At 45.3% G+C, this 119,825-nt stretch overlaps 1 pseudogene; it reads right to left on the bottom strand.

The window, feature by feature from the left end:
• Positions 1–29,151: 29,151 nt before the first annotated feature.
• Positions 29,152–98,302, bottom strand: LOC141055870 (uncharacterized; annotated as a pseudogene).
• Between the last annotated feature and the right edge of the window lie 21,523 nt (positions 98,303–119,825).

Below are 119,825 nucleotides of genomic sequence, written 5' to 3'. Positions count from 1 at the left end.
AGGGAGCAGTCCACCAGGTCGTTATTTTCACTGACCATAAGATTATCACCTATCTCCAGTCTGCACAACGACTGAATGCATGTCAGGCCAGGTGGTACAACGGCTGAATCCACGTCAGGCCAGGTGGTCTCTGTTCTTTGCTCAATTTAATTTTGTTCTTCCTTTTCGCCCTGCCAGCAAGAGCATCAAAGCCGATGCTCTCTCCAGGTCCTTTCTGCCTCCCAACTTGGAAGAGGAACCTCCCCAAATGGTGACAGTGGCCTCTGTCAATCTGTCTCAGATTTCTCCCTGTAAGACATTGGTAGGTAGTTCGGACAGGAGGCGAGTTCATCGCTGGGGCCACTCTTCTAAGTTGTCCAGTCACGCTGGGCAGAGGAAGACTTCGCAACTCATTTCCCGTTATTATTGGTGGCCTACCATGCTTAAAGAAATCTTGGAATGTGTCTCAGCTTGCCCCTCCTGCGCCCGAATTAAAACTGCGAAGCGTCTTCCGTCCGGACATCTGCCGCTTCACGTTCCTTCAGTCCCCTGGTAGCACATTGCTATGGACTTTATTATGGATCTCCCCAAACTCTTCTGGCTGCTCTGCTAACTGGGTTGTGGTGGACCATTTTTTGAAGATGGCTCACTTTATCCCTCTGCTCGTTCTTCCTTCTGCTCCTGAACTTGCCGACTGCTTCATTCAGCATATTTTCATTCTCCATGGGATTTCTTTTCACATTGTGTCCAACAGAGGAGTCCAATTCACTTTGAGGTTTTCAAGGGTGATCTGTAAACTAATGAACGCATAGTTGGACTTCTCTTGAGCGTATCATCCGCAATGCAATGGTCAGGTGGAGTGGGTCAATCAGATCGTGTCCTGGGTTCCTGCGTTATTTCATCAATGGGCATCACAATAACTGGGTTAAGTTGCTACCGTGCGCAGAATTCTCCTACAATAATCATGTGAGTACTCTGCTAAGTCTCGCGTCCATATTGTGTTTGTACTCCATCCCGGAATCCCTCTTCTTGTCTCTGGGTCTTTGGGCATTCCAGCTGCGGACACTCTTGTTGAAGATTTCTCCAAAGTGTGGAGTGACACCAAGACCGGTCGCAGCATATGAAGAGATTTGCCAATAGGAGAGGCCTGGATGCTCCGAATTTTCAGCCTGGGGACAAAGTGTGACTCTCCTCGAGGTACATCTGTTTGAAGATGCCATCTTATAAATTGGGACCTAGTTTCATTGGTCCTATTGAGGTCTTAAAATGAATTAATCCAGTTTCTTACAAGTTGAAATTGCCTGCCTCTTTACGTGTACCTAGTTCTTTTCATGTTTCCCTCAAACCAGTAATCTTGAGCTCTTTCTTTAAGTACCTGGGTACCACTCCTGATCCCTTCAGCGAGGAGGATGTCTTTGAGGTAGAAAATATTTTGGCCACAAAAAGGGTAAGGGGAAAGACTTCTTAGTGGATTGGAAGGGCTTCCGTCCTGAGGAGAGGTCGTGGGAGCCCAAAGAAAATATCCAGGCCCCTCTCCTACTTCAAAGATTTTTTGCAGTCTTGAAAAAGAGGGGACGTAAAAGGGGGGTACTGTATCACCTCTGTCCCGGTCCGCTCCACGGCTCTCACCTGTTGTCTCGAGGCCGCCACTTCAGCACGATGCCCAGTGGGGTCACTGGTCTCTTGGGGCTACTGTCCCGTGTCACGCAGTGCCTGCTCCTGCTGCTGCTTTCTGGACACTGAATACATCCCTCAGGTCTCCAGGCATGCCACTGAAGGCACACGCACACTCCTGGTCTTTTAAAGAGACAGCGCGCCATTTTCAAAAATAGGTTTCAGCCAATGGCTGATTGTCTCATACTATTTCAGGCACCTCTGCTCTTAGGGAGGTGCCTGTGCATAAAGTGTTTCCTGTTGCTAGTTCTCAGGTTCCTGTACCTGCATATTAGAATCATAGAATCATAGAATCATAGAATTGTAGAGTTGGAAGGGACCTCCTGGGCCATCTGGTCCAACCCCCTGCTCAAAGCAGGATTCGCTAAATCATCCCAGTCAGATGTCTGTCCAGCCTCTGTTTGAAGACTTCCATTGAAGGAGAACTCACCACTTCTCGTGGCAGCCTGTTCCACTCATTGATCACTCTAACTGTCAAAAAGTTTTTTCTAATATCTAATCTGTGTCTCCTCCCATTCAGTTTCATCCCATTGCTTCTAGTCTTTCCTTGTGCAAATGAGAATAAAGTTGATCCTTCTACAATGTGACAGCCCTTAAGATATTTGTAGACAGCTATTAAGTCTCCTCTCAGTCTTCTCTTTTGCAAACTAAACATTCCCAAATCCTGCAACCTTTCCTCATAAGACAGGGTTTGCAGACCGGTCACCATTCTGGTCGCTCTTTTCTGAACTTGCTCCAGTTTGTTGATTTCTTTTTTAAAATGTGGTGCCCAAAACTGGACACAATATTCCAGATGAGGTCTGACCAAAGAGGAGTAGAGGGAAATAATGACTTCACGTGATCTAGACTGTATGCTTCTGTTAATACATCCTAGAATTGCATTTGCCTTTTTTGCTGCTGCATCACACTGTTGACTCATATTCAGTCTGTGATCTATTAGTATACCCAAGTCTTTTTCACATGTGCTGTCACTTAGCCCTATTCCTCCCATTCTATATATGCTTTTTTCATTTTTATTGCCCAGATGTAGTACTTTGCATTTCTCCCTGTTAAAAACCATTCTGTTAGTTGCTGCCCACTTCTCCAGTTTATTTAAATCTTTTTGAATCCTCTCTCTCTCTTCTCTAGTATTAGCTATCCCTCCTAGCTTTGTGTCATCAGCAAATTTAATCAGTTTACCCTCAATTCCTTCATCTAAATCATTGATAAAGATGTTGAACAATACAGGGCCCAGGACAGAGCCCTGTGGTACCCCACTTGAGACATTCTTCCAACTGGATGTGCAGCCATTTATGACCACTCTTTGGGTCCGATCACTAAGCCAGTTATGAATCCACCTAACAGTTGCCTTGTCCATTCCATACTTAGTCATTTTTTCAATAAGGATTGTATGAGAGACTTTGTCAAATGCTTTGCTGAAGTCAAGATATACTATATCTACAGCATTTCCTTGATCCACCCAATCAGTGATACCGTCATAGAAGGAAATTAAGTTAGTCTGACATGACTTATTAGTTACAAACCCATGCTGACTCTGTTTAATCACTTCATTCTTATCCAGGTATTGACATACATGTTGTTTAATAATTTGTTCAAAGATCTTTCCTGGTATAGAAGTCAGACTCACCGGCCTATAGTTTCCTGGGTCCACCTTCTTCCCCTTTTTGAAGATAGGAACAACATTTGCTCTTCTCCAGTCTTCTGGCACTTCTCCTGTTCTCCAAGAATTTTCAAAGATTATGGAGAGGGGTTCAAAAATTTCTTCTGCTATCTCCTTCAGTACTCTGGGGTGTATTAATGCTCTGCTGCCTCTCGCTAATACTGGTTTGTCTCCTCAGTGTGTCCTACGTGTCCTCCCACACCTTCTGGGACTACCCCAGCACCTCCTGCATCTCTCTGTGCCAGCAGCTGCCCGCTACCCCCTTCTGCCGCTCATCTCCTGTCTGGTTCTCCGCTACTTACAGTACCTGCCTGCCCGCCAGTCAGGACGAGTCAGCTTCCACATACCCGGGGCCTAACTGGAGGTAGCACCTTGCATCTCTTGCACTTTCCATTCTGGCCCTGTCTGAGGGGTCTTACTATGGAAGTCTGGGACTCGCTTAGTCACGCTCCCTTCGGAGTCCCCCGGGCAGTGGTCCTGTGGTTCCACAAAAATTTAAATAAACGAATGTGCACTTCACCATCTATACCTCCGTTTCCATTCGTTACACAGAGAGTATGTGGCCAGCATGAAGAGCGGGTGTGGCTGGCAAAAGAGAGGGGGTGTGGCCGGCACCAAAAGCTACATGGATACATCAAGAAGGGGGCGTGGTGGCTGACTCTCAGTGCAGTGCTTGAAACAGAGGTGTATGTAGGTTTTCTGGCACCCAGGGCAAGAATTCAGTTTGGCGCACCCCGAGGACATATGCGATTTGCACAGTTAGTCATGTACCGACGAGCTGCTCTCCCTATTGCTCTCAATGTTCAGTGAAAAACAGAGAAGAAGGAAGAGAAGTTCGTTGTCACAGGACCATAAGTATGAAAATTGCATATAAGTGAAGTGTCCATGTGATGACTGCTGGAACCTGCAGAGCTGAATCCTGACATTGCAGGCTTCTGAATTCTCACAACGAATGCACTGTACACTTTTAGGATTCTCCCTTGCCGATATACAGTCATGTCAGCACAAGTATGTGATTTGTATACTTCTGGTCACATTCCGACTAGACGTGCCCAGCCTCGCTCAGTTCATTCTCATTGAGTGAGGCCACACGTCTAGTCAGCATATGACCGCATGTATGTAAATAGTCAGCACGACAGAATCCTGACAGTGTGCAGTGCCCACTGTGAGAATTCAGAAGTCTGCAGTCACAAAGAATGACTGCAGACTCATCACAGACCAGGATAACCCCTTTAATGCTCCTAACATAAATAAAAATATGAGAATTAGTCAGTATCACAAATAACATTTACATCCAGGTACCTTATAGATGACGTCATCTCTGGAGACATTCTCCTTTTCTTCATCTCGTCCAGACCCCATGATGAGTTTTCTCATCCACAACTCGTCTCTGCAGACTTCCATGTTCTCCAGTCTTCTGCAGCATATCCCCACATGATGAAGTGTCATTATAATGCTCCTGAACAAAAATATCTTCCATACGCTGAGCCCGTGAATGAATGATTACCCCTCACTATATTGTCTGCACAAAATATGACCCACACACTGCCCCTCTTATGGTACATGCTATTTACACTCACCTCTCCCTTCCATACCAGCCCCCCTCTTCACACTGTCCTCTCATACTGTGTCCGCCTATAGGACGCAGTATTTATACTGTACTCTCTCATCACATTCCCCCTCCTTGATATACTGTCCCCTCCTGGATATGCCCTTACACTGTCCCCCCATGCTATGCCCCCACTACTCAGTTTCTATTCTGTGCCCACTCACTTTTCTCCCCCATACTGTCACCTCTCACTATTCCCCTCCTTCCTCATACTGTCTTCTCTCACATCCCCCTGTTCACCATACTGTCTCCTCATATATTTACCCCCTCACTTTCTATACTGCCTGATCACACATACCCCTGACTCCCCATACTGTATCTGCACACACCCCATCACCCTCACTCCCCTGTTTCCTCATACAAGCCCCCCATTCCCCCATGCTGTTTCCTTGTACATGCCACCCATTTCCATGTACTGTTTCCTCATACATGCCCCCATTCCCGTGTACTGTTTCCTCATACATGTCCCCCATACTGTTTCCTGTTACATGACCCCCATTTCTCCGTACTGTTTCCTCATACATGCCCTCCTTTCCCATGTACTGTTTCCTCATACATGCCCGCATTCCCCTGTACTACTTCCTCATACATGCCCCCATCTCCCCCTTTGCTCCTCATTTTGTGTCCTCAAATCTCCCCCCATACATTATATTCCCCATCCCCACTCCAAATCTCCCCACACAATAAATAACCCCATCTTCACTCCAAATCTCCCACAAATTAAATCTCCCCATCCCTACTACAAATCTCCCCACACACAATAAATAACCCCATCTCCACTCCAAATCTCCCCCCACACATTAAATCCCCCATCCCCACTCCAATTCTCCCCACACAATAAATCCCCCGACCCCACTCAAATTCCCCCCCCCACACATTAAATATCGCCCCATCTTCACTCAATTCTCCCCCAAACATTAAATCTCCCCTCCAACCCATGCACTTAATCTTTGGTGTCTTCAGCTCCACTGGAGAACTTACCACCCATCCTGCATTTCTGCGACGCCGGCAAGTGACGTCAGCAGCGGGATCACATGATCTGATCACACTGGTGGCGTCGCTCTAACCCGGCGGTAAGCGCTTTAATTGTACTCACATCTCTAAGATGCGAGTACAATTGATCCCTGGGAGCCGGAGCGCTGCAGCTTCTCTGTGCTGGCTGTCAGCTTGACAGCTGGCACAGAGAACGGCCGATTCCCAGTCCAAGGGGGGTGGCAGAATGCAGCCACCGGGGGGACACTACGGACCACCGCATTAGGGGGCCTGAATGTGCCCTCCTGCCGGCTGCTTCTGCCTCTGGAGGGAAAAGTAAGATACTGGCTGGGACAGCGGACAGAGTCTCAAGATCGGGACTGTGCCGCTGGATCCGGGACAGTTGGGAGGTATGATATGGACTGATGCAAAAGTTTGGGCACCCTTTGAGATTTGTTTGCCCAAATAACTTTGACCCAGGTTTCACACCTTCATTAGCCTTTTAAGGTTATGGCTTGTTCACTATCATCGTTAGGCCAGGTGATGCAGATTTCCCAACTTTATGAAAACCCAGCCTCCTCTAGCCTTGTGCCAAGAAACAACAGCCCTTGGTTCTTCAAAGCAGCTGCCTAGCGCTCTGAAAATGAAAATGTTGGAGGCCCACAGAGTAGGAGAAAGCTATAAGAAGATAGCAAAGCATTTTCTTCAAGTTGCCCTTTCCTCAGTTCAAAATGTAATTAAGAAATGGCAGTTAACAGGAACAGTGGAGGGCAAAATAAGGTCTGGAAGACCAAGCACAATTTTAGTCAGAGCAGCTCGTAGGATTACTAGAGAAGTGAATCAGAACCCACTCTTGAAAAGACTTTCAGAAACATTTAGCAGACTCTGGAGTTGTCGTACAGTGTTCTACTGTTCACAGACAACTGCACAAATATGGCCTTCATGGAAGAGTTATCAAAATAAAACCTCTCCTGCATCCTCACCATAAAATTCAGCATCAAAATTATGCAGTAGAGCATCTTAACAAGCCTTATGCATTTTGATAACACTTTGGCCACAGTGATCAAAGGCACGTATGGAGAAAAAAGGGCACAGAATTTCAGGAAAAGAACATCTCGCCAACCATTAAGCAATGGGGGTGGTTCAATCATGCTTTGGGCTTTGCTGCAGCCAATGGCACGGGAACCATTTCACGAGCAGGGGGAAGAATGGATTCAATGAAATTTCAACAAATTCATAGAGCAAGCATAATAACATCTGTAGAAAAGCTGAAGTTGAAAAGAGGATGTTGTCTACAAATGGAGAATGATCCTAAACACTCAACAAAATCCTCAATAGAATACCTCAAAAGGCACAAGCTGAAGTTTTTACAGTGGACCTGATCTGGGCATCATTGAAAATCTGTGGCTAAACCTCACAATAGCAGTGCATGCAAGACAGCCCAGGAATCTCACAGAACTGGAAGAATTTTCTAAGGAAGAATGGAAGCGTTTACAAGCTTTGATACTTGCAATAGGGGGTGCTACTAGGTAGTAACCATGCAGGGTGCCAAAACTTTTGAGGCAGGATTTTCCTTTTTGTAATTTTTAAAATGTAAAAGATGAAAAATATATTTTTTTGCCTAAAACATATGAAAAAATGCTTAGTTGATCAGCATCGTTATCTTCTACGTCCTTGAGCAAAATTCAGTAAACGTCGTCATCTGTAACAATTTTTAAAAGGAATAATTAATTCAAGAGCAAATAAGATACTCGTCAATTCCATAATAGAGGCCATCAATCACCTGACAAGAAGCGTAACAAGGTAATTATTTTGAGCACTCATGTATTGTTTGAAACTGATTATGACATCCTTAATAAGGGTCTTAATTTTTGTCTGCGGTTTTTGCACGATCTCTGACCTTTAAACTTTTAAAAAGCATTTCCATGACCAATAATTACAGTGAGGAAAAAAAGTATTTAGTCACCCACCAATTGTGCAAGTTCTCCCACTTAAAAGGATGCGAGAAGCCTGCAATTGACATCAAAGGTAGACCACAACTATGAGAGTCAAGATGAGAAAACAAATCCAGAAAATTACCTTGTCTGATTTGGCAAGATTTATTTTTCAAATTATGGTGGCAAAAAAAGTATTTGGTTATTAACAAAATTTAATTTCAATATGTTGTTATATATCGTTTGTTGGCAATGACAGAGGTCAAACGTTTTCTGTAAGTCTCTCACTCTAGCCCGCCCTGTACTACCGGGCACTGCCAATACTGTGCCCAGTTTTGGGCACCACATTTTAAAAAAGACATCAACAAACTGGAGCAAGTTCAGAAAAGAGCGACCAGAATGGTGACCAGTCTGCAAACCCTGTCTTAAAGGAAAGGTTGCAGGATTTGGGAATGTTTAGTTTGCAGAAGAGAAGACTGAGAGGAGACTTAATAGCTGTCTACAAATATCTCAAGGGCTGTCACATTGTAGAAGGATCAACTTTATTCTCATTTGCACAAGGAAAGACTAGAAGCAATGGGATGAAACTGAATGGGAGGAGACACAGATTAGATATTAGAAAAAACTTTTTGACAGTTAGAGTGATCAATGAGTGGAACAGGCTGCCACGAGAAGTGGTGAGTTCTCCTTCAATGGAAGTCTTCAAACAGAGGCTGGACAGACATCTGTCTGGGATGATTTAGCGAATCCTGCTTTTGAGCAGGGGGTTGGACCAGATGGCCCAGGAGGTCCCTTCCAACTCTACGATTCTATGAGTCTATGCCACCATTATACTATGATTATTTTACTCATTTACAGCCCCATATTAGCCTTAGGCTGCCAGTCTCACCTGCACACCTTCAAGCTACTATTATATGGTAAGCGCTCTCAGTACAGCCTGCTCTGTGTTATCAGGCATTGCCACCATAGCTCCAGGACTCATGTGATTATTTTCTTCATTTACAGCCCCATACGGGCTTTTTGCTACCGGTCTCAGTGCAGACATTTTCTACAGGTATATTTTCACACCGGTCTCAGTACATACATCTTCCACAGGTATATTTTGACACAATATATTATTTATGCCTTACTCACAGTGGTCAGCTGATTTCCTTTTTTGTTTCAGCAATCCAGCGGGAACCTCTCCTCACTTCCTTATGGAATATATTGTATCTAATTGAATTACCAGGTATATGATCAATACCTTCTGATGTTTCTTTTTGATTCATTTCTCGTTCTTTATGCCTCACCATTCATGATCTCATGTCCCTTGCTTCATTGTAGCACAGCATGCCTTAAGGGTAGCTGGAAGCCTGCTATATGCCTACACCATATTTGGAAGCAGGTATAATTATGGCACTATTCCTTCTAATAATAATAAAAATGCCACCATTATATGACATAATGTTCCGATACTACCCCACTTACCTTGTTATAGGAACTTACAAAAAATTATTTTGCTCGTGGACATGCGTTTGTTCATACTATATAGACAGCAGTTGGGTATGTTCCCCTTTTTTTTCACAGATCACCTCACCCATTCTCTCGTTCACTTTGGTCTTCTGGCACACGGTTGCTTTGGTCTTATAACATAATCGTGATGAAACAGTCTATACTGTATGGAGATTTATATTAACAATAATGTTATCGACTGTTTGATATATGTTTGTCACCTTATGTTTTGTATTTATCATGAGGACTTGTTATGACTTTATGCTTTTGTTTCATGTTTATTGTGGCTGACTGACGAAGGTCAAGTGTAGGCCGAAACGTCTTTTTGTAGGACTGCACATAAATAAAAACTTCACTTAAAAAGGACAATTCAGTTGAGTGCCAAGTTACTTTATTATGAAATCTGGAGACTGGCTAGGCCTCTCCACAACCTTCATATGCCTCTTATGAAGCAACTCCTTTGATGCCCTGTGTGCATGAGATCATTATCATGCTGAAAGACTCATCCACGTTTCATCTTCAATGCCCTTGCTGATGCAAGGAGGTTTGCACTCAAAATCTCACTATACATGGCCCCATTCATTCATTCTTTCATGTGCACGGATCAGTCGTCCTGGTCACTTTGCAGAGAAACAGCCCCAAAGCATGATGTTGCCACCCCCATGCTTCACAGTAGGTATGGTGTTCTTTGGATGCAACTCAGCATTCTGTCTCCTCCAAACATGACAAGTTTTGTTTCTAACAAACAGTTCTACTTTGGTTTCATCAGACCATATGACATTCTCCCAATACTCTTCTGGATACTCCAAATGCTCTCTAGCAAACTTCAGATGGGCCCGGATATGTACTGGCTTAAGCAGGGGGACACATCAGGCACTGCAGAATATGAGTCCCTGGTGGCATAGAGTGTTACTGATGGTAGCCTTTGTTATGGTAGTCCCAGCTCTATGCAAGTCATTCACTAGGTCCCCCAGTTTGGTTCTGGGATTTTTGCTCACAGTTCTTGTGATCATTTTGACCCCATGGAGTGAGATCTTGTATGGAGCTCCAGATCGAGGGAGATTATCAGTGGTCTTGTATGTCTTCCATTTTCTTATTATTGCTTCCACAGTTGATTTAATCACACCAAGCTGCTTGCCTATTGCAGATTCAGTCTTCCCAGTCTCGTGCAGAGCTACAATTTGGTTTCTGGTGTCCTTCGACAGCTCTATGGTCTTCACCATAGTTGAGTTTTGAGTGTAATTGTTTGAGGTTGTGGATATGTGGCACCCCTGAGGGTTTCGTCGCCACAGAGGTACTGCACCTCCTCCTGAGGTGTAGTATCCCACTCTCCAGGTAAGATGGTAACACCTGACCAGCTTCCAACACCTGCATCCCACACAACATATTAGTATAGCAAAGCAACTTTGGTGGCTCCCTGCTTGGAACACGAAGAGTGCTGGGAGGTGGGCGGAGCTTAGGCTGCACGAGAGAGCGGGAGAACATTAGGACTAGGTCAGTCTGTGAGAGAAGGTCCCCTGAGAGGGATGGAGTGAAAGAGGTGCTGCAGCAGACTTCAGTGACCTGGAGCTGCTGGCACGGGAAAGAGAAATAGAAAGCCTGATTCTCCAGAAGAAAGAAAGTTTAGTACGGAACGTAAGGAGAAGAAGAGAACTAAGGACTAGGGTCAGAGCTGAGCCCTTCCGCAAGTTCTAAGCGCATGGCCGGGGTCCGGTCCCCGAGTTTGTCTGGATACTGATGGTCCTGCAGCAGACACCGGAGGAATAGAAGTTGTCACCACTTTATTCCCACCTATGACTTGGGGGCACAACAGCAACGTGAGTGAGCCGGGACTTGATAGCAAGGAGTCCCCGAAGCAGGCTACAGCTGTCTGCCGTACAAGTAGAGTTCAAAGGAACATCTGAAAGGAGGAACTTGGGTTTAACACACAACTACAAGTACTTCAATATAAGCGCTAGTGAGGAGACGTTCAGAACAGGCACACGATAGGGAGAGCTGGAAAGGTTAATTCCATCTGCCTGGGAGTTGGCTGATCCCCTGATCTGGAGACCGCGGCATGGAAGCGGGCACCTGTCTGTGCCAAGAACGTGAGTAAAAGAACTGGAACTGCATTCATCTGTCTCATTGCCTTCTTCCTGCGCCAACCCACTCAGCACTGCTACATCTCTGTGCCTAACACTGCACCATCTACTTCTCTTCACTATCTCCTCATTTGCCAACCTCCTCTACTGTGCCCTGGGACTACAGCCCTACCTGTGGAGGGCTATAACATCATTGCTGCACCACACCATCTGTCAATAACCAAATTGATAGACTGTAAAATGGACTCTCAAAATGGCCGCCGGCATGGTGAAGAAGGGCGTTAAACATGGGTGGCCCTAATAAAAGAGCGCAAACTGTCCTGGGCCTCCCCTGCCTGAATTTCTATGCAACAGCGACATGGCCCACCCTCAGAGGGGTTCGTATACTGGCTTGGTATGGAGGCGGAGGAAGAAGGCGCCGCCCCAGGAAGGAGGAGCGAAGCCCTGTGGCGGGAAAGGAGCCCAGGAAGGAGAGAGAATGCCTGGACGCCATATTCGAGGAAGCACAGAGGCCTGAAGAGCACGAGGAGGCTGAGCTTGTTTTCCCCGGCGCACTAGCCGAAGGTTCCGATCCTGCTTCCACGATGGACCGCCAGCAGCTGGAGGAAGAAATTGCCCAGCTGACCCACCGTCTGCGGCTGAAACAGGAGGCTCTGTGGACCATGAACCTGCAGCGTGCCCAGGAGGGGCCTGCACCAACGGTACCTCCACCACCGGTACCCGTCAGCGCTGCACCAGCCTCACCGCCGGCAGCATCTGCTACCTCCGTGGCATCCATAAAATCACTACCAGCGTTTGCTGCCGCCTCCACCCTGGCACCACAGCTGGAAGCCGCTGCCTGCCAGGAGGAGTTACCCGAGGGCCTGGGAGCTGAAGAGGAGATGGTGACTGCGCTCCTGCCTGGACCTAGCGCGGCCGCGCAGGTCCCACCGGAGGCCTTAGCAGACCCGGAGTCAGCATCCGCTCCACCACTGTCGCCGCCTGCTGACCAGGCAGCTCCAGCAACCACTGCTGCCACCGGCTGCCGTCCAGTGCCTGCACCAGAGCCAAAACACCGCCAGGAGGCGCCAGGTATGACCGCCTCCCCTGCAGCTGGGAAAACAGCTGGGTGCCCATCTGCTTCAACGTCCGGGCAGGTCGTGCTGGACCTAGTCTGGGACCGGGATACTAGTCCCTGGGGGGAACACCTGAACCCCTGGCAGTGGTGCCCCTGTCCACGGTGGGTAGAGGCCGGCCCCAAGAGGTGGAGGAGGAAGAGTCTTACAGCCAATAGACTATCCGCAAGCTTGACGTCGGTGAAATCTCGCGAGATTTCGCCGACGTCATTTTGGATCCCGACGTTGTCCACGCCAGCGACATGTTCTTGCGGCAACGCCATCTTGAGTATCGTGGGATTTCACGATACTCAAGATGGCATCGCCGCAAGAGCATGTCGCCGGCGTGGACAACGTCTGGATTCCAGGATGGCGCTGGCGGAAGATGTCGGGGATCGTGGAGTAGCGGCGATGACGGCGTGAGTATGAGAGACGAAGTGAGAGAAAGGGTCATATGTGGAGTGAAAGAGTGAGTGGACGTGAGTGGAGATGGTGATTGGTGAGAGGAGTGTGTGTTGAGGAGGTGTGTGTTGAGGAGGAGTGGTGTGTTGAGGGTTAACATGGCAAGAGGTGTGCTGTGATGTCACCAGTTACAACTGGACGGAAGTTGTTACAACCCGGAAGCTGCTTAGCGCATTTATTATTATCGATGGTCAAAATTATTGATACCCCTCGTTTAATGGCAGAAAAACCCACAATGGTCACAGAAATAACGTGAATCTGACAAAAATAATAAAAAATAAAAAAATCTATGAAACTGAACAAATGAAAGTCAGACATTGCTTTTCAACTATGCTTCCACAGAATTTATTTAAAAATAAAACTCATGGAATAAGCTTTGTGGCATGGCGACTGCCCATGTCGTTAATGGGAGGTATGTATCACAGAGGTATGTGGCCCTGCCCTGTGATGGAAGCTTGGGCTTGATTTGTCTCAGCAGATCTACTGCTGAGGTTTACTATACATTGAGAAGACTTCCAGGTGAATTGGAGAGATGGGTGGGTCCAGTCACCTACATACCCCACCCCAGGGGGTGTGTCTGAAGACCCAAGATGGAGCCTGTGTGTTTGTGCATGGGTGGCAGTGCTGGCTAGAGTGAGCCATAGTGAGGAGGCTTGTGAACTACCTCCAGAGGGGACACCTCTGTGGATAAGAGGTATATGGGAACTGGTGCGGTGATCACGGACAGTCACCCGTAATAGGCACATCAGGGCTCAGCGAGGACTGTGGGTACTGTAGAGCCAAACGGTTGCCGGACAATGCACGAGGTGCTGCATATTACCAAGTACCTGAGAATCGGTTTATGCTGTGTCTTAATAAATCAAATGGACTTTTCAACTCTGAATGCCCCAGCATATTCCTCAATGACCAGCTAATTGAGTACTCCCCGTCCACAGATAGTAAAGAAGCAGGCTCGGTCTGGCCTGGCGGGGTACCGGGAAACCCCCAGTAGGCCCTCCCCTTGGCTGTGGGAAGGAGCCAGCCAGAGGAGGAGAAGAAAAAAAATGGGCGTGGGCCCTTTAAAAGAGCAGGGAGGCGCGCACGCAGCGTTCATTACCTGAACCGCTGAGGCGCGCGTCCCAATTGATAGTGGCATGTGTGCGCCCGGCGTATGACGTCAGTTTCATGCAACGGGCGCACACATCCAACGCTGGCCTCTGCTATGTCGGTGGCCATTTTGCAATGAGCTCGCCGGCCGCCGACCTGCAGTGGAGGAGGAGGATGCCAGTGCCACCGCTGGGAGTGCAGGCAGGTAGGAGTGAAAGATTTTTTTTCTTCTCTCTGTCTCTCTCTCTCGGGAGGGGGGGGCCCTGGAAGGATGCACATAAGGGGGGGCCTGGAAGGATGCAAATAACGAGGGGGGCTGCATGGATGCAAATAACAGGGGGGCCTGGAAGGATGCACATAGGGGGGGCCTGCATGGATGCACATAACGGGGGAGGCCCTGGAAGGATGCACATAAGGGGGGGGGCCCTGGAAGGATGCACATAACGGGGGGAGTCCTGCATGGATACAAATAACGGGGGGGCCCTGGAAGGATGCACATAACAGGGGGGGGCTGGAAGGATGCACATAACGTGGGGAAGCCTGGAAGGATGCACATAACGGGGGGGCCTGGATGGATGCACATAACGGGGGGCCTGGATGGATGCACATAATGGGGGGGCCAGGATGGATGCACATACAGGGGATGGGGGTGGATGGATGCACATACAGGGGGGGGCCTGGTTGGATGCCCACACAGGGGATGGGGGGTCTGGATGGATGCTCATACAGGGGAGGGGGGCCTGGATGCAGGCACATACAGGGAAGGGGGGAGCCCTGGATGGATGCACATACATGAGGGCCACAATGGATGAATGTACGAGGGAGGCCAGGATGGATACATGTACGGGAGGGAGCTAGGATGGTTACATATGGGGGCCAGGGGTAGGACAAGGGGCCAGGATGGATACACACACGGGGGGAGGGGCAGGACAAGGGGCCTGGATGGATACCCATTACGGGGGGGCAGGATGGATACATGTGGGGGGCCTAGATGGATGCATATGGGGGGCCAGGATAGATACAGTACAGACCAAAAGTTTGGACATACCTTCTCATTCAAAGAGTTTTCTTTATTTTCATGACTATGAAAATTGTAGATTCACTCTGAAGGCATCTACACTAAGAATTAACACATGTGGAGTTATATGATTAACAAAAAAGTGTGAACCAACTGAAAATACTGGATGTCTTATATTCTAGTTTCTTCAAAGTAGACAAATTTTGCTTTGATTACTGCTTTGCACACTCTTGGCATTCTCTTGAGGAGCTTCAAGAGGTAGTCACCGGAAATGGTCTTCCAATAGTCTTGAATAGTGTTGAGCATTCCGATACCGCAAGTATCGGGTATCGGCCGATACTTGCTGTATCGGAATTCCGATACCGACTTCCGATATTTTTTCAATATCGGAATTCGGCATCGGAATCGGAAGTTCAGTTGATTGACGGCCTGACGTCATCATGATGCGCGGTGTGTGCGCATCATGATGCGCCGTCATTTCGGGCCTTCCGGGGGTCTCTGCCGGCCTGCCGGGGGGCTGTGCCGGCCTGCCGGGGGGCTGTGTGGACTGCCCGGGGTCTGTACCGGCCTGCCGGTGGTCTGTGCACCCTGTGGGGGTCTGTACCGGCCTGCCGGGGGGCTGTGCCGGCCTGCCGGGGGGCTGTGCTGATGTCCGGGGGTCTGTGCAAGCATCGTCCGATGGGACTACAAGTCCCATCTGGCGATGCCTGCTACCATGACAGTGATTGACACATTAGCCAATGATGGGACAGTAGTAGTCCCATCATCCGGCTAATGTGTTAAATGTTAAAAAAAAAAAAAAAAAAAAAAAAATACTACATACATACTACATGCATGCTACATACATACTACATGCTACATACATACTACATATATACTACATGCTACATACATACTACATACATACTACATACATACTACATACATACTACATATATACTACATACATACTACATATATACTACATGCATGCTACATACATACTACATGCTACATACATACTACATATATACTACATGCATGCTACATACATACTACATATATACTACATACATACATACTACATACATACTGCATGCTACATACATACTACATACATACTACATACATACTACATACATACTACATACATACTACATATATACTACATGCATGCTACATACATACTACATGCTACATACTACATATATACTACATACATGCTACATACATACTACATATATACTACATGCATGCTACATACATACCACATACATGCTACATGCTACATACTACATATATACTACATACATGCTACATACATACTACATATATACTACATGCATGCTACATACATACCACATATATACTACATACATACAATACATTCATACAATACATACATAGACATACAGTACATATAACATAGAGTAACATACTTACCAATACTTGTCACATTGTTCCCCGAAGCCATTGTCGTCTACGGAATAAATATTAACATAACAAACCACAAAAATACTCACCCACGATCCGAAGCAGTCCACGAGTGTGTCCCACGACGATCTTGGGTAGAGAACGGCAGCATCAGATGATGCTGCCGTTCTCTACGGGCTGAAGGAATCCAATGACGGAAGGTAGGTATCCTTCCGCACTGTATTCCTCCGCCACTTAAAAAAAAAAAGTCCCTAGTCTCACTTTATGCCATTGCTGTGTGGGAAATTCCCACGCAGCAATGGCATAAAGTGAGACTAGGGACTTTTTTTTTTAAGTGGCGGAGGAATACAGTGCGGAAGGATACCTACCTTCCGTCATTGGATTCCTGCAGCCCGTAGAGAACGGCAGCATCATCTGATGCTGCCGTTCTCTACCCAAGATCGTCGTGGGACACACTCGTGGACTGCTTCGGATCGTGGGTGAGTATTTTTGTGGTTTGTTATGTTAATATTTATTCCGTAGACGACAATGGCTTCGGGGAACAATGTGACAAGTATTGGTAAGTATGTTACTCTATGTTATATGTACTGTATGTCTATGTATGTATTGTATGAATGTATTGTATGTATGTAGTATATATGTGGTATGTATGTAGCATGTAGTATGTATGTAGTATGTATGTAGCATGCATGTAGCATGCAGTATGTATGTAGCATGCATGTAGTATATATGTAGTATGTATGTAGCATGCATGTAGTATATATGTAGCATGTATGTAGCATGTAGTATGTATGTAGCATGCATGTAGTATATATGTAGTATGTATGTAGCATGCATGTAGTATATATGTAGCATGTATGTAGCATGTAGTATGTATGTAGCATGTAGTATGTATGTAGCATGCATGTAGTATATATGTAGTATGTATGTTGCATGTAGTATATATGTAGTATGTATGTAGCATGTATGTAGTATGTAGTATGAATGTAGCATGTATGTAGTATGCATGTTGTATGTATGTAGCATGTAATTTTTTTTTTTTTTTTTACATTTAACACATTAGCCGGATGATGGGACTACTACTGTCCCATCATTGGCTAATGTGTCAATCACTGTCATGGTAGCAGGCATCGCCCGATGGGACTTGTAGTCCCATCGGACGATGCCTGCACAGACCCCCTGAGCCTGCACAGCCCCCCGGCAGGCCGGCACAGCCCCCCGGCAGGCCGGCACAGCCCCCCGGAGCCTGCACAGCCCCCCGGCAGGCCGGCACAGCCCCCCGGCAGGCCGGCACAGCCCCCCGGCAGGCCGGCACAGCCCCCCGGAGCCTGCACAGACCACCGGCAGGCCGGCACAGACCACCGGAGCCTGCACAGACCCCCTGGCAGGCCGGCACAGCCCCCCGAAAGGCCCGTACAGACCCCAGAGAGGCTGTACAAGGGCAGGAAAGGGTTTTTCTTATTCCGATACCGGAAGTCCCATAGACTTGAATGGGACTTCCGGTATCGGAATCGGCGATACCGATACTTTTTTTAAAGATCGGCCGATACCATCCGATACGATACTTTGAAGTATCGGACGGTATCGCTCAACTCTAGTCTTGAAGGAGTTCCCAGAGATGCTTAGCACTTGATGGCCCTTTTGCCTTCACTCTGCGGTCCAGCTCACACCAAAACATCTCGATTGGGTTCAGGCCTGGTGACTGTGGAGGCCAGGTCATCTGGTGTAGCACCCCATCACTCTCCTTCTTGGTGAAATAGCCCTTACACAGCCTGGAGGTGTGTTTGGGGTCATTGTCCTGTTGAAAAATAAATGATGGTCCAACTAAACGCAAACTGGATGGAATAGCATGCCTCTGCAAGATGCTGGTTCAGTATGCCTTCAATTTTGAATAAATCCCCAACAGTGTCACCAGCAAAGCACCCCCACACCATCACACCTCCTCCTCCATGCTTCACGGTGGGAACCAGGCATGTAGAGTCCATCCGTTCACCTTTTCTGCGTCGCATAAAGACATCGTGGTTGGAACCATAGATCTCAAATTTGGACTCATCAGACCAAAGCACAGATTTCCACTGGTCTAATGTCCATTCCTTGTGTTCTTTAGCCCAAACAAGTCTCTTCTGCTTGTTGCCTGTCCTTGGCAGTGGTTTCCCAGCTATTTTACCATGAAGGCCTGCTGCACAAAGTCTCCTCTTAACAGTTGTTGTAGAGATGTGTCTGCTGCTAGAACTCTGTGTGGCATTGACCTGGTCTCTAATCTGAGCTGCTGTTAACCTGCGATTTCTGAGGCTGGTGACTCGGATGAACTTATCCTCTGCAGCAGAGGTGACTCTTGGTCTTCCTTTCCTGGCGTGGTCCTCATGTGAGCCAGTTTCTTTGTAGCGCTTGATGGTTTTTGCCACTGCACTTGGGGACTTTTTCAAAGTTTTCCCAATTTTTCAGACTGACTGACCTCCATTTCTTAAAGTAATGATGGCCACTCGTTTTTCTTTACTTAGAATTTGTATTATGGCAAGAAAAAAGCAGCTAACAGTCTATTCAGTAGGACTGTCAGCTGTGTATCCACCAGATTTCTGCACAACACAACTGATGGTCCCAACCCCATTTATAAGGCAAGAAATCCCACTTATTAAACCTGACAGGGCACACCTGTGAAGTGAAAACCATTTCCGGTGACTACCTCTTGAAGCTCATCAAGAGAATGCCAAGAGTGTGCCTGGGGGGGCAGGTTGCATATATGTGGGGCCAGGACAAGGGACCAGGAAGGATATATGCAAGTCCAGGAGAGATATATGGTGAGGCAGGACAAGGGACATATGAGGGCCAGTATGTATACCTGGGGAAGCGGGATGGATATCTGGGGGCCAGTCTGGACAAGGGACATAGGGGTTCAGGCTGGGTGAGATTATTAAATAAAGGGGGCCAGGATGAGGGACTTTATTACTGTTTGGGGGCCAGAATGAGAAACATGCTATATTAGTTGATGGTGACAAGTGGGGAACATAATTTCTTTAGGGTCCAATTAGGGACAATTTACTACTGTAATATAATTTACTTTTTAGGAAATGGTTTTCCATGGAAAGAACAAAAGGGGATCTTTTTACTGTGCAGGGCGGTACTACGTTGCTTTTCTTCTTCATCTGGCATAGTGTAGAAGTCAGGGAAAAAGTAAGGAAAATGCTCTGGAAGCGATCAGCTATTGATGACTGTGTTTTTTTTTGCAGAGACGAGTCCTGGCTGGAAGCAGTGATGGTCTGTGCTGGTTGAAGAAAAGCAAAGATGAAGGACTTCAACTACAGACGTCACTGGTGAGTCAGTGTATTACATGCCCACACACACTATACATTATATACTGTGTACAGAGCTCCTTTGTATAATGTTACTAGTGATCACTGTATTACCTGCACACTATATGCTATATACAGAGGTCCTGTGTACAATGTCACTGGTGATCCCTGTATTACCTTTACACTGACACTATATATAGAGTTCCTGTGTATAATGTCACCAGTGATTACTGTATTACCTGTACACTGACACTATATACAGAGCTCCTGTGTATAAAGTCACTGGTGATCACTGTATTACCTGTACACTATATGCTATATACAGAGGTCCTGTGTATAATGTCACTAGTGATCACTGTATTACCTGTACACTGACACTATATACAGAGCTCCTGTGTGTAATGTGACTGGTATTACCTGTACACTGACACTATATACAGAGTTCCTGTGTATAATGTCACTGGTGATCCCTATATTACATGTACACTGACACTATATATAGAGTTCCTATGTATAATGTCAGCAGTGATTACTGCATTACCTGTTCACTGACACTATATATAGAGCTCCTGTGTATGTCACTGGTGATCACTGTATTATCTGTACACTGTATGCTATATACAGAGATCCTGTGTATAATGTCACTGGTGATCACTGTATTACCTGTACACTGACACTATATACAGATCTCCTGTGTATAATGTCACTGGTATTACCTGTACACTGACACTATATAGAGAGTTCCTGTGTATAATGTCAGCAGTGATTACTGCATTACCGGTACACTGACACTATATACAGAGCTCCTGTGTATAATGTCACTGGTGATCACTGTATTACCTGTACGCTGACACTTTATACAGAGGTACTGTGTATAATGTCACTGGTGGTAATAAGTATTGTTAGTATTGTGGTTTGTATTCATAATCAGTATTGTAGTATTCGGTCACTATGTGGTGGTAATTTGTGGTCTGGTCACGGTGTTGCAGTATTTCTCCTTGTATGTGGTATTATTTGTTCCCTATATGCTGGTAATATGTCATATTATTCGGTCACTATGTGGTGGTAATATGTGGTCTGGTCATGGTGTGGTGGTATTTGTCCCTTGTATGTAGTATTATTCGGTCTCCATGTGGTGTGATCATGGTGTTTTGGTATTTCTTCCTGTATGTGGTGGTATTGGTCTTGGTATAGTGGATTGTGTTGTGTATGGCGGTCATTTGTTCTCTCTGATATTATTTAGGAGAAGATTCTTTATTTCAACTAGAGATTAAATACTGTGTACACAGCGGCAGAGATGCACTTACAGGGGGTTTCCTGTGGAAAAAAGTAATCATCTCTCCACAGGATAAATGATAACGTATTGATTGGTGGGGGTCTGACTACTTGGACCCATTCAGCAAAATGTGGAACTTTTTATCCCCATTAGACTGGAGTGGCATGTCCGACTTGACCACTGATCCATTCTTTCCCTCAGTGGCTCCACTTTTTTTTGTAGACGCTCCAAAGAGAATGAATGGAGCTGCGGTCAGATATTCCACCTGCCGCTCCATTTTAAAATAAGTGTCCTATCAACGATAAAACTTTTTCATTCTTCCGATCGGTGCAGTTTCTAATGGTCGGACCTAAGCGATCACCTATCCTGTGGAGCCCATGGATCGGTGATAACTTGTTCTAACCAAAGAACCCCATTAATGTAAACTACTGTAATTATACATCCCAATTGTGGTGGCGCACAGTAGATGTACAGGAGTCGCCTGTATTTTACAGCTCATGCTCCACTATAATGGGGATAATGACTGACAGATATTTGTATATAGCTGTAGGGTGGGCCCCTAGAGTCCATTCCCCTGGTGGGCCACAGACACCACAGTCCGACCCTGTGGAGAAGCGTCAGTTGGTGGAAAATGCAGGCATCGGTCCAGGAGGTACCTGGTGTCAGGAACACCGCACTGCACTTGCTCACTGTGCCAGTGCGGGTGTCCTGAGTACAAAGACAGTACTCACAGATACCTGTGGAGCAGGGCAGCAGCGGTGACGATGCGTGCTTCAGAGTATCAGGACCTGAAGCACATGACTGCTGGGGGCGTGGCCTAAGCTCCACAGATCTAGGAGCTGCAGGGAAACTCCTAGAAAGGTAACTACGGGGCAATGTTACCAAGGGGCATAGACAGAGACAGAAACCAGACGAAGCCAGGGTCAAAGCACCAGATAGCAATACAGTACCACGGGGTTTAGACAGAAAGGATAGTCAGGACGTAGCAATAGGTCAGAAAACCAGAACGGGCAATAGACGGTACAATATGGACAAACTGTAACGGAGTAACGATAGCCAAGCCAGGAGGTCAGAACCGGAGAAGACAGTAGTACGAAAGCGAGAGACGGAGTACAGAGTGAGGGAACAGGCCGGGTCATACACGGGAATCAAACAAGCAACGCAGAATACACGCACACCAGGGGTCAGACACACCAGAACAACAGTATAGCTGACAGAGAACCCTGGTAAAGAGTGAGTATAAATACCCCTCCCAGATCCAGAAAGAGGCCACGAACACTTAACCCTGTGAGTGCAGGGCAAGAACCCTGTTCAAACCATGACACCTGGGAGGATTACAGCAGGTGACTGCTGTGGATCGGCGGATCCACAAACTCCGGGCGGCATGCTGTGGATCATCAGGTCCACGAATTCCAGGCAACTTGCTGTGGATCGGCGGGTCCATGAAATCTGCAATGCGGTGCGGAGCCGTGAAGAGAGGTCCAGAGCCTTGCAGAGCAGTGAAGAGCGGTGCGGAGCCGTGCAGAGAGGGGCAAGCCTTGCGGAGCCGTGGATAGCAGTGTGGAGCCTTGCAAAGCTGTGCAGAGAGAGGCAAAGCCTTGCGGAGCTGTGCAGAGTGGTGCGGAGCCTTGCAGAGGCAGGAAAAGCCTTGCGGAGTGGTGCGGAGTGGGGCAGATAGACTGCCGTGCACAGGGGGTGAGGGGCCTGAGAGGGCCATGGGGAGGCCACGGCATGCACCCCAAGGAGGGATAGTTACCCAAAAGGGGGTGGAGTCCCAAAAGGGAGAGCTGACCCAAATGGGGTTGAGTCCCAAAAGGGGGTGACAACCCAAATAGGGGTTGTGGCCCAAAAAAGGAAGAAGGCGAATGCGCTGAAGGACAACGCTTGAACAGCGTATGTTCCGGATAAAGTACTGTCTATCCATCTGACAAGATGTCACAGAGGTGTACTGTGGAGGTCAATGGAGAGAGTGTGAATAGACTTCTGGACTCAGGGAGCATGGCGACCCTGGTGACTGCCACACTTCCTGTCTATCTGATTCCCAGAAGGAAGATGGAAGTCCACTGCATCCATGGGGTCCCTAGGGATTATCTGGTGTCCAGGGTAATCATTGAGATGCCCACGATCATTACCAGCCATGACGTCCCTGTAGTCCTGGACTTGCCGTATCCTATTGTAATCGATCAGGAGTGGACTTTAAATTTTTTTTGGGACTTGTGGGAGGAAAGGGGAGTGTCTGATTGCTCAGAAGGGAGCTGGAGTGACCCTAAAGGAGCTCCACCAAGGCAGGAGGCTGTAGGGGTTCCTGGTGGTGGGATGCATAAAGAGAAGGTAGCACCCTCTAAGGTCGATAGTCTAGAGTTAGGGATGACCGGACAGAAATGTGGGTCTGACCAACCCTGGGACTTAGCAGAGGTGATTACCAGTGTGACTTTTGAAAACAGGGAAGCTCCAGTAGTGGGGTCCGACACCTGTTTAAAGGGATTCTGTCACCCCATTTTTGGGCTATGATCTGCGGCCACCGCCATCAGGGGCTAATCTACAGTATTCTGTAATGCTGTAGATAAGCCCCCAATGTAACCTGAAAGATAAGAAAAACAAGATAGATTATACTCACTGGGGAGAGGGGTCGGGTGCGGTGGGTGTCGCGGTGTGGCGCCTCCCATCTTGTAGCGATGTCGTCCTTCTTCTTACTTCTGCCGTGGCTCCTGCGCAGGCGCACTTACTCTGCCCTGTTGAGGGCAGAGTAAAGTACTGCAGTGTGCAGGCGCCGGGAGTGGTCAGAGAGGTCCGGCACCTGAGCACTGCAGTACTTTACTCTGCCCTCAACAGGGCAGAGTAAGTGCGCCTGCGCAGGAGCCTAGGCAGAAGTAAGGAGGAGGATGTCATCTCTAGAAGATGGGAGGCGCCGTACCGGACCGCGACACCTATCGGACCGTACCGGATCCTCGGGGTGAGTATAATCTAACTCGTTTTTCTTATCCTTCAGGTTACATCAGAGGCTTATCTACAGCATTACAGAATGCTGTAGATGAGCCCCTGATGGCGGTCGCCGCATCTTCTAGGCCAAACAATAGGTGACAGATTCCCTTTAAGTGGGGACTTGCTGTTCCTGGATGACAGGATGAGTAGTGGTGACTCCCATTCAGACTGTGACACAAGGGAAAGAGTGTGCGGTAAGGAGGACCCGAGTAAAAATGGCAAGTCTTCCTTTCGTCGCCAGGGACACGTCGGCTGCAAAAAGGCAGGACAGGCGACACTCTCCTAGAAGAGGGATGAAGAAGAGACATGATCAGGTGCCAACAAGGTTAATGTTCTTGATAAGGTGGTTACTTTACCACTGACAAACCCCAGCACAGAGGTAGTTGATGACGTGCTGAAAATAAAACTGACACATTATGATGGTGGAGATCCATCAGCAGAGATCGCGGTAGGAGGAGAAATCCCAGAGAGCGCAGGTGGAGTGAAAACCCACAAAGGTCATCGAGAGCAGACTGGTGGTTCATTTGCCAGTGAGGCTGTGCATGAGGAATTTAGGAAGGCGGTGGAAGCGTGTAATGTGTACTGGGTGCCCGAGACTAAATAGTTTTTTATACTGTTCACTAGGGAAGTCACAGTGAAGCGGGTGACTATCCTGAGTGACATGCACCTACACTGTCTTTGCACAAAACGGATAGTCCTGTTGAGAATTAGGAAGCCGCACGACGTCTGGGGCGTGCAAAAAAAGCTCAAAGTTGGTTGGAATTGGTGGAGGACATTGTTCAAGCGTCTAGCAATCTGGTGAGAAAAGTTATTGGGAAACTTGGAAGAGTAGTGCAGGGAATCATAGAAAAGTCTGGTGTGGCGAGAGTGAGGATTCCAGCTGATGACGAAGCCCAGGTAGCTGGTGAAGGTGGGTTGGTTCCATTCTTCATTGTCGGATCAATGGAGAGCCTTAATCCGAATACTCCTGGAATATCGTATGGCGTACCTGGGAGAGGTAGAGCAGCTAAGTCTTGAGAGACTGCAAATTAATAAACAGCTGCAGGAAATGCGAAGAAGATGGCGGCCACTTTCAACCCGAGGTATAGAGAGACAAAGGGGTTCTTTAAAGGGTGGAAGTACACAACCTGAAGATAAATGGAATTACTGTTCTCTGGGTAACAAAGACAATACGAGAAATGGCCAACAGAGAGACAACCGAAGGTGGCCTGATGGAAGAGTTAGAAGTAGTGACTCCTCTATTAGCTCAGTGGTGAAGTGACCTAGGAGGGAGACCCTGTAGTGGACATGGTAACAAAGAGTCACACCATACAGAAGGTATGGGTGTCAGGAAATTGCAACACCATACAGACCGCCGGGGATGGGGGTGGTCCGACAAAGGGGCCACTCTACCAGACGAGGTGATGGAGGCGAATGATGGATGGTTCCAAAAGTGTCGGACAGAGGAGTCCAGTTTGTTTCCAGATTTTTGAGAGCTTTTGTCCCAAACTGGGAATTCAGTTATCTTTCTCCTCTGCATTTCATCCTCAGACCAATGGGCAGACTGAGAGAACAAACCAGACTTTGGAATCTTATTTGAGATGTTTCATATCTGCTGATCAGGATAACTGGGTCTCATTTTTGCCCTTGGCCGAATTTGCGCTAAACATTAGGGCTAGTTCTGCCACTTTGATGTCGCCCTTTTTCTGTAACTTTGGGTTTCATCTTCGATTTTCTTCAGGGCAGGTGGAATCTTCGGCCTGCCCAAGTGTGGATTCTGTGGTAGAGAGAATGCAGCAGATTTGGGACCAAGTGGTGGATAAGTTGTACCACTCTCAGGAAAAAGCCCAATGGTTTTCCAACTGACATAGGACTATTGGTCCCCGGTTTAAAGTGGGTGATGTGGTTTGGTTGTCTTCAAAGAATATTCCTAAGAAGGTTGAGTCTCCAAATTTCAAGCCAAGATTCATTGGACCTTATAAGATTTTGGAAATAATAATAATAATAATAATAATAATTTTTATTTATATAGCGCCAACATATTCCGCAGCACTTTACAATTAAGCGGGGACATGTACAGACAATAAATTCAATACAAGTTAAGACAATTCAAACAATGACATTAGGAGTGAGGTCCCTGCTCGCAAGCTTACAATCTACAAGGAAATGGGGGGACACAGTAGGTGAGAAATGCTTGTTAATTCAGGTCTGGCAATTATAATAGGGATTTTCATATAAAGCTGCATGATCCGGTCATCAGCCCGTGTGTTTAAGTGCAATAGACAAGTATCAAGTGCAGTTATCATGTGCATGAAGGGTGTGGAGACAGATGAATAGTAGGGTGCAGATTCAGAATAATATTTGGAAGGAGGGAACAGGGCAAAGTTAGCTTGCTGAGTAGTTGATGTGATAGGCTTCTTTGAAGAGATGGGTTTTCAAAGCGCGCTTGAATAGGTCAGGGCTAGGTATCAGTCTGATCGTCTGGGGAAGTGCATTCCAGAGAGCTGGAGCAGCACGAGAGAAGTCTTGGAGACGGAGGTGCGAGGTTCGGATTACGGGGGATGTTAGTCTTAGGTCATTTGTAGAACGGAGGGCACGTGTAGGGCGATAGACAGAGATGAGAGAGGAGATATAAGGCGGTGCAGAACAGTGGAGAGCTTTGTGGGTGAGAGAGATGAGTTTATACTGGACCCTGTAGCGAATAGGTAGCCAGTGTAATGACTGGCACAAGATGGAGGCATCGGTGAAGCGGCTGGACAGAAATATGACCCTGGCTGCCGCATTCAAGATGGATTGGAGAGGAGAAAGTTTGGTAAGAGGGAGACCGATCAGAAGAGAGTTGCAGTAGTCCAGACGAGAATGAATAAGAGCGACAGTAAGAGTCTTAGCAGTTTCAAAGGTGAGAAAAGGTCGGATTCTGGAGATGTTTTTAAGATGCAGGTGACAAGAGCGACTAAGTGATCGGATGTACGGAGTAAAGGAAAGTTCAGTGTCGAATATGACCCCAAGACAGCGGGCATGCTGCTTGGGAGTTATGGTTGAACCCTCCAGGGTTATTTCGATGTTAGGTAGAGTGAGGTTAGTAGAGGGGAGAAACACAAGAAGTTCAGTTTTAGAGAGATTTAGTTTCAGATAGAGGGAGGACATGATGCTAGAGACAGCAGACAGACAATCCTTGGTATTTTGAATTAGGGTAGGGGTGATGTCAGGGGAAGACGTGTATAATTGGGTGTCATCAGCATAGAGATGATACTGGAACCCAAATCTGCTGATTGTTTGTCCAATAGGGGCAGTGTATAAAGAGAAGAGGAGGGGGCCTAGGACTGAGCCCTGCGGGACCCCAATAGTAAGGGGACGAGAAGAGGAAGAGGAGCCGGAAAAAGATACAGTGAAGGAGCGGTCGGAGAGGTAGGAGGAGAACCAGGAGAGGGCTGTGTCCTTGAGGCCTATAGAGCGGAGCATAGTGAGGAGGAGCTGGTGATCCACAGTGTCAAATGCGGCAGAGAGATCCAGGAGAATCAGCAGGGAGCAATGACCTTTCGATTTAGCTGTTATTAAATCATTAGAGACTTTAGTGAGGGCAGTTTCAGTAGAGTGTAAAGAGCGGAAACCAGATTGTAAGGGGTCGAGAAGAGAGTTATCCGAGAGATAGCGGATTAGACGGGAGTGGACCAGGCGTTCCAGGAGTTTAGAGATGAAGGGAAGGTTAGAGACAGGTCTGTAGTTAGCAGTGCAGTTCTGGTCCAGGGATGGCTTTTTAAGTAAAGGGGTTATGATGGCATGTTTAAATGAGGAGGGAAATATACCTGAAGAAAGAGAGAGGTTAAATATTTTAGTCAGGTGAGTGGTGACCACTGGTGAGAGAGACTGCAGGAGCTGTGAAGGAATAGGGTCACTGTTGCAGGTTGTAGGCCGAGCAGAAGCGAGGAGCTTGGAAACTTCTTCTTCTGAAACAGGCTCAAAGATGTCTAGTGAGCTTGAGGTGCGGCAGGGAAGGGGATCCAGGCACTGAGGAGATAGGGCTGAGATATCCTGATGGATGTGGTTGATTTTTTCTAGGAAATCCTTAATCCCGTTTCTTTCCGCTTGGCTCTTCCAGTTACGTTTAAGATTCATAACATGTTCCATAAATCCTTGTTGAAGAGGTTTGTAGAGCCAGTAGTTCCCATGGCGGTGCCTCCTGACCCTGTATTGGATAAAGGTAATTTGGAGTATGAGGTAGAGAAAATATTGGATTCTCGTTTGGCTAGACGGAGACTCCAGTACCTGGTCAAATGGAAGGGTTATGGCCAGTTGCCCTGATGAAGTGAGCTGGGACAGCTCAGGAAACGCGTAGGCACCAATAAAGTTCCTTGAATTATACCTACAGCAGCGCAGTGTATCATTGCACCTTAAAGCCATCTTCACTTACAAGTCTTTGGACCCTGTACAGACTGCAGCAGCTGTTTTATGCGTTTGTAGGTGTTGTAACCGAAGTTTCACAACCCTATCAGGTGAGTCTCTCCTTGCCTCACCATTACAATTGTGTTTTAAAGGTTTCACACTGTGGATGCGCCCTGTTTTGTTTCTTTTATTTAAAGTGAACTTCATGGGAGAGGACCAAGGAGGACACCATTGTTGATAAAACAAAAAAATCATAAAAAAGCCAGACTGGAATTTCTCAAACTAAATGTTAACAAGCCACAATACTTCTGGGAGAATGTCCTAAGGATAGATGAGACAAAAATGGAACTTTTTTGGCAAGGCACATCAGCTATATGCTCACAGATGGAAAAATGAGGCATATCAAGAAAAGAACACTGTCCCTACTATGGAACATGGAGGAGGCTCTGTTATGTTCTGGGGCTGCTTTGCTGCATTTAGCACAGAGTGTCTAGAATCTGTGCAGTGTACAATGAAATCTCAAGGCGGTCAAGGGATTCTAGAGAAAAATGTGCTGCCCAGTGTCAGAAAGCTTGGTCTCAGTCTCATTGACAGTTACAGAAATCGTTTGATTGCAGTAATTGTCTCAAAAGGTTGTGCAACAAAATATTAAGTTAGAGGTACCATCAATTCTGTCCAGGCCTATTTCATGAGTTTTATTTTTATTTTTCTAATTAAGTGGAAGCATGGCTAAAAAGCAATGTCTGACTTTCATTTGTTCATTTTCATAGAATTTTTATTTATTATTAATTTTGTCAGATTCAAGTTATTTCTGTGACCATTGTGGGTTTTTCTGTCATTAAACAAGGGATACCAACAGTTTTGACCACGTGTTTAAAAAGCTATACAAATCTCCCATACCTGCGCTGTTCCAGCTGTGTAGCACTTGCATTTCTGGGGATTGTGACGTTGTTATATCATGTGAGCCTGACCTTCAGACATATCAAACAATAAGAGTAAGCAGCCACAGTTCTGGCTTCCTGCTGATGTTCAATGTTCCGAAGGCGAGAGCAGTGATGCCGATGCTGATTGGGTGCTGGGCTCGTGTGATATAACAGCCTCACATGAGTCCCGGGAATGCGAGTGCCGACATCGCTGGAGCAGGGCTGGCACAATTTTTGATTAAAATATTTCCAACATTCTGAACATGAAAAAGGTTTCTCTCCTGTGTGACTTCTCTAAGTTTTAATAAGAGTTCATTTCCGTGTAAAACATTTCCCACATTAAGAACATGAAAAAGGCTTCTCCCCTGTGTGAATTCTTAGGTGAATAAGAAGAGATGATTTCTTCACAAAACATTTCCCACAATCTGAACATGAAAATGGTTTCTCCCCTGTGTGGGTTCTCTGGTGTTTAACAAAATCTGATTTCTGTTTAAAACATTTCCCACATTCTGAACAGGAAAAAGGCTTCTTCCCTGTGTGAATTCTCTGATGCTTAACTAAATCTGATTTTTGCTTAAAACATTTCCCACATTCTGAACAGGAAAAAGGCTTCTCCCCTGTGTGGGTTCTGTGGTGGCTATTAAGATGTGATTTCTGGTTAAAACATTTCCCACATTCTAAACATGAAAAAGGTTTTTCTCCTGTGTGAGTTCTCTGGTGGCTATCAAGATGCGCTTTCCGATTGAAACATTTTCCACATTGTGAGCAGGAAAAAGGCTTCTCCCCTGTGTGTATTCTCTGATGCTTAACAAAATCAGATTTTTGGTTAAAACATTTCCCACATTCTGAACATGGAAAAGGCTTCTCCCCTGTGTGGGTTCTTTGGTGCTTAAGTAAAGCCGAGTTCTGGTTAAAACATTTCCCGCATTCTAAACATGAAAATGGCTTCTTTCCTGTGTGAGAACTTTGGTGTATAACAAGATTCCATTTTTGTTTAAAATATTTCCCACATTCTGAACAGAAAAAAGGCTTCTCCCCTGTGTGGGTTCTCTGGTGCTTAACTAAAGCTGATTTCTGGTTAAAACATTTCTCACATTCTGAACATGAAAAAGGTTTCTCCCCTGTATGGTTTCTCTGGTGCTTAACCAAAGCTGATTTATGGTTATAACATTTCCCACATTCTGAACATGAAAAAGGCTTCTCCCCTGTGTGAGTTCTTTGGTGTATTACAAGATTCCATTTCTGGATAAAACATTTCCCACATTCTGAACATGAAAAAGGCTTCTCCCCTGTGTGAGTTCTCTGGTGCTTAACAAAAACTGATTTCTGGTTAAAACATCTCCCACACTTGGGACAAGAAAATCTATTCTCCACTCTGTGATGTTTTTGTTCTATAAGAAAAGACTTTTCGAGAGGAAAAGTGTGTCCATATTCTGAATGTGAAAATGGCTTCTTTGCTTTAAGAGAAGTTTGTTTTTTCTTGCTTATTTTGTGACTTTGATTTTCCTTTGTAGTCGATAATGAATCAGAAGACAGGACCTGATTCTTAGAATCCGATGTCAAATCTTTGCTGTGAAGGGATGATGGCATATCTGGAGTAACGGCATTTACTTCAATTGTATCCTGTGGGATCTCAAGATCATCTGATTTAAGAATTGAAGATGTCAGCTGTCCATCTGATCTCCTGGTACAGTCATCTGCTAAGAATAAAACCAAATATTATTTTTGAATAAAATATCATAAAATTTTATATTTTGAACATGTCTACTTAAATTGTCGGTAAAAGTGACAAGTTAAGTAAACAAAAAATAATTTTTCACCATGACAATGAGAATTCACAGTCTAATAGAAACTTCATAGGATGAACCAGTAGAGCGTGGTGTTCAACTTTGTTAATTTTGCTTCCAAATATGGAATACAAAAACTCCAAAACAATGTTATATAAGCGTAAATAATACCAATAAAAACTTCTACTCAGCTCACAAAAAACAAGCCCCCACTGAGGTCCATGATCTGTTAGTGGATAACAGAGGTTTCCACATTATTAGTGTCTCAAAGGCTCTTGAAAAGCAACATAACTTCCATAAACCAATCCAGCAGTATCCGCTCTCCCAAAATCGATTCTGAGAATTGCAGTGTGCCAAAACCACATTTATTATACATGTATTTGGCATTACAATATATCATCCCCTGCGATGAATTATGCAGGGAAAAAAGGCATAGGCAAATCAGTAAATTATTAAAATCAATAATTTATTAAACCTAAACAAATATTAAAATAAGACAAGGGAATTTCACAAAAAATGCCAGAGGTAAAAAAAAATACACCAGAAAATGTAGGGAATATGATCCAAACAGCACTATTAGGTCAAAAATTGCTCATAAACAATGCATAACAAAAGAGCCTGGGGCTCAAATCAAGAATTAAATTGTCATAAGAGCTAATTCCTAATGACATCCATGATAAATGTATAATACACATAAAGTGAACAACCATTTGTGGACATTGGGCACTCAGACCATCCTCATGGAGTCCGTTTCTAACTGTTTGTGCAGACACATGCACATTTGTGGCCTGCTGGAGGTCATTTTGCAAGGCTCTGGCAGTGCTCCTCCTGTTCCTCCTTGCACAAAGGCTGAGGTTGCGGTCCTGTTGCTGGGTTGCTGCCCTCCTATGGCTCCCTCCACGTCTCCTGGTAGCGCCTCCAGCCTCTGGATACAACGCTAAGAGACACAGCAAACCTTCTTGCCACAACTCGCATTGATGTGCCATCCTGGATGAGCTGCACTACCTGAGCCACTTGTGTGGGTTGCAGAGTCTGTCTCGTGCTACCATGAGTGTGAAAGCACAACCAACATTCAAAAGTGACCAAAACATCAGCCAGAAAGCATTGGTACTGAGATGTGGTCTGTGGTCTCCACTTGCAGAACCACTCCTTTATTGAGGGTGTCTTGATAATTGCCAATAATTTCCATCTGTTGTCTATTCCATTTGCACACCAGCATGTGAAATTGATTGTCAAACAGTGTTGCTTCCTAAGGGGACAGTTTGATTTCACAGAAGATTGATTTACTTGGAGTTATATTCTGTTGTTTAAGTGTTCCCTTTATTTTTTTGAGCAGTGTATATTACAGCAGTCAGCCACGCACAGCTTAGAGATATATCATGGGACAGGTGTAATGTTTTTTGAATAGTTAAGGCCTCTTTCACACTTCCGTTTTTGACTATCAGTCAAAATCCGGCAGCTTTTGAAAAAAACGGATCCGCCAATTTTTTGGGCGGATCCGTTTTTTTCCCCATTGAGTTGCATTACCGGCGGATCTTGACGGATGGCCATCCGTTGGATACGTTTTTTTTTGCGGATCCGCCAAAATGTTTGCGTCCGCTGGCATGCCTGGACGGACCCTGCAATGTTTTTTTGGCTGTAGGATCCGCATTTTACAGTGCGCATGCCCGGAGAAAGGAAGTTGGCCGGGGATTTAACCCTGAAATCCTTTCTGGCGGTGGTAAAAATTTTTCTCTCTCTCTCTCTCTCTCTCTCGAAAAGTCAGGATAAAGGGAAACTCTGTTGTTAATCAAGAGAAGTTCACACTTGGCCCTCACTGCACATTTACTGTTGTCGATCATAAAAGTGAAGTTTGGTCAGAAAGACTGGACCTGGTCTTGTAGGGACCATATGAGCACATTCAGCAGCACAGAAGGGAGAGAAACCAGATTCATCCAATAAGATATCGGGTTCTAGTGTAACACCGACGTCCCTGCATGCTTCCCATACTCCTCTTTCCCAGCAGGGAAACTCACCGTCACGACCTTCAGCGTGCACGTTCTGTTACCGCTTACTGGAGTCTGTGTATGTCTGACAGATCACAGGAAACGGTGCTTATTGGGTAAATATGCTCCCCGTCTCTTGAAGAAACAGCGAGCGTCATCCGAAAGTGTCCCCAGCCTCAGCACCATGATTAGTCAGGTAGTCTGCACAATTTCTAGTTCTCAGGTCCCCAGTCTGTTAGTACCTGCCAGTACCCCACTAGTACCTGCCAGTACCGTCGTTTTTGATCGTTCCTGCCTGTCGCTGCTTGTGCCTTTCAGCATCTACCAGTCTGTATACCAACCATACCTGCCTGCACCTGCTGTGCCAGTATGCATATCAGCCGTACCGGTCTGCACCTTCCGTGCCAGTATGTAAACTAGCTGTACCTTCCAGCACCTGCCATGCCAGTCTGCATATCAGCCATACCTGCCTGTACCTGCTGTGCCAGTCTGCATACCAGACATACCTGTTTAAATCTGCCTGGTCTTCCAGTACTCCTGCAGTGCCTGCCTCTACTTGTCAAAGTCCACCCATTCCTGGCCATCCCAACTACCTGCCCCTTTAATGCCGCTGACATTTGTCCGAGATCTGTCCTGGAGTAGCACCTGGCATCCATCTGGAGCAAAGTGTAACCCCCCACATCAGAGGTAGTCATACCCCTCCATGCTCTCCTCGGTACACGGCACAGTGGTTCCACCAATATTCCCATTACATCTAGGAAAGCAACAGCATAATTTATTTTGCATACTTCTAATGCAGATATTATGGTGAGAGTGGTGAGGGGAGATGTTTTCTTCTCATGACTCTTCCAAAAGGCTACATTTATGTAGGTATCTCTGAACAGTAGAGCAATGTACTACAACTCCAGAGTCTTTCCCTAAAATACTGTTAGGCATCGGGTTACTGCAACTGCACAGCAGGAATCCAGAGCCTTGCATTCAGCGGTCTCTGTTATGAATGAGTCACCGGAGGAGGAAAAAACAAAAATGCAAGCTAAGTCCTGAAAACCGGAGAGGTTGGTAGCTAGCGGATTGCAGACCCCTGATCCTATTCACAACAACTAAAAGTAGCCGTGGAGCGTTCCTACTGTGGTCCTAGACGCCTCTTCACAGCCGGAGAACTAAATAGGCCTAAAGAAAGAAAAGGGGAAATCTAAACGGCCCCAGAGCAGACTCCAAAGCAATAGACAGCCCCCAACATGTATTGTTGGTGAAAACAGATGAAAACACAAACACAGACAGAAAGACAGGCAGAGCAAACGATGGGGCCCAACTAACTAGATAGGAAAGGACAGAAAAGATGCTGGCTGCAACCCGCAAAAACCCTACCAAAAATGTCCCAACACGTCTGATAGGAAAAACGGCCCTGAAGTCACTAGACTTCAAAATCCCTATATCAGCACTCCGATATATTCTGAAGACAGAGCAAAAGAGATTTAACCGATCAGGGACAAAAACGGAAATTCAGCAGAGCCCCAGCCGGGGCTGGCAGAACACAAAACTAAGCAAATCAGACAAAATCTCATGGAACAATAACAGAGCAAAACTTAGCTTTAGAAGACAGGAACTGAACTGGAGGCCAGAGCTCAGAGCAGAGAAATCACCAGCAACCCTACAGGGCGTCGTGTTATGAATGAGTCACCGTAGGAGGCAAAAGCAGAAATACAAGCTAAGTCCAGAAAACCAGAGAAGTTGGCAACTATCAGATTGCAGACCCCTGAACCTATCAACACAACTAGCAGTAGCCGTGGGGGGTTCCAACGATGCCCTAGACCCCTCGATCACAGCCGGAGAAATACATAGGCCTAAAGAAAGAAAGGGGAAATCTAAACTGCCCCAGAGCAGACCTCAAAGCAATAGGCAGCCCCCAACATATAATGACGGTGAAGCAAGATGAAAATACTAACACAGACAGAAAGATAGACTGAGCAAAGACGGGGCCCCAAAAATACCTAGACAGGAAAGGACAGGAAGGCTGCTGTCTGCAATCTGCCAAAACCCTATCAAAGATATAAGCCAACCAGCTGATATGAAAAAGGCCCTGAAGCAGCTAGGCTTCAAAAACTAAATCAGCACTCAGTAGTTTCAGAAGACAGAGCTAAATGAATTCAGCACACCCCAGCAGGGAATGGCAGAAATCCAGAAAAACAAAGCAAAAACAAAGTCAAAGCACAAAAGCAAAAGGCCGAGAAGCAAACTTAGCTTTGGAGGAGCAGGAATTCAGACTGGTCTCCAAGGATCCCACAGAGAAATCACCCGCAGGGCAGAAGGGCGTCGGCAGCATTATATCCAGTCGGTAACTCCACTCAGCCAGTCACAATCATCAGCCTCAGGTGTTTGACAATCAGGCTCACTACCTTTCTTTACCAGAAGAGGGAGTTCCTCGGGCCTCAGTAATGAAGGGGAAAATGAACTCACAACAGTACCTCCCCCTTGAGGAGGGGTCACCGAACCCTCAACTATGCCACCAGGGCGATCAGGGTGAGCCCGATGAAAGGCACGCACCAATCGTTTGGCATGAATATCAGAGGCGGAGACCCAGGAATTATCCTCCTGACCATAACCCTTCCACTTAACCAAATACTGGAGTACCCGTCTAGCCAGATGGGAATCCAGTACTTTCTCTACCTCATACTCCATGTTACCTTCAACCAATACAGGGTCTGGAGGTGCCACCCCCGGAACAACAGGTTCAACAAACCTCTTCAACAAAGATTTATGGAACACATTATGGATTTTAAATGTGACAGGAAGAGCCAAACGAAAAGAGACCGGATTAATAATCTCCACAATCTTGTAAGGTCCAATAAATCTAGGCTTAAACTTAGGAGAAGCCACCTTCATAGCAATATTTTTTGATGATAACCACACTATATCACCAACCTTAAACTGGGGACCAATGGTCCTATGTCGATTGGAAAACCGCTGGGCCTTCTCCTGGGAGAGAGATAACTTATCCACCACTTGGTCCCAGATCTGGTGCATTCTCTCCACCACAGTGTCAACACCTGGGCAGGCAGAGGGCTCCACCTGCCCTGAAGAAAATCGAGGATGAAACCCAAAGTTACAAAAAAAAGGTGACATCAAAGTGGCAGAACTAGCTCTATTATTCAAAGCAAATTCGGCCAAGGGCAAAAATGAAACCCAATCATCCTGATCAGCAGAAATAAAACATCTCAAATATGACTCCAAGGTCTGGTTTGTTCTCTCTGTCTGCCCATTGGTCTGAGGGTGAAAAGCAGAGGAGAAGGACAACTGAATTCCCAGCCTGGAACAGAAAGTTCTCCAAAATCTAGACACAAACTGCACTCCTCTGTCAGATACAATGTTCTCAGGAATCCCGTGCAAACGAACCACCTGTTGTAAAAACAGGGGCACCAACTCAGAGGAAGACGGCAACTTAGGGAGTGGTACAAGATGAACCATCTTAGAGAACCTATCACAAATCACCCAAATAACAGTCATCCTCTGAGAGACAGGCATATCAGAGATGAAATCCATTGAAATATGGGTCCATGGCCTCTTGGGGACAGGCAAAGGCATCAACAACCCACTAGACCGAGAACACGATTTAGACCGGGAGCACGTCCCACAGGACTGCACAAAATTCCTGACATCACGAGACAAGGAGGGCCACCAAAAAAACCGACTCACCAGATCTCTAGTACCAAAAATACCTGGATGACCAGCCAAAGCAGAGCAATGAACTTCAGACATCACTCTCTTCTTCCACTGGTCAGGAACATACAACTTTCCACTGGGACAACGCTCAGGTTTGTCCTCCTGGAACTCTTCCAGAGCACGTCTCAAATCGGGCGAGATGGCAGAAAGAACTTCCCCTTCGCCTAAGATGGTAGCAGGCTTGGTCACCACAGGAGAATCAGCAAGGAAGCTCCTAGAGAGGGCGTCTGCCTTGACATTTTTTGTTCCAGGAAGAAAAGAAACCACAGAATCAAAACGTGTAAAAAACAAGGCCCACCTAGCCTGTCTAGGGTTCAAGCGCTTAGCCGACTCTAGGTAAATCAAATTCTTATGGTCAGTGAGGACCACGACTTGATGCTTAGTTCCCTCCAACCAATGTCTCCACTCCTCAAATGCCCATTTCATGGCCAACAGTTCCCTATTCCCCACATCATAGTTACGTTCAGATGGAGAGAACTTTCGGGAAAAGAAAGCACAGGGATTCATTTTAGATGTTACAGGATCCTTTTGGGACAACACAGCTCCTGCACCAATCTCAGAAGCATCCACCTCTACCTGGAATGGAAGTGAGACATCAGGTTGCCGCAAAACCGGGGCGGAGGTGAATCTTCGCTTCAACTCCTGAAAGGAAGAAACAGCCTCCGGAGACCAATTTAACACATCAGCACCCTTCTTAGTCAAATCAGTCAATGGCTTGGCAATACTAGAAAATTTTGCTATAAATTTCCGATAAAAATTAGCAAAACCCAAAAACTTCTGGAGGGCCTTCAAAGAAGTGGGCTGAACCCAATCGTAAATGGCCTGTACCTTGGCCGGGTCCATTTCAATAGTTGACGGGGACAAAATAAATCCCAAAAAAGAAATCCTCTGTACTCCAAAAAGGCATTTATATCCCTTGACATACAGGGAATTCTCCCTCAAGATCCGGAACACAGTCCGAATATGTTCCACATGAGAATCCCAATCCTTGGAGAAGATCAAAATATCATCCAGATAGATAATCAAAAATTTATCGACAAAATCTCGGAAAATATCGTTTATGAAGCACTGGAAGACAGAAGGGGCATTAGTGAGCCCAAAAGGCATCACCAGGTACTCAAAATGTCCCTCCGGAGTATTAAACGCCGTCTTCCATTCATCCCCATGCTTAATGCGAGTAAGATTATACGCCCCCCTGAGGTCAAGCTTGGTAAACCAGCAAGCACCTTTAACTCTGGAGAATAGATCAGAAATCAGGGGTAACGGATACTGATATTTAACAGTAATTTTGTTGAGGGCACGATAATCAATACAAGGTCTTAATGATCCATCCTTTTTGGCTACAGAAAAAAAAAAAACCCGTCACCCAAGGGTGACGAGGATGGTGTAATATGACCCTTCTCCAACGCCTCCTTAATATAGGATCGCATAGCCTCGTGCTCGGGTACAGATAAATTGAAGAGCCGACCCTTGGGAAATTTACACCCCGGGCTCAGTTCAATTGCACAGTCATAACTCCTATGAGGAGGCAGAGACGCAGACTCATTCTCACTAAATACATCATAAAAGTCCGCCAAATAATCAGGAACATCATGCGACTGAGGAGAGGTGGAAAACACCGGAGCCTCACAAATGGCACACCGACAACCCCAACTCACCACAGACACAGATTTCCAATCCAAAACTGGATTATAAATCTGTAACCAGGGAAACCCCAGAACAACAGTATCATGCAGATTATGCAACACCAGAAATCTGCAATTTTCTTGATGGTCTGGTGCGACCCGCATTACCACCTGGGTCCAAAACTGGGGTTTATTTTTAGCCAAAGGAGTAGCATCAATTCCCCTCAAAGGGATAGGCGTCTGCAGAGGTGTCATCGGAAATCCACAACGTTTAGCAAAATCCAAGTCCATTAGGTTTAGGGCTGCTCCCGAATCGCCTTGGCGGAAAATGTGGACAGGGAGCAGATCAGAGTAATAGCCAGAAGAAACTTAGGTTGAACACCCCCAACAGAAAATGTGTGTGTAAAGCATTTCTCTCGTTTGGGACAGACAGAAATAATATGCGAGGCATCTCCACAGAAAAAAACACAACTTATTATGCCTTCTGAACTCCTGACGCTGCTCTCTGGAAAAAACTCTATCACATTGCATAGGTTCAGACATTTGTTCAACAGGTGGCAACACCTCTCGTGCAGCTTTGCGTTCGCGCAAACGCCGATCAACCTGAATGGCTAATGACATAGAATCGTCAAGACCAGAGGGAACAGGAAATCGCACCATAGTATCTTTTACGGCTTCTGACAACTCCTTCCGAAAGAGAGCAGCCAAGGCATTATCATTCCAGGTAGTAAGTACTACCCACTTTCGGAATTTTTGACAGTACAATTCTGCAGAATCACGACACTGGCTCAATGCCAGCAGGGTCTTTTCAGCCTGATCAATGGTATTAGGTTCGTCATACAACAACCCCAAAGCTTGAAAGAATGCGTTCACATTAGTCAGAATAGGATCATCTGGTTTCAAAGAAAACGCCCAATCCTGGGGATCGCCACGCAGCAAAGAGATGACAATTTTAACCTGCTGCGCGGAGCTCCCCGACGAGTCAGGCTTCAAGGCAAAAAATAATTTACAATTATTTTTGAAATTCAAAAATTTAGACCGATCCCCAAAAAATACATCAGGTGTAGGAATCTTTGGTTCAGCAGCATATGAATGAGCAAGGTAGGCGGAAATTCCCCGCACTTCCGCAGCGAGCTGCTCCACACGATCAGACAATTGCTTTATCTCCATTGAGAGAAAAAAAAATTCCCCCTACGGCCTCAGAGATATAGAGGAAAAAATATACACCTTTTTTTTTTTTTTTTACAATTCTTTCCTGCTATAGAGTACCCTAGAATCTGCGGTATGGCGGGTGATTCTGTTATGAATGAGTCACCGTAGGAGGCAAAAGCAGAAATACAAGCTAAGTCCAGAAAACCAGAGAAGTTGGCAACTATCAGATTGCAGACCCCTGAACCTATCAACACAACTAGCAGTAGCCGTGGGGGGTTCCTACGATGCCCTAGACCCCTCGATCACAGCCGGAGAAATACATAGGCCTAAAGAAAGAAAGGGGAAATCTAAACTGACCCAGAGCAGACCCCAAAGCAATAGGCAGCCCCCAACATATAATGATGGTGAAGCAAGATGAAAATACTAACACAGACAGAAAGATAGACTGAGCAAAGACGGGGCCCCAAAACTACCTAGACAGGAAAGGACAGGAAGGCTGCTGTCTGCAATCTGCCAAAACCCTATCAAAGACATAAGCCAACCAGCTGATATGAAAAAGGCCCTGAAGCAGCTAGGCTTCAACAACTAAATCAGCACTCAGGTATTTTCAGAAGACAGAGCTAAATGAATTCAGCACACCCCAGCAGGGAATGGCAGAAATCCAGAAAAACAAAGCAAAAACAAAGTCAAAGCACAAAAGCAAAAGGCCGAGAAGCAAACTTAGCTTTGGAGGAGCAGGAATTCAGACTGGTCTCCAAGGATCCCACAGAGAAATCACCCGCAGGGCAGAAGGGCGTCGGCAGCATTATATCCAGTCCGTAACTTCACTCAGCCAGTCACAATCATCAGCCTCAGGTGTTTGACAATCAGGCTCACTACCTTTCTTTACCAGAAGAGGAAGTTCCTCGGGCCTCAGTAATGAAGGGGAAAATGAACTCACAACAGCGTCGGCTGCCTTATATCCACTCAGAGATTCCGGATGTCCAATCGCAATCCACCTGTTCAGGTGACAGGTTTCTCCCATCCAAATCAGTTTCACCACCTCCTTTCACCAGCAGAGGGAGTTCATTGGACATCAAAGGTGAACGAGAAAATGAGTTCACAACAGGTCTCCCATTCTCCACCGACCTCTCGGGAGCCTGCACAGCAATCTTGGCGTCCCAGATGCTCTGCCCAGATTAGCTCTCTGGGTTTGACTGTTGCTGCCACCTCTGGGCCAGCAATAGCAGCGCAGGCTGCCCAGCAGCAAGTCACTTCAGAGGCGAAGTCCTCCCGTCGCTCTACTGAGCATGCTCACGAGACGATTTAACATTGGAGATCGGGAGTCACATGTCCAAGTCCTTCTCGTGATCTGATTGGTCCATCTCAGGGAGTTGGAAGCTTCCGGAAGGTCCCGGCTATAAAAGGTTCGGCCATGCGCTAGTATAGTCTCTAGTTGCTAACTGTGTGAATGATGATGGATGCATGTACCTGAGCTTGACTCATTAAGATCCCCTCCCTCTGATATTACAAGTGTGTATAGGGACTTCGCTTTAGAGTCAGCGCCAGCCAGTGGTAAGTCTCAAGCCACTATAGCATCCTCCACAGTGCTAGCGTCCGACAGTGCGCCTGCTACCGGGCACTGTCGATTAGCGGCAGTGTCTGTCGCCTCGCTGCAGTCTGCAGCTCCGCTTGGAATCCGCAGTAGCGATGCCGCACGCATGGTAGGTCTAGACGGACGCTGACCCCCTGCCTAGGGTCCAGCTCCTGTGACCATATACTGTGCGTGCACTTCTCTGAGACCTATGACGCTAACAGGCTCAGCCTTTTGTGTTTATTACACTTAGGCATCTCTGTGATTAAACAGAGATCGCTCAGGGCACCCGGGTGACGTTCAACCCGTGTGCGTTATACCGTCATATTGTACGTCCGCCATTGTCTAGCAGCAGTGTTAACATCTTCTGCATGGTGGACCTCGGGCCGCAAACACACTTTACGTTATTTAATATTTAGTGCGTTCCGCCGTCCATAACATTATACTAGCGCCAGGGTCTGGCTAGTAATGGCGGACCTGCAGCAGCTACAGCAGTACATTCGGCAGCTGGAGGGCAGGTTGGCGTCTATCGAGAGCTCCACCTCAGCTGTGAATGCTACAGTGGCCGCTGCCCAGGCAGTCGCAGAGGCTGTCTCGCGTGTACCCACATCCACGCCTGTGCCGACATTGTCCCGCCTCCCGTTGCCCGATAAATTCTCTGGTGACAGCGCCTACTGCAGGGGTTTTGTGAGCCAGTGCTCTATCCAGCTTGAGTTACTGGCCGCGCGATTCCCTACAGAGCGGGCTAAGGTGGGGTTTATCATCTCCCTCTTGTCGGGCAGGGCGTTAGAATGGGCCACGCCGCTGTGGGAGCGTGGTCACCTCGTGGTTCTGAGCGCTGCTCAGTTTCTAACCTCTCTAAAACAGGTCTTTTTGGGACCACGGGTCACTCACGACACCTCTCTCCAGCTATTTGCTTTAACACAGGGCTCCCTCTCGGTCAGCCATTACGCCGTCCGTTTTCAGACACTGGCTTCCGAGTTGGAGTGGCCTGATAAGGCACTTGTCCCTGTGTTCTGGAGGGGTTTGGCGGAGCATGTCAATGATGCTTTAGCTAACAGGGAGGTTCCCGTAACTCTGGAGGAGCTGATTACTATCTCCACCCGCATTGATCTCCGTTATACTGAGCGCGGGTTGGAGCGAGCTCAATCCAGACAGAAGGTTAGGATGGCTCCCACCTTCTCTGAACCTCTTGACCCCACAGAGGTGTCTCGCACCGGTACCAAACCAAGTCCGGTGCGAGGCTCCGCACGCTGTCACCGGTGTCGACAGTTTGGTCACCCGGCTAGTAAGTGCCCGCAGCATTCGAAAAAGCGTTCACGAACCATGGTAGTAGGTGGGGGTTTACCTGATATGAAACCCTTTTCCCCCAAACCGGTATTCCGAGGGACGTTAGATAGCGGTGCTTCCACCTGGGAGGTAGAGGTCACGGTTTTCTCTAGGGCAGAAGGAAACTTCATGTCTTCGTCCTTCACCCAAAAGCACGCTATTCCGCTGATGCTACTGCCCCATCCCTTGATCATCAGGGTGATTAACGGTGTGCCTTTACCATATCAGGTTACCCATCAGACAGCACCCCTTGGGCTCTCAATCTTACCACGAGATCTTGACCCTGTTCATTTTGCCAGATGGCATAGACCAGGTGCTTCTCGGAGTTCTGTGGCTCCGTTGTCATTCCCCTGATATAGATTGGTCTTCGGGGAATATACTGGGTTGGAGCAAGGATTGTGAGGGAAGGTGCATGAGGGGCAGTGTGCAAGTAGCCTCCACGGAGGTGCCTGCAGATCTTTCCGTGCTTCCTGGACACTACCGGCAGTACGCGGACGTCTTCTCCAAAAAATCAGCGGAGACGCTTCCGCCGCAACGTCCTTACGATTGTCTGATAGACCTATTATTGCCAGGCGCGGAACCTCCTAGAGGTCGTGTGTATCCTCTATCTCTCTCGGAGACGGAGGCTATGTCACAATATATCCGGGAGAACCTGGCAAGAGGGTTTAACAGAAAATCGGTGTCGCCGGCTGGTGCAGGGTTCTTCTTCGTGCAGAAGAGTGGAGAGTTGCGCCCCTGCATTGACTACAGAGGTCTCAACGCCATTACAGTAAAAAACAAATGCCCTCTCCCGTTGATCTCTGAGTTGTTTGACAGGTTGCGAGGGGCGCGGATCTTTACGAAATTAGATCTACGGGGGGCGTACAACCTGATCCGCATACGCAAAGGAGATGAGTGGAAGACAGCCTTTAATACCAGGGATGGCCACTATGAGTATCTGGTCATGCCCTTCGGCCTCTGTAATGCGCCTGCTGTCTTCCAAGACTTCGTATATGACGTCTTTCGCGATATGCTTTCCACCTCGGTGGTGGTCTATCTGGATGACATTCTCATCTTTTCTCCAGATTTGGCCTCTCACCGGAGAGACGTCTGCAAGGTCTTCGACCGTTTGCGGGCAAATTCTCTCTTCGCCAAGCTGGAGAAATGCCAGTTTGAGCAGGAGTCCTTGCCGTTCCTGGGCTATATCATCTCGGCCCAGGGGTTGGGTATGGATCCTGCCAAACTGCAGGCGGTAATGGACTGGCAGGAGCCCCATTCTCTGAAAGCGGTGCAGCGCTTTTTGGGGTTCGTTAACTATTACCGTCAGTTCATCCCCCACTTCTCCACACTGGTAGCTCCTTTGGTTGCTCTTCTTCTCCCGCTTCCGCTTCACCTTGCACTATCTGTCTGGAGAGAAGAACGTCAATGCAAATTGCTCTCTCTCGCTCGGTGGTTTCAGCGGAGGAAGAGGAGGCTGAGCCTCGGCTAATTGTCCCCACTGAGAGCCTGAGGACTGTGGGCCCGGTTGCTCTTGAGGCAGTACCGCTGGACAAAACCTTTGTTCCTCCTCACCCGCGACCAGAGGTCCTCGCCTGGGCACACGCGTCCAGGGTGGGTGGTCACTTTGACAATAAGCGGACCACAGAACTCCTGGCAAGGTCCTATTGGTGGCTGCACATGGCTCGGGACACAAAAGAGTACATTCAGGCATGTGTCTCTTGTGCTCGAAAAAGGTCCTCTAGACAGAGGCCGGCTGGGTTACTGTATCCCTTGCCGGTGGCAGACAGACCCTGGGAGATGGTCGGCATGGACTTTGTGGTCCGCCTGCCCAAATCTGGTGGCAGCATGGTCATCTGGGTGGTCACCGATCATTTTTCTAAAATGGTGCATCTGGTGCCACTCGCGCGGCTGCCTTCCGCTCGTGGTCTTGCCGCACTGTTCATAAAGCACGTATTTTGTTTGCACGGCATGCCAGACAAAATAGTCAGTGACCAAGGTCCCCAATTTGCGTCTCGATTTTGGAGGGAGCGCTGCAGTCTACTCAGTATCGAGCTCAATTTGTCCTCCGCATATCATCCTGAGATGAACGGGTTGGTTGAGAGAGCCAATCAAACTGTGGTCACGTACCTGAGACATTTTGTCTCTGCCAGGCAGGATGACTGGGCATCCTTACTACCGTGGGCTGAATTTGCCCTGAATAACACAGTGGTTGATTTCACTGGTCAGACGCCGTTCCTTCTTAATTACGGCCAGCATCCGCGCGTCCCGTCCCGATGCCAGTGTCTTCCACTGATTCCAGGGTGGCAGACTGGGCAGTGGAGGCTCGCGACATTTGGGATCGCACCCAGGATGCCATTAGAGCCTCTAAAGAGAGAATGAGGGCGTCCGCCGACACACATCGGCGCCCCGCTCCAACTTTTGCCCCTGGCGATTTGGTGTGGCTCTCTGCCAGAAATATCAAACTACGGGCCGAGTCCTCCAAGTTCACGCCGCGATACATTGGTACATTGGTCCCTTCAAAGTCCTCGAGCGGATCAGCTCGGTGGTCTATCGATTGGCTCTTCCATCACATTTGGCCATCTCTGACACCTTCCACGTGTCCCTTCTCAAGCCTGTTCACATGTCCCGGTTTTCTGAGTCATCTGCCGGGACATCAGACTGGTCTTCGGACGAGTTTGGGGTTAACGCCATTGTGGGGCGCAGGGTTGTGCGTGGCAAAAATTTTATTTGGTGGACTGGAAGGGTCATGGTCCTGAGGCCCGGACCTGGGAACCAGTGAAGAACATCCATGCCCTGCTCCTGATCGCGGCTTTTGAGCGTAGCGAGGCTCAAAGGGGAGGGGGCCCTAGGAGGGGGGGGTAATGTTAGGCGTCGGGTTCCTGCAACTGCACAGCAGGAATCCAGAGCCTTGCACTCAGCGGTCACCCAATCTCCACCGACCGCTCGGGAGCCTGCACAGCAATCTCGGCAACCCAGACGCTCTGCTCAGATTAGCTCTCTGAGTTTGACTGCTGCTGCCACCTCTGTGTCAGCAATAGCAGCGCAGGCTGCCCAGCAGCAAGTCACTTCAGAGGCGAAGTCCTCCCGTCGCTCTACTGAGCATGCTCACGAGACGATCTCCCATTAGAGATCGGGAGTCACATGTCCAGGTCTTTCTCGTGATCTGATTTGTCCATCTCAGGGAGCTGGAAGCTTCCGGAAGGTCTCGGCTATAAAAGGTTCGCATGGCCGCTTGGCCATGCGCTAGTATAGTCTCTAGTTGCTAAGTGTGTGAATGATGATGGATGCATGTACCTGAGATTGACTCATTAAGATCCCCTCCCTCTGATATTACGAGTGTGTATAGGGACTTCGCTTTAGAGTCAGCGCCAGCCAGTGGCAAGTCTCAAGCCACTATAACATCCTCCACAGTGCTAGCGTCCGACAGTGCGCCTGCTACCGGGCACTGTCGATTAGCGGCAGTGTCTGTCGCCGCGCTGCAGTCTGCAGCTCTGCTTGGCATCCGCAGTAGCGACGCCGCACACACGGTAGGTCTAGACGGACGCTGATCCCCTGCCTAGGGTCCAGTTCCTGTGACCATATACCGTGCGTGCACTTCTCTGAGACCTGTGACACTAACAGGCTCAGCCTTTTGTGTTTATTACACTTAGGCGTCTCTGTGATTAAACAGAGATCGCTCAGCGCACCCGGGTGACGTTCAACCCGCGTGCGTTATACCGCCATATTGTACGTCCGCCATTGTCTAGCAGCAGTGTTAACATCTTCTGCACGGTGGACCTCGAGCGGCGAACGCACTTTACGTTATTTAATATGTAGTGCGTTCCGCAGGCCCTAACAAATACAAAAGAAATGTGCTATCTTTAACTTTACAACTTTTAGATACCGTTTCAGCTTCAACTTGCTTAACTGTTCATAATAACAGTAATTTTGAGCAGGGGTACCCAAACTCTTACATGCCACTGTAGTCTTTTCATTTCAGTTGGTTGATATTCCAGATTGTAAGTTCTACAGAAAAGGGAATTCAATGACCAGAGTCATTTGAACAGTTTTTGGTGGAGGAGAATGTTGTGGTCTAGATATAAAATGATGATCACTCGAATGCTATAAGGCCCGACGACCCAACCAATGAAGCACCCACAGACGGTGGCTGAGAAGAATCTGTGACATCTCTGCATTTAGTGGTTACTACTCACCTGGGTAGTCATATGTAAGAATCTCCTCTTTACACCGCTCAATACTCCTCACATATGTCTCTGTAGAAATAATATGGATCATGTCTTTACCCTGAAACAAATATTGTAAAAGTATCAGCCAGATGGAGAAGTCACATCTATGATCAGCTCTAATCCTGCCATCTCCACCGCTCTCATTACACAAGTATAAAACATTTAATACTGGTGGCTAAAACAAGACTGAACACAAGACTTTCACAACTGTCTACACATCATGGGGAGATCTCCTGACACCTTCTCTCCATCTACCTGATGATCCTGAGGAACATTGGGATATTCTTGTTTACAGTCCTGTGGAAGAAGAGGACGGGGACATCTCTCTGGTGTTGTCTTCTTACTGGATAGATCTGGAGGAAACACATACAGGGACTGAATTCATTCTTTACATACAGATAATTATAGGCTGTGTGTATTTAGTCCTGTCTATTACCTGGTGATGTGAGGGGCTGGGGAACCGCCATCTTGACATTCTCGTACATATCTTTGTGTCCTTCTAAATACTCCCACTCCTCCAAGGAGAAATAGACAGCGACATCCTGACACCTTATAGGAACCTGACACATACAATGATACTGTCATCCCCCCCGATCCCTTCATAGCATTACTATAAAATATCCAAGCATTCCCAGCAGTGTCACCTCTCCAGTCAGCAGCTCAATCATCTTGTAGGTGAGTTCTAGGATCTTCTGGTCATTGATGTCCTCATGTATCAGGGGGTGAGGTGGAGGCCCCATGATTAGGCTAAGGGGTCTTCCCCATCCCTCAGACACAGGGTCCTGACAGCACTCACTAGAGGTCTTCTTCACTACTGTGTAATCCTGGTTATGGAGAGACACAGTAATAAATCTCACTACAGACATTTCCAGAGTCCTCACCTCTCCAGTTCTGTCCATCTGTTATTCCCATAGATAAGAATGATGTAATGTGACGTCATCAGAATCTCTCACCTCTCCAGTAAGCCGGAAGAGCATCTCTAGGGTGAGGTGTAATATCCTCTCCGCCATCTTGTCTCTGTCCAGATCCATCCTTGATCGGTAAATAAGGAAAATTCTCTTATACAGAAGATCTTCACTGAGAGGATCCGATATTGTAGAGACCTGAATGAGAAGAAGATGAGCCGATGTAACATCATAAAAATCCTGTGTAATACAATTACTGGAGATAATAAGGGAAACATATGAGATTTTATTATTTTACAGTATTTAGTTTCCTTCTTTACATCTACTAATAAAACCTATATATTTAGGCCACAGACAACAAGCAGTTTCTTCCTCGGAGTCGGCAGCTGAATACGTTCCTCATAGACTCATCTTCCATAACGCTAATTCTCGTCTCATTTCCCGACACTGGAATCGGCATTAGCAATACTGCAGGAGATATTCATTACACGGGACAGGAGAAATAACTACTTCATGATGAGGACGACATCTTCATCTTCTACTACGGCTCTAGAAACATATTTGGCCAGAGTCCGTCACTGACTCCATCCCCACCGGCCGTCTATATGAAGGTTTCCCGTCTTCCCCGCACTGTAATCTTCTATCACGTTAGATCTCATGTCTGAGTCACACACAGAAGTTTGAGGCTTTTATAAAAGATTTTTTGTTTCCACAAACAACGTGGACAGAAATTTTCTGATCCCAAAGTCTCCATGTACAGGGTTTAATGGGGTTTATTTCTGGCCTTAGGCTTTCCTATATTACAGGAAAAACACTAATGGTGTCTGGCCTGCAATGTATGAAGGTCTATTAGTCCGGGCCAGAGGCAGCAACCAATAAGTTACCTTTCATCGCCCCCATACATATTACACTAAAGTTACATGAAAGGACTGATTTTGGGGGTTTGGGCGACTATATAATGTATTTGGGGGCCTCCTGACAGATGATATCAGGGCAGAGAAGGATCTGGCATCCTGAATTTCAGAGGATAATCCGTTTGTTCTTACTGTAGATAATCCTCCGCTAGAGGAGTCTGGAGGCGACTCTCTCATACAGACCACAGGAAAGCTGGAATATCTGTGTGTATGGGGGAGTCGGAGGAGATAGCCGTCTGCCAAATGACCGTTCACTCAACGCTTATCTCATGTGTATGGGGCCGTTAGTATTTCACTGACAGGCAGTGATGATACACGGCACTACAGTCAGGGCCGTACTTGCCACTAGGCACTGGAAGGCACTTGCCTAGGGCTCCGGGCCGCAGGGGGCGGCACCAAGAGAGGGAAGAAAATTTTTTTACTTTATTTTTTAACCTCCCCTCGTCTCCTTTAGACAATCCAGGAAATCTGCTGTCATTTCGGAGGGGGGGTTGGGGTCAGGAGGGGGAGTGGGCGCACCTCCATATTCACCTCGATGCAGGGAGCTGACTGACCTAGGAAGTAATGGCGCTGCAACTTCCTGAGTCAGAGAGGTCCCTGCATCTGAGATGCTGCAGCGTCTGTGCATGTGAGAAGGGTGAGATCATCTTCTCACTGCAGACATCACAGCAGAGGAGGAGGAAGATGAGATCGGAGGAGGACTCAGGAGCAGGTGAGAGCTCATAGAGCTATAGATGGGGGAGGCTGCTGCTGTATACTGGTGAGAGGAGGCTTGTGACAGGGGAGGATGCTGCTGTATACTGATTAAAAAGGGAGGCTGGTGACAGGGTAGGCTGTGCTGTATACTGGTGAACAGGGGAGGCTGGTGACATGGGAGGCTGTGCTGTATACTGGTGAACAGGGGAGGCTGGTGCTGCTGTATACTGGTGAACAGGGGAGGCTGGTGCTGCTATATACTGGTGTACAGGGGAGTCTAGTTCTATGCAGGCCGGGCATTTGGGGGAGGCTGACACTTTAGAATGGGGATTAGGGGGTATATTCCTATAGAAAAGTTTTTATAAAGTAAAATCTACTTCAGTATGCAAATGAGGGTGTTTCGCTGGCTGACCACACAAAATACTGAATAGACCAAACCAAATCAAATGTGAACATTAGCAAAGACAACTTAGCTTGAGATGGCAGGAACTGAGCTGGAAACTAAGACCTCAGGAGATAGGAAAAAATCACCAGCATGGGAATAGGGAGTCAGCTGTCTTAAATCCAGTCTGAGACTCCAGATGTCCACTCCTCTTCCTCATTATCAGGTGGCAGGTCTCTGTTAATTAGATCAGCTTCACTACTTCCTGCCACCACCAGAGGGAGCCCGAAAAGAGAACTCACAACTCTTCTGTCAGCACAACCAGCTCCCTCACCAGAAACCAGAGGCAGACCAGAAAATGAGTTCACAACAGTTTACCATCTGGATCAGTATTTGGCTGATCTGATTTTCATTCAGAGAAGTGAGGTTTTCTATACATTCAGGTTACCATAGTGTACTTTTGAGCCCTCATTTTCTTTCTTTAGATAGTGTGGGGCAGTGAACCCTGTTACAGCTAGGGGCGATGTGTTTTCTCCCCAGGATATGCACAGAGGCATATTGAGGCTATAGGAATGCATTGCGGTCACAGGCGTAGCTGGGATTGCAATGCTGAAGCAGTGACCGATGTCACAGGTAGGGGTCACTGTGTAGTCTCCCCAGGATGTGCACGGACGAGTATGAAGGCCATAGGTGTGGCACGGCAGTCACGGGCGTAGCTGTGACTGCAATGCAGACTGATAATAAAAGTAAGTGGTAGTCTTGGAAATGTTTGTGTCCAAGGCAGAGGATGGAGGGAAAACCTGCTCTGGATGTGGTGTGTGAAGCAGACTGCAGGATAGTAGTTTGTTGCAGTCTGTTCCATTCCAGATCCAGGGTTTCCATGTGGCTGAAAGCCATAGGTTTCTGTCATAAAAGCCCTGCAGGAAAGGGTTAGCAGGTCTGAGTGAGTCTGAGGAGTCTCAGGTGTGTCAGGGCCAGAGTGAGGCCTGGCAACCGACAGCGTACACAGTGGTGCTGCTGTCCACAGTGACTGGAATCGGATGTGCATGTCTTGTACCCTGAGGTGCACCAGAGGTAGACAGTTCCTGTGCCCGAAGAAAGACTTGTGTGAGTAATGACTGCAAACAGATGGATATGGTGCCTGGCTGCGATCTGGAGGATATCAAGTACTGTGTACGGCTGTGTGCACGAGTAAAGAGACTAAAGGAGGCTGTAAGTGAGAGACATTGGCACCGCGTGGAGTCATTCATGGAAACTGGACAAGGTGAAGTCCGGCATGTTTAGTAGGGACTGTGATACAAAGCCGTGCACTATGTAGTGCTATGAACGAGTATGAATTGAACACTGAATATATGCACTGAAGTTATATGCAATTGTATGGTTTGGAACCTTTCTGTGTGAAGATAACACATTAAGGCTATGTGCACACGTAGCAATTTTTAAGCGTTTTTGCCGCGATTTTCGGCGCGAAAACGCTTAAAAATCGTGTACAGAACGAACCCCATGCATTCCTATGGCATTCCGCACATGCTGTGCTAATGCTGCGCTTTTTTCCGCGGCGGAATCGCATCGCGGAAAAAAATCGCAGCATGCTCATTCTTTTGTGCGGAATCGCAAAGAATTGCCGCGATTCCGCACCCATAGGAATGCATGAGAATCGCTTACTTCCCGCATGTGGCTATGCCCACCATGCGCGAAGTTAAACGTCTCATGTGCGGTTGGTACCCACGGTGTGGAGGAGAGGAGACTGTCCTCCAGGCCCTGGGTACCATACCCCTGTAAAAAAAAGAATAAAAAATAAAAAATCGGGGTATATTTACCTTCCGATGTCCCGCGCTGCATTCCCGGGCCTCAGCGTTCCCAGTAATGCCTTGCGGCAAGGCCCTGTAATGACGTAGTCTCGCGTGACTCTAGCGGTCTCACGAGATCGCTATAGCAACGCGAGACTACGTCATCACAGGTCTCGCAAGGCATTACTGGGAACGCTGAGGCCCGGGAATGCAGCGCGGGACGCCGGAAGATAAATATACACCGATTTTTTTATTTTTTTTTAGCATTTTAACATCCTATCTTTTACTATTGATGCCGCATAGGCGGCCTCAATAGTAAAAACCTGGTCACACTTGTCAAACACTATGTTTGACGAGTGTGACCAACCTGTCAATCACTTTCCAAGCGATGCTTCAAATCGCTTGGAAAGTGCTTGAATATCGCACGCGAAAATCACGGCAAAATCGCGATCATAATCGCGGTAAAATCGCGCGGGGAAAAAAACGCGCGATTTCTGGGAAGGAGTGCGGTTTTTAGTGAGCGTTTTAAAACGCTACGTGTGCCCACAGCCTAAAGATACTTTTATGTTTGAACATTGTGGGTCACTGCCTCATCTCTGCGTACGGCGCTACCGCTGTCTTACAGTAGCTATTGTTATATTTTAATGATTATAATAAAAGTTATTTTTTTAATACTTTCTCTATTGCTGATATACACTTTATTGTGAAAGATTTTCTAGTGGACCTTGTTCCACTATTTGCTGTTTATCCACCAAAAATGTTGAGAAATGAGGAGAGCAGTCTTCTGTACGGCATGGCCCGCTAGCTTAGACAAATGACCACAGAAAAGAACCCGCTTCCTATCAGTTCAGCTACAAAGGTCTTACTGGGGGAAGTGGGGGACGAGACAAGTCCAATACAGCAACCATAATTATTTTGGAGGGCTCGAAGATGTGTTTAAGCTCTACCTCCTCATCGGAGGGCTGTAGAGAGCATCTGCCTTGATGTGTTTGTCAGCCGGCCGGAAATGGAGTGAAGCTGAAACAAGCGAAAAACAAACAACCCCTGGCTTGTTGAGGATTAAGTCGCTATGCGGATTGCAAATAAGAAAGATTCTTGCGGTCAGTGTATATTACCATCGGGTGCATCGCTCCTTCAAGCATGCATCGCCACTCTTCCAGAGCCACCTAGATCACAAGCAGTTCTCTATCGCCAATACAGTAATTGCGTTCTGGGGCAGAGAAGATCTTAGGGAAGTAGCCGCAAGTCATCATGCAACCAAATGAAGCCTTCTGAGTAAGAATGCCACCAGCCCCTGAGGAAGAGGCATCCACCTCCAGGAAAAAATGCTTGTTATGGTTTGGATGATGCAGTACAGGGGTTGAGGAGAAAGCCTGCTTGAGGGATACAAAGGTATCTTCTGATTCTGGAGTCCACTTCTTGGGATTGGCCCCTTTGTAGGCAGGACAGAAATGGGAGCAGTCCAGGAGGAAAAATGCAGGATGAATTGGTTATAATAATTTGAAAAATCATTGGATAGGCATAACACCGTTCGGATGAGGCCACTTCAGGATGGCGGAGACCTTCTCAGGATCCGTCTTCAGACCAGTCTCAGATACTATGTAACCAAGAAATGGAAGAGAGGTCTGCTTCAAAACGCATTTTTCATATTTAGCGCACAGACAGTTAGTTCTTAACCATAGCAGAACCTGGCAAACATCTCTCCTGTGTGTTGGTAGTTCAGGAGAGAATACCAAGATGTCATCTACATATACTACCGGACACGAGTAGAAGAGGTCCCGGAAGATGTCATTTACCAGTTATTGAAAGACTGTTGGGACATTACAGAGGCAAAACAGCATAACACGATACTCGTAATAGCCGTTGGTTGCGGGTGTTAAAGACTGTCTTCCATTCATCTCCCTGGCGAATCCGAATCTGGTTGTCTGTCCCTCATAGGTCGGAGCTTCGAAAAGACTCTGGAACCCTTCAGGCGATTAAAAAACTCGGAGATGAGAGGCAATGTATACCTATTCTTAACTGTGATTTGGTTAAGACCCCTACAGTCAGTTCAGGGTCGCAGAGAACCATCCTTCTTCACAAAGAAGAATCCAGCTCCGTCCGGAGAGGACGATTTCCGGATAAATCCCTTAGCAAGGCTCTCCTCGACATACTCGGATATAGCATGAGTCGCAGTCTGTGACAGGGGATAGGTTCGGCCTCGTGGAAGAGATGCATCAGGCAGAAGGTCAATTGGGCAGTTATACTGCCTATGAGGCGGCAAAGTCTCAGCTTCTTTCTTGTCAAAGTGATCCGCATATGTCCAACATGCCGCAGGCAAATTAGTGGGAGAAGTTGGAGATTATGCAGGACAAACGGAAGCAAGGCAACTCTCGTGACAAACTTGACCCCAGCGAAGTACTTCTCCACACTTCAAGTCCAGAACTGGCTCGTGTGTTTGCAGCCATGGTAGATCTAAAGGCAGAGGGTGAGATAGACCGGACAGCACATACAGAGAATTTTTTTTAAGTGTAAAAAAAAAGCAAAAGAAGCCAGATCACCAGAAATTGAAAGCAGAAACTCGGAATTCCGTGTGGACCCATGTTACAAATCAGAGGAAAGAAAGTTCATCTCCAGCTGCTTGTAAAATCTTCTTTAATAGGAAACATTTAAAATGAACAATTCAAGAAGCTCTCCATATAACCGCACCACAGCAGAAAGAGGCTATGCGTTTCCACCTGACGGTCTTTGTCAAAGACTGTCTGGTCGAAACGCGTAGCCTCTTTCTTTCTGCTGTGGTGCGGTTATATGGAGAGCTTCTTGAATTGTTCATTTTAAATGTTTCCTATTAAAGAAGATTTTACAAGCAGCAGGAGCTGAACTTTCTTTCTTCTGATTTTTTTTTTAAACATTCCTTCCTGAAGTTCCACTGGCTCGGTAACAGACAAGATGGATTCGGAGAGAAGTCTTCTATCCACCGAAGATACCACCAATGGATCCTGTAGACGCTGGACCAGGATCTTAGGATCTTATATCGCTCTACGAGGACCTGTTGTATGAAATCACCCGCAGAACCAGAGTACGGATAGGCGGATTCTACAAAACGGATGTTGCCACAGGACACCGCTACTGCTAGAAACAGTGATGGAGAGGGTTAATTCTTACACAGAGTGGCCTCTCCCACCGACTCTAGGCTCTGGAGTTACCTGGTCTCTCAGGACAGGAGAGAATGACATGCTTGGGGACGGCCACAATAGAAGCACTTACCATCGGTACTCTCAGGCCTCTTGACGATGATTGGCCATAGTCACCTGGTCCACTTACATGGACTCTGGAGAGGATGCCAAGGCTGAGGCTTGCTATATAACCGGCCTCTGGAAGGTAGGTGCCAGGCGTAAGGGTCTTCTCTCATGGATCTTTTCCTTGGGGCACTCCAGGAGCCTGATGTCAATCCGTGTAGCCAGGGACATCAGGTCATCCAGGTCGTTTTTGACACACCCGGAAAGGCCCTCCAAGAAGGTGGACACCAGAGTTTCATAATTTCAGGCAATTTCAGATGAGAGTGTGCGGAAAGGTACAGCGTACTGGCCCACTGTGAGGTTTCCCTGATGCAGTCGGAGAAGAGAGGAGGCCGAAGAGGACGCATGTCCGGGCTTGTAAAAATCGTTCCTGAACCCCTCTAGGAAAGACTGAAGATTTGATACAAGAGGATCCCCTCTCTCCCATAGTGGGTTGAGCCACGCCAGGGCTTCACAAGAGACATGAGACATGATGAAAGTCACTTTGACCAGGTTGGAGACAAACTGATGAGCCAGGAGTTCAAAGTGCAGCGTGCACTGATTAATAAACCCCCGACACAGGGCAGGGCTCTCCCTCATAGGGTCCAGATAGACAGGGTCCAGAACTGGACACATAGTTGGTAGACTGCTGGATCATCTCAGAGGCAGTTGCAGCTTAATTAGGTGCAGGAGTCGCCGAAGTTATCAATGCTTCTATACAGGTGGTTACTGTCCGTAAGTAGGGGAGCATTTTATCTTGCTGCTCCTTCTGGCGGGCGACCTACTGGTACATGTCTGAAAGAGGAAATGTCTGGGATCCAGTGGATTCCATGACCTGTGCAAACTGTAATGGGCTGGGTGGTGGAAACACTGTAACAGAGCCCAAGGAAGGCATGGAGGAGCATGTCTAGGAACCTCACCCAATCTGACCTTGGATATGCAGCAGCATATGATACCGAAATCTGAGGAGAGACAAGGGAGGTGGTCCAGGTGTTACTCCACGACTGACCATGGGTAGATGGCAGAATAGCCCCTGGTAACAGGTAGCTGGGCTGCCCAAATAAATGTCTAGTAGATCCACGCAGGCAGAGTAAGAACACGGGTACAGACGGGACCGGCTGATGTGAAGATGGGCACTGGCAGGTGCTGACTGGACTGACTAAAGCCCCCGTTACACACTGCGATATCGCTAGCAATATCACTGTAAAGTCACCGATTTTGTGACGTTGCAGCGATATTGCTAGCGATATCGCTGCATGTGATACTTACCTGCGACCGGCTCCCCCGCTGGTTATCGCTGATCGCGCGAGAAGCTGCTGGACCATTCCTCGTCGGCCACTTCCTGCGGCGCCGACGAGCGGCGCGTGGAGCCGGGCGGGAGGACGCAGGATCGCCGCGTCTGACAGGTAAGTAGCGATCCCTGTCCCCAGCGATGTCGCTAGTGAGATCTGCCTGTGTGGCAGCTCACTAGCGACCACCTAGCGATGCACCAGCGATCCTGACCGTGTCATATCGCTGGTCGGGATCGCTGGTGCATCGCTAGGTGTAACGGTACCCTAATAGACAGGCAGGCAGGTAAGGCAGATAGACAGGCAAGTGTATGAGGAAATAAGCACTGGGATCTGAAAACTAACAAGAGTGTTAGCAAACAATCTTACAACATTGCACAGGCAACTTCTACCTAGTGGACATGCCTTAAATAATTAAGTTCTCCCCAGCTATTTTCTAAAGATACTTTAGAATGGCGCACTGTCTCTTTAAGAAGTTAGGACCGCGCTCATGCACCCCAAGCACTGTGCAAAGGGATCTGAGAATAGTGCACAGACCCCAGGCAGCCACAGGAGGATGAGGACAGGGTGCTGGACCGTGGCAGGTAGTATGTCGGCATCTCTGCTGGGGGAGGGAGGAGAAGAGCAGAGGCGCCAGAGACAAGGCAGGGATGGAAGGCGGAGGAGAGGGAGGTGCGGGGATACGGCGATGAGAGCACCGGTGTCTCTGCCGGGGAATGGAATGCAGAGACACTGGAATTACACAAGTTGCCCTTTCTTCAGTTTGAAATGTAATTAAGAAATGGCAGTTAACAGGAATAGTGGAGGTCAAGATATGGTCTGGAAGACCAAGTAAAATTTCCGTGAGAACAGCTCATAGGATTGCTAGAAAGGCAAATGAGAACCCCCTGCTTGACTGAAAAAGACCTTCAGAAAGATTTAGCAGATTCTAAAGTTGTGGTACAAATATGGCATTCATGGAAGTGTCATTAGAAGAAAATCTCTCCTGCATCCTCACCATAATATTCAGCTTCAGAGGTATGCAAACGAACATCTAAACAATCCTGATGCATTTTGGAAACAAATCCTGTGGATCGATGAGGTTAAAATAGAACGCTTTGGCCATAATGATCAAAGGTATGTGTGGAGAAAAAAAGGCGCAGAATTTCAGGAAAAGTACATCTCGACAACCATTAAGCATGGGGGTGGATCATTCATGCTTTGGGGTTGTATTGCCGCCAATGGCACGGGAAACATTTCACTGATTCAATGACATTTCATCAAAATCTAGATGCAAACATAACTTCATCTGTAAAAAAAAGGAGAAAACAGGATGGCTTCTACAAATGAATAATGATCCTAAACACACATCAAAATCCACAATAGACTGAAATGGCGCAAGCTGAAGGTTTTACAATGGCCCTCACAGTCCCCTGATCTGAACATCATTGAAAATCTGTGGCTAGACCTCAAAATAGCAGTGCATGCAAGACCACCCAGGAATCTCACGGAACTGAAAGAATTTTCCAAGAAAGAATGTATGAAAATCCCTCAAACAAGAATTGAAAAACTTCTCTAGCTTCAAAAACCTTTTACAAGCTGTAAAACTTGCAAAAGGGGGGTGCTACTACTAGGTACTAACCATACAACCTACTAAAATTGGGAAGTATAAGCCACTTTATAGGAAATCCATTTGATTAAATATTACTCAATATTAAAAGTCATTGACAGAGATACAAAAATGCAAAATAATAGCTACCTGCAGCTTGGTCACATACAAAATATCATGGATTGAAACATACTAGTGCACCGGATTACATACTTGGCATAAAAATATGGTTAAAGCTAACCACTATAACAAGTCCTAAAAAAATTTTTTTAGCACTAAAGTAAATATAAGTGGTTAAGATACCTACTGAATACATGAGAATTTAATTCAATCCAAATGAAATGCCATAAGGCTACATGGAAAAAGACTGCTGCAATGTGTCATAATAGCATTCTCCATAAAACAACCAAAGCACACCTGTGCATACCTACTAAGCTCATTAACAGATAAAGAGCATATAAATTCAGGTCCTAAATACAACTATAAAGTGCAAATGCAAAAAAAAAAAAAATAATATTAAGGCATAAATATGTCCCCCATTGACCAACCAAAATTTCATGTGAATATAGCCATGTGGCAACCAATAAATAAGGCTAGGTGTAGGGAATAAAAAAAAAATCGCCCAGATTTAGTTGGTAAATCCCTTAAGTAAACTTCCTGAGTGATTAACAGTGTAACATAAGGTCTATCTGAAAGGGAGAGATACCAAAGGCTTAATTATGCATGACAGCTTTCAAAGTACCTGACCTGCTAATGGTAGCGGTAGCGGACCTCTCCTGGCGTCTGCGCACTGCAGGACTCTGCTCTGCCCTCAACAGGGCACAGCAGTGCGCCTGCGCAGGACCCACGACAGGCAGCAAAGAAGAGCACGTCATCATTAGAAGATGCGAGGCGCCGGACCGGACCGCGACACCCATCGGACCGGACCGGATGCCAGGATGAGTATAATCTAACTTGTTTTTCTTATCTTTCATGTTACATCGGGGGCTTATCTACAGCATTACAGAATGCTGTAGATAAGCCACTGATGTCAGTGCCGGCAGCTGATAATCGGAAAATGGGGTGACAGATTCCCTTTAAATATGAGTGTCTGAGCAAAGGGTCCGAATACTTATGACCATGCGATATTTCGATTTTTCTTTTTTAATAAATTTGCAAAAATGTCTACATTTCTGTCAAGATGGGGTGCAGAGTGTACATTAATAAGGAAAAAATGAACTTTTTTGAATTTACCAAATGGCTGCAATTAAACAAAGAATTTAAAGGGGTCTGAATACTTTCCGTACCCACTGTATATATTATAAACAAAGCTTAAAAATGGTCTTTGTCAAATATTTCAAACTGCAACCCATCCTTTTCACATGGAAGGATGGGTAGCAGACTTAAGAAACACAGCTCAAGAAAAGGAACAATTGTCAGAGGAGCAGCATTCTGAACAACTATCCGTCACTCAGCCACTGGGCAGGGCAGCGACATGAGAAAAAAAATTTAATTTCCCTGCTGAGTACAACAGGGTTTTTTCTCTCCAGCCTCAGCCCTGTGTGCCCATCACCATCCCCTGTTGTAATGCCATCCGGCTGACAGAACAGAATGGTTATACAATGAAGCATGGAGGAGGAGGAAGCAGGAAAAAATACCCTGTTGTGCTCAGTCAGCAGGAGGATTTATTTTTTTCTCATGCCACAGCTCTGCTCTGCGGCTGAATGAGCTTTGCTTGTTTATGATGCTGCTTCTCTGACAGTTGAGACACTTGTCAAGCTATCTTTCTTCAGTTTGCAACTCGCCCTGACACGTAACTAGGACGGGCTGCACTGTGAAATATGTGACAAAGGTCATATTTATCACATTCCTGGAGATCCCCTTTAAGGTTATGTAAATTAGTCAGTTTTATTGTTTTGGCATATTTGAATGCTGTATCACTCCATGCATAAAAATAACAAATAACTAGTCTGAAGGTTGCTATTAATTAATTATCACCTGATCATTAACCCCGTCGTGACATTTGACGTACCTATAAGTTGTGGTCAGATGGGGTTCCTGAGCAATGATGTATAGGTACATCATGACGATCGTGTGTGATACAGGCGCTGTGCCAGTACGATCGCCTAAGGGAGCTTGGCTTACGTGATAGCCGAGCCCCGGATCTCACAGCCAGGAGCCGTACCTGCACTGTCCTCGGCTGTTTAACCCACTAAATGCTACAACAGTTATCGATTGCATCATTTAGTAGGCCATGCCTGGAGCATGGTCTACGAGACCAAACACTAATGTGAAACCAGCCTAAGACGAGATTTTCAGCACTTTTTTTGTGCTGAACCCCCCCCCTCGGCTTATACACGAGTCATACGCCAAAAAGCCAGCGGGGGAGGGGGAGCAGCTGCAGCCGTCTACTAACAGAAGAGATTATACTCACCCCCCTCTGCGCCGGTACATGAGGGCCCCGCTCTCCTGGCTGCTGCTGCTTCTCACTCTGCCGTCCGCTGGTGACCGGAAACACTGCCTCCCGCCCGCCTCCTGTAGTCAGCACTACCACTGTCTTTGTAGATTTCTCCGCAGCCATGGGGTTGCCACCACGCTGGCCTTCACCGTCATCCTCATCAGCTCGTCCGGTAAGAGGAAACCCTGGGCTCGTGAGGGAGCTGCGTGGGGAAACTAGCGGTGTACAGGGGCATATAATCCGCGGTGTGAAGTGTGTAAGCCTCTGTATACAGGAGTATATGATCTGTATACTGCTTTATATACTGTGCGGTGTCACCAGCTTTATACTGTGTGTAACCCCCTGTATACAGAAGTATATGATCTATACACTGCTGTGTATACTGTATATACTGTGTGGTCTAAACAGCTGTATACTGTGTATAACCCTCTGTATATAATCTATACTACTCTGTAAACGGGGGGGGGGGGGAATGTATACCACGACAGGGACGAGGTACAATGCATACCCGGCTTACACTCGAGTCAATAAGTTTACCCAGCTTTCCATGGCAAAATTAGGGGCCTCGGCTTATACTCGGGTCGGCTTATACTCGAGTATATATGGTGAATAGAATCATAGAATCGTAGAGTTGGAAGGGACCTCCTGGGCCATCTGATCCAACCCCCTGCTCAAAGCAGGATTCGCTAAATCATCCCAGTCAGATGTCTGTCCAGCCTCTGTTTGAAGACTTCCATTGAAGGAGAACTCACCACTTCTCGTGGCAGCCTGTTCCACTCATTGATCACTCTGTCAAAAAGTTTTTTCTAATATCTAATCTGTGTCTCCTCCCATTCAGTTTCATCCCATTGCTTCTAGTCTTTCCTTGTGCAAATGAGAATAAAGATGATCCTTCTACAATGTGACAGCCCTTGAGATATTTGTAGACAGCTATTAAGTCTCCTCTCAGTCTTCTCTTTTGCAAACTAAACATTCCCAAATCCTGCAACCGTTCCTCATAAGACAGGGTTTGCAGACCGGTCACCAATCTGGTCGCTCTTTTCTGAACTTGCTCCAGTTTGTTGATGTCCTTTTTAAAATGTAGCGCCCAAAACTGGACACAGTATTCCAGATGAGGTCTGACCAAAGAGGAGTAGAGGGAAATAATGACTTCACGTGATCTAGACTGTATGCTTCTGTTAATACATCCTAGAATTGCATTTGCCTTTTTTGCTGCTGCATCACACTGTTGACTCATATTCAGTCTGTGATCTATTAGTATACCCAAGTATTTTTCACATGTGCTGTTGCTTAGCCCTATTCCTCCCATTCTGTATATGCTTTTTTCATTTTTATTGCCCAGATGTAGTACTTTGCATTTTTCCCTGTTAAAAACCATTCTGTTAGTTGCTGCCCACTGCTCCAGTTTATTTATATATTTTTGAATCCTCTCTCTCTCTTCTCTAGTATTAGCTATCCCTCCTAGCTTTGTGTCATCAGCAAATTTAATCAGTTTACCCTCAATTCCTTCATCTAAATCGTTGATAAAGATGTTGAACAATACAGGGCCCAGGACAGAGCCCTGTGGTACCCCACTTGAGACATTCTTCCAACTGGATGTGCAGCCATTTACGACCACTCTTTGTGTCCGATCACCAAGCCAGTTATGAATCCACCTAACAGTTCCCTTGTCCATTCCATACTTAGTCATTTTTTCAATAAGGATTGTATGAGATACTTTGTCAAATACTTTGCTGAAGTCAAGATATACTATATCTACAGCATTTCCTTGATCCACCCAATCAGTGATTCCATCATAGAAGAAGTTTCAGTGATTCCAATAACATATTTCTTTTCCTGCGTTAGTAGTTCCAATTCTCCTTGTTTGTTGCCCATGCTTTGTGCATTAGTATAGAAACATTTTAGTTTGTGATTGGTTTCTCTTTCTCCAATATTTTTATTAATTAGATTCTTTTGTCTTTGTTCTTCCTTTCCACTTCTAATAGCAGAGTTCTCAATAGTATTTGTCAGGTGTATGGCTTTTTCTTGTCTTTTGCTTCCCTTCCCATGTTGTTCTAGTTTAAAGCTCTCCTTACAAGTGTAGCAAGGCGACTTCCAAATACATGTTTTCCAGTCTTCGTAAGGTGCACCCCATCTCTAGCAAGTAGTCCATCGTATAAGTAGTTCACTCCGTTATCCAGAAATCCAAATCGTTGCTGACGGCACCATCGACGTAGCCAGTTGTTCACCTGCAGAATCTTATTCCACCTCCTTGTTCCATGGCCATCCACTGGGAGGATGGAAGAGAAGACCACCTGTGCTCCCAGTTCTTTCACTTTCTTGCCTAAGTTTTCAAAGTCTCTGCAGATGGTTTCCAGGTCGTTTCTTGCGGTGTCATTTGTCCCCACATGTAGTAGCAGGAATGGGTAGTCATCTGTAGGTCTGAAGAGTCCTGAGATCCTGTCAGACACATCTTTAATTTTTGCACCTGGAAGACAACACATTTCTCTTGAAGTTATATCCGGTCTGCAGATAGCGGTCTCTGTTCCTCTCTACAGGGAATCCCCCATGACCACCACTCTCCGTTTCTTCTTCACAACATTTTTCTTTGTCCATCCAGGAGGACTCTGAAGGCGTACAAGGTTGCTGTTTGTGGGCAAAGTCTTGTCCTGATGTATTTCTTCATCGTTTTCCTGCATGAGAGCCTGGTACTGGTTCCTGAGCAGTATGGGTGCTGACTGCCTCCTGATCCTCCTGCTTCTCTGGGTCACATGTTTCCATTCCTCTGTTTCTTCATGTGCACTTTGAATTTCTACTCTTTCTGTAGCATGAAGAGATAATTCTGCTCTGTCTAAGAACTCTTCACCTTCCTTAATTATCTTCAACGTAGCTAACCTCTCTTCGAGATTTTGCAACTTTTCCTCCAAGAGGGACACAAGCTTGCATTTGTGGCATGTGTAGTTTGGCTTATCCACTGGTAAGTCTGTGAACATGTAGCAAGAAATGCAGCTCACCAAATGGCTCCTGGACTCTTCCATATTGAGATTTCTTAAAAACAATGAAAGATGAGCGCGGCGCACGGTTTTCCGATTTCCTCTTTTCAGCTGCAACGGCCAAAACCCAGTGATCGTTGAGCTCGCGGAGACTCTTCACTTATCCCAGAAGGCACTGGGAATATGCAAATGATCTCCTCAGGAATATAGGGGTCTTCCACGTTACTGGTAGCATAAAAGTACTAGAAAAGTGCTATGATTCCCCGTTCTCCAAACGTAATCCTGCGAATTCTGGGCTCCCAAATCCAAATGACCCTCTCCCTTCTGAGCCCCACACTGTGCCCAAATCACATTTTGTGTCTACATGTTTGGGCGCTACAATGTATGGCTTCCACAACGTTCTGGACACTACAATGTACGGGCACTACATTGACAGATAAGCAATTTTCACTAAGCAACAAACATAGCTGCTTGTGTCTGGAAAACACCCATGGGTCATTTGAGGGGGGATTCTGCTCTTCTGGCACTTATGGGCTCTGTATATGGAGTCTGCAAACTATTCTATAAAAATTTGTTCTCCAAAAATTAAATAGAGGTCCATCCCTCCCGAGTCTCTCTTTATGGCTATGCAGTACTGTACTGCCACATATCGTACATTGCCACGTTCCGCTGAAATTGTATGTCAAATTTTGGTGCCATTTTTACCCATTTTAACTTGTGAAAATGTGAAATCTGGGGCTAAGGCAATTTTCTATGGTAAAAATTTAATTATTTTTCTTCACCGCCCAGTGGGATAAAATTCTGTGACACATCTGTGGTGTCCATATGATCACTGCATCCCTAGATGAATTAATTGAGGTGTCGTTTATAAATTGGGTCATTTTTTGGGGGGGTTCTGCTGTGATGAGACCTTAGGGGGTTCTGCTGACGTGACATGGCTCCCGCAAACCAGTGCAGCAAAATTTGCACTGTAATACGTCGCTCCTTCCCTTTGAGCTTTGCACTGTGGGCTACTGCCATACTCAGGAAAACTGCATAACTAGTTGTCCTGTTCTTTTTCTCCTATTATCTCTTTAGAAAATTACAAACTTGAGGCCAAAGCATCATTTTAGTAGAAAAAAATAGTAAAATTTGATACTCAGCTCAAGGTTATATAATTCTGTGAATCGCCAGAAAAGTTAAAAATGCTCACTACTCTCCTACATGAATTCCTCGAGAGGGGTTGTTTAAAAAATGGGGTCACTGGTGGGGTCTTTTTACTCTTCAAATGTGACATTGTAACCTTCAATTCTGAGCCGTTCCATGCACCCAAATAGTAGTTTTCCACCACATATGGGGTATTGGCTTACTCAGGAGAAAATTCAAAACAAATTTGGGGGTCCACTTTTTCCTGTTACCCTCGTTAAATTAAAAAAAATTGGGGCTAAAACAAGATTTCTAAGGGAAAAATGTCATTTTCTGTTTTCACGGTTTAACATTATAAAATTCTGTGAAGCAACTGGGGGTTCAAGGCGCTCATGACACGTCTAGATAAATTCCTTAAGGGTTCATGTTTGCAAAATGGGGTCACTTGTGTGTGTGCGGGTCCCACTGTTAAAGCACATGAGGGGCTTTCCACATGTGATATGGTATTAGCTCTCGATTACAGCCAACATTGCATTCCAAAAGTCAAATAGTACTTCTTCCCTTCTGAGCTCTGCCGTGCGCCCAAATAGTAGTTTCCCCCCCACATGTGGGGTATCGAAGCACTCAGGAGAAATTGTACAACAAATTTAATGGAGCATTTCCTCCTGTTACTGTTGTGAACGAGCAAAAAGAGTAACATTTTTTGTGGGGGTAATTAAAATGTCATGTTTTTCTTCCACAATGCTTTGATTTATGTGAAGCACCTGAAGGGTTAATAAACTTCTTGAATGTGGTTTTGAGGACTTTGAGGGGTGCAGTTTTTAGAACGGTGTCACTTTTGGGTATTTTCTATCATATAGACCCCTCAAAGTGACTTCAAATGTAATGTGGCCCCTAAAACTAAAATGGTTTTGTAAATTTTGTTGTAAAAATGTGAAATTGTTAGAAGGGTTAAAAGTCTGTATGTCAATAATGATAGTCGCCATGTGGGAAATGTTATTTATAAACTATTTTGTGTCACATAGCTCTCTGGTTCAATAGCATCAAAATGAAAAGTTTAAAAATTGCAAAAACTGAAAAAAAAATGTACAAGTTTTCAATATTTTCACAATAAACACAAATAATAATCGTCCGAAATTTCCCAGTTACACAAAGAACAATTTGTCACAATAAAACAACGTCAGAATCTCTGGGATCCGCTGAAGATCCAGAGTTAGTACCTCATAAGGAGGAAACAGGGGGGAAAGGGTTAATAGGACTCACAGGAGGAACCGGCCCAGAAAGGAGAAGATCCAGGAGCGTCTGCCACATATATTGCTGCTCTGTGCGCACAGGACCTGTGATGAGGTCACAGGAGGGGAGGAGTCAGGGGTCACATGATCAGGGGCCTCAGTGTATGCAGGACTCTGCTGTGCTGGTTGTCATGGTGCTGGATGAGGGGAAGTTTATGTGTTGGGTCAGGAGGGGTTTACAGGGTGGATGTAGCAGAGCTGTGTGTGTATGAGGTGTACAGAGCGGAGCCGTGTGTGTACGAGGTGTACGGAGCAGAGCCGTGTGTGTACGAGGTGTACGGAGCAGAGCCGTGTGTGTACGAGGTGTACGGAGCTGAGCCGCGTGTGTACGAGGTGTACGGAGCAGAGCCGTGTGTGTACGAGGTGTACGGAGCAGAGCCGTGTGTGTACGAGGTGTACGGAGCGGAGCCGTGTGTGTACGAGGTGAACGGAGCGGAGCCGCGTGTGTACGAGGTGTACGGAGCGGAGCCATGTGTGTACGAGGTGTACGGAGCAGAGTCGTGTGCGTACGAGGTGTACGGAGCAGAGCCGTGTGTGTACGAGGTGTACGGAGCAGAGCCGTGTGTGTACGAGGTGTACGGAGTAGAGTCGTGTGTGTACGAGGTGTACGGAGCAGAGCCGTGTGTACGAGGTGTATGGAGCAGAGCCGTGTGTGTACGATGTGTACGGTGCGGAGTCGTGTGTGTACGAGGTGTACAGAGCAGAGCCGTGTGTGTACGAGGTGTACGGAGCAGAGCCGTGTGTACGAGGTGTGCGGAGCAGAGCCGTGTGTGTACGAGGTGTACGGAGCAGAGCCGTGTGTACGAGGTGTACGGAGCGGAGCCAAGCATGTACGAGGTGTACGGAGCCGCGCGTGTACGAGGTGTAAGGAGCAGAACCATGGGTGTACGAGGTGTACTGAGCGGAGCCGCGTGTGTACGAGGTGTATGGAGCAGAGCTGCGTGTGTACAAGGTGTGCGGAGCCGTGTTTACGAGTTGTATGGAGTGTAGCCGCGTGTGTACGAGGTGTACGGAGTGGAGCCGCGTGTGTATGAGGTGTATGGAGCGGAGCCATGTGTGTACAATGTGTATGGAGCAGAGCCGTGTGTGTACGAGGTGTACAGAGCGGAGCTGCGTGTGTACGAGGTGTACTGAGCGGAATCGCGTGTGTACAGGGTGTACAGAGCGGAGCCCTGTGTCCGGACCCCTGTATGTACAGACTCCCGTGTGTACACTGTATACACCAGTATACCACCAGCTTTGGTCACAAACCCCTCTGTGTATGCTGCATACATCCGTATACCCCCAGCTTTGGTTGCAGACCTCTTTGTGTACGCTGTATACACCCGTATACCCCCAGCTTCGGTCACAGACCTGTTGTGAGTTCATTTTTCCCTTCACCGTTGAGGTCTGATGAACTCCCTCCTCTGGTGAAGGAAGGCAATGAGGCTGATTACCAAACACCTGGGCAGCTAGATGATGACTGGGTGGCTGGAATTGAGGACTGGATATAAGGCAGCCGACGCCTTGCTGGTGATCCTGCTGGATTCTTGGAGACCAGTCTGATTCCTGCGTCTCAAAGCTAAGTTTTTCTGCTCTGCTTTGTACACTTCAGTTTTGTTTTTGTTTTGCCTTGTTTTTTGGGAGTTCTGCCATCCCCGGCCGGGGGTGAGCTGAATTCCATTTTTGTCTCTGATCTGTTGATCTTTTGCTCTGTCTTCAGAATATACCTGAGTGCTGATATAGTCTTTTGAAGCCTAGCGACTTCAAGGCCTGTTTTTCCTATCAGTGGGTTGGCACATTTTGGATAGGGTTTTTGCGGATGGCAGACAGCGGCTTTCCTATCCTGTCCTATTTAGTTAGCTTGGGCCCCATCATTTGCTCAACCTATCTTTCTATCTGTGTTAGTGTTTTCATCTTGCTTCACCGTCATTATATGTTGGGGGCTGCCTATTGCTTTGGGGTCTGCTCTGGGGCAGTTTAGTTTTTCCCCTTTCTGTCTTTAGGCTATGTAGTTCTCCGGCTGTGATCGAGGGGTCTAGGGCACCGTAGGAACCCCCCACGGCTACTGCTAGTTGTTGTGGTTAGGTTCAGGGGTTTGCAATCCGATAGCTGCCAACCTCTCTGGTTTTTCTGGACTTAGCTAGTATTTTGTTTTTTCGTCCTTCGGTGACTCATCAGAACAGAATCACCAGCCATACCGCAGATCCTAGGGTACTCAATAGCAGGAGAGAATTGTAAAGAAAAAAAAAAGTGTGTCAGAATTTTTTTTTTTGTGCATATTTTTTCCTCTATATCTCTGAGGCCGTAGGGGGAATTTTTCTCTCAATGGAGATGAAGCAATTGTCTGATCGTGTGGAGCAGCTCGCTGCTGAATTGTGGGGAATTTCCGCCTATCTTGCTCATTCACATGCTGCTGAACCAAAGATTCATACTCCTGATGTGTTTTTTGGGGATCAGTCTAAATTCTTGAATTTCAAGAATAATTGTAAATTATTTTTTGCCTTGAAGCCTAAGTCGTTGGGGAACTCCGCGCAGCAGGTTAAAATTGTCATCTCTTTGCTGCACGGCGATCCCCAGGATTGGGCTTTTTCTTTGAAACCTGATGATCCTATTCTGAATAATGTGAACACATTTTTTCAAGCCTTGGGGTTGTTGTATGATGAACCTAATGCTATTGATCAGGCTGAAAATACCCTGTTGGCATTAAGCCAGGGTCGGGATTCGGCAGAGTTGTACTGTCAAAAATTCCAAAAGTGGGCGGTCCTTACTACCTGGAATGATTGTGCCTTGGCAGCCCTCTTTCGGAAGGGTTTGTCAGAAACTGCAAAAGATACTATGGTGGGATTTCCTGTTCCCTCTGGTCTTGACGATTCTATGTCATTAGCCATTCAGGTGGATCGGCGTTTACATGAACGCAAAACTACACAAGAGATCTTGCCACCTGTTGAACAAATGTCTGAACCTATGCAGTGTGATAGAGGTTTGTCTAGGGCGCAATGTCAGGAGTTCAGAAGGCGTAATAAGCTGTGTTTTTTTGTGGAGATGCCTCGCATATTATTTCTGTCTGCCCTAAACGAGAGAAACGTTGTGCACACACGTTTTCTGTGGGTGGTGTTCAACCTAAGTTTCTTCTGGCAATTACTCTGATCTGCTCCCTGTCCACATTTTCCGCCAAGGCTTTTGTGGATTCGGGAGCAGATCTGAACCTGATGGACTTGGATATTGCTAAACGTTGTGGATTTCCTATGACACCTCTGCAGACGCCTATCCCTTTGAGGGGTATTGATGCTACTCCTTTGGCAAAGAATAAACCTCAGTCTTGGACCCAGGTGGTAATGCGGGTCGCCCCAAACCATCAAGAAAATTGCAGATTTTTGGTGTTGCATAATTTGCATGATACCATTGTTCTGGGGTTTCCCTGGTTGCAAATTCATAATCCAGTTCTGGATTGGAAATCTTTGTCTGTGGTGAGTTGGGGTTGTCGGTGTGCCCTTAGTGATGCTCCTGTTTTCTCCACCTCTCCCCAGTCGCATGATATTCCTGACTATTTGGCTGACTTTTATGATGTATTTAGTGAGAATGAGTCTGCGTCTTTGCCTCCTCATAGGAGTTATGACTGTGCAATTGAGCTGAACCCGGGGTGTAAATTCCCCAAGGGTCGGCTTTTCAATTTATATGTACCCGAGCACGAGGCTATGCGATCCTATATTAAGGAGTGTTAAATATTATTAGTTATGGATTTATGTTAGTTATGGATTTATCTATTAGTTATGGAGTTGTATTCTTATATTATTAGTTATGGATTTATATTAGTTATGGATTTATCTATTAGTTATGGAGTTGTATTCTTATCACACTCAGTTCTGTATGGGACATTGCCTTCCATTGACACTGCATGTGCTATTTTAGCAAGTGGTAAATGTCAGCTCCACTACATATTTAAGTTTAGCTTGAGGTAAATGTCAAACTCCATATATACCGAGATCACGTGCTTCAAGAGACATATATAATTCATGGCTAACTGTAGAGGTCGCTGTCTCCTTCCCTCACCATCATGAGACACAGACGCAAGATGTCATCTCTGCACGGACATAACTGAACAGCTGGTATGTTAATCCAACTCACATCCAGAGAAGCTACGCACTACAGGACACATGTCTTTTCAGAGTTCCAGGAAAGAAGGTGACAAGCTTTTGCTATGAACTAATGGACAATCTCTCTTTCACCTATTTTTATGTTTTTCTGTAATAATCTTTTCTTTGATGGAAGAATCCAAATAAACCACTATATTTTTATCTGGTAACTAGTCCTGAGTATTTTACAAGAATATGCATTATTTTACATTGGAGAGCCAGCCAGATCTGAATTTTTGTATTTTTTTGTGGATTTCCCTCAACTTGCCCAAAAGGGGGATTGAACTTTGCTAACGTCAGTCGTATGTGCAAGTTATCAGGAACTCCACTACTCACAAGAATCAGACAGAACCTAGAAGTGAGGACTAAGAAGTGCCAGACGTGCTGAAGCAAGACGTGTGAAGACAAGTGCCCAGCGTTGTCCATCAAAGGAACAAGCTGAGACATTTCAAGGTAAGAGAAATAAAATGGATGTCATTAATTCTCTTGCTAAGCAGAGTAAATTGAAATTTAAGTCTGTAGACAAGTCTAATTCAGAAGTATTATGGCTTAGTTTATATGCCGAGTGTGAACTAGAGAATCAGAAGCTAGATTCTAAGTTTTTCAATAGAGAAAGAGAGAGATTAAAAAATATTCTACAGATGGTAGATATATATCATAGATCTGTGTCAGAGAAATCCAAAAATGATTGTGTGAAGGAAAATAGTGATGTTCCCGAGATACATTGTAATGTAGAAAAGCAGTTACAAGATGAAAGGCAAATAGTAGCAGCAGCCATTCAAGGTGACCTTGCAGACGCGGAACAAGATGGAGAAGAAGGAGGAGACTTCAGAACTGACGTAGAGGACGTACAAGGGAAAGACGTACCACTAAAAATAGATGACTCACAGGCCCAACTCCGAAGTAAAGTAAGGAAAAGTTTGATAAAAATATGCAAAATCATTCCTGCATATGATAACAAAATCCATGTTTGTAGAAACTCTGAGGTTTTTGAAAGCTGTGTTGACAAATTTGATTTATCTAACGAGGAGAAGAATCAGTTGTTCAAAATGTGGATCCCTGTAAACTTTGCTAGGAGATTGACTTTAAAGTTATCTGGTGAAACACATGAGAATTTAAATGATAAGGACAGATTAAAAATTCTGATTTTTTGTTCATCAAATGAAAATCATCCAGATATTGATATTCTTCAAAAATTAAGGATTGGTCGGAAGGAATGTACCTTTACGTTTATGTCCATATATGAACGTCTGTACAAAATGCTGAGTGAGAATGTCAAAACACAGTCCCTCATAAGGAGTTTTGTAAGCAAATTTTGGTTTTTAAATCCTGCATCTCGTGTTATTGCGTCACAAAAAGATTCTTTATTGGAATGTGCGCAATCCCTTGATTTTGCCAGAAAACACGAGAATCGTGAAAGGAAAGTAAATTGTGCTAATTTTGTGAAGACAGGCAGAGTAAAATCTTATCAGAAGCTTGTATTAGCAAAGCCTTCTAAAATGAGTTTTCCCCAAAATCAAATCTATGAAGAACGAAGAAAATCACGTTTGTTTTAAGCCATATGGAATGATGCAAAGGACCACCGAAAAGACACAGATTGAGTTAAGAAAAATGATGAGTTTTGATCTTCTTTCTGTAAAAAAGATGGCCGAATGTGACAGCCAGAAGCAGGTGGTGAGTGACATCATTGACTTTGAGCTGAAGGGTCCATCGGAGCAGCTCAGAAAATCCGTTAACTTCAAAGTAGCAAGAATATTTAAAGACATCTTTTTACAGGGAAAGAGTGGGTGTAGGAATTGGCTAGAAAAAGTAATTATATATATATTGTGTAAAAGTGTTATACAATTAGTCAGTTATATGTAATTATTATATAGCGTATAATCCTGTAGTTCTATAGTTTTGTATATACATATTCATACAGTATATATAGAGTGTTTGTAGAAGTAGAGATTGTAGAACTGTATTTTTTAGTGAAAATTAAAATCTACTCCAGTAATAATATTTAGAATTATGAATATGATACTAACCTTCTCTTTTATTTTTCCTTAGAATTTTCATTTCAAAGCAGGACTTAATCGGAAAAATTCTCTTACAAGGATTTATGCCTTTATTTACACAGGAAGTTGCAATAATTGCATGATTTCATATATTTAACACTTAAAAGGAAATAACTAATTGCATTTTAAATGTGTTCTGTGTATGCCTTTACTGCATGGCATGAATGACAACCATAGCATGTGAAATTTGAACTTTGTTCTAATAATAGGTATACCAGTATACCATGTCCCTGTTCTTTAGGAAAATAATTTTTAAGGGGGTCTCAACTTTTGCAAACCAATGGAATTTTTTTTCCAGGCCTAAATGTCAAGTATAGCTATACAATATATATTTATGTCATGTGTATTTGGGGAATATTCAAAGAAATATTAAGACTAAATTTAAATAGTTTACAATGCATTGATAATTAGGATAACTTGGGTTAAAATACGTGTATTCATCACACCTTCGTATGTGAGGTATTTGGTTTAAACTTAAATATATTACACAGTCTGAGTGACAATGACTGAGTGTAGGAGCAGCTGCTGAGCGAGTAATGTGATACGTTTGTTGTATGTGTGAGGCCTCAGGATTCTGAATGCAATGAGAGGAAAAAAAAAAAAAACAACCATTATTTTTAGGAGAAATATGCAAATCAGTTAAATTATTAGAATATTAAGGTATAATGAAATATTATCTACACAACATATATTTCTATATTTCTATAGTAATTATTATTTCTTGATTTAGTTAATTGTGATAAGTGCAAAGTGCAATTGGACATCAAAATGGTTTATGAAGAAAATCTACATTTAAATTAATTTTTCCAAAAGATAATTTTATGATATTCAAATTAATTTTAATGGTCACACATCTTCAGACAAATAATGGTATAAGCAAGTATGAATTCACACAATTTATAAATTAATTATTTTTCATTTTGGTTTTGATAAATGAATTATTTCATAGAACAATATTTTTTGGTATTAAGGGGGAAAATATGTTTTTTGATCCTGACTACATCATCACATTTGATTAATACCTCTTCTTCACACATTTTAATAGAAAAGACATATTAATAAGGTACAATGGTATAAGTATTGGGTATATAACATTAAGTATTATAAAGAGTCATTTCTTTACACTAAGAGGAGTATTACATGCAAAGTTGCATAATTTGAATGTTTTGGTAACACAAGTTTATGACAATTATGAAATAATCCAGATCATGGAAATATTAAGGGTATATGTTACTGAGGACATAACTACTCTGCATCAACATAAAGGCCTTATTTTTATTCTTATTCTTATTTTTAATATTCAATTTTTTATTCTATTTTTATTTTAATTCTTAATTTTTTATTTTTTCTGTCAATCTACTATAACTATAGAATATTGCTTCATTGAATATAGCAAGGATATGGTTCTATTACAAAGGAGAATGTTTCACTTCTGAGTTATATGCAACAATTCTATATTCATTCATTCATTCGCTCACTCATATATTCTTATTTTGGTTCATGGCTATACATTCCTACATATTATTAGTATAATAAATATATTCCTTATTAATAAAGATGAAAACACTGCTTACATAAAACACACCGACACCTATGAGTTGAAAAAGGTAATTACACCTAAGACATAAAAAAAGTTCTATCACATGAAGAATATGGATAATAATGCATTTATCACTTATTATTGGTTTATTATTTCAAACATTGAAATCCATATACGGTACAAATTCTGATAATGATTATATGGATATTACTGATTGCTATGGTACGCTGTGATATTATAGGATAGGAAAATTACCAGATTTGGTATAGAATAGGGAATGAAGACTTCAAGCAAGATACTGGAATTACGTTAATAAAGACTTTTCATATTTCTAAATTTTAATGATTCTTATCAGTTGCAAGAAGAAGAATGCCGCGATCCAGAAGTCCCAGAAGGTAACAAAACTATGATTACTGAGTAATAGACTGAGTAAAATCACAAGTGCAGTATCCACCACTGACAGTCACAAGTGCAGTATCCACCACTGACAGCCACAAGTGCAGAATCCACCACTGACAGCCACAAGTGCAGTATCCACCACTTACAGTCACAAGTGCATTATCCACCACTGACAGTCACAAGTGCAGTATCCACCACTTACAGTCACAAGTGCATTATCCACCACTGACAGTCACAAGTGCAGTATCCACCACTGACAGCCACAAGTGCAGTATCCACCACTGACAGTCACAAGTGCAGTATCCACCACTGACAGTCACAAGTGCAGTATCCACCACTGACAGTCACAAGTGCAGTATCCACCACTGACAGTCACAAGTGCAGTATCCACCACTGACAGTCACAAGTGCAGTATCCACCACTGACAGCCACAAGTGCAGTATCCACCACTGACAGTCACAAGTGCAGTATCCACCACTGACAGTCACAATTAAAGTGTCTAACCTGACAACCAGAGGACGATGCTCCTATGATGCTGAGATGAACTGTATTATCACGTTCTTACCAAGTTCCAGAGGTTTCCAATCACCTGTAAAGCTTCGATGAAGGCTGGTGAACAATAAGGTAATTGTCAGGAAGCTACAACCCTGACATGTGTCCTGTGCATTAGGACAAGGACTGGTTATGTTGCTATGTTTAGCAAGGAAGAGTCATTTTAACCCTTGCTTTACTGACCAAAGACATCACACCTGTTCAAAGACCAGTGCCGATGAAGGATTCCAGAATATCCAAGGCGAGACAATGTAAGTCCAGGTTTTTAAAGGTGACACTGCACAGATATTAAAGCTGCATTTCATTTATAGACTTTGTTTTCGTATCAACATTTGAATTTATGGACTTTGATTTGATACACAACACGATTTCTACAACATCTATATGCTATAGAAAAACTGTGTTTTTAAAAGAATCATAAAATCATAGAATCGTAGAGTTGGAAGGGACCTCCTGGGCCATCTGGTCCAACCCCCTGCTCAAAGCAGGATTCGCTAAATCATCCCAGTCAGATGTCTGTCCAGCCTCTGTTTGAAGACTTCCATTGAAGGAGAACTCACCACTTCTCGTGGCAGTTTGTTCCACTCATTGATCACTCTAACTGTCAAAAAGTTTTTTCTAATATCTAATCTGTGTCTCCTCCCATTCAGTTTCATCCCATTGCTTCTAGTCTTTCCTTGTGCAAATGAGAATAAAGTTGATCCTTCTACAATGTGACAGCCCTTTACATATTTGTAGACAGCTATTAAGTCTCCTCTCAGTCTTCTCTTTTGCAAACTAAACATTCCCAAATCCTGCAACCTTTCCTCATAAGACAGGGTTTGCAGACCGGTCACCATTCTGGTCGCTCTTTTCTGAACTTGCTCCAGTTTGTTGATGTCTTTTTTAAAATGTGGTGCCCAAAACTGGACACAATATTCCAGATGAGGTCTGACCAAAGAGGAGTAGAGGGAAATAATGACTTCACGTGATCTAGACTGTATGCTTCTGTTAATACATCCTAGAATTGCATTTGCCTTTTTTGCTGCTGCATCACACTGTTGACTCATATTCAGTCTGTGATCTATTAGTATGCCCAAGTCTTTTTCACATGTGCTGTTGCATAGCCCTATTCCTCCCATTCTGTATATGCTTTTTTCATTTTTATTGCCCAGATGTAGTACTTTTAATTTTTCCCTGTTAAAAACCATTCTATTAGTTGCTGCCCACTGCTCCAGTTTATTTATATCTTTTTGAATCCTCTCTCTCTCTCTTCTCTAGTATTAGCTATCCCTCCTAGCTTTGTGTCATCAGCAAATTTAATCAGTTTACCCTCAATTCCTTCATCTAAATAGTTGATAAAGATGTTGAACAGTACAGGGCCCAGGACAGAGCCCTGTGGTACCCCACTTGAGACATTCTTCCAACTGGATGTGCAGCCATTTACAACCAATCTTTGGGTCCGATCACTAAGCCAGTTATGAATCCACCTAACAGTTGACTTGTCCATTCCATACCTAGTCATTTTTTCAATAAGGATTGTGTGAGATACTTTGTCAAATGCTTTGCTGAAGTCAAGATATACTATATCTACAGCATTTCCCTGATCCACCCAATCAGTGATTCCATCATAGAAGGAAATTAAGTTAGTCTGACATGACTTATTAGTTACAAACCCATGCTGACTCTGTTGTTTAATCACTTCATTTTTATCCAGGTACGTACATACATGTTGTTTAATAATTTGTTCAAAGATCTTTCCTGGTATAGAAGTCAGACTCACCGGCCTATAGTTGCCTGGGTCCACCTTCTTCCCCTTTTTGAAGATAGGTTAGCTAAGTGTTTCCTCACTAACTTTCTGTTTATAGATATCCTGGATTCTTCTATTCCCTTAATAGGACAGTGAAGAACAGTTGATGATACATTTCCTTTCTGAGAGAAAACAGATGCAAAATAGGAATTTAAAAGTTTGGCCTTCTCAACATCCTGTCTTACCATTTCATCATTTTCATCCTGTAAAAATCCTATAGCATCTTTGACTTTTCTTTTACTTTTGACATATCCCCAAAATCCTTTATTATTGCTTTTGACATCTCTTGCAAGCCTCAATTCATTGTCAGCTTTAGATAATCTGATTTGTTCCCTGCAGGTTCTGCAGACAGCATTATATTCTTCTTTAGATATGCCTCCCTCTTTCCATTTTATAAACATTTTTTTCTTCCTTTTTAGCATGTGCTTAAGTTCTGTGTTCATCCATCCTGGCTTCCTTAAATGCTTCCTATTCCCTCTTTTTGGAATTGTTAACAATTGTGCTTTGAGAATTTCATTTTCAAGATTTCCCATCCTTCCTGGACATTTTTGTCTCTAAGGATATCCAGCCATTGGATCCCTCCAATTCTCTTTCTGAATCCCTTAAAATCTGCCTTTCTGAAATCTAACCTTGACGTCTGAGTCTTCACATGTCTTCCTCCTCTAGTTATCCAAAATTCTAAAATAGCATGGTCGCTACCTCCTAGGGTCCCAGCCACTTTTACCTCCTCAACTATTTCCTCCCTGTTTGTAAGGATTAGATCCAAGGTAGCAGTTCCCCTTGTTTTCTCCCCAAGAAGAAGACAGAAGACATCAAAATGAAGACCAGATGACATCAGATGATGATGACTGGACCTGAGATGCTTCAATTTAGATTTAGGGAAGTATAATTATACATATTGTATATGAATATTGTTCACGGCTTACCATAACATGAATTCACATCATTAAGTGCGATAATCTGATGTTATTGATATTAAATTATTTTGTCAAAGAAGAAGAAAAGAAGAAAAAATATCTCATTATATTTTGAGGGTTCCAATTAATGTCTGTCTCCCTCAAAAGGGGGAATTGTTAAATATTATTAGTTATGGATTTATATTAGTTATGGATTTATCTATTAGTTATGGAGTTGTATTCTTATATTATTAGTTATGGATTTATGTTAGTTATGGATTTATCTATTAGTTATGGAGTTGTATTCTTATCACACTCAGTTCTGTATGGGACATTGCCTTCCATTGACACTGCATGTGCTATTTTAGCAAGTGGTAAATGTCAGCTCCACTACATATTTAAGTTTAGCTTGAGGTAAATGTCAAACTCCATATATACCGAGATCACGTGCTTCAAGAGACATATATAATTCATGGCTAGCTGTAGAGGTCGCTGTCTCCTTCCCTCACCATCATGAGACACAGACGCAAGATGTCATCTCTGCACGGACATAACTGAACAGCTGGTATGTTAATCCAACTCACATCCAGAGAAGCTACGCACTACAGGACACATGTCTTTTCAGAGTTCCAGGAAAGAAGGTGACAAGCTTTTGCTATGAACTAATGGACAATCTCTCTTTCACCTATTTTTATGTTTTTCTGTAATAATCTTTTCTTTGATGGAAGAATCCAAATAAACCACTATATTTTTATCTGGTAACTAGTCCTGAGTATTTTACAAGAATACGCATTATTTTACAAGGAGTCGTTGGAGAAGGGTCATATTAGACCATATTCTTCACCCTTAGGTGCTGGGTTTTTTTTCGTGGCTAAAAGGATGGTTCATTAAGGCCTTGTATTGACTATCGTGCCCTCAACAAAATTACTGTTAAATATCAGTATCCGTTACCCCTGATTTCTGATCTATTCTCCAGAGTTAAAGGTGCTTGCTGGTTTACCAAGCTTGACCTCAGGGGGGCGTATAATCTTATTCGCATTAAGCATGGGGATGAATGGAAGACGGCGTTTAATACTCCGGAGGGACATTTTGAGTACCTGGTGATGCCTTTTGGGCTAACTAATGCCCCTTATGTCTTCCAGTGCTTCATGAACGATATATTCCGAGACTTTGTGGATAAATTTTTGATTATCTATCTGGATGATATTTTGATCTTCTCCAAGAATTGGGACTCTCATGTGGAACATGTTCGGACTGTGTTCCGGATTTTGAGGGAGAATTCCCTGTATGTCAAGGGATCGAAATGCCTTTTTGGGGTACAGAGGATTTCATTTTTGGGATTTATTTTGTCTCCGTCAACTATTGAAATGGACCTGGCCAAGGTACAGGCCATTTAAGATTGGGTTCAACCCACCTCTTTGAAGGCCCTCCAGAAGTTTTTGGGTTTTGCTAATTTTTATCGGAAATTTATAGCTAATTTTTCTGGTATTGCCAAGCCATTGACTGATTTGACTAGGAAGGGTGCTGATGTGCTGAATTGGTCTCTGGAGGCTGTTTCTTCCTTTCAGGAGCTGAAGCGAAGATTCACTTCTGCTCCGGTTTTGCGGCAACCTGATGTCTCACTCCCGTTTCAGGTGGAGGTGGACGCTTCTGAGATTGGTGCAGGAACGGTGTTGTCCCAAAAAGATCCTGTGACATCTAAAATGAATCCTTGTGCTTTCTTTTCCCGAAAGTTCTCCCCATCCGAACGTAACTATGATGTGGGGAATCGGGAACTGTTGGCCATGAAATGGGCATTTGAGGAGTGGAGACATTGGCTGGAGGGAGCCAAACACCAAGTCGTGGTCCTTACTGACCACAAGAATTTGATTTACCTGGAGTCGGCCAAGCACTTGAATCCTAGACAGGCTAGGTGGGCCTTGTTTTTCACACGTTTTGATTTTGTGGTCTCTTTTCTTCCGGGCACTAAGAATGTCAAGGCAGACGCCCTCTCTAGGAGTTTCCTTGCTGATTCTCCTGTTGTGACTAAGCCTGCTACCATCTTAGGCGAGGGGGTAGTTCTTTCTGCCATCTCGCCCGATTTGAGACGTGCTCTGGAAGAGTTTCAGGAGGACAAACCTGAGCGTTGTCCCAGTGGAAAGTTGTATGTTCTTGACCAGTGGAGGAAGAGAGTGATGTCTGAAGTTCATTGCTCTGCATTGGCTGGTCATCCAGGTATTTTTGGTACTAGAGATCTGGTGAGTCGGTCTTTTTGGTGGCCCGCCTTGTCTCATGATATCTGGAATTTTGTGCAGCCCTGTGGGACTTGCTCCCGGTCTAAACCTTGTTCTCGCTCTAGTGGCTGGTTGATGCCTTTGCCGGTGCCCAGGAGGCCATGGACCCATATTTCAATGGATTTTATCTCTGATATGCCTGTCTCTCAGAGAATGACTGTTATTTGGGTGATTTGTGATAGATTCTCTAAGATGGTCCAACTTGTACCACTCCCTAAGTTGCCATCTTCCTCTGAGTTGGTGCCCTTGTTTTTGCAACAGGTGGTTCGCTTGCACGGGATTCCTGAGAACATTGTATCTGACAGAGTAGTTCAGTTTGTGTCTAGATTTTGGAGGACTTTCTGTTCCAAGCTGGGAATTCAGTTGTCCTTCTCCTCTGCGTTTCACCCTCAGACCAATGTGCAAACGGAGAGAACAAACCAGACTTTGGAGTCGTATTTGAGATGTTTTATTTCTGCCGATCAGGATGATTGGGTTTCATTTTTGCCCTTGGCCGAATTTGCTTTAAATAATAGAGCTAGTTCTGCCACTTTGATGTCACTTTGGGTTTCACCCTCGATTTTCTTCAGGGCAGGTGGAGCCTTCTGCCTGCCCAGGTGTTGACACTGTGGTGGAGAGAATGCACCAGATCTGGGACCAAGTAGTGGATAAGTTGTCTCTCTCCCAGGAAAAGGCCCAGCGGTTTTCCAACCGGCGTAGGACCGTTGGTCCCCAGTTTAAGGTGGGTGATATGGTATGGTTGTCATCAAAAAATATCGCTATGAAGGTGGCTTCTCCTAAGTTTAAGCCTAGATTTATTGGACCTTACAAGATTTTGGAGATTATTAATCTGGTCTCTTTTCAGTTGGCTCTTCCTGTCACATTTAAAATTCATAATGTGTTTCATAAGTCCTTGTTGAAGAGGTTTGTTGAACCAGTAGTTCCTGTGGTGGCACCTCCTGACCCTGTATTGGTTGAAGGTAACATGGAATATGAGGTAGAGAAGATACTGGATTCCCGTCTGGCTAGACGGAGACTCCAGTATTTGGTTAAGTGGAAGGGTTATGGTCAGGAGGATAATTCCTGGGTCTCTGCCTCTGATATTCATGCCGAAAGATTGGTGCGTGCCTTTCATCGGGCTCACCCGGATCGCCCTGGCATGGATGAGGGTTCGGTGACCCCTCCTCAAGGGGGAGGTACTGTTGTGAGTTCATTTTTCCCTTCACCGTTGAGGTCTGATGAACTCCCTCCTCTTACCAAACACCTGGGCAGCTAGATGATGACTGGGTGGCTGGAATTGAGGACTGGATATAAGGCAGCCGACGCCCTTCTGCCTTGCTGGTGATCCTGCTGGATTCTTGGAGACCAGTCTGATTCCTGCGTCTCAAAGCTAAGTTTTTCTGCTCTGCTTTGTACACTTCAGTTTTGTTTTTGTTTTGCCTTGTTTTTTGGGAGTTCTGCCATCCCCGGCCGGGGGTGAGCTGAATTCCATTTTTGTCTCTGATCTGTTGATCTTTTGCTCTGTCTTCAGAATATACCTTAGTGCTGATATAGTCTTTTGAAGCCTAGCGACTTCAGGGCCTGTTTTTCCTATCAGTCGGTTGGCACATTTTGGATAGGGTTTTTGCAGATGGCAGACAGCGTCTTTCCTATCCTGTCCTATTTAGTTAGCTTGGGCCCCATCATTTGCTCAACCTATCTTTCTATCTGTGTTATTGTTTTCATCTTGCTTCACCGTCATTATATGTTGGGGGCTGCCTATTGCTTTGGGGTCTGCTCTGGGGCAGTTTAGTTTTTCCCCTTTCTGTCTTTAGGCTATGTAGTTTTCCGGCTGTGATCGAGGGGTCTAGGGCACCATAGGAACCCCCCACGGCTACTGCTAGTTGTTGTGGTTAGGTTCAGGGGTCTGCAATCCGATAGCTGCCAACCTCTCTGGTTTTTCTGGACTTAGCTAGTATTTTGTTTTTTCCTCCTTCGGTGACTCATCATAACACAGACCCCTGTGTACGCTATATACACCCGTATACCCCCAGCTTCGGTCACAGACCCCTCTGTGTATGCTGTATACACCTGTATACCCCCAGCTTCGGTCACAGACCCCTGTGTACGCTGTATACACCCGTATACACACAGCTTCGGTCACAGACCCCTCTGTTTATGCTGTATACACCTGTATACCCCCAGCTTCGGTCACAGACCCCTCTATATTTGCTGTATACACCTGTATACCGTCAGCTTCAGTCACAGACCCCTGTGTACGCTGTATACACCCGTATACCCCCAGCTTCAGTCACAGACCCCTCTGTGTATGCTGTATACACCCAGCTTCGGTCACAGACCCCTCTGTGTATGCTGTATACACCTGTATACCGCTAGCTTCGGTCACAGACCCCTGTGTACGCTGTATACACCCGTATACACACAGCTTCAGTCACAGACCCCTCTGTTTATGCTGTATACACCTGTATACCCCCAGCTTCGGCCACAGACCCCACTATATTTGCTGTATACACCTGTATACCGTCAGCTTCGGTCACAGACCCCTGTGTACGCTGTATACACCCGTATACCCCCAGCTTCGGTCACAGACCCCTCTGTGTATGCTGTATACACCCAACTTCAGTCACAGACCCCTCTGTTTATGCTGTATACACCTGTATACCCCCAGCTTCGGTCACAGACCCCTCTGTGTATGCTGTATACACCTGTATACCCCCAGCTTCGGTCACAGACCCCTCTGTGTACGCTGTATACACCCGTATACCCCCAGCTTCGGTCACAGACCCCTCTATGTACGCTGTATACCCCCAACTTTGGTTGCAGACCTCTCTGTGTATGCTGTATACACCCGTATACCCCCAGTTTCAGTCACAGACCCCCCCCTTACTTTATGGGAAGTAAAATGGCTCCACAATATGCAAATCTTTTCATGGCCAAGTTTGAAAGCAACTTTATGTCCTGATGTCCCATCAGGCCTCTGGCCTACTAAAACTTTCACTCATTATCTATGAACTGGCCCAATATTTATGGACATAACTGTCTATAACTCCCCCATAATGATAGTTCTGCTTCACATCACTTGTCTCATCTATTGCATTTTTTCTGTGCTGTGTTGTGCATAAATATGTGACCCTTCAGATTTTGTATTAGTCTATGCCTGATGAAGAGACCTGAGAAGTCTCGAAAGCTTGCAAAGTGTTACCATCTTTTCAGTTAGCCATTAAAAGGTATCAACCACTGAGGACTATCAGTTCTGAAGATTTTTCTATCTACTGGCAAACACAATATATGCACACACACACACACATATATATACACTCACTGGCCACTTTATTAGGTACACCTGTCCAACTGTGTGTTAAGACTTAATTTCTAATCAGCCAATCACATGGCGGCAACTCAGTGCATTTAGGCATGTAGACATGGTCAAGACAATCTCCTGCAGTTCAAACCGAGCATCAGTATGGGGAAGAAAGGTGATTTGAGTGCCTTTGAACGTGGCATGATTGTTGGTGCCAGAAGGGCTGGTCTGAGAATTTCAGAAACTGCTGATCTACTGGGATTTTCACGCACAACCATCTCTAGGGTTTACAGAGAATGGTCCGAAAAAGAAAAAAAATCCAGTGAGCGGCAGTTCTGTGGCCGGAAATGCCATGTTGATGCCAGAGGTCAGAGGAGAATGGGCAGACTGGTTCGAGCTGATAGAAAGGCAACAGTGACTCAAATTGCCACCCGTTACAACCAAGGTAGGCAGAAGAGCATCTCTGAACGCACAGTGCGTCGAACTTTGTGGCAGATGGGCTACAGCAGCAGAAGACCACACTGGGTACCACTCCTCTCAGCTAAGAACAGGAAACTGAGGCTACAATTTGCACAAGCTCATCGAAATTGGACAGTAGAAGATTGGAAAAACGTTGCCTGGTGTGATGAGTCTCGATTTCTGCTGCGACATTCGGATGGTAGGGTCAGAATTTGGCGTAAACAACATGAAAGCATGGATCCATCCTGCCTTGTATCAACGGTTCAGGCTGGTGGTGGTGGTGTCATGGTGTGGGGAATTTTTTCTGGGCACTCTTTGGGCCCCTTGGTACCAATTGAGCATCGTTGCAACGCCACAGCCTACCTGAGTATTGTTGCTGACCATGTCCATCCCTTTATGACCACAATGTACCCAACATCTGATGGCTACTTTCAGCAGGATAATGCGCCATGTCATAAAGCTCGAATCATCTCAGATTGGTTTCTTGAACATGACAATGAGTTTACTGTACTCAAATGGCCTCCTCAGTCACCAGATCTCAATCCAATAGAGCATCTTTGGGATGTGGTGGAACGGGAGATTCGCATCAGGGATGTGCAGCCGACAAATCTGCGCCAACTGTGTGATGCCATCATGTCAATATGGTCCAAAATCTCTGAGGAATGCTTCCAGCACCTTGTTGAATCTCTGCCACGAAGAATTGAGGCAGTTCTGAAGGCAAAAGGGGGTCCAACCCCTTACTAGCATGGTGTACCTAATAAAGTGGCCAGTGAGTGTATATATATATATATACACATACATATATATACACACACTCGCTTTTTTCACCCCTTGCAGTCAGTGCATTAATAATGGGGAAAAATGTTTTCGCAGGCCCTCCTCTGCATGTCTTCCAAGGTGTATTGCAGTCCCTCCTAATTTTTGTCAGCCCTTGCACTTAGTGTATTGGCTTTATGAGTAGGCTATACTATTGTAGAGCTAGCTGATAAGGGATAGCTTAGCATTAGAGGCATATAGGCAGGGTTTATTGCCTTACAGTCCTTGCCTTACAGTCCTTGCTGCTGCAAGCTAAAACCAAAAGTTCTTTTTAGGGCCACATCTATTCTTTTCCCTATTAATACTGCTGTTACCTGTACTGATTATAGGGAGAGCTGCTCTAGGAGGGATAGTATAGTATTAGAGGCATATAGGCAGGGTATATTGGCTTCCACTCCTTTCATAGGTCTACTGCTGAAGCAAGCTTAAAACAAAAGTCCTTTTCAAGGCTACATATTTCATTTTACCAACTAATACTGTAAAGTTTGCAGGCATTATTATCTAACTAATTTGAAATGTGCAAGGTGTGAGGTAAGGGAAGGGGTAATGACTGTAGGCCGTGCCTGCAGGCCAGGGTTAACTGCTTGCTGTGGGAGAGGGTCTGAGAGTACCACTCTTTTTAAAATTGCCAAAAAAAATTATTCTAAGACCCTCCTCTACATCTTTTGCAGGGTGTATTGCAGTCCCTCCCTCTAATTTTTGGCAGCCCTTGTACACAGTTCATAGGCTTTTGCAGTCTAGGAGTCCCACTGTTTTGAAAATTCTCTTTCATTCAATTTAAGTTCTTGCTTTTTCCCATCTTGTTCTATTTCTCATTGTCTCATGTCAGTTTCATCTAATGGAAATGAGTGTTCCTTCTGGTCACATAAATCTCCTCCACAGTCATTATAGCTGCTTTCCATGAATTTTTGGACAAATATAGACTGTTTGCGGTCATAGAATCATAGAATCGTAGAGTTGGAAGGGACCTCCTGGGCCATCTGTTCCAACCCCCTGCTCAAAACAGGATTCGCTAAATCATCCCAGACAGATGTCTGTCCAGCCTCTGTTTGAAGACTTCCATTGAAGGAGAACTCACCACTTTTCGTGGCAGCCTGGTCCACTCATTGATCACTCTGTCAAAAAGTTTTTTCTAATCTGTGTCTCCTCCCATTCAGTTTCATCCCATTGCTTCTAGTCTTTCCTTGTGCAAATGAGAATAAAGATGATCCTTCTACAATGTGACAGCCCTTGAGATATTTGTAGACAGCTATTAAGTCTCCTCTCAGTCTTCTCTTCTGCAAGCTAAACATTCCCAAATCCTGCAACCTTTCCTCATAAGACAGGGTTTGCGGACCGGTCACCATTCTGGTCGCTCTTTTCTGAACTTGCTCCAGTTTGTTGATGTCTTTTTTAAAATGTGGCGCCCAAAAATGGACACTGTATTCCAGATGAGGTCTGACCAAAGAGGAGTAGAGGGCAATAATGACTTCACATGATCTAGACTGTATGCTTCTGTTAATACATCCTAGAATTGCATTTGCCTTTTTTGCTGCTGCATCACACTGTTGACTCATATTCAGTCTGTGATCTATAAGTATACCCAAGTCTTTTTCACATGTGCTGTTGCATAGCCCTATTCCTCCCATTCTGTATATGCTTTTTTCATTTATATTGCCCAGATGTAGTACTTTTAATTTTTCCCTGTTAAAAACCATTGTTAGTTGCTGCCCACTGCTCCAGTTTATTTATATCTTTTTGAATCCTCTCTCTCTCTCTTTTCTAGTATTAGCTATCCCTCCTAGCTTTGTGTCATCAGCAAATTTAATAAGTTTACCCTCAATTCCTTCATCTAAATAGTTGATAAAGATGTTGAACAGTACAGGGCCCAGGACAGAGCCCTGTGGTACCCCACTTGAGACATTCTTCCAACTGGATGTGCAGCCATTTACGACCACTCTTTGGGTCCAATCACTAAGCCAGTTATGAATCCACCTAACAGTTGACTTGTCCATTCCATACCTAGTCATTTTTTCAATAAGGATTGTGTGAGATACTTTGTCAAATGCTTTGCTGAAGTCAAGATATACTATATCTACAGCATTTCCCTGATCCACCCAATCAGTGATTCCATCATAGAAGGAAATTAAGTTAGTCTGACATGACTTATTAGTTACAAACCCATGCTGACTCTGTTGTTTAATCACTTCATTCTTATCCAGGTACGTACATACATGTTGTTTAATAATTTGTTCAAAGATCTTTCCTGGTATAGAAGTCAGACTCACCGGCCTATAGTTGCCTGGGTCCACCTTCTTCCCCTTTTTGAAGATAGGAACAACATTTGCTCTTCTCCAGTCTTCTGGGACTTCTGTTCTCCAAGAATTTTCAAAGATTAAGGAGAGAGGTTCAAAAATTTCTTCTGTAGACAGACATTCACGAGAAGGCAAAATGTAACTTTCCCTAAGGAGGAAGACATGGAAGAGGGCCTCATTACAATCTTTTTAAAATTGTCAAAAAAATGTATCCCGTTCCCGACGTCATCCTCTAAGTGTCTATCATAGTGTATTGCAGTCCCTCTGTGGGGACACGGGAGTCAGCGGCTGCTCTAGTCGGCTAGCTGAAACCGCATGGACCAGAGCTCATCACACCGAATGCCCGCTCTCCTTTTACCGTGTGCATAATACTACTCAGTCAACACAGGATGAGGGTAAAACAGTGTGGCAATACTTTATTGAACCACAAAACCGGCGAATAACAGGTAGAACAGTACCATCAAAATACTCAAGATGGTGCAATTTACAGAGTCTCACCCACTGACTTGCTGGGATAAGAGCAGCTGTGACTTCAGAGCTTCCAGGGCCAACTACCCCCATCTCTCCCTCGCACAGAGAGGAGGTAAGGACAAGCTTAGGAAGCTGACAGTCCATTGAGATACAAGACCAGGTGCCGGGAAGATAACAAACTGGCTTCTCCGAACATCTCCATGTAGCCAGGTGACCGGTGAGTCCCATTTCTGGCTTTCACAAACGTATCCATGGGCCTCCGGTGACCGGTGGGTCCAAATCCTGACTACCTCAAATGTATTCATGGGTTCAGTGATGGTCAATGAAGCAGATCTGTATTATTTCAGCTAGGGTCGTAGTCCCCTAAGCTGGCATCCTGTAGAATGTCAGATCTGTGTCCCTCGTGATAGAGCCAGGATCTGGCAGCTATCCTGTAAAGTGTTCCTGGCTGTGGTTATGAAAAGAGTCACTAGTTCTTTGGTTCTCTGGATCTCTTGGCTGTCTGGATGTATATTGTTAGAGGCATATCCCACTTAGCTAACTCACAATTGTTGTCCTTCAAGCCAGCATCCAGAGGTCAAGAGGAAGATGTGATGAGGATAACTGATATTGTTTGACTATTTAATCATAGTTCTTATTCCTTTGTTTTGTAAGTCAACAAGCTTCAAGAACCACACAATGGTCATTCAACATATTAAGCAAGCATCCATTGTTCAATGACCCTGCATCTGTGTCTTGCAAAGAAAGCAAACAATAAGTTGTAGGAGCTGATGTAAGAGGCAAACAGCCATTCAAAATGATCAAAAATCAACGTTTAAGACTCATGACAACAGTGTATGGTTCTTGACCAACTGAAGAACAATTGCATAAATTCAAAAGTCGTCATATAGATAAGTCTATTCCTCCTGGGTTTCTGAAAATAGACATCTGGTTAATTAAGATAAAATGCTGTGTTGTCACACCCTCATTTACATTTTTGCTAGACCTTGCACTTAGTGCATAGGCTTTACCAGTGTAGAAGTCCCACATCTTAACAATGGGAAGAAAATAAGCTTTCTCAGGCCCTCCTCTACGTGTCATCAAGGGTGTATTGAAGTCCCTCCTTCAATTTTTTTTAGCCTTTGCACTTAGTGCATAGGCTTTATGAGTCTAGGAGTCCCACTTCCTAACAATTTTAAAAGAATGTGTATGAAACCCTCCTTTGTGTCTAATGCAGTTTGTATCAGAGTCCCTCTTCCTTCGAATTTTTGAAAGTTCTTGCTTTGTCCGCATAGGATTTGTGTCCCTTCTTCATAAATTATACTGAACGTGTCTCACTATGTCACATATCACATGCCCAGATAAGGTAGTAAAATGTTAAAATTACATTTACGGTGAATGATTTTTTTCACCATTTAGAGCAATTATTATTATGCATTTACAGTACATAGCGCCATTTATTCCATGGCGCTTTACATGTGAAAAGGGGAAATATAGACAAGTGTAATATATACAAGAGTAATAAACAAGTGTAAGACAAGGGACACACAAGTACATAAGGAGAGAGGACCCTGCCCGCGAGGGCTCACAGTCTACAGGATGAGAAAATGCAAAAATGAAGCAAAAACGCTACGTGTAAACATAGACTAAGGGGTGAAGAAGGCTTCTTTTTTCTGTTTTTTTTTTTTTTTAAATTGCTCTGACAACATTGATCCCTAAAGCGACCTGAAAGTCAGAGATGCATCCAGTTATCCTCCTCATGCTGTTCTCATTCCAATTTAGCACTGTTTCCATCCATTTCAGCAATTTTCTTGCCCCCTCAGACCTCCTGGGAAAGTCTGCCGAGCATGCGACCTGTTGATTCAAATATCGAGCACTCGAGTATTTTCGCTCATCGCTAATAATGACTGCTATCTGTGTGGGATTTTTGATGTTTAAAGGGGTTGTCCACTACTTGGACAACCCCTTCTTATTCCTCATGATTGGTCTATTTAAAATAAAAATATTTATAGTTCCCTCCCATGCCTGCACCATTCTAGAGGTGTTGGCACTTGCATTCCTAGGACCTCACATACGGTTTATAAGTCATTTGAACCCTGAACCCAAATCTGCACTGGGTCACTGTCCCCACCTTCAGACAAATTGGACATCAAGGGGAAGTCAGAGAGCAGCCTTCCTGTTGATGTTCAATACATCTGAAGGCTGGGACAGTGAAGCCGGTGTTGTTTGGGCGCAGGGCACACGTGATGTAAAAACCTCATGTAAGCTCCAGAAACGCGAGTCCTGACACTGCTTGAATGGTCCCGGCATGGTAGGGGATTATGAGTGTTTTTATTTTAATAAGACAAAACATGAGGATTAACAAGGGATTGTCCTACTAGTGGATAACCCCTTTAGGAAAATACAATTTTTAGTTAAACATTTCCCACATTCTGAACATGAAAACGCTTCTCCCCTGTGTGACTTGTCTGATGTTTATTTATACAAGAGTTGATTTTTGAGTAAAACATTTCCCACACTGATAACAGTGAGGGGAAAGAGGGGTTACAAGGACACTAAATTTCAGGAAGGCAAATTTCCAACAGATGAGAGATGATCTTGGTGCAATTAACTGGGACGATATCCTGAGACATAAAAATACACAAAGAAAATGGGAGACGTTTATTATCCTCCTGAATAGGACCTGTGCACAATATATATCGTATGGGAATAAACATGCTAGAAATAGGAGGAAACCACTATGGCTAAATAGAGCTGTAAGTGGCGCAATAAGTGACAAAAATAAAGCATTTAGAGAATTAAAGCAAGTAGGTAGTGATGAGGCATTAAATAAATACAGAAAACTAAATAAATTCTGTAAAAAGCAAACCAAGACAGCAAAGACTGAGACAGAGAGACTCATTGCCAGAGAAAGTAAAAATAATACCAAATATTCTTTAACTACATAAATAGTAAGAAACTAAAAAATGATAGTGTTGGCCCCCTTAAAAATAGTCTGGGTGAAATGGTGGATGAGGATGAGGAAAAAGCCAATATGCTAAATGACATTTATCAACAGTATTTACACAAGAAAATCCCATGACAGATAACGTGATCAGTGATAACAAAAATTCTCCAATAAATGTCACCTGCTTAACCCAGCAGGAAGTACGGCGGCGTCTAAAAATCACTAAAATTTACAAATCCCCAGGCTCGGATGAGATACACCCCCGAGTACTGCATGAATTAAGTACAGTCATTGATAGACCATTATTTTTAATCTTTAAAGATTCCATAATAACAGGGTCTGTTCCACAGGACTGGCGTATAGCAAATGTGGGGCCAATATTCAAAAAGGGGACAAAAACTGAACTTGGAAATTATAGGCCAGTGAGCTTAACCTCTACTGTGGGTAAAATCCTGGAGGGTTTTCTAAGAGATACTATACTGGAGTATCTGGAGAAGAATAACCTCATGACCCATTATCATCATGGGTTTACAAGGGACCGTTCCTGTCAGACTAATCTGATAAGCTTTTATGAAGAGGCAAGTTCCGGATTGGACCAAGGGAATGCAGTGGATGTGGTGTACATGGACTTTTCAAAAGCTTTTGATACGTGCCACACAAAAGGTTGATACATAAAATGAGAACAGTGGGGATAGGGGAAAATATGTGTAAGTGGGTTAAGAGCTGGCTCAGTGATAGGAAACAAAGAGTGGTTATGAATGGAGCACACTCGGACTGGGTCACGGGTAGCAGTGGGGTACCACAGGGGTCAGCATTGGGCCCGCTTCTTTTTAACATATTTATTACTGACCTTGTAAGGGGCATAGAGAGTGGAATTTCAATATTTGCAGATGACACTAAACTGCAGGGTAATCAATACTGAGGAGGTCAATTTTATATTACAGGAGGATTTATGTAAACTCGAAGCTTGGGCTGATAAATGACAAATGAGCTTTAATGGGGATAAATGTAAGTTCATGCACTTGGGTAGAACGAACAAGATGTATAATTATGTGCTTAATTGTAAAACACTGGGCAAAACTGTCACTGAAAAAGACCTGGGTGTATGGGTGGACGACAAACTCACATTTAGTGGCCAGTGTCAAGCAGCTGCAGCAAAGGCAAATAAAATAATGGGATGCATTAAAAGAGGCATAGATGCTCATGAGGAGAACAAAATTTTACCTCTATACAAGTCACTAGTGCAACCACACTTAGAATACTGCGTACAGTTCTGGTCTCCAGTGTATAAGAAAGACATAGCTGAACTGGAGCGGGTGCAGAGAAGAGCGACCAAGGTTAATAGGGAACTGGGGGGTCTGCAATACCAAGACAGGTTATTACACTTGGGGTTATTTAGTTTGGAAAAACGAAGGCTTAGGGGTGATCTTATTACAATGTATAAATATATGCGAGGACAATACAAAGACCTTTCTAATGATCTTTTTACTCTTAGACCTGTGACGGGGACAAGGGGGCATCCTCTACGTCTGGAGGAAAGAAGGTTTAAGCATACTCACAGACGCGGATTCTTTACTGTAAGAGCAGTGAGACTATGGAACTCTCTGCCATATGATGTTGTAATGAGTGATTCCCTACTAAATTTAAGAAGGGACTGGATGCCTTTCTTGAAAAGTATATTACAAGTTATATACATTAGTTTCCTTGATAGGGTGTTGATCCAGGGAACTAGTCTGAATGCCGTATGTGGAGTCGGGAAGGAATTTTTTTCCCCAATGTGGAGCTTAGAGTTGCCGCATGTGTTTTTTTTGCCTTCCTCTGGATCAAAATGTTAGGCTATGGGTTGAACTACGAGGGGCGATCCAAAAGTAATGATAATCGGTTATTTCTATTGCACACAGAAATTAAAATAAAATGTTTTCTTCTCTCTTAGGTACCCACTAGTCCAGGAAAAAAAAATCACTTAAATAGGCCACGATTCCCGGGAGCTACATTCATTTGAATATGAACTGCCAAGGAGTGAACATCAAAATGGAAAAAAACGAGCTCAGAGCTGTCATCAAATACCTCTGCTTGAAAAAAATGTCTACCAAAGACATACACAGCGACTTGGTGGAAACATTGGGGGACTCTTCTCCTCCATATTCCACAGTTGCACGCTGAGCCCAGGAATTTAAGCTGGGAAGAACATTGACGGAAGATGAACATCGCGAAGGACGCCCATCCACGTCCCTCAATGAAGAAAACGTGAAAAAAGTTGAAGAAGTTGTGTTGGCAGATCGAAGAGTGACTATCAGGCATGTAGCTGAGGTCATAGGGATCTCGTATGACAGTATTCAAAGAATCCTTGCAAAAGAATTGCACATGAGAAAGGTCTCCGCGCGTTGGGTGCCAAAAATGTTAACCGACGAGCAAAAGAAGAAACGAGTTGACATTTCAATAGCAAATCTCGAAAAGTTCCAAGCAGACAAGGAGAATTTTTTGTCACGTTTTTTGACCATGGATGAGACCTGAATCCATCACTTTGATCCCTAAACTAAACAACAATCAATGACATGGAAACGAGTCGACGAACCGACGCCGAAGAAATTCAAAGTGTCAAGCTCAGCAGGGAAGGTTATGGCGTCCGTTTTTTGGAACGCTGAAGGAATTATTATGGTGGACTATTTGGAGAAGGGAGCCACTTTTATGGGCTCCTACTACGCAGAACAAATAAGAAGATTGTGGGAGGCTATCAAGGAGAAAAGGCGTGGCAAACTGTGGGCTGGAGTGCTGTTTCACCAAGATAACGCACCGGCTCACAAAGCTGCAGTTGCCATGGCTACCATTCAAGAAGCGGGCTTTAAACTGGTGGAACACCCCCCCTATTCGCCAGATCTAGCCCCCAGTGACTTCTTTCTCTTGCCTCGGCTCAAGGAACACCTCTGGGGCAAGAAATTTGACGACAATAGCGACGTGATAACCGCTGTGGGGGAGTTTTTTGAGGGTCAAGATCAAGAATTTTTTTCGAAGGGAATTCTAAGTTTTAAAAAGAGATGGACTAAATGTATAGACTTGTTAGGAGACTATGTAGAAAAATAAAAAAATTTTTTGACTATTCATTGTGTTTATTATTGATTATCATTACTTTTGGATCGCCCCTCGTAGATGGACTTATAGGCTACATTAAATGCTATGTTACAATGTTACAATGTAATATGGAAAAGTCTTCACCCCTGTGTGGATTCTATGGTGTCTAACAAGTTGTGATTTCTTCACAAAACATTTTCCACATTCTGAACAGTAATAAGGCTTCTCCCCTGTGTGGCGTCTCTGATGTTCGATAAGATGTGATTTCTCTACAAAACATTTCTCACATTCTAAACATGAAAAAGGCTTCTCCCCTGTGTGCATTCTATAGTGTCTAATAAGGTGAGATTTCTGTGCAAAACACTTTCCACATTCTGAACATGAAAAAGGCTTCTCCCCTGTGTGAGTTCTTTGGTGTTTATCAAGATTCCATTTCCGGTTAAAACATTTCCCACATTCTGAACATGAAAAAGGCTTCTCCCCTGTGTGGGTTCTTTGGTGTTCATCAAGATTCGACTTCTGATTAAAACATTTCCCACATTCTGAACATGAAAAAGACTTCCTTGCTTTACGAGCAGTTTGTTTTTTAATTCCTCTTTTGGTTCTTTGATTTTCCTTTGTAGTCGGTGGTGAATCAGATGACAGATCTTTGTTGTGAAGGGATGATGGTATATCTGGAATAATGGCATTCACTTCAGTTGTATCCTGTGGGATCTCAAGATCATCTGATTTTAAAATTGAAGAAGTCAGCTGTCCCTCTGATCTCCTGGCACAGTCATCTGCTAAGAATAAAACCAATTATTTTTGAATAAAATATCCTTGAACATTATATTTCTGAACAATTCTCCTTAAACTGTCAGTAAAAATGGTGAGTTTTGTAAAATAGCTTTATTGATTTATTTTCATTTGCACAAGGAAAGACTAGAAGTAAAGGGATGAAACTAAATTGGAGGAAACACAGATTAGATATTAGAAAAAACCTTTTGACAGTGAGGGTGATCAATGAGTGGAACAGGCTGCCACGAGAGGTGGTGAGTTCTCCTTCAGTGGAAGTCTTCAAACAGAGGCTGGACAGACATCTGAATTACTGATTCCTGCACTGAGTAAGGACTTGGACCAGATGACTGAGGAGGTCCCTTTTGACTCTACCATTCTATGATTCTATGAAATACTGAATTATTCATCAAGACAATGACCGTTCACAATCTAATAGAAAATCTCATAGGATGAACCAGTAGAGCGTGGTGTTCATCTGTTTGTTCATTCCGCCTCACAAATATGAAATAAAAAGCCACCAAACAATCTTTTGTAGGTGAAAATAATACCAATAAAAGCTTCTACTCACCTCACAAAAAAACAAGACCCCACTCTGATCCACCATCTCTCCGTGGAAAAACAAAGGTTTCCATATTATTAGTGGCTCAAAGGCTCTTGAAAAGCAGTATACCTTCTATAAACCAGTCCAGCAATATCCACTTTCACAAAGTCAAATCTTCCTCTCGCTTCTGAGCCTTGCCGTGTGCCCAAAACCAAAATTAGCACCCATGTATTTGTCATTATTATAGTGAGAAGAATCCACTTATTTTATGGTGTATGTCTCCTGGAGCACAATCTGAGCACTATGTTGTGGGCAATAAAATGGTATACTTGCAATTTTTACTCTCCAACATCCACTGGGTGCTAATTTCCGGAAAGTGGCTGTGGAGTCAAAATAGTCACTACTATAGATTAATTCACTGAGGGTTATCATTTCCAAAATGGAGTCACTTTATGGGGTTTTCTACTGCTTTGGATTTCTGCATTTTGTCATATTAAGGCTTGTGAAAATGGCGTGTCTCATCTCGTCTGGGATCTTCACCTGCCACCTCTGCTTCTGTCACACGGCACGGCCTTACTCATTTTGCAGGCACCACTGGGGATGGAGGAGATGTCGGAACAAGCAGTTCTTGGTGGAGCAGGCTCTGTTCAACCACTTAGATTAGTGTTGCTGTGAACTGTAGTACCATCCAGTCTGGCATTATGGGTGTGTAAGCAAATTGCCAGAAACTGCCAGATTCAGGCTTGTTCTCCTCTGGTTCAGTCCTCTGTGCTCAGCTCTCAACTTGTGTATTTGTTTCCTGTTGTGACCCCTTAGTGACTAATCTTGTTCTTCTGATATTGTATTTTCTCTGCCTTCCTGGTTCTGCCCCAGCTACCTGACTATTCTTCATCCCACCTCACTCCACATAACAGCAGGTAACACCATGGCCCAAGCCTAGGGGTCTCTGTGTAAGAACAGATCATTGTAAAGGATGTTGAGCAAGGTAATCCTTGGGATCTGGAGCGCGGAGTAGATAGTTCCAAGCCTGATCATGGCAGCCACATTTTGTGATGCCAGATAACCAATACATTGTGTCTGCAAACTATTCCTACAAGATCTGCATTCAAATGGCTAAATGGCGCTCCTTCCCTTCTTAACCTGTCATGTGCCCAGACAATAATGCCCAACCATATACAGGGTATTGTTGGATTCAAGAGAAGCGGGAAAATAATTTGTAAGGTCCATTTGTTTCCTATTGTCCTTTGTGAAGAATTCCAAAGTTATTACCACATAAAGCGACTGTCATGGACGTGGTTTGTCGAACCACTGTGCCACAGATCGTGGAGAGCCTGGAGGGGCATGACTAAGCGATCACCTGACTGTTCACTATACCCTCAGACAGTATTTGCATCAGAGTGCAGCAGGCAGGAATTACACTAGAGTGCAGCAGGCAGGACTTGCACTAGTATGCGACCTTTCACAACATAGACTGGTAACAGGAAGGTTTCTCAGGCACCTTCCCAGTGGGGAGGAAGCAATATATACATAATGTACCACAGCGATTGACTGGGGAGGAAATAGCAAGTGCACGCGCTGGCCCTTTAAGAGGATGGGAGCGCATGCGCGTATGTCCTAAGGACATGGCTGGAGAACCGGCTGGAAGCATGCAGAGCATGGGTAAGGGAAGAACTGTCTGCAGCATGGGTGAGTGAGGAGACACGCCGGAGACCCTGCCTGTCAGAGCAAGGATCCAGTGTGGTGCTAACAACGACACACGTCAGATTTGGAAAATGGGAGTATTTGTGGCAGTAACTACTGTAGTCAAAAACTGTGACTATAGACTATAACACATCTACTGAAATGATCAAACTCAACAATCTTCATCAGCAAAATATGAGTAACTAGTGGTGAATAGAGTTGAGCGAAACGGGTCGGTCAAATTCAAAAGTCGCCGACTTTCGCTAAAGTCGGGTTTTGCCGAGCGAAACCCGACCATAGCGTGAGGTCGGCCATGCGGTCGCCGACCCAAGCGGCAAAGTCGGATTTCCCAGAATGCTTGCACGTGACTTTTTTCAGCCACTAAGCAAGGACGTACACTGTGGGCAATGAGATGACATGTTCAGCAGAGAGAGAGATTTAGCGCACTTTAAAAAAGCGGTCCGGCATGTAGGTGTGTTTACTGTCCTCCACTCCCTGCTGACTTTGCTTCCCCATTGACTTGCATTTTGTTTCGTGTTTCAGTCGGACTTTTGACTTTTCCCGATAGTCGGCCGATTTCGTTCGACTCGACTTTTGAGAAAGTCGGGTTTCATGAAACCCGACTTGACCCTAAAAAAGGCAAAGTCGCTCATCTCTAGTGGTGAAACCTCTCTGGGGTAATTAGAGTATGAGGCTCAGTGGCTCCTGGCAATCTAAACCATCGTAAGGGCCAATATTTTCTGTGAGATGAGTTTCAAGAAGAAATATTAGACATTTAAAAGACAATTTTTATAATACTGCAGAGCTGGGGTGTCTTGAATTTAGATCTCGCACATTTGGAAGATGTAATGGAGACTTGAAAAAAACCAAAATACCAGGATGTTACAGACTCACATAACTGAGGCAGGCTGATCCTACCACAATCAAAAACTATCAACCAGAATGAACCTGTGAAAAAAAGACATAGAACAAAAAAATATGTTACAGACACAAAAACAATGTATGTATAAGGTGAGAACTCCAACACTAAACTGGAGTTGCACTCTTTCATGGTGGGCCATTGGAGCTACGAGTCCTGGCCAGAACAGTAGAGAAAATATTAGTGCTCCTCATTTCAGGAGACATTGTGCAGGAATCTGATTTTCTTGGGAACAAAAACATAATGGAATTTATGACATAGAGTGAATCCATGAAACCAGGGCTGGAGCCATGCCAACACATCTCCTGCAGGGGTGAATACATGTATATTACAGCCATCAGCCACACACAGCTTAGAGATATATCATGGCACAGGTGTAATGGTTTTTATGTAGTTTATCACAATCCTGTTTGAAGTTAATCGGTTTTAAAAGAAATTGAAAAGTCAGGATAAAGGGAAACTCTGTTGTTATTGTACAGAAATTCACACTTGGCCTCACTGCACATTTATTGTTGTCAATCATAAAAGTAAAGTTTGGCCAGAAAGACTGGACCTGGTCTTGTAGGGACCATATGAGATCATTCAGCAGCATAGAAGGGAGAGAAGGTAGATTCATCCAATAAGATATCAGGGATCTAGGAAGCCAACAGCATCACCATCATTAACCTCCACTTTCTCTTGGAGGGCCATCATAATATCTTGTCAGCACATTCTACGTTCGCTGCTATTTGGCTTTGAAGTTTACAGACCTGAGCAGGTAATGGTCAGCGTGTTGTAATCCCCGGGGGTAAGTGGATCCTGCAGGTTGTAAGATCTATACAAAAGGGTTTTCACAATTTCACAAAGCCATTTAAACATTTTCAGATCAAGGAGAAAGTTATGCTCTACCAGCAAAATGAGGATCACACAATTGTGACACATCCGGACTACACCACTGATAAAGCAGCCACAGCCGGTGACTGAGAAGAATCTCTAACTTTTCTGTATTTAGTGGTTACTACTTACCTGGGTAGTCATATGTAGGAATCTCCTCATTACACCACTCATCACCCCTCACATATGTCTCAGTAACATAAATATGGGTCAGATCTTCACCCTGAAACAAATATTGTAAAAGTCACAGACAGAAGGAGAAGTCACATCTATGATCAGCTCTAATCCTGCCATCTCCACCGTTCTCATTACACAGTTATAAAACATATAATACTGGTGGATAAAACAAGACTGAGCACAAGACCTTCACAGCCATCTCCACATCATAAGGGAGATCTCATGACACCTTCTCTCCCTTCTACCTGATGATCCTGAGGAACACTGGGATCTTCTTGTTTACAGTCCTGTGGAAGAAGAGGACGGGGACATCTCTCTGGTGTTGTCCTCTTACTGGATAGATCTGGAGGAAACACATACAGGGACAGAATTCATTCTTTACATACAGATAATTATAGGCCTTGTGTATTTAATTCTATTACCTGGTGATGTGAGGGGCTGGGGAACGTCTTCGTACACATCTTTGTGTCCTTCATAATACTCCCACTCCTCCATGGAGAAATAGACAGCGACATCCTGACACCTTATAGGAACCTGACACATACAATGATACTGTCATCCCCCAGATCCCTTCATAGCGCTACTGTATAATGTCCCAGCATTCCCAGCAGTGTCACCTCTCCAGTCAGCAGCTCAATCATCTTGTAGGTGAGTTCTAAGATCTTCTGGTCATTGATGTCCTCATGCATCAGTGGGTGAGGTGGAGGCCCCGTGATTGGGCTCAGGGGTCTTCCCCATCCCTCAGACACAGGGTCCTGACAGCGCTCACTAGAGGTCTTCTTCACTACTGTGTAATCCTGGTTATGGAGAGACACATTAATAAATCTTACTACAGACTTTTCCAGAGTCCTCACCTCTCTAGTTCTGTCCACCTGTTATTCCCATAGATAGGAATGATGTAATATGACGTCATCAGAATCTCTCACCTCTCCAGTAAGCCGGAAGAGGATCTCTAGGGTGAGGTGTAATATCCTCTCTGCCATCTTGTCCCTCTCCATATCCATTCTTGATTAGTAGTTCAGAAAAATTCTCTTAATATAGATGTCCACTGACAGGATCTGATATTGTTGGGCCCTGAGTAGGAAGACGAAGAGACAATGGATCATTATAAAGAATTCTGTGTAATAATAAAATTACTGGGGATAATAAGGGGAAACATTTCAGAAGATAAAATGTGTAGATGTTGTATTCTCTCATCTTGGATGGAGTGGAACATCAGTGCAATTAATGACTAAGACATCTCATCCATGATCCCAATAACTGGCTATGTTACTCACTGCTTCGGCAACTGATTGGCTGTAGGAGTCACAAGTTCGTTGGGACAGACCAGAAAATACAGAGACTGGCGGGAACCCAAGCAGCAATTATATTGTTATTATTTTACGATACACTGTTTTTTTTCCCTGACCTCAACTAATAAAACCTATATATTTTAGGCCACAGACAACAAGCAGTTTCTTCCTCGGAGTCGGCAGCTGAATACGTTTCTCATAGACTCATCTTCCATAACGTTAATTCTCGTCTCATTTACCGACACTGGAATCGGCATTAGCAATACTGCAGGAGATATTCATTACACGTGACAGGAGAAATAACTACTTCATGATGAGGACGACATCTTCATCTTCTACTATGGCTCTAGAAACATATTTGTTCAGAGTCCGTCACTGACTCTATCACCACCGGCCGTCTATATGAAGGTTTCCCATCTTCCCCGCACTGTAATTGTAACAAGGTGGCACGGGGTGGTAGTTATGGCAGAGTCACTTAAAGCTACAGTCCACGAATAGAGTCCACTGAGCAAACAACGAGCAACCTGGCCCCTTGCACAGAAAATGGACAGGACAGAAACACCTCAGACAATTTACCTCTTCTCCACAGTCACTGCAACACGAGCAATCAGGATCCAGGAACACCGTTAAGATCCAACAGGGATAACGGTTTATTGTAGAGATCTATAAGATAAAATAATAATAAAAGTAGAAATGTGGAAAAAAGGACGCTGATAGTCCTCAGCGAGGCACTATTAGTCCCGGTGCCCACCTCACTGCCTGTGGGTCTGGGCAGCAGTCTCTGTCCCTTCTAGGGGTCCCTTCTGTCCCAGATGGGGATCCCTTATACCCCAAACGGGGGTCCTCACTGTTCCAGACGGGAACACACTCATGCCCCAGACGGGGGGGTCTCTTCTGTCCAGGAAAGGGATGCACATATGCCCCAGACGGGGGCTCCTTCTGTACCAAGCAGGGACACAACTGTGCCGCAGACAGGGACACACACCGTGCCTCAGACCATCCTGCCTGGGTTCTGACTGGAAGCAGGAGCTTCCTGCCACCTTTTCTGGCTGCTAGTCCAGCCCACACTTTAACTCTTCACTGTCTCTAAACTAATGCAATACAGACAAACCATTTAAAGGGAAACTTCACACCAGAATACATTACTAGTCAATACACATCATTAACACTTAGCAATACACAGTCCCAGCACACGGGAGAGAGGGGACAGACGAGGGTTCCCAAAACCTCCTTACATAATCTTCTATCACGTTAGATTTCAGGTCTGATTCACACACAGAAGTTTGAGGCTTTTATAAAAGCATTTTTGTTTTCAAAAACACCGAGGACAGAAATTACCATATTTTTTGTACTATAAGACACACTGGACCATAAGACGCACCTAAGTTTTAGAGGAGGAAAATGGAAAAAAAATCAAAGCAAAAAATGTGGTCATAACGCACTGTTATGGGAGGGGGATCTGCTGCTGACACTGTTATAGAGGTAATGTCCTCGAATTCTGTATATATATATATCCCCCATCCTGGTATATACATCTCTGACAAAAATTAAGAGACCACTGCACAGTTTTAGAAAAACCAGCTTCTCTACATGTCTGACAGCCGCTCCATTCAAGGATCAGTTGAATTCCAACCATAGTACACCTCATTCTACTTATTGTGCTTCTGATTAGGTGATCACCTGAACCAAATCTTATTTAACAAAGGAAAGTATAAAAAACCCTGCTGTGGTGTTCACAATCCTCTTGCAATAGGACAAGCTGGATGGCAAAACAAGTGCTAGTAATATCCCAAAAGTAATAGGAGTGAAAAAATAACTTGTAACCATGCCAAAGGAGTAGAAAAGAAAAGTCTTGAGTGAGGAAAAGAAGGGCTCAATTCTGGCTTTACTAGCAGAAGGATACAGTGAGCGTCATGTTGTCTCCATCCTTAAAATTTCTAAGACGGCAGTCCATTACAACAAGGTCAAGCAGCAGACATTGGGAACAACAAAACTACAGACCGGCAGAGGGGGAAAACGACTCTCCACTGACCGGGATTACCGTCATCTTATTCGAATGTCACTCTGCAACCACAGGATGACATCAAGTGACCATAAGGATTGGACCATAGAGGATTGGAGTAAGGTAATCTTCTCTGATGAGTCTAATTTTCAGCATTGCCCAACAGCTGGTCGCCTAATGGTTAGACAGAGACTTGGAGAGGTGTACAAGCCACAGTGTCTTGCACCCACTGCGAAATTTCGTGGAGGATCGGTGATGATCTGGGGAAGCTTCAGCAAGTCTGGAATTGGGCAGGTTAGGCCTCTTTCACACATCAGGTTTTCGCCGTCAGGCGCGATCCGGCGCTTTTGACAGAAATCGGATCCGGCTAAATGCAATGCCGGATCCGGTTTCCCCCCCCATTGACTTGCATTTGCGCCGGATCGCGCCGTATGGCCATGCGTTTCATCCGGTTTTCGCCGGATCCGGCAATGTGTCGCGATCCGGCGTCTGGAAAAAACGGCTACTGTAACGTTTTTTGTCTCCGGCGAAAAAGCCGGACACGCCGGATCCGGCACGTCCGGCTTTTTCACACAATGAAAGCCTATGAGCGCCGCAATGCGCCTGATCCGGCGAAAGCCGGATCCGGTGGCCGATCCGGTTTTTTTGGTCTGAGCATGCTCAGTAGCTCTGCCCACAAGACATATATAAAAGCAAGACAGTGGGACCCACAGCCACACCCAACATGCCACCCAAGAAAGCAACCAAGCGAAGCAGGAGAAGGCAGGAGACCACTGCAGCACCATCAGCACCACCACCACCCCAAATGGAGCAGCAAATGGAACATGCTGAGGAGGGGAGGCCAGCAGCAGATGAGAGACGGTAATTATCAAATCCCCCATTCCTCCAAACTAGGGCTATTGAATATCAAGATATTCATTGGCCCTTTGTTTCTCTTTATTCAACAGCCGCCCAATAGATGCAGCAGCAGCAGCAGCAATGGCAGCAGCTGGAACACCACCCACAGGCATGGAGTGTGGCCACCAGGAAGACAGCACATCATCTTCTGGGAGCCCTCCCTCGCATCGTCAGCGTTTGACGGTAAGTTTTTATTTCCAAAATCCATCATCTCTGTAATATATGTCTATTCATTGCCTTTTATTTCAAAACAGGATTCACAAGATGAAGAGGAGCTCCCAGAAGAAGAAGGAAGGGGTGGACAGACACCTGGAGTGGGCTCACAATTGGAAAGTTTTTTGCATCAAACGCAGAAACACAACATCACACTACACACAACACATAGAAAACAATGTTCTGCAGACCACACACAGCAAACAAATGCCTACATCCAAAGACATAACATTTTTTGTTTTCTTCTCTAGTCTTCCCAATCTGGTGCTCGGCCAAGAGGTCCTCGCAGTGCCTCCCAGGGTCGTCGGTGACAGCAACGCGGCGGTCACCAGCGTGTAAGTATAAATATTTTTGCTTTGTTTTTTTGCACTTTTTATTTCATTTCTTTTGTGGAGGCTAATTATGTTATTTTTGTCTTTTTCTTTAACAGCCTTCACAGCGTGCTCCCGACTCTGACGGTGAGGATGGAGGACTCGATGTGGACCACCTCATCGATCTCGTCAGAGAAAGGGAGCCGCTCTGGAATATGGCTGACCGCCGCCACGCTGACCTTATCGTTACCCGACGACTCTGGGAGGAAATCTGTTCGCTCCTTGTGGGCCGCTGGGAGGACCTCGATGTTCGGGCCCAGATTAATGAGCGTAAGTATATACAGTACCGGTTGCTTGATGTAAACCAGTGTTTCCCGAACTCCAGTCCTCGTGGTCCCCACGGATCATGTGTTCAGGATTTCTATTTACTATGGAAATCCTGAAAACATGACCCCTGGGGACCATGAGGACTGGAGTTTGGGAAACACTGATGTTGTATACTAACCACTTTGTCCTTTCTCGTTTCAGGGAACAGAATTGTGAATCGGTGGCGGTCTGTGAGGGATCGTTTCAAGAAGGAGTTCAATAAAGAGATGCGGGCCCCGAGTGGATCTGGAGGACGCAGGAGCAAGTACAAGTACGCAGAAGCCCTGTCGTTCCTCCGGGAAACAATGGTCACTAGAAGGTAAATATTACACACCACATGTGAAAAAAAAATGTTAGATGTAAATTTTTTTTTTCAGCCAGGGCCATACCATGTCAGTATTTTAATTGTTTTTTTTTCTCTTTATTCCACAGCACGGTGAGCAGCACTCGGGAGCCTGCACGATTGGACCCTTCTGAGGCGATCCCGGAGGAGACCGGCACCGAGGGACACTTCGACCGCCCCGGTACATCTGCACCTTCCCAGCCTTCCCACACATTCGACCCATCTGTCCCATCCACCAGCACAGGAGCATCGTGGCCGCGTACATTACATGAAGCTGCTGGTGAGGAGATCGCTTTCCCTTTACCCCACCCTTCTGCCCCTGCCACCTCTAGTACACCTGCGGGTACTGGGCGGCAGCGGCAGAGGGGTCAGGAAAAGACTTATGCGCCAGAGTTCTTGCATCTGAATGCATCTTTCCAGAACTGTCTAAAAGTCTTGTCAGAGCAAATCTCCGCAGGCTATCAGCAGATCAACTCCAGCATTCTGGAGGTGAAGACACTTCTGCAAACCATGCATTCAGAAGCAAGATCTTCGCCAAACCACACCTTTTTCAGGTCTGTTGTGGAGCGCATGGAAACGCTCTCTCCTGCCCAGCAGATGCATGTAATGCATTCATGCCACGCTGCTCTCCAGCAAGTTACCTCCCAACCTCCTCCTCCCACCACAGTAGTTCCTCCACCTGCACCCCCTCCAGCCACTTTCCATCCTCCCCCTCCTATTACATCTACACCCCCTCCAGCCACTTTCCATCCTCCCCCTCCTATTACATCTACACCCCCTCCAGCCACTTTCCATCCTCCCCCTCCTATTACATACCATCCACCTCCCCAGCACCATCCACCTCCCCAGCACCAGCAACCTCCCCAGCACCAGCAACCTCCCCAGCACCAGCAACCTCCCCAGCACCAGCAACCTCCCCAGTACCAGCAACCTCCCCAGTACCAGCAACCTCCCCAGTACCAGCAACCTCCCCAGTACCTGCAAACTCCCCAGTACCAGCAACCTCCCCAGTACCAGACATCTCCCCACTTCCAGCAACCTGCCCCGTACCAGACATCTCCCCACTTCCAGCAACCTGCCCCGTACCAGACATCTCCCCACTTCCAGCAACCTGCCCCGTACCAGACATCTCCCCACTTCCAGCAACCTGCCCCGTACCAAACTCCTTCCCCATACAACTTGCCATCAACATCATCTGCTCCTACAGTCCCTGCCCAACCCTCCACTCCACCACCCACCACCTCTTCTGCTTCCCACATGTCCACCCATTCTGTAGTTTTTTCCACACCTTCACCTCTAACTGTTCCTTCCCCACCACGATCCCAGTCCTCTCTCCACACTCCCAGTGTCGAAGTGTCCCGCAGCCCCTACAGCAGTATTTCCACCACACACTACACAGATTTATAATGTGTGTATTTAAATAAAAATGACCAGTTTTATGGTTTCAGTTTTATAGTTTCAAAGCTTTATTAAACAAGTTTATTAAAATTTTAAAAAAGTTTACTAAAAAAAACATTTTTCAATAAAAGTTAAATTATTTTACACTGGTTGTCTGTCATTTCTTTCTGCGGCGAAAAAGGTTAAATACAGGGTATTTAAAAGGTGAAATGGTATTCAAAACTAGTTATATAACTGTGGGTAAATTTTAGCTTTTTGCCACAGTTGTGTTCCTGGTTGTGTTTGAAGCAAAGTATTTCACCTAAAAAGTTGTGTTTATTGTTGGTGATTTCCTAACAATGTACACAACTTTTGTTAAAAGGTGAAATACTTTGCATAAAACACAACCAGGTACACACCTGTGGCCTAAAGCTAAAAATAGAGACCATGACAAGATAGCCAACTTTGGTTGGCAAAGGTATATACTGTTGGTACAGAAGGTACACAAGTTTGGTTGGGCACAAATCTTTCACACTCTGTCATCCTGCCAGTGTACTCTGCCTTGAGGTGACATAAAGTATAGTGCAAAATTGTCCCTCATTACTGAAACCGTCACAGAACTTCTAGTGGTAATGTCATGGTAATCTTGCAAGGTGGTTTCTTCAGAGGTGTCCTCAATGGAAATGGGTTCCTTGCAGATAACAAAATTGTGGAGTACCACGCACGCTTTGATCACCTCGTCCACAGTTTCTGTCTTGAGGTTGATCGCAGTCAATAGGACCCGCCATTTGGCTGTCAGAATACCAAAGGTACATTCAACCATTCTTCTTGCTCTTGTGAGGCGGTAATTAATAATGCGTTTTGGTCTTGTCAATCCTCTGCTAGAGTACGGTTTCAAAAGGTGTTCTGACAGCTGGAAGGTTTCATCCCCTACACAGACAAATGGCATAGGTGGACCAGATGTTTGCAGCAGCGGTCTAGGTGGTGGGAACTGGAAGGTGTTTCCATACAGTTTACGCCCCATGGCAGACAGTTTGAAAACTTGAGAGTCATTGGAGCGGCCATAGGCCCCAATATCAACCGCAATAAATTTGTATTCCGCGTCAGCGATGGCCATGAGGACAATTGAAAAATATTTCTTGTAATTGAAATATTCCGATCCCGATCCAGCTGGCTTTACAATGCGGATATGTTTCCCGTCCACAGCGCCCAAGCAGTTTGGAAACTGACATATCTGTTGAAACTTGTCAGCAATTTCAATCTACCTCTCTGTTGTGGGCTCTGGTAAAAACTCTTCAGCTAAGGAGTCCCACAGTGCACGGCATGTGTACTTCACAATTCCAGATATGGTGGAAATCCCGAGTCTGTACTGGAAATGCAGTGACGAAAGGGATTCTCCAGTTGCAAGAAATCTGTGGGGAATTAAAAAACAATAAATTAGTTTTAAATCACAGCATTATATACCAAAACTGACCTATAACACTTGGAGATACAAACTACCACCAACAAGATTGCAGTGAAAGTGTGCTCTGATGCGAGCATATCCAATAAATGTGGCTTACCTTAAAGTCACCATCAGACGCTCTGCGGGTGAAACAGAGAAGCGGCAATAGGTGTCCGCTTTTCTTATGAGGTGTGCAATGCGCTCCACCAAGTAATCAAAATTCTCCATTTTCATCCTAACATATCCAAAAAATTTATCCGGGTTTCGTCGAAGGTCCATGCAGAGTGTAGAATAGACCCCACGCGTCATTCTCTTGGCTGTGATGGGGTGGATCCACAAACGTCGTCTACGATGCCTGATGCGCTGCTGTCTCGCTCTCTCCTTCTCCAGAACAATCACCCTCAAACGATTTGCCTCCGCTATAAAATCCGCCAAATTCTTCAAAATATTTCCAATGACAACATCCATCTTCGCCAGTAACTTGCTCTTCTCTCCAACCTGCACTTTCTCCTCTACAACCTGTCAAAGAAGGGCTGTAGGAACATGCTATATATAGTTTTCCAGTAGCCAATCCCGTTCGGAAGGCCACAAGGGTCAATTTTAAAAACCGGATCCGGCGTAATCCGTCGAAAAACGGATAGAAAAACGGATGAACCGGATGAGACGGATCCGGTTTTGTCTGTCAAGAAAAAGACGGATCCGGCAGAAAACCGGATCCGTCACATCCGGTTTTACGAAACATTTGCCGGATCCGGCGTTCCGGCACGACGCCGGATCGCGCCTGACGCCGAAAACCTGATGTGTGAAAGTAGCCTTAATCTTTGTGAAGGATATATGAATGAAGCCGCATACAAGGTTATCCTGGAAAAACAGTTGATTTCTTCTGCTCAGGCAAAGTTCCCCAACTCTGAGGACTGGTTTTTCCAGCAGGACAATGCACCATGCCACACAGCTAGGTCAATCAATGTGTGGATGAAGGACCACCACATCAAATCTTTGTCATGGCGAGCCCAATCTCCAGACCTGAACCCCATTGAAAACCTTTGGAATGTAATCAAGAGGAAGATGGATAGTCACAAGCCACCAAATAAAGAAGAACTGCTGAAATTTTTTTACCAGAAGTGTCATAAGGTCATCCAAAAGCAGTGTGAACGACTGGTGGAAAGTATATTTTGCGTTTCTGAGCGGGCGCCACACACGTCAAATTGCCGTATGCGGACGCATCCGCATACGGCGCATGTCCCTGTGTACCCAATGTTAAAGATAGGTATGCAGGAAAATGCAGGACGCCTACAGAAGTAGGCGGAGCATAGGCGGAGGAAGAAAGGAGGAAGTAGGCTGCCATCTGCAGCCCTACTGAACACAAATCTGAAACCAGCCTAAGGGCTTGTTCACACAATTGATAATTATTACCAGAGAATCGTATTAATTATGGTAATGGCATTGATCACACTCTGATACATGTCTGATCAGTGTCAGTTTACTGAGATCTGATTTTCTCACATGAGAGCATGGTATCACAGGTGTGGAGAAGACAGAATATAATTTCTCCATCTTCTTCATTGTCTGTGTCTACTTAAACCAGACTATAGTTGAATTACGTCTGAGTTCAGTCCGATGTGTCACATGCCCCCATAGAATTCTACGGATGATCTGAATTCCAAAGTCAATCGTAGCATACCAATTTGGTCTATAGAAGGCAACACAGATCTGCCCTCTCCCATCGTAAAACATTGGGCTGAGTGCTATCTGATACATCACAGATCTGCTCTGCCCCAGAGCATAACATTATGCCGACTGCTATCTGACAAAACATCATAGATCTGCTCTGCCCCATAGTATAACATTGGGCTGAGTGCTATCTGATACATCACAGATCTGCACTGCCCCATAGTATAACATTGGGCTGAGTGATATCTGATACATCACAGATCTGCTCTGCCCCAGAGCATAACATTATGCCGACTGCTATCTGACAAAACATCATAGATCTGCTCTGCCCCATAGTATAACATTGGACTGAGTGATATCTGATACATCACAGATCTGCACTGACCCATAGTATAACATTGGGCTGAGTGCTATCTGATAAAACATCACAGATCTGCACTGCCCCATAATATAACATTGGGCTGAGTGCTATCTGATACATCACAGATCTCCACTGCCCCATTGTATAACATTGGGCTGAGTGCTATCTGATACATCACAGATCTGCACTGACCCATAGTATAACATTGGGCTGAGAGCTATCTGATAAAACATCACAGATCTGCTCTGCCCCATAGTATAACATTGGGCTGAGTGTTATCTGATACATCACAGATCTGCACTGACCCATAGTATAACATTGGGCTGAGTGCTATCTGATACATCACAGATCTCCACTGCCCCATTGTATAACATTGGGCTGAGTGCTATCTGAAATATAACAGATCTGCTCTGCCCCTTAGTATAACATTGGGCTGAGTGCTATCTGATACATCACAGATCTGCACTGCCCCATAGTATAACATTGGGCTGAGTGCTATCTGATAAAACATCACAGATCTGCACTGCCCCATAGTATAATATTGGGCTGAGTGCTATCTGATACATCACAGATCTGCTGTGCCCCATAGTATAATATTTGGCTGAGTGCTATCTGATACATCACAGATCTGCTGTGCCCTATAGTATAACATTGGGCTGAGTGCTATCTGATACATCACAGATCTGCTGTACCCCATAGTATAATATTGGGCTGAGTGCTATCTGATACATCACAGATCTGCTGTGCCCCATAGTATAACATTGGGCTGAGTGCTATCTGATACATCACAGATCTGCACTGCCCCATAGTATAACATTGGGCTGAGTGCTATCTGATAAAACATCACAGATCTGCACTGCCCCATAGTATAACATTGGGCTGAGTGCTATCTGATAAAACATCACAGATCTGCACTGCCCCATAGTATAACATTGGGCTGAGTGCTATCTGATACATCACAGATCTGTACTGCCTCATAGTATAACATTGGGCTGAGTGCTATCTGATACATCACAGATCTGTACTGCCACACAGTATAACATTGGGCTGAACGCTATCTGATACATCACAGATCTGCCCTCTCCCATAGTATACCATTGGGCTGAGTGCTATCTGATACATCACAGATCTGCACTGCCCCATAGTATAACATTGGGCTGAGTGCTATCTGATAAAACATCACAGATCTGCACTGCCCCATAGTATAACATTGGGCTGAGTGCTATCTGATACATCACAGATCTGTACTGCCTCATAGTATAACATTGGGCTGAGTGCTATCTGATACATCACAGATCTGCACTGCCCCATAGTATAACATTGGGCTGAGTGCTATCTGATACATCACAGATCTGTACTGCCCCATGGTATAACATTGGGCTGAGTGCTATCTGATACATCACAGATCTGTACTGCCTCATAGTATAACATTGGGCTGAGTGCTATCTGATACATCACAGATCTGTACTGCCACATAGTATAACATTGGGCTGAGTGCTATCTGATAAAACATCACAGATCTGCACTGCCCCATAGTATAATATTGGGCTGAGTGCTATCTGATACATCACAGATCTGCTGTGTCCCATAGTATAACATTGGGCTGAGTGCTATCTGATACATCACAGATCTGTACTGCTCCATAGTATAACATTGGGCTGAGTGCTATCTGATACATCACAGATCTGCACTGACCCATAGTATAACATTGGGCTGAGAGCTATCTGATAAAACATCACAGATCTGCTCTGCCCCATAGTATAACATTGGGCTGAGTGTTATCTGATACATCACAGATCTGCACTGACCCATAGTATAACATTGGGCTGAGTGCTATCTGAAATATAACAGATCTGCTCTGCCCCTTAGTATAACATTGGGCTGAGTGCTATCTGATACATCACAGATCTGCACTGCCCCATAGTATAACATTGGGCTGAGTGCTATCTGATAAAACATCACAGATCTGCACTGCCCCATAGTATAATATTGGGCTGAGTGCTATCTGATACATCACAGATCTGCTGTGCCCCATAGTATAACATTGGGCTGAGTGCTATCTGATACATCACAGATCTGCTGTACCCCATAGTATAATATTGGGCTGAGTGTTATCTGATACATCACAGATCTGCTGTGCCCCATAGTATAACATTGGGATGAGTGCTATCTGATACATCACAGATCTGCACTGACCCATAGTATAACATTGGGCTGAGAGCTATCTGATAAAACATCACAGATCTGCTCTGCCCCATAGTATAACATTGGGCTGAGTGTTATCTAAAATATAACAGATCTGCTCTGCCCCTTAGTATAACATTGGGCTGAGTGCTATCTAAAATATAACAGATCTGCTCTGACCCTTAGTATAACATTGGGCTGAGTGCTATCTGATAAATCACAGATCTGCTTTGCCCCATAGTATAATATTGGGCTGAGTGTTATCTGATACAACACAGATCTGCTGTGCCCCATAGTATAACATTGGGCTGAGTGCTATCTGATACATCACAGATCTGCTGTGCCCCATAGTATAACATTGGGCTGAGTGCTATCTGATAAAACATCACAGATCTGCACTGCCCCATAGTATAACATTGGGCTGAGTGCTATCTGATAAAACATCACAGATCTGCACTGCCCCATAGTATAACATTGGGCTGAGTGCTATCTGATACATCACAGATCTGTACTGCCTCATAGTATAACATTGGGCTGAGTGCTATCTGATACATCACAGATCTGTACTGCCTCATAGTATAACATTGGGCTGAGCGCTATCTGATACATCACAGACCTGCCCTCTCCCATAGTATACCATTGGGCTGAGTGCTATCTGATACATCACAGATCTGCACTGCCCCATAGTATAACATTGGGCTGAGTGCTATCTGATAAAACATCACAAATCTGCACTGCCCCATAGTATAACATTGGGCTGAGTGCTATCTGATACATCACAGATCTCCACTGCCCCATTGTATAACATTGGGCTGAGTGCTATCTGATAAAACATCACAGATCTGCACTGCCCCATAGTATAACATTGGGCTGAGTGCTATCTGATACATCACAGATCTGTACTGCCACATAGTATAACATTGGGCTGAGTGCTATTTGATAAAACATCACAGATCTGCACTGCCCCATAGTATAATATTGGGCTGAGTGCTATCTGATACATCACAGATCTGCTGTGTCCCATAGTATAACAATGGGCTGAGTGCTATCTGATACATCACAGATCTGTACTGCTCCATAGTATAACATTGGGCTGAGTGCTATCTGATACATCACAGATCTGCACTGACCCATAGTATAACATTGGGTTGAGAGCTATCTGATAAAACATCACAGATCTGCTCTGCCCCATAGTATAACATTGGGCTGAGTGTTATCTGATACATCACAGATCTGCACTGACCCATAGTATAACATTGGGCTGAGTGCTATCTGAAATATAACAGATCTGCTCTGCCCCTTAGTATAACATTGGGCTGAGTGCTATCTGATACATCACAGATCTGCACTGCCCCATAGTATAACATTGGGCTGAGTGCTATCTGATAAAACATCACAGATCTGCACTGCCCCATAGTATAATATTGGGCTGAGTGCTATCTGATACATCACAGATCTGCTGTGCCCCATAGTATAACATTGGGCTGAGTGCTATCTGATACATCACAGATCTGCTGTGCCCCATAGTATAACATTGGGCTGAGTGCTATCTGATACATCACAGATCTGCACTGACCCATAGTATAACATTGGGCTGAGAGCTATCTGATAAAACATCACAGATCTGCTCTGCCCCATAGTATAACATTGGGCTGAGTGCTATCTGAAATATAACAGATCTGCTCTGCCCCTTAGTATAACATTGGGCTGAGTGCTATCTGATACATCACAGATCTGCTCTCCCCCATAGTATAATATTGGGTTGAGTGCTATCTGATACATCACAGATCTGCACTGCCCCATAGTATAACATTGGGCTGAGTGCTATCTGATACATCACAGATCTTCTGTGCCCCATAGTATAATATTGGGCTGAGTGCTATCTGATACATCACAGATCTGCACTGCCCCATAGTATAATATTGGGCTGAGTGCTATCTGATACATCACAGATCTGCTGTGCCCCATAGTATAACATTGGGCTGAGTGCTATCTGATACATCACAGATCTGCACTGCCCCATAGTATAACATTGGGCTGAGTGCTATCTGATAAAACATCACAGATCTGCACTGCCCCATAGTATAACATTGGGCTGAGTGCTATCTGATAAAACATCACAGATCTGCACTGCCCCATAGTATAATATTGGGCTGAGTGCTATCTGATACATCACAGATCTGTACTGCCTCATAGTATAACATTGGGCTGAGTGCTATCTGATACATCACAGATCTGTACTGCCTCATAGTATAACATTGGGCTGAGTGCTATCTGATACATCACAGATCTGTACTGCCACACAGTATAACATTGGGCTGAGCGCTATCTGATACATCACAGATCTGCCCTCTCCCATAGTATACCATTGGGCTGAGTGCTATCTGATATATCACAGATCTGCACTGCCCCATAGTATAACATTGGGCTGAGTGCTATCTGATACATCACAGATTTGCTCGGCCCCATAGTATACCATTGGGCTGAGTCCTATCTGATAAAACATCACAGATCTGCACTGCCCCATAGTATAACATTGGGCTGAGTGCTATCTGATGCATCACACATCTGCCCTGTCCCATAGTATAACATTGGGCTGAGTGCTATCTGATACATCACAGATCTGCACTGCCCCATAGTATAACATTGGGCTGAGTGCTATCTGATACATCACAGATCTGCTCTGCCCCATAGTATAACATTTGGCTGAGTGCTATCTGATACATCACACATCTACCCTGTCCCATAATATAGCATTGGGCTGAGTGCTATCTGATACATCACACATCTGCCCTGCCCCATAGTATAACATTGGGCTGAGTGCTATCTGATACATCACACATCTGCCCTGTCCCATAGTATAACATTGGGCTGAGTGCTATCTGATACATCACAGATCTGCACTGCCCCATAGTATAACATTGGGCTGAGTGCTATCTGATACGTCACAGATCTGCACTGCCCCATAGTATAACATTGGGCTGAGTACTATCTGATAAAACTTCACAGATCTGCACTGCCCCAAAGTATAACATTGGGCTGAGTGCTATCTGATACATCACAGATCTGCCCTCTCCCATAGTATACCATTGGGCTGAGTCCTATCTAATAAAACATCACAGATCTGCACTGCCCATAGTATAACATTGGGCTGAGTGCTATCTGATACATCACAGATCTGCATTGCCCCATAGTATAACATTGGGCTGAGTGCTATCTGATACATCACACATCTGCCCTGCCCCATAGTATTATGTGGCGCCCCTGAGGGTTCAGTCGCCACAGAGGTACTGCACCTCCTCCTGAGGTGTGGTACCCCACTATCCAGGTAAGGTGGTGACTCCTGGCCACGCTCCAACACCTGCACCCCACACTGCAAAGTAGTGTAGCAAAGCACCTTCGGCGGCTCCCTGCTTGGAGTGTAGCATAGCACCCCTTGGTGGCTCCCTGCTTGGAACACGAAACATGCTGGGAGGTGGGTGGAGTTTAGTTCGCATAAAAGAGCGGGAAGAGTTGGGTCAGTCAGTCAGTCTTTCATTCAGTCAGTGAGTGAGGATGTAGAAGGACAGAGTGTGAGAATGAGAAGATCCCAGGGAGAGGGATGGAAGACGGAAGTGCTGCAGCAGGCTACAGTGATCTGGGTCTGCTGGCAAAGGAAAGAGACAGAGAAAGGAAGCTTGATTCTACTCTCAGGCTCCTCTCGGTGCCCCTGCAAGTCACCCTGCCTCCTGCCTTTTCTCTCGCTCTCCCCCAACTGCCACCGCAGCGCGCCCCCTGCTCATTTTACCCTAGCCCCGCCCCCTGTTGCCCTTACAACTTCAGTCGCATGCCTCCCTTTGTAATCCTCCTGATGTGGTTCCTTCAATAACGCTGATGGCGGTCCCCTTGGTTCCGGCCCAATCACTATATGGGGGTCCTCCTCCCCACACCCACACAAGACTTGGGGATACAACAGCAACGATAGTGAGCCGGGACCAGGTAGCAAGGAGTCCCCGAAGCAGGCTACAGCTGTCTGCCGTACAAGTAGAGTTCATAGGAACATCTGACAGGAGGAACTCCAGTGTAACTCAGTACTAGGAGTACTTCACTCAAAGGGGCTATAAGAGGAGACGTTCAGAAAAGGCACATATGTTGGCGGAGTGTTGGAAAGGAGTACTTCATCTTGCCTGGAAGTTGGCTGAGCTCCTGACCTGGAGGACACAGCACCGAGGCAGGCACCTGTGTGCACAGCAGACTGTGAGTAAAGCTTTGGAACTACATGCCCTGGTGTCCTCCACTTATTCCTGCGCCAACCCACTCAGCATTGCAACATCCCTTGTGCCCGACACTGCACCATCTAAGTGTCACTTCACCTACTCTGCCCTGGGACTACAGCCCTCCCTGTGGAGGGCTATAACATCAGTGCTGCACCACACCATCTGTCCCAGAGGATCTGTCTGCACTGTCGGCTTCCATCTTCCTTGCCGAACACCACAAATCACTTATAAACTTTCCCCTTTTTACAATGGGCGTCCAGGGCCACGGGCCGGGTGCCAGCTGCCCTGACATCTCCCATTGAAGCTCATCGGGCCCGGTACCGAGTACCCCACAGCCCTGGGAGGGCTATCCAATAACATTAGGCTGAGTTCGATCTGATACATCACAGATCTGCCCTCTCCCATAGTATAACATTGGGCTGAGTCCTGTCTGATACATCACACATCTGCCCTGCCTCATAGGATAACATTGGGCTGAGTGCTATCTCACACATCACAGATCTGCTCTGCCCCATAGTATAACATTGGGCTGAGTGCTATCTGATAAACATCACAGATCTGCTCTGGCCCATAGTATAACATTGGGCTGAGTGCTATATGATAAACATCATAGATCTGCTCTGGCCCATAGTATAACATTGGGCCAAGTGCTATCTGATACATCACAGATCTGCCCTCTCCTATAGTATAACATTGAGCTGAGTGCTATCTGATACGTCACAGATCTGCACTGCCCCATAGTATAACATTGGGCTGAGTACTATCTGATAAAACATCACAGATCTGCACTGCCCCATAGTATAACATTGGGCTGAGTACTATCCTATAAAACATCACAGATCTGCACTGCACCATAGTATAACATTGGGCTGAGTGCTATCTGATACATCACAGATCTGCCCTCTCCCATAGTATACCATTGGGCTGAGTCCTATCTAATAAAACATCACATATCTGCACTGCCCATAGTATAACATTGGGCTGAGTGCTATCTGATAAAACATCACATATCTGCACTGCCCCATAGTATAACATTAGGCTGAGTGCTATCTGATACATCACACATCTGCCCTGCCCCATAGTATTATGTGGCGCCCCTGAGGGTTCAGTCGCCACAGAGGTACTGCACCTCCTCCTGAGGTGTGGTACCCCACTATCCAGGTAAGGTGGAGACACCTGACCACACTCCAACACCTGCACCCCACACCGCAAAGTAGTGTAGCAAAGCACCTTCGGCGGCTCCCTGCTTGGAGTGTAGCATAGCACCCCTTGGTGGCTCTCTGCTTGGAACACGAAACATGCTGGGAGGTGGGTGGAGTTTAGTTCGCATAAAAGAGCGGGAAGAGTTGAGTCAGTCAGTCAGTCTTTCATTCAGTCAGTGAGTGAGGATGTAGAAGGACAGAGTGAGAGAAAGAGAAGATCCCAGGGAGAGGGATGGAAGACGGAAGTGCTGCAGCAGGCCACAGTGATCTGGGTCTGCTGGCACAGGAAAGAGACAGAGAAAGGAAGCTTGATTCTCCATTGGAAAGTAGGATTAGTACGGAACGTAAGGAGAATAGGAGGACTAAGGATCGGGGTTGGAAGAGAGAACCCTTCCCAAGTTCTAAGCGCAAGGCCGGGGTCTGGTCCCCGAGGTTGTATGGATACTATTGGTCCTGCAGCAGACACCGGAGGAATAGAAATAGTGACCACTTTATTCCAGTGTAGGGTTAAGCAGGTTCGCAGGATGCAGTGACGAGACACTAGACGGATGGTGGTTTGCGAAATAACTTTTATCTAAATGTAGCCACTGGGCTTGGCTGAACAAACATAAATTAAGGACAAAAACAAACAGTCCACGCAGGGACTCAACAATCTTAACAAGATTATAATGCCACTTAGCCTTCCAGGGACTGTTGGTTTCGTGAGCGCGGCCGTGTAGAGGTCGCTGAGGCGGCTGTCCTCAAGCCTCGCTTCTCCGGGAAGGAATGGGGCTCAACAGGCCCTGAAGAAAGCAATGTCGGTGGGGCGCAACAGGCCCTGAAGAAAGCGTTGCCGCTGGGGTGCAACAGGCCCTGAAGAAAGCGATGCCGATGGGGCGCAACAGGTCCTGAAGAAAGCGATGCCGGTGGGGCGCAACAGGCCCTGAAGAAAGCGATGCCGGTGGGGCGCAACAGGCCCTGAAGAAAGCGATGCCGGTGGGGCGCAACAGGCCCTGAAGAAAGCGATGCCGGTGGGGCGCAACAGGCCCTGAAGAAAGCGATGCCGGTGGGGCGCAACAGGCCCTGAAGAAAGCGATGCCGGTGGGGCGCAACAGGCCCTGAAGAAAGCGATGCCGGTGGGGCACAACAGGCCCTGAAAAAAGCGTTGATGGTGGCGCGCGGTGATGACGCAGTTCCCCAGATGACCTGTAGCCGTGCTTTATCAAGGAGTCTCTCCCAAAGCCGGGGTAGTGGGCCTTTTATCTCGCCTGTGACGAGGTGGCGTATCTTTAGGCCGGTGAAGGCCGGGTCGGCGTGATGGGGAAAGGCTGGGGGGAAGTGTCCAGGCCTCTGTGACCTGGTTACGTGTACTCACGGCCACAACCTGAGGTAAAGTTCCTCTCCCACCAAGGCGGGGGGGCAGCGGGGATGATTCTCTCAGAACGGGGGCGGAGAGCAGTCTCTGGTAACAGTCTCTCACGTCTCTCTTGTCGGTCAATGCGCAGCTTTCTACTCTCAGGCTCCTCTCGGTGCCCCTGCAAGTCACCCTGCCTCCTGCCTTTTCTCTCGCTCTCCCCCAACTGCCACCGCAGCGCGCCCTCTGCTCCTTTTACCCTAGCCCCGCCCCCTGTTGCCCTGACAACTTCAGTCGCATGCCTCCCTTTGTACTCCTCCTGATGTGGTTCCTTCAATAACCCTGATGGCGGTCCCCTTGGTTCTGGCCCAATCACTATATAGGGGTCCTCCTCCCCACACCCACACAAGGCTTGGGGACACAACAGCAACGATAGTAAGCCGGGACCATGTAGCAAGGAGTCCCCGAAGCAGGCTACAGCTGTCTGCCGCACAAGTAGAGTTCATAGGAACATCTGACAGGAGGAACTCCAGTGTAACTCAGTACTAGGAGTACTTCACTCAAAGGGGCTATAAGAGGAGACGTTCAGAAAAGGCACATATGTTGGCGGAGTGTTGGAAAGGAGTACTTCATCTTGCCTGGAAGTTGGCTGAGCTCCTGACCTGGAGGACACAGCACCGAGGCAGGCACCTGTGTGCACAGCAGACTGTGAGTAAAGCTTTGGAACCACATGCCCTGGTGTCCTCCACTTATTCCTGCGCCAACCCACTCAGCATTGCTACAACCCTTGTGCCCGACACTGCACCATCTAAGTGTCACTTCACCTACTCTGCCCTGGGACTACAGCCCTGCCTGTGGAGGGCTATAACATCAGTGCTGCACCACACCATCTGTCCCAGAGGATCTGTCTGCAGTGTCGGCTTACATCTTCCTTGCCGAACACCACAAGTGGCATCACAAATCACTTATAAACTTTCCCCTTTTTACAATGGGCGCCCAGGGCCACGGGCCGGGTGCCAACTGCCCTGACATCTCCCATTGAAGCTCATCGGGCCCGGGACCGAGTACCCCACAGCCCTGGGAGGGCTATCCAATAACATTAGGCTGAGTGCGATCTGATACATCACAGATCTGCCCTCTCCCATAGTATAACATTGGGCTGAGTCCTGTCTGATACATCACACATATGCCCTGCCTCATAGGATAACATTGGGCTGAGTGCTATCTGATACATCACAGATCTTCACTGCCCCATAGTATAACACTGGGCTGAGTCCTATCTGATATAACATCACAGATCTGCCCTGCCCCATAGGATAACATTGGGCTGAGTGCTATCTGAAATATCACAGATCTGCTATGCCCCATAGTATAACATTTGGCTGAGTCCTACCTGATAAAACATAACAGATCTGCTATGCCCCATAGTATAACATTGGGCTGAGTGCTATCTGATACATCACAGATCTGTCCTGCCCCATAGTATAACATTGGGCTGAGTGCTATCTGATACATCACACATCTTCCCTGCCCCATAGGATAACATTGGGCTGAGTGCTATATGAAATATCATAGATCTGCTCTCCCCCATAATATAACATTGGGCTGACCGCTATCTGACACATCACAGATCTGCTCTGCCCCATAGTATAATATTGGGCTGAGTGCTATCTGATAAAACATCACAGATCTGCTCTGCCCCATAGTATAACATTGGGCTGAGTGCTATCTGATACATCACAGATCTGCTCTACCCCATAGTATAACATTGGGCTGACTGCTATCTGATACATCACATATCTGTACTGCCCCATAGTATAACACTGGGCTGAGTGCTATCTGATACATCACAGATCTGCACTGCCCCATAGTATAATATTGGGCTGAGTGCTATCTGATACATCACAGATCTGCACTGCCCCATAGTAGAATATTGAGCTGAGTGCTATCTGATACATCACAGATCTGCTCTGCCCCATAGTATAACATTGGGCTGAGTGCTATCTGATACATCACAGATCTGCTGTGCCCCATAGTATAACATTGGGCAGAGTGCTATCTGATACATCACAGATCTGCACTGCCCCATAGTATAACACTGGGCTGAGTGCTATCTGATACATCACAGATCTGCACTGCCCCATAGTATAACACTGTGCTGAGTGCTATCTGACACATCACAGATCTGCTCTGCCCCATAGTATAACATTGGGCTGAATACTATCTGATACACATCACAGAACTGCACTGCCCCATAGTATAACATTGGGTTGAGTGCTATCTGATAAAACATCGCAGATCTGCACTGCCCCATAGTATAATATTGAGCTGAGTGCTATCTGATACATCACAGATCAGCTCTGCCCCATAGTATAATATTGGGCTGAGTGCTATCTGATAAAACATCACATATTTGCTTTGCCCCATAGTATAACATTGGGCTGAGTGCTATCTGATAAAACATCACAGATCTGCTCTGCCCCATAATATAACACTGGGCTGAGTGCTATCTGACACATTACAGATCTGCTGTGCCCCATAGTATAAGGGTACCGTTACACTTAGCGATGCACCAGCGATCCCGACAACGATATGGATCGCTGGTGCATCGCTAAGTGGTCGCTAGTGAGATGCCACACAGGCAGATCTCTCCAGCGACATAGGGTTCGGGGGTCGCTACTTACCTGTCAGACGCGGCGATCCTGACGTCCTCCCGCCCGCGTCCACGTGTCGCTCTTGGGCGCCACACGAAGCCCAGCAGGAAGCGCCTGACGAGAAATAGTCCAGGACGTTCTCGCGCGACCAGCGATGAGCAGCGGGGGAGCTGGTCGCAGGTAAGTATCAGACATAGCGATATCGCTAGCAATATCGCTGCTGCGTCACAAAATCGGGGGCTTAACATTCGGCTGAGTGCTATCTGATAAAACATCACAGATCTGCTCTGCCCCATAGTATAATATTGGGCAGAGTGCTATCTGAAATATAACAGATCTGCACTGACCCATAGTATAATATTGGGCTGAGTGCTATCTGATACATCACAGATCTGCACTGACCCATAGTATAATATTGGGGTGAGTGCTATCTGATACATCACAGATCTGTTCTGCCCCATAGTATAACATTGGCCGAGTGCTATCTGATATATCACAGATCTACTCTGCCCCATAGTATAATATTGGGCCGAGTGCTATCTGATACATCACAGAATTGCTCTGACCCATATTATAACATTGGCCGAGTGCTATCTGATATATCACAGATCTGCCCTCTCCCAAGAATAACAATGGGCTAAGTCCTATCTGATAAAACATCACAGATCTGCACTGCCCCATTATATA

The sequence above is a fragment of the Dendrobates tinctorius genome, unplaced genomic scaffold (assembly GCF_039654945.1).
Source record: "Dendrobates tinctorius isolate UK_male_01 unplaced genomic scaffold, ASM3965494v1 ptg000192l, whole genome shotgun sequence".
Lineage (NCBI taxonomy): Eukaryota > Metazoa > Chordata > Amphibia > Anura > Dendrobatidae > Dendrobates > Dendrobates tinctorius.
Note: the sequence above shows the minus strand (reverse complement) of the source record. Positions and strands in the feature narration are given on the sequence as shown.